General features: G+C 41.1%; 2 protein-coding genes across 4 annotated transcripts; one reads left to right on the top strand and one right to left on the bottom strand.

Moving 5' to 3' along the window:
• Positions 1-17,494: 17,494 nt before the first annotated feature.
• On the top strand, positions 17,495-22,641 carry LOC133446493 (receptor activity-modifying protein 1-like). 2 transcript variants are annotated; one of them, XM_061724532.1, is made up of 4 exons: positions 17,495-17,700; positions 19,018-19,063; positions 19,336-19,474; positions 22,062-22,641. In XM_061724532.1, exons 2-4 carry the CDS (start codon positions 19,018-19,020, stop codon positions 22,294-22,296), a joined length of 420 nt encoding a protein of 139 aa, XP_061580516.1. In that variant the 5' UTR covers positions 17,495-17,700; the 3' UTR covers positions 22,297-22,641. The 2 variants fall into 2 exon arrangements, with proteins under 2 accessions (XP_061580516.1, XP_061580515.1); XM_061724531.1 differs by having other exon boundaries at positions 17,498-17,700; positions 19,321-19,474.
• Positions 22,642-32,661: 10,020 nt separating this feature from the next.
• Positions 32,662-119,683, bottom strand: slc4a3 (solute carrier family 4 member 3). 2 transcript variants are annotated; one of them, XM_061723881.1, is made up of 23 exons: positions 119,594-119,683; positions 94,603-95,019; positions 85,006-85,180; positions 80,639-80,889; positions 80,226-80,413; positions 74,854-75,080; positions 59,340-59,485; positions 57,143-57,323; positions 56,827-56,962; positions 51,173-51,356; positions 50,318-50,423; positions 49,917-50,101; positions 49,444-49,663; positions 46,905-47,120; positions 46,643-46,791; positions 46,361-46,555; positions 46,045-46,230; positions 44,919-45,008; positions 44,636-44,802; positions 44,241-44,494; positions 42,518-42,687; positions 40,950-41,123; positions 32,662-34,613 (listed from the first exon to the last, which is right to left on the bottom strand). In XM_061723881.1, the coding sequence occupies exons 2-23, from the start codon at positions 94,654-94,656 to the stop codon at positions 34,536-34,538; spliced, it is 3,732 nt and encodes a 1,243-aa protein (XP_061579865.1). In that variant the 5' UTR covers positions 94,657-95,019; positions 119,594-119,683; the 3' UTR covers positions 32,662-34,535. The 2 variants fall into 2 exon arrangements, with proteins under 2 accessions (XP_061579865.1, XP_061579866.1); XM_061723882.1 differs by lacking the exons at positions 74,854-75,080; positions 80,226-80,413; positions 80,639-80,889; ... (1 more) ...; positions 94,603-95,019; positions 119,594-119,683 and adding an exon at positions 62,930-63,564.
• Between the last annotated feature and the right edge of the window lie 24,496 nt (positions 119,684-144,179).

Here is a 144,179-nt window from a genome sequence, read left to right on the forward strand (position 1 = left end):
CGTTATTATTGCTTGATTTCTTTTCTTTTTCATTCCATGCATTTAACGTTTATGTTTCATTTTATTGATTGTTGTTTTTCTAGTTAATTAATTGTTTTATGGATACTTAAGCCATTTCTGCCATCAGATTTATTTGGGTGTTGCGTTTATCATCTTTTGACACCCGTATGTAAATAAATTCTGATTGATTTCTTTATGAGTGGTTGTGTTATTTCATGCAAGATTTGGTCACAAATTGATTTGTTTAAGCAGAGCCTAGTGTTCGGATATCACGCCTTCACTGTTATTCTGTAAGATTTGCTGTTCTGCAGGATAATTCAAATCATAATGAGACTGATTTTCTGCTGTTAGTTATCGAATTCCACCGGAAGTAAGGCCCCGGCGGTGGTGCCCCTACGAGAATTATCATTTTTGATAATACAATTTGATAAATAGTCAACTTTATTAATTATTAATAATTCTTTAATAGAATTATCATTAGCCTTGATAACTGGACAGCCAAGCTACCTTGAGTTGCACAACACCGGTACAGATGCCCAAGCCACCTCAGCTGACTCCTCTCAATGTGAAGGAGCAGCGGCTCGACTCTGAGCTCCTCCCGGGTGACCGAACTCCTCACCCTATCTCTAAGGGAGCGTCCAGCCACCCTGCGGAGGAAACTCATCTCGGCCGCTTGTATCCGCGATCTTGTCCTTTCGGTCACTACCCAAAGTTCATGACCATAGGTGAGGGTAGGTGCGTAGATTGACCGGTAAATCGAGAGCTTCGCCTTTCGACTCAGCTCCCTCTTCACCACGACGGTCCGGTACATCGACCGCATAACTGCGGACGCTGCACCGATCCGTCTGTCAATCTCACGCTCCATCGTTCCCTCACTCGTGAACAAGATCCCGAGATACTTGAACTCCTCCACCTGAGGCAGGACTTCTCCACCCACCCGGAGAAGGCATGCCACCCTTTTCCAATGGAGAACCATGGCCTCGGTTTTGGAGGTGCTGATTCTCATCCCTGCCGCGTCGCACTCGGCCGCAAACCGTCCCAGCACATGCTGAAGGTCCCGGTCCGAAGAACCCAACAGGACAACATCATCCGCAAAAAGCAGAGATGACATCCTGAGGTTCCCAAACCGGATCCCCTCCGGCCCCTGGCTACGCCTAGAAATCGTGTCCATAAAAATTATGAACAGGACCGGTGACAAAGGGCAGCCCTGCCGGAGTCCAACATGCACCGGGAACAAGTCTGACTTACTGCCGGCAATGCGAACCAAACTCCTGCTCCGATCATATAGAGACCGGACAGCCCTTAATAGAGGGCCCCGGACTCCATACTCACTGAGCACCCCCCACAGAATGGCACGAGGGACACGGTCAAATGCCTTCTCCAGATCCACAAAACACATGTAGACTGGTTGGGCAAATTCCCATGAACCCTTGAGCAACCTGCGGAGGGTATAAAGCTGGTCCAGTGTTCCACGACCGGGACGAAAACCGCATTGTTCCTCCTGAATCCGAGGTTCAACTATCGGCCGTAATCTCCTCTCCAGTACCCTGGCGTAGACTTTCCCGGGGAGGCTGAGAAGTGTGATCCCCCTATAGTTGGAACACACTTTCCGGTCCCCCTTTTTAAACAGAGGGACCACCACCCCGGTCTGCCACTCCAACGGTACTGTCCCCTTCCTCCATGCGATGTCGCAGAGGCGTGTCAACCAAGACAGCCCTACGACATCCAGAGACTTGAGGTACTCAGGGCAAATCTCATCCACCCCCGGTGCCCTGCCACTGAGGAGCTTACGAACCACCTCAGTGACCTCGGCTTGGGTGATGGACGAGCACGCCCCAGAGTCCCCACTCTCTGCTTCCTCAGTGGAAGGCATGTCAGTCGGGTTGAGGAGATCCTCGAAGTATTCCTTCCACCGTCCGACAATGTCCCCAGTCAAGGTCAACAGCTCCCCACCCACACCGTAAACGGTGCCGGCAGAGTACTGCTTCCCCCTTCTGAGGCGCCGAACGGTCCTCCAGAATTTCCTCGAGGCCGACCAAAAGTCTTCCTCCATGGCCTCCCCGAACTCCTCGCAGTTTTTGCCTCCAGGACTGCCCGAGCCGCGGCTCGCTTGGCCTGCCGGTACCCATCTACTGTGTCAGGAGTCCCACCGGCCAACATAGCCCGGTAGGACTCCTTCTTCAGTCTGACGGCATCCTGTACTTCCGGTGTCCACCACCGGGTTCTAGGATTGCCGCCACGACAGGCACCGGAGACCTTGCGTCCACAACTTCGAACTGCCGCGTCGACAATGGAGGCAGAGAACATGGTCCACTCGGACTCAATGTCCCCGCCTCCCCCGGGATCCGAGAGAAGCTCTCTCGGAGGTGGGAGTTGAAGATGTCCCTGACAGGGGGCTCAGCCAGACGTTCCCAACAGACCCTCACAATCCGTTCGGGTCTGCCCGGTCTGTCCAACCTCCTCCTCTGCCAGCGCATCCAACTCACCACCAGGTGGTGATCAGTTGACAGCTCAGCCCCTCTCTTCACCCGAGTGTCCAAGACATGCGGCCGAAGGCCCGATGAAACGACAACGAAGACTTTGTTGTCGATTTTTTGACTCCTTTTAAAATAAATCTTATCACATTTGTACTAATCACTACATTTGCAGCCATTAAAACCAATGATCATGTCTGTTACACTTAGTAACACATCTGTAACAGTTTTTGAATATTTTAATTTACATGTTGCCACCATATATATTTATATATATATATATATATATATATATATATATATATATATATATATATATATATATATATATATATATATATATATATTATATACGCTTTTATGTATTTGTTTTTGAATTTACATCACTGTGAATGTAATTTCAAAAGAATAGCAATACAATTAAATACAATTTTAGACAGAGCTAGTTCGTGATTAGTGCTATTTTTAGAACTGGCCTGCGGGCGACTGATGTGGTTGCTGCGGGCGACCTGGTGCCCGCGGGCACCGGGTTGGTGACCCCTGATTTAAAGTGTCTGTCGACCTGCTACACTTAACGCTTTTATACTCTCTGTTTAGGAAAACGGAATGGGTTTTTACTGAAAACTCCTTGAATGTTCATGAGTAGCACATACAAATGATTATGAATATATTATCTGTTTCTTAGCAACACTTAATAAATGGACAATAGCCAAACAATGCTGCAACGATTAACCTGATGGTGCAGAGACGTTTAAACCAGGCTCCTGAAAGATCCATCTCTCTAAGGTTCATCTAATCGAGACGAATGCCAAAGGAAAGGTGGTCACATTTTCCACAGTAATTTTTTCCCTGCCGTGGTGATAATTCAAAGTAGAAGAATGAAAAGAAAGCTAATGTTTAAGAGAAAGCTGATAAAAAGGACTGCACAAGCGACTGATGAGGCTATATGATGAAGAAAAACAGTTTCTAAATTACTCAAAGTGACGATTTAAACCATTTTCCCTCCATAATGTGATTTTTGACTCAATTTGTGTTGATTTTGATTAAATATCAGAATCAACACTTTTTAAAGATGTGTTTTTCCCCACTTGATTAAAAAAAGAACCCAAGAAAAACAGTGTGTGTTATAGTTATCTGCAGTTTTTTTTTTTTTTTTGGTGTGTACTGGAAGCAGGTCAGCAGCAGATCTGTGAAGCAGATTATCAAGTAATTGAGTCCAGAGAACACCAAACAGGCCCGGAGCAAGGGGCAGGACTACATCCAGGCTTCATTTTATCAAACAGTGGCTGTTCGTGAGGAACTTGGACTGAATTTGAAGGATCCAGTGGTCACCTTAATCAGTAGGTAATAAGAGGTTTTGGCACTGCAGCCATCACTCTGAATACCTGGCTCTGTCCACAGCGTTGCTAAAATTACTGCTTGGTTCTACTTCTAATAGGAGAGGACTTGCCCTCTTGTTAAACTTCTACTGTGGCTTGAATTCTTTACATGGGCCGTGCTAGCCACACAGCTTAAAAAACTCATTGCAGTCAAAGTAATGAATGACATCTATTCAAAAATCTTTGGGAAACAATGATTATACACTCAGAAAACCACTCGAGTTTGAGTTTGACTATAGCTGTACTTTGTCGAGATCCCTTAGCATCTCATTGTAATGCAATTTTGATCTTTCTCTTATCTTAACTGACAAATATGATGCTTAAACTAACCAAACAGCAAGTGAAAATGGAAGTGAAACGGTGGCCTCACAGGGGACATATTCAGGTGTTCAGGATCCCTGCATCATCTTACCAAGTTGATAAGTCAACAATCTTGCATTATTTATCCTAATCAAGATAACAAACTGCTCTTCCCAACTGCTCTTCTTTGACAGTGTACGCAAAAGATCTGGGGCCTCATCTATAAAGCTTGCTTGCGCAGAAAAAGCGCCTGAAAGTTGCGGAAGCCGCCATCTACGCAAAGCCTTGGATCTAAAAAGAAAAAACTAACTGAAAAATCTGCGTATCCCTACGGCAACCCTCACCCTCCCGTAAGAATGTACTTAAGACATGGGGAACTGGCCAGGCAGGCTGTGAGGTGGTGAAATGAAGCCAGATTCATGTCATACTCTTAATAATGTCACCACATATCACAACATATATCAGACTTATAATAAAATAGCGCTGATCGTGTCCCTCTGTATCCTTCTGTGTGTGAAGCTCAGTCAGTCAGGACTCTGGTGCTGCTGGAGCTGCAGCCTCCTCTTCACCCACCACTTTAGGACAGAACAAATGAGGGGCGTTTAGGGAGCCCCACGGAGCCCCTAAAGGGACTCAGATTTTTTTTCATATATATAATGAGTTTTACACGCGTGTGAAACCTTTACGTGCGGGTGTAAGCCTAAATTAGGGTCCCGCATTAAAACGACGCAGAGCCTACGGCGTAGGGTACGCGGCGACGCGCACCTACGCCGTATCACCTACGCCGGGGAACTCACAGCGTTTAGCGCAGCTACGGCGTGCTGCCATTCACTCTCTTTATTTCATACTATTTATATACTTATTCTAACTTTTACTGTGACCACCAAATAATGTCGTTTTCCTGTCCCCTCATCCACAACATCTAGATCTCAGTCTCCGTGAAGTCAGTGTCACGGTGGCTGGTCACCCTCTCATTCATTCTGACGCCAAACAGGCTGCAGGAAGCCACTGCGCATGCTCAGTAGGCTCATCCATATGCATTTATGGTAAAAAGTGGGCGTGTAGAGGGCGGGATATGAGGCGGATTCAGCTGTGCAGCCTTCCAGCTGGACTGTGATTCATAAAGCGAACATTGCGTGAAAGTCTGCGTGCACATGGTTTTATTGATCCGGATTTTTTTTTGCCCGGCATTTTCGGCTTTTGAATGTACGTTAGGCTGACCAAACGTCCTCTTTTCCCCGGACATGTCCTCTTTTTACGTCCTGTCCGGGGCGTCCGGGGGGGTTTTATAAATTGATGATAATGTCCGGGTTTCCTTTTGTGTGTGTGTGTGCGTGTGTATATGTGTGTGCGCCCCCCGCTTATCCTTGTTTGGTTCAGCGTGGGTGACGTAATCCCCGAGAGCCTGCCTTGTGGGCGGGTCTCCAACACTCAACACTCACACACAGCAGCAGACAGCGGCAGACACACGCTCCCAAAATGCCGAAGCGAAAATGCATCTTTACCGATGCACTGAAAAAAAAATTCCCGATGTACAAAACCGGTCGGGACATGTGGGAAGCTGAATGCACCGTGTGCAAAGCGGGCACTTATGTTTCTGTGTCCAATAAAGGTGCCGGGGACCTTGCAGCTCACATGGACACAGAAAAGCATAAAAAGGCAGTGCGAGGTGAGACTAGCAGTTCAAAATTGACCGAGTTTTTTATAAGACCCGGAAAAACAGAGGATGCTGTAAATGCAGCGGAGGGTGCATTTGCATTCCATACTGTGAAACACCACCACAGCTACAGATCAATGGATTGCACAAGTGTCTTGCTGAAAACAGCATTTCCAGACTCTGACACCGCCAAGAAGTTTAGTAGTGCCCGCACTAAGACCGAAGCAGTTGTGAATGGTGTTATAGCGCCCCACTCTGTTGAAGTCGCTCATGAAGCACTCAAAGAAATCCAGTACTGTGGTGTTTCTACAGATGGGAGTAACCACGGAGCAGTGAAGATATTCCCAATCATAATCCAGTACTTTGACTGGAAGAAGGGTGGTGTGCAAACAAAATTAATTGAGGTTAAAGACACACCTAATGAGACAGCAGAAACCATTGCTAAATACCTCACTGAGACACTGGCAAAAAACAATTTGTCTGAAAAATGCATCGCATTTACTGGCGACAATTGCAACACAAATTTTGGAGGAATCCGACGTAAGGAAGAGGGAAATAATGTGTTTGCAAATTTGAAGAAGTTGCTGCAGAACAAGGCTCTGATCGGTGTGGGTTGCCCAGCACACATACTGAATAATTGTGCTCATCATGGGGCAGACACAATAGATGTTGACCTTGAGAATATTATGTTCAAAATCTACCAGTACTTCCACATTTACACTGTGCGCACTGAGAATCTCAAGGAGTACTGTGATTTTGTTGACATTGAGTACAGAAGGATGCTTTCTCACAGCAAGACAAGGTGGCTGTCATTGTTCCCAGGCATTGAGAGGATGATACAGATGTTTCCAGCTTTAAAAGCATTCTTTCTGTCTCAGGAAAAGCCTCCCATAGTAATTAAGAAGTTTTTTGAAAACGACTTCAGTGAGCTCTACCTCTGGCACATGCACTCATTCATGTCTGTGTTCCACACCCACATTCAAGCCATGGAAAAGGAGAACAACTCCATTATGGAGATGAAGAAAATATTGAACAGCATCCACACCATTCTTCTTGAACGCAAAAGCAACAACTTCATGTCCCTTAAAGTTAAGGGACTACTGGCAGAAAAGCGCAGAGACGGACTTGGTAAGGGCTATGACCAGTTCTGTGCTGATGTGCAGGGCCTGTACAGTGCATGTCTGGAGTATCTAGAGAAGTGGATGACTCCCATGGAAGAGTTCTCCACATTTATGTGGATGGATCTGAGTGAGCCACCAGATTGGATTGATGTGGAGGCCTGCATCAAGTACCTTGGAGAGAAGGGGGTGCCAATTGACGATGTCAAGTGTTTTGACCAGGTCACCAATCTGAAGAAATTCACAGAAAGGTGCAACAGTGATGAGGAGTTCATTGGCCTGCAGGTGCACCAGAAATGGACCAAATATTTTGAGAAGGCCAAAAGCATTGCATGTTACTCAGAACTACTGAAGATTGCACAGTTTGTCTTTGCACTTCCCTCTCAAAATGCAAATGTTGAGAGGGTTTTCTCACTGATGCAGAGCCAGTGGACAAAGGAGAGGAACCAGCTCTCTGTTGCATCGCTGAAGGGGATTCTATTTGTGCAATACAATTTCAAGGACTATTCTTGCAAAGACTTTCATGCTTACATGTTGAGCAACCGAAAACTGCTGGGAAAGATCAGCTCTACAGCTAAATATGGATGGGCAGACAAGGAGGATGAAGAAGAAAACCAGGATGAAGACAAGAACTAAAGATCCTGAAGAAAACAAGGATGAAGAAGATAACTCAAGATTTTAGTTCAGAAATTTTTTTGTTTGTTCAAGTAATAACTGTTATATTATTTACATTACACTGAAAAGCTAGTGAGATATAGTTCAAGTTCAAGTTTGATTTTCTAATACAGAAGAGGTATTATTTAGAACATTATGTTTTCATATTATTTATTATTTATATGTTATTACATATTATTTATCTATTTGTCCTTGTAAAGAGAGCTATTATTATACAAGTTGATTTTTGTAATACAGAAGAGGCATTATTTCAATCATTATTTCATTCCAGATATTTTACATTTATTTTACATTCATATGTATTTATTTTTATATTTGAAACTTGAAAAGGATTATTATTTTAGAAATAATAAAGAAAGTTGAATAACCTCTGAGAAGCCTATCTGAATTTCTGTCTTTGAGAGATATTATTTTGTAATATAACTGAATATTCTATCCATACATACAAACTTTACATATATTAAAATTATAAGGAATCTTTGAGTAAACTGCGAGTATCATTTAAGTAGGCTATCTCGTGGCCGGGCCGAGTGTCCTCTTTTTTGAAAATCAAAATATGGTCACCCTAATGTACGTGCACTTTTAGTATGACTCCTACGCAGTGCATTTTAAATGAGGCCCCTGGGGTTGAATGCAAATAGGTTCTCACCTCAAAACTTTTTGTCTGCACTCAGATACACTGATACTCAAAAAACTGGTTTACTGTGTTCAGCAATTCAGTCAACTATGTATCCGTTAATCAATTTATTTGGATTTTAGATTATGAGTTTGCCTACAAGTTTTGAGATCAAGAATCACAGGATAATCTGCTCTCTTATGTTGGTTTTGCAGCACTGCAGGTCTTCTGATCTATTGCCTAAATCCATGCCTTTTTTTTAACAAGTTACTAATCTGTTTTAAAAGCAACCTATATGTGATATTTGCATTTACTCTAACTACTTACAGGGAAAACCACCTTGCATAGTGGATGAGCTTGGTTACTGACATGGAAAAAGTTAAGGAACAAAGGCCCCGGTTGGAATTGAACCCAGGACCTTCTAGCTGTGAGATGGCTGCACCACCGTGACCCCCACAAATTGCTATTTTCAACGAATTTAGTTGAAATGGCTCTATTTCCATGAGTGCGTTGTAAAGCTTCCTCAGATTTCCACAGTATGTGCTCATTTTACTGCTTTGCTGTCAGTGGGTTAATTAAAAGTTAATTTATCCAATAGAAACCCTGAGCCCGACTCGTGTAAAAAACACAAAACAATATATATGAGCTGTTGCTTTCAAAAGCATTCACTCACCACTGTCACATTTTCAAGGACGCCTGACTTGCATTAACAAGAAAAATCCCTGTCTATCTGCTTAGACAGCAGATGCAAATTCATATCTGACTTAAATCCACATTTATGAGGCCTGAAACTGATCTGAGTCCATGTGGTTTGTCACTGCTTACACATCCATTGGTCATATCCAATCTGTGTCACACAAGAAGAAAAATTCAGAATGACGTAACATGAACCCTGGAGTATGAATGTGGCCTTAAAGACATAAGCCATTTCTCAATGTGCGCTCTTGTCTGTACTTGCGTTCTTGTGAAATGTCCTTAGTCACAGCTAGAGTACTGTTCCACTTCAGAGCATGTATCTAATCAAGAATGGTTGAAGGCTCTGGATGTATTTTGACATATTTTATTCCAAGATTCCTCCAGTGCTGACCAAAGACGGTAAATTATCTGACAATGCATAAAAGTAGAAGTGAAGGAGAAAGAGTAAATAACTTTATTTTGTGTAAAGATGTGTAGTTTAAGACATTTGCATGAGAGGATATACTGCAGTTCTTCTAATCTTTTAACTAATATGTATAGTAAAGTAATGAATTTAAACACTATGTCCAGGGGAGTCCATGACCCATTTTGAGTCATACTAATGTTGAGTGCTTATGTTTAGTTAAAGGGGACCTATTGTGAAAAATACATTTTTTCTTGCTGTAACATATATAAAATGGTCTCCCCTCAGCCTGCCAAGTCAGAAGAGGAAAGCAACCAAATTCTGCAGTGTCTGTACAGCCCGCCCGGATGAAGCATCCAGTGTGATGTGGATTTACGAGCCGTTCAGATTCTGCTCCCTTTTGTTACGTAACCAAAATGCAAACCACGCACACAACTAAACACCGTGTCCTAACTGTATGTGAGCGTCCGACTATCGCGTAGCACTACGTGATATCGGACGCTCTCTGTCCATCTCTCACCAGCCAGCTGCCACTTTATTGAGGTTTTTGTAGAGAAATTAGGAGGTATCATAGAGATAACTTCTCATTTCAACTAACTGGATCAGCCGTTCCTCATCCATGAATGTTTCCTACAGCGCTTTGAACCGGCTTTCAAGGTGAGCGACAGGAAGAAAATAGAAGCAGCGTGTCTAACAAATGTTCAGCTGAAAAACGGCGCGCCACGTCGCGCTGCGCAGCGCTGCACGGCCAGTTAGGACAGTCCAATAGAAAGTAAAGCAATGGGCTTTGGGGAGGGAGAGTTTAATTAAATTACTGGACCTCAGATTGAGGGTAGAGTGTTACGGGTGTAAAAGGGAAGAGAGGTAGAGAGGTGTTACGCCAAGTATGGTTTTGTAGATGAGCAGGAGCCAGTGATGGAGCTGTCTGGTATGGAGGGATGTCCAGTCTACCAGGTTATATGTAAATATATATGGATGGTGGAGTGGTAAAGAATATCCAGTTTCTTGAGGGTGGATTGAGATGCCATCCCGTAGATTGTGTCAACATAATCAAATATGGGCAGGATGGACAATTTGATAAGTGTATGTGTAGCAGGGCGAGTGCTACGGGGCCCGACAGACAGGATAGAAAGGACACGGAGTTTAGTGCAGAACCCTTTTATTGAACCTCACACCCAGGACACACGTGCACAAGCACCACGACCAGCAGCAGCTTCCCAGTCCCCCCTTGCTGCTGTCCAGCCCTGCCTTATCAAGGCTGGCAGGGTGGAGAGGTTGATGGGCCACACCTGTGACCCATAACCTGAGTGGCTGCAGCTCCTCCACCCTGCCACAGTATGTTTTGCTGAACGGGTGAAAGAGGCCTTGTTGCCTTATAACAAGCTCATGTGAGCTTTGACTTTTGACTGTAGATGCTTGATATGGGTGGTGAAAGAGAGGGAGGAGTCCAACTAGAGGCCAAGATATTTGTAGCAGGTCACAAACTCCGGTTCAGAGCCGTCGGCACAGAGGATTTTGGGGGCAGTGGTGGGATCAGTATTCCGGTTAAAGATAATGCATTTGGTTTTCGTGTTGTAAAGGAAAAGGTGAAGGCTATGGAAATGCTGTTCTATAGAGGTGAGACTGTGTTGAAGTGTGGATGTTGCACAGTGAAGTGAAGGGCCCTCCATATATAAGATGGTGTCATCAGCATATACTGTAGGTGGATCTTGGAATTGCCGGCAGGTTTGGCTACATCATTGATGTAGATGGAGAACAACAATGGTGAGAGGGGGAGACAGGATGTTTTCGGTCTTTATGTACTGGATTTGATTATTCAAGTAGCTGGCAAACCAACTACAGGAGTGTCATGACAGACCAATACTGCTGAGCCTCTGAAGGATGATGGAGTGGCATCCCTCACCTGGCACTCCCCCGGCTGGTCCGAGACTCCGGGCTCCAGTCGGGGACTCCTCCCCCGGTGGCTCGCGAACATAACCTTCTCCAAGGACGGTCCCCTCGACGCAGGGATGTTCTTCTTGCTGCTTCCAACCATCGAGCCAGCTCCTCGAGACTGCTGCAGAGACGAGCTGCTCCTCCTTTCTGAAGCGAAAATGTCAAACGTGTCGAAACAACAGAATAAAGGTGTATATTTCCCCTCGCAGACACAATGGGGCCGTGCTCGGCGTGTTTCCCTCCACGTTTGAGCCGCACAATGGTACAATGTAAAAAGTACAATGGCGTTCCAAATTTAAAAAGACCAAACTGTGTCCTCTCATCTCCCAAAGTACTTCCTCTTGCTGTACATTGTTGTTGTTGTACATTTCAAGTATGAACTGTCAAGTATACAAATCCAACATGGTTTGGTATTGAGAAATGACTGTAGTTATGAGGTAATACTCACCTTCCACTCCAGAAACTGGTGCTTTTTCTCAACATATCTTATCTCTACATCACTGTTGTCCTTTTAAAATAGATGGGTTGTGTCATATGAAATGTTTTTTTTGTTGTTCTTTTACAAATAAAATGAACTCCTGTTCTCCTGTTACGTGGTTGCCTCCTTAGGTTGTTCTGAGCCAAGTCATAATCTTTCATTTTCAAAATTGACCCAAATCTCTAATGCCATGCTTGTGTGTGACTTCCAATCAGCGTGGTCTGTTGTGCAGCTGAGCACCAAAGTACTATTTTTAGCAGAAGGGAGCTGAAGATCACACCAGATCCTTTTGAAATGGACCACAATACTTCTGGTGGGACCATGCTCACTGACAAGAGTGGCTGCGATTCACAACCGCTGGAGCAGCAGGACTGTAGACCTTTGTCGCTCTGAAGGTCTTAGGGTGCCTCAAAACTGTTAGTACTCCATGTTAAAAGGATCCTGTCAGGGCGCTTGGTGGATCCTGGGGCGTTGTTTCCATAATGTGGCCTCTCGACAGACCCAGGACTCATTGGGGAACCCCTTGGAGTCCCCAGTAAAACAGTTATATTGAACATAGATGAGCCAATAGCTGTTGAGTATCAGTTGCACAGGGGTTGGAACCAGTGGCGTGATAGGCCCCTGCTGTAAATACATTTTTGTGACCCCACCCCTTCCCTAAACAAAAGTGCACACCGCATGCACACACACACATGCACACACACATGGACAGCCATTATAGAGAGCCATGTAGGGTAATGTTGTGATTGGCCACAGTCGCCCTGCAAAGCAGGGGAAGTCTCCTCTTGGTCCCCCGGCGGTCGAGTCCATGCCGTTTCATTCATGGAGGTAGCTGGCAACTATCCTCCTCTTTTTTGTTTGGGCCTGCTAATCATGATGCATCTCTATTTTTGTCGTCTATTAATCTTATGTTTACTTTTTTTCTTGCTGAAAACGCACGTCACATCGTCATTATGCATTTAACATGACTGACAGGTAGTCTTTTAAGGCAATTGGACTATTCCATTCACAGAAACTTTTTTTTTTCCTCCCTCCTTCATGGGCCCCTGATGGCATCTGGGCCCCCGGTGAAGCCCCAGTGCAGCCCCGGTGCAGCCTGTGCAGCCGGTTGCACCTCCGATATTTACGCCTGTGGCCGGAACTCAAACATCTCAACCTTTCAGCTTTCTAGAACAAAAGGAAGACCTTGAACTCTAATCTGCTTTTTGGTGTTTAAGGGGGGTGGGGGGTTGCAAAATTGTGGGCCTGTGGTACTTGTAATACCAATTTCAGGTATCCCAAAGAGGATGGACAACGGACTTTATTTTATTCCATTTTCTAAATCTAAACAAAGCAGAGCTACATTTTTGCTTTCGTTTAAACTGGCAACTTAGTGATCAACAAATATGTCCAAATTTATTCAGCACTAAAAGAAAGCAATAATGCTTTAAACTCTGCTAACGCCACTGAAAGTTATCTAATCATAATCATTATATAGCAACACGGCCTTTGCCCTTATATAAAATAGCTAGCTAAAACTAACATTAAGTAACGTTAATCGCCATCAGCAGAGTTTACCTCCGATGATGGATGTACCGAGCACCAGAGGCAAAATTATTACTTTAAATCTAGTGCTGGCTAGCTAGAGGTAGATCTGATATTACCGGTATCCAGTGATATAGCATTATATCTACTAGTAGCTGCACTGCACTGAAAATTATATCTAAAGCTGTGCCTCTCGACATTAAACTAGTTAAAAGGAATTATTTGTGCTGATCCTGGATGATGTAACTGACACTGACAGCTTGTCTGAGGAACTAACAGCATAAGGGGGGCGGAACGTGCTGCTAAGTGAATTAGAAACAGTGGCTGAAAACAGGAAATTCAGGGAGTTTCTGCTTAGACTGTTGCATCCATGACTTGCTCCCAATAAGCATTACAAAATTAATACGGTATGGAAATTAGAAGTATGACTCATAAATATAATAATAATAATCAAAATTAAAGCTGCAAGCAGCGATGAACGGGCCCTCGCACTCACGGCCACCGCCCCCCATAAGCATATCAGAAATGACACCACTCACTACTTCCTATGCCAAACCATTCAAAGGTTATGGCAGAAAAAAGGGACAACCAATCAGAAGAAGGGGCGGGGCTAATTCAGGCCAATGAAGGTCAAGGACTCCATACAGAATCTGATGACACCACCCACGACTCTCTATGTCAAACCATTCAAAAGTTACAGCATAAAATCGGGACAACCAATCAGAAGAAGGGGCGGGGCTAATTTTCACCAATTATGGTCAAGGACTCTATACCGAGTCCCATGACACCACCCACGACTCTTTATGTCAAACCATTCAAAAGTTATGGCAGAGAAAAGTATTCTAAGGGGCGCTGTTGAGCCGTTAGGCCACGCCCATTAATGCAAACCATGAAATATCAAATTTATCGCCAAGCCTGGCTTGCATGTAAAATTTGGTGACTTTTGGAGAACTATCAAATATGGACCAATCAGATGAAGGGGACGCGCGCTTTTTCGCGTCTAGCGTCGCCACGGTAACACTTTTGAAAGAGAAAAGTAATGCGCGTAGTCGCAAGATGAAGACGCACATTTTGAGGTATAACACACCTGGGTGCACGTTACGGTTCGGGCCGTATTAATTGCCGAAGAAATGGCATAAATTGCGCCAAAATTACACAATAAATTAAAAATGGCCGACTTCCTGTTCGGTTTCGGCCATGGCGCCAAGAGACTTTTCTTTAAGTTGCAACATGATGCAGGTGTGTAGCGATTTTCATGCATGTACGTCAAACCGTATTGTGGGGCTTGAGGCACAAAGTTTTCCGGGGGGCGCTGTTGAGCCATTTTGCCACGCCCATTAATGTAAACCATAAAATATCAAATTTATCGCCAGGCCTGACTTGCATGCAAAATTTGGTGACTTTTGGGGAACTATCAAATATGGACCAATCAGATGAAGGGGGGCGCGCTTTTTGGCGTCTAGTGTCGCCACGGTAACACTTTTGAAAGAGAAAAGTAATGCGCGTAGTCGCAGGATAGAGACGCACATTTTGATGTATAACACACCTGGGTGCACGTTACGGTTCGGGCCGTATTAATTCTCGAAGGAATGGCTCATATTGCTCCAAAATTATGCGATTAATTCAGAATGTTTAAAATGGCCGACTTCCTGTTCGGTTTCAGCCATGGCGCCAAGAGACTTTTCTTTAAGTTGCGACATGATACAGGTGTGTACCGATTTTCGTTCATGTACGTCAAACCGTATTATGGGGCTTGAGGCGCAACGTTTTTTCGGTCTGAACCAACCAGATGAAGGGTGGGCGCGCTTTTTGGCGTCTAGCGTCGCCACGGTAACGCTTTTGAAAAAGAAAAGTAATGCGTGTTGTCGCAGGATGGAGACGCACATTTTGATGTATAACACACTTCGGGGCACGGTACGGTTCGGGCCGTATTAACTGCCGAAGGAATGGCATAAATTGCGCCAAAGTGACACGATTAATTCAAAATGGCTGACTTCCTGTTCGGTTTCGGCCATGTCGCCAAGAGGCTTTTCTTTAAGTTGTGTACTGATACAGGTGTGTAGCGATTTTGGTGCATGTACGTCAAACCGTATTGTGGGGCTTGAGTCACAAACTTTTCCGGGGGGCGCTGTTGAGCCATTTTGCCACGCCCATTAATGTAAACCATTAAATATCAAATTTATCGCCAGGCCTGACTTGCATGCAAAATTTGGTGACTTTTGGGGAACTATCAAATATGGACCAATCAGATGAAGGGGGGCGCGCTTTTTGGCGTCTAGTGTCGCCACGGTAACACTTTTGAAAGAGAAAAGTAATGCGCGTAGTCGCAGGATAGAGACGCACATTTTGATGTATAACACACCTGGGTGCACGTTACGGTTCGGGCCGTATTAATTCTCGAAGGAATGGCTCATATTGCTCCAAAATTATGCGATTAATTCAGAATGTTTAAAATGGCCGACTTCCTGTTCGGTTTCGGCCATGGCGCCAAGAGACTTTTCTTTAAGTTGCGACATGATACAGGTGTGTACCGATTTTCGTTCATGTACGTCAAACCGTATTATGGGGCTTGAGGCGCAACGTTTTTTCGGTCTGAACCAACCAGATGAAGGGTGGGCGCGCTTTTTGGCGTCTAGCGTCGCCACGGTAACGCTTTTGAAAAAGAAAAGTAATGCGTGTTGTCGCAGGATGGAGACGCACATTTTGATGTATAACACACTTCGGGGCACGTTACGGTTCGGGCCGTATTAACTGCCGAAGGAATGGCATAAATTGCGCCAAAGTGACACGATTAATTCAAAATGGCTGACTTCCTGTTCGGTTTCGGCCATGTCGCCAAGAGGCTTTTCTTTAAGTTGTGTACTGATACAGGTGTGTAGCGATTTTGGTGCATGTACGTCAAACCGTATTGTGGGGCTTGAGTCACAAACTTTTCCGGGGGGCGCTGTTGAGCCATTTTGCCACGCCCATTAATGTAAACCATTAAATATCAAATTTATCGCCAGGCCTGACTTGCATGCAAAATTTGGTGACTTTTGGGGAACTATCAAATATGGACCAATCAGATGAAGGGGGGCGCGCTTTTTGGCGTCTAGTGTCGCCACGGTAACACTTTTGAAAGAGAAAAGTAATGCGCGTAGTCGCAGGATAGAGACGCACATTTTGATGTATAACACACCTGGGTGCACGTTACGGTTCGGGCCGTATTAATTCTCGAAGGAATGGCTCATATTGCTCCAAAATTATGCGATTAATTCAGAATGTTTAAAATGGCCGACTTCCTGTTCGGTTTCGGCCATGGCGCCAAGAGACTTTTCTTTAAGTTGCGACATGATACAGGTGTGTACCGATTTTCGTTCATGTACGTCAAACCGTATTATGGGGCTTGAGGCGCAACGTTTTTTCGGTCTGAACCAACCAGATGAAGGGTGGGCGCGCTTTTTGGCGTCTAGCGTCGCCACGGTAACGCTTTTGAAAAAGAAAAGTAATGCGTGTTGTCGCAGGATGGAGACGCACATTTTGATGTATAACACACTTCGGGGCACGTTACGGTTCGGGCCGTATTAACTGCCGAAGGAATGGCATAAATTGCGCCAAAGTGACACGATTAATTCAAAATGGCTGACTTCCTGTTCGGTTTCGGCCATGTCGCCAAGAGGCTTTTCTTTAAGTTGTGTACTGATACAGGTGTGTAGCGATTTTGGTGCATGTACGTCAAACCGTATTGTGGGGCTTGAGTCACAAACTTTTCCGGGGGGCGCTGTTGAGCCATTTTGCCACGCCCATTAATGTAAACCATTAAATATCAAATTTTTCGCCAGGCCTAACTTGCATGCAAAATTTGGTGACTTTTTGGGCACGTTTAGGGGGGCAAAAAGGCCCTCCTTTCGTCAGAAGAATAAAGAAAAAAAATTCCTACAGATACAATAGGGCCTTCGCACTGAAGGTGCTCGGGCCCTAATAATAAACTGACAAATCATTAAGGAGTAGTTTTGGTCATTTTGAGCATGTTGTTCCCACAATATAGTTTACAATCTGATCTCTCACCCACTGACTCTCAGATCTTTGACCTCGAGTGGGTAAACTCCATTCCATTAAGCAGATATATTTACTGTATGTTAAATATACTAGCTTGTGGACACTGATGCTTTAGTTCAAGTGTCTTTGGGGGGGTTATGGGTGAATAATGCCTTTGGGGAACATGGGAATGGCCAGGCTCAGTCTGGGAAAGGAAGCAGACTGTCCCTTGCTGTTGCTCAATCCAATTAGCTCTGAGCTCCCTCAATACAACACTGCAGCAGCTCACCAGACAGGCTCTTATGTGTACAGTTGTTCATATGATAGTTGGCTGGTTACCTATTTGAAGCATCCTCAGCACAGTTTCTACTTTTACAAAGGATCTGTAAGAGGGGGGGAAAAATAACAGCAACAGAAGAAGCGCTGAGGTATGTGCCCATAAAACATTTACATTTTTATTCAATTTTTTTCTAACATATTTCATACTAATTTGTAACAATACTAATTAAATCACATATTTGCTCAACCTGATTTAAAAAGCGAATGAATTTGTGGTGTTTGGAAGCTGATTCTCGTTATGTGGATGAATAGTTATGGAGTTTTAAAACTAATAGGAGCTGCTCCTAAAGAGCAATTTATACATAAAGATCTTTGATAGTCTGTTTGATACAGACATTCGATTAGTCTTGAATAAGAACATTCTAAAGACAAAATATGTCGCTTCTCACATTCCCCAGTAACATCTGTTCTCAGTGTTTGCCTCCCACGAGATAAATTCATTAGGTTGAGGGAATGTACAGGAAGCAGATGGACATTAAGTTTGTTGCACAGACCAGTTTTTTTTTTCTTCATTTTGAGCAGAAGTTTAGAAAATCCTACATGGTTCTGTTTTCTCTCTGTCTAATACTGTATCCCACAAACAGTAAGATTTCTTGGGTGTACAGATCGTGTAGTGTCTTCAAGAAATTCAGAAATTTTATTTTTCAGCTAGTAAATGCGGCAGGATGTTAGCCGTTAAATGACAAATATGACAAGGGGAATTAAAGCAAATGTATGTATATGTTACTATTGCTTTAAATAATGTTTCCCTGCCCCAGCCCCGAAATATCAATGATCAAATATGTTTGCAATCTAATAACAAAGCTCAGTGGCCTATAACATGATATTTGAGCCAACTCTATGAAATACATTAAAAGAAGAGTATGGAAGCATAATATAATAAGAAAACCAAATGTAAATCAAAATCTCTCAGTTCCAGACTTTCATTTTGCAACCAAAACAAAACCATCTAGAATTTGAAACAGTTTCTGCAGATACCCCCACCACCACCACCACAATCTTTTTTCTGGATTTAACTTTCACATGGCATGAATTTCAGTATGGTTGGATTTCTGTGTTGTTCTGATTATACAGTTTACATGACACATCAGGGAGTGGGAGACACACACAACCTCATATTGTGTTCTTACCAGACATGGCAACACTTTCTTTTTTGGCTGCTTCAGCCGAGTAAGTGGCAAGATTTGGAACTTATCTCAGTTGCAAACAGCAAACAAAATTGACCACATTTTCTTTGTCATGTGAGTTTCTGGACAATAACTGCAGCTAAATAACTCCTGGAGTGGGAAACACACATGGTTTAGTTATAGAACAGGTTACTGATTTAATGTGGACTCTTGTTGCAATAGGTAGTGTGGCATAAGATAAATAAAACTTAATTTGTGTTATTCTAATGATTTAAACAGATGCTATCGACTGCCCTCTTGCCCGTCCTTATCTTCACTTGGACAGGTAAGCCAGAATTTATTACACTTGGGTGCACAAAGTCATTGCAGCCACCGTCTCTGCAAAAGAGAAGCAGGGCTACAGCTGGAAACATTTTGAAATGAATTAACATTGGTCTAGCACCTAAGGGAAGGATATATACATACACACACATATATATGTTTGTTTTTTTGGCATAGACATAAACCCTGGGTGTATCTCTGAGTTTTACTTTTGTATGCTCAGAAAATAAGGACAACTAACCATCTCTTACGCTGGTGCAGTGTTTTTTTCTCCAGGTATGGCTACCGCATTTGTCACTCCGCCATGTGACCAGAACCTGTTTGATTTTAAAGTGGGCAACTGCCTGTCAGAGTTCAACACCAGCATGGTGATAAGTGGTTACCAAGAAGAGTGTCTATGGCCTAATGTCAAACGGTAAATGTTGGTTTGCTTAAATGATCTTCTGCATGTGTTAAAAGTCAAGTACTTCCCTGTCTCCTGGCTGCATGAGGTCCTGCACAATATTTGAGCTAATTAGTCCTACTGGAATGGAAATGCGTAAAACTTTCCAGACAGAAGTCTTTTGTAGAGTCTTTAGCTTTTGCCATACTACCTACATGGGTCTGCGGTAAAACTTTAATTATGGCTGTAATAATCCATATTTCCTTGTAAACATGGTTTTGGGGTTGAGGTCAAATGGTGCGCTACGTGGAATGTCCATCATCGCACGGCGCCCAGCTCGTTGATCAGGCACGCATCTGTCAAGCTCAACTGAGTCTCAGGAGACTTTTTTTATTCTTTTTCTTTTTTCCCCAAACAAACAATCTTTTAGTGACTGCTGCTTGTGAGATTTATGGTTGTTTTCTGAGCGTAAAGCCACCCCCACCCTAAGAACATGACAACGCACCACCTGATATCACAAAGGGTCTATTTTCCTTTACTTTCTTTTTGCCTTTAGTGATCATAATAAGGCTTATATTTTCCATCAGATCTTACTTTTTTGAATGTCTGTATGGGATTTTGAACCTCTCCTCTTGATTAAAAAGACTTCCAGTTTGGAAGCCCTCCTTGACATAATTTTCTCTTCACAGTCTGGAGAGGTTTCAGATCTGGGCTCCGAAATACTGATATTATTCTCTGTTAACCATTTCTGTACCTGTATATTTTGGATCATTGTCTTGGTGGAAGGGCCACTGCTGCCCAGGACCAGACATTTTTGCCGACTGCCCTATTGCTTTTTCAAGCATCTTAACAATTTAAGATGCTCGAAAAAGCAATAGAGCAATAGGGCCCGAGCACTTACAGTGCGAAGGCCCTATTGAATTTGTAGGAGATGTTCTTGGTTTTTTTTTTCCGACATAAGGAGGGCCTTTTTGCCCCCCTAAACGTGCCCCAAAAGTCACCAAATTTTGCACGCAAGCCATCAAAATTTGATATTTAATGGTTTGCATTAATGGGCGTGGCCTAATGGCTCAACAGCGCCCCCTAGAAAACTTCGTGCCTCAAGCCCCACAATACGGTTTGACGTACATGCACGAAAATCGGTACAAACCTGTATCATGTCGCAACTTAAAGAAATGTCTCTTGGCGCCATGGCCGAAACCTAACAGGAAGTCAGCCATTTTGAAATAATCAGGTAATTTTGGCAAAATTTATGCCATTCCTTCGGCAGTCAATACGGCCCGAACCGTAACGTGCACCCAGGTGTGTTATACATCAAAATGTGCGTCGCAATCCTGCGACGATGCGCATTACTCTTCTCAGTCAAAAGCGTTACGATAGACGATAGACGCCAAAAAGCGCACCTCCCCCTTCATCTGATTGTTCCATATTTGATGGTTCCTACTTTCTGACATAACTTTTGAACGGGTTGTGATAAAGACATGTGGGTGGTGTCACCGGACTCGGTATTGAGTACTTGACCTTTATTGGCATGAATTAGCCCCGCCCCTTCTTCTGATTGGTCAATATTTGATAGTCCGTATTTTCTGCTATAACTTTTGAATGGGTTGACAGAGAGTCGTGGGTGGTGTCATCGGACTCGGTTTTGAGTCCTTGAACATTATTGCTGCAAATTAGCCCAGCCCCTTCATCTGATTGGTTGATATCTGATAGTTCCTACTTTCTGCCATAACTTTTGAATGGTTTGACATAAAGAGTCGTGGGTGGTGTCATCCGCTAAATGTCCAGGCCTGAAGACATCTACATGCAAGTCATACAAGCGCTTCCACTGCAGCACACCTGAATGTGCACAAGAGTGCGAGGGCCTGTTCATCGCTGCTTGCAGCTTTAATTATTATTTTTTATCATGATCCCATTTAGTTTGAATAAGTTTCCTAATCAACAGGCTAAAAGCAGCCTCCATAATATTCCTCATCACTGTTCACGATTGTGGGGATGGTGTACCTTTGTCCAAACAACTCTATTTTTGCTTAATCTGATTACTGAATTGGTAATGTAAAGCTTTCGTCTTCCAAGTCTTCTTTAGCATTTCTGTGCTCTGGTCTTGAGGAGTCATTTGCTTCTTGAGCCCAGATATTTTTTGGTGTTCACTGGAATTTTTGCCCTGAGATATTAACAGCTAGAATAGTAAGACTTTTCAGGATGGTCTTTCTGGGAATCTTTAGTCCGCGGCTAATCTTTGGACTTTTGGGAAATCCTGTTTTTAAACATCAGGCAGTGTAGAAAAATAGTCCTTGGTTCTCAAATGCGGGGAAAAAAAACAAAAAACAAAAAAAAAACCAGTATAGTTTTTTGGCCCATTCTCACAGCTCATGAATACATGAGTCACATGAGGAACTACGTGCTTTAGTCATTTATGAGAAAAAAAAAGGGGGGACATGTCCTTGACACTGCTGTTTATTTGTCCACATCAGTTTGCATTCTGGGTATCAGCATTACAATACATTCAATACATTTTAAATACATTTTAAATACATTTTAAACTGTTATTATTGGATCTGTAAAACTTCTGAAATGATTGCTGAGCCATAACTTTCACTCTGCCTTGCCTCTTTTACAGGGACTACTACAAGCTGAAGGTGTGCGTGGATTACTGGGCCAATGAGACGTTGTGCTCAGGTTACAAGTTTCTGGTCGAAAACATCTTCTTGGAGGTCCACCAGATGTACTTTTCACTCTGTCCACAGGTCCACGACCCCCCAATCTTCACTCTCGTCATGTTGACAGCACCCGTTATCATAATCACATTCCTCCTGCCCGTTCTGTGTGTTCACCTCATCACCTGGAACACTTAGATGTACTTTGGACCTCTGATGTGCTGAACATTGAAGAGAAAGAGAGGTTTAAGCCAGTGTGGCCATTTTCACGGTGGTTGGGGCTTCCAAATGCAGTAGGTGGTGGTCATTTATTCCTGTCAATGAAAGTGAATCTTCTAAATGTCCACTTTGGAATGTTTTCAAGTAAAAACGCTTCAAATCTGTATTCAGCTCTATAAGCGGTGCCCCACAACACAGGCTGGTGTTTTCTGAACACTCCAAGCTAATTTTTTTGTTATTACTCTCCTAATATATCAAGTCCTGTTTGTATTTTGTCACACTGTAAATATTGATCCCAGACAAAAAATAAATGGAAAAGGAAACGTCACAGTATTATTATTCAGCTTTCCCAGCTTCATCTCTGTTCAATTGTATATCTTGCTGTGTTTGTTGTTTATCAGAATTAGGAAGGATAACCTTTTAATACATATTTTAAATAAGGTAGGAGGGGAGATGCTGACCCCTACCTCTAAAACCAGCTGCTATAAACAGATGTGTAAAAACTTGGTGGAAAAGGGAGCTTTATACTGTATCCATGAGGTATTTCAACCAAAGCGCGCAGCAGATGTTTTGAGAGCTCAAGAGGTCAAGAGGTAGTTGCAGGAATAAAATTGCATGTTTTCTGTAGAAAATGAATTATATTTTATGGATGTCGGTGCTTTAAATGAGTGTCGAGAAGGCAAAAAATTATCTATTCTTTTTTTTTTTATTTGTTTAGTCAGTCTCTGAGGATTTCTCAAGGGGCATGGACTGGCCAATGTCGGGGCTCAAGAAGAAATCCAGATCAAACAATAGGTTATATATTAAAACTAAATCAAAAGTCACCATTTGAAGATTCCTATCATGGATAAACCTTGTTTAAAAGAATTGAATTTGAAAAAAACTGCCTAATTTGAGATAAACTCCTCGAACCATTGATACATTTTAGCCACAAGGTTTCATATTCAGGCACCAAACAGTCACTAATTGATCTCCTTCTGGGTAACCACTTATTTTTACTGTTTAAGTTAGTCTCTTAGTTTGTGAAGGGTAAGTCACCTCTCAAAATCACTTTTTGTTTGTCTAATTTGGTCGCTGAATCCATAATATAGACTTCAGGATTATATGCCATAGGCAGTTGATACTCTGTATTTCTATTGGAAATGTTTTTCTATCTTCATCACACAAATACATAAAATGCGGATGCATTTATCTCACAACAAATAATATGAATCTGCCTTAGCCAGTTTTTCAGGGAGTGAAAGGTTTAATTCATTCTACGTTTTCATCATGAGACCCAATGAGGAGTTTAAACCATGCTGTAAGCAGTGGTATGATTGGCTGGAATACCCGACCTGAAAAGTGTCCGCACCCCTGTGGGGAGAGCCAGAGTGGCTGAGAAAGCAGCCCCTTCTTGATCGTGCTATGAATCAAATAAATGAGACAGATTCATCTTAGCGAAGTCCTCAGTTCCGCGAAAGGTTTGTTAATGAACAGCAGTAAATGTGTGGTATACCTTTAAAAATCAATCTTCTCTAGACATACCTCCCACAATGCCGACATAAAACGTGTCTACGAGTTACCCAGAGGGACTAGTCACAACCAAAGACTACTGAAAAAGAAAATCTTGCTTTTACAGCTGAAGAGAGCAGCAAAATGCAATACGGAAGATCAAAATTAAGATTATACTAACACTGCCAAGGAGTTAATGTTTTGGTATCCAGTGAATTTAAATAAAAATGAAAGACATGCCTTTAAAGTCAAATAAATATTACACTAGAATTCGGATGGTCTCAAAAGTATCAGTGAGACCACTTTTCAATGTAATAGTTGATCTCATTTTGGACATGTCTAATTTCTAAGCAAAATTGATTGAAGCAAAAAATGTTCCAAATGCTAAAAGTCCAAGAGGGCCTAAAGTCTTTGCTGAGGCCGATGGTGGTGAATTACAGCGGGTTCAAAAATAACAGAGCCACGTCTTAGATTTGGGTGGGTGGTCTACCCTGCTACCATGGAGGTACAAAGCGACGAAATATGGTCAACTGACAACTCGGACAAGGCTGAACCTTTTTAGGGTCAACACATCTCTCTTTTTTTTCATCTTGGGTGTTTTAACATCTAACACTCAGACGGTACTGAGTGGCAGAGCTTCACCTTTTATTGTCTCAAATAATACCCACATTTTCACTTTTTCTCTTATGCAAACACCGTAGGGGTGTTTTGATAAGAATGCGTGTGCCCGTTCTGTCTCAGTTACGGCTTACCCAGATCCACTGCTTTTTGACAAAACAGAAGCACGTGGCCGTGTCAAACCATGGAGCAGACTTGTATTCTCAGACAGCAGGGAACACGGACGACTCGCAACTCCTTTAGCTCTGCAGACTGAATAACACAAAGCACAGTAAAATACCGGAATTCGGCTTGATTCAGGTACTAAAAAAGCAAAGGTTTAAGATTTACACTGGTTTGCATGGTACTTTGCTATTAGTTTTAATTAAAAAAAAAAAACATTTCCTGGGGCCGCGGATAGTTCAGTTGGTTGAGCGGGAGCACCCGAATACCGACCTGTAGGTCTTTATTCGTCTACCCCAGTTTCCTGTCTAGCCACTTTCAAAATAAAGGCCACGAGAGCCATAAAAATATTTTGCAAAAAAAAAATAAAACAATACTGACATTTATTTTCATCTTTGTTTCCCTTTCCATGTATTTGTCTTTGCCCAGATAATCAATGTTTATCGAAGCAAGATGCAAGAACACACGGCAAGATATATGAGCTTAAAGAGCAGTTTGACTAAAACCCTAATTACAGTCAGCTGTCATTTATCTCACTTTAATTCAACACAATCTGAAGTCTTTGGGATGTCAGACTTCCTGCCAATAAACCTCTCTTGAAGGCTTCAAAAAAGACTTGGATGTCCAGCTTTTCATGCCCAGGTTGTTTCCAAAAGATCGTTCTGCTTTTACTTCACATGAGAGGATTAAAAACTGCCAAATACATCATATATGACGTCAAAGCGTTTTATTTTTCCTTTTGGGAAACCTGGGGTCATGAAGTGTATCCTTATTTCTGCATTTCACAGTAGTTTTGGTTACTTTAAAGGGAACTATTTTCAGAGAAAGACAGAAGCTAGGCGTTTTTTCATGTCTACTCCAAATCTTGCAGTGGAAGTTGCTTGAGTTCTTTTTTTACCACTGTGTTCACTCAATGGTTTTGTTATTAATTAACATCCATATATGAAACCTGTGAAAACACCAAGCCTACATTCCATAATATCGCATATATAGTGGGAGCGAGTAATCTAAAGAACAAGTCTCAGGGTCTTTGCCCTCAATTTTCCATTGCAGCCTTTGAAAACCCTAAAATATAAACACTTGGTTGAAAAGGTCCATTAATAACGCCAAGCGTTTTTAAATGAAACTGCTACAGAGGACTAATGCAAAGCACATTCTGTGACTCATTAACTTGAGGAGCTGCAGAATTAAAAGCAGACTGCAGCAGGTGCATGCTTCACATCACAGTGAAAGACTTAAAAGACCAACCAGGAAAACAGAGAGATTAATTTACACTTAAACTTCTGTGTCAACTCATGTAGTTTTCTTCAGGTGAAATGTTTTTTGTCTATTTTATAACAGAAAAATCCTGGGCTGTAAAGCAATGCATTTTTACATGGTTGCCTTGACCACCCGAGATACACAAAAGAGTCAACAAACTAAAATAGCTGGGAAGCAATATTTACAGATCAAAGGTCAATTTCCTCTGAGAGCGAGTTCCCGCATGGCTCATACAGTGATGTGTAACAGTCATGTGAGTTGGATACATCATTTTGGTGCCGACATAAAAATCTATGCTTTCAGTGTATTTTATGTGCCTACAAACGTCAAGAAAAAAGGTCTTTGTTGTGTTTCCTCACAATACCTTACTTTTCCTTGAATTGTTTAAAAATCCAGATGAATAGATCTGTAGGCCCAATCCAGTTAAAGTACCAACTATGGAGATACTGCAGAAAGTAGTTATGATGATGTAGGTTTTATGTGATGCTTTTAATGCATATTACATATTTTAAAAGCAGATTCATGACAATATCCAGATGTTGGCGATGAGTGCTGCAGCAGCAGCGGCAGCAGCCTGGTTTTGATAGGTGAAGCTGTGGCTGGAAATATGGTCATTGTTCAGACCACAGCTGCTTCTGTGCCTTAACATGTTGAGCTATGAACATGTACAGCTGTTACTGTGTGAACCAACAGTTCATGTAGATACAAAGTCTGACACTGCTGCAAAATACACTGTTTCTCTGTAAATAAATAAATAAATCGACAAAGAGCATCTTATTAGACACAAGCTCCCCTCTACAGAGCTTTGCTTCGCTCCCACGTTCAGACCAAAAATTTCCTGACTATGCTTCGTGTCACAGATCGCAAGGAACGTGATTGGCAGATTTGTTCTTCTTTTTTTTAATTCCTTAGTAGTACTTCCGCTACTTGAATTTCCCACTACTCCTCAAGATTTTCAAGTCAGGAAGAATGACAGCTTGCTGCAATGTCTGTAAAAAAGACTGATGCTCAACATTTATCAGCTCTAACTATACATGGGTATCATGTGACATCACACAGCGGTAGCAGCGCCATTGTTAGGACCCACTTCCAATATGTCGTCCATCTACTGCGCCGGGGGCTGCAAATCTCAACGAAATGGCTTAAGCTTTAACAATATCCCCAAAACTCTGAATGCATTTGCCATCAGGAGAGATCACGGGACCCAAATATCACTTGTATGCTTTCACGAGGTGGTTTTTCGAACATGTCGATAATCCAGTTTCGCAAAAGTGTAATGGAAACACATCTCTGGCAGTGCTGGATGTGATGTAGCCGGTCAGTCTAAAATAGTCCAAATCTAGTTTCCGGCTATATTTGGCCTCATCGATACAATGTAGTTGTACTATAACACAACTTAATCATTATGCATTACTGCATTACATGAGGGCTTTACCTCTGAATAATCATCTAAACGATCATCCACTGCCTTCATCGTCTGATTATTTTCTCAACAGCGGTAGCAGCTATCACAATAATTTGACAAAGATCTTTTAGTCTATTTCCTTCAATGTTAAAATTTTTTTCATCATAGTTTTGAAGAGAGGTCTTGCATGGACAAGATACGGAGAGTTACAAGAATTATGCTTTTTCGAAACACCGTTGAATGGAAACACAGCTCCACAGATGACAAACTAATGTTGCTAATGTAAATATGGCTAACGCTATCATCTAACATTAATATTGCTTGTTTGACAGACTGTTACTTACCCTTCCTGTGATCAAAAAGATCCTCGTCATACCAGAATGATACATTTTGGGATCATTAATCCATCTTGAAGAAAAATAGCAGTAGGCTTCTGTGCTTTTAAATGCCTTGAGGGCTTCCCCAGAGTTTCAGAGGGACCGTGGATGGAGTAAATGTAAACATCCGCAAATGTCAAATGTGGCAGTGTTTTACTAAAGTTTAGGGGAGTCAGCAGTTCGCTTGACAGCAAATATCAATCTACTCAATGTATCAATTTTCTTGGATTACCAGTGCTTTTCATCTGTGGTAAGGTGTGCTATTTTAGCGTGGAACATCATGCACTCTGACCGAGGACAGGCTACGCAAAAGTGCTTAAGATGGCACCCACAACAACAAAGTCGCTTTCTGAAGTGGTTTTCAAACCTGTTTTTTTGGTATGGCCCGCAGCCATGTTGCCTGGAAAGCTGACAGGAACACACCCATCGTATGTCAATCAAAGTTAGCTGTGGACACCAGGTCCTTCAGGCGATCCCTGCTGGAATATCTGCAGACCTGCTGACAGACATTTACAGTAGAATATACCATTTCACATGTTGACTAGATGTTGAAATAAAACCAACGCTGGGTTAGTAACAACTGATTAATACGCTAAGCGTGGTAGCACAATGACTATGGATGAGGTAGTAATTATGGCTGGCAATTGAATAAACCAACTGTCAGTCAAATTCAAAATAAATCTATTGCGTTATATAAAATCTCATGAAATGGTACAAAAAACATGATTACGTCTTTTTTCATTTTGAACCATGCTGTAAATATTCTATTTTTGATCTAAAACCGGACACTTTATCACGGGAGTTGATGGAGATTGATTCCTTTTTGTAGCTTAGCTCTGCATTAGCCTCAACCCGGAAGTTAGACGGTTGCTCCACCTCACACAATATATATTTTATATGCTCAGTTGCTGTGTCAGAGCTACATACAGGAAGTTATTAAAAGGAAACTCTCCAGTGCAAAGTATGGTATTGCAGAAAAAGAATCAACACTGCCACCTAGTGGTTGGTGCTGGAATCTCAGACTGATATCAACAATTATACAGAAGTTCAAATGCCAGAGACACCACAGGCACCGTGCGTATATGGCTGCTATGCAGAAGTATTTATCTTTATGTGTGAACCCTGCTTTAAACAAGCTTAAGCAGGGTACACAGATAAAGAGTATCGGGCTGTTTCTGTCCCGATTTTTCCTTTCCCGACCAACTCTTGATTATCTTAAATCTTAGATTTGTCCGATAATCGGCTCTGAAATGGGTCCGTGCTGACAATCTCAACTGTTAAACTTGTTTAATATTCATGACAAAAATTATTCATGTTTGCGGGGACAGCAAAATGATTGTGATATGGTACAATCCATGATGTTGCACCCCAGTGTTCCAACTGCAAAGTTGGAAAGGAAAATTAACTCTTTTGAGGAAGTGGACACTACTGCTGTTAGCCACTATTAGCATTATTGATTCATTACCATAATCTAACCACACTGTACACAGTATTTAGCGTAAACAAACAGCCTAGCACAGTCCATTTATTAAAAAAAAAAAAAGGGAGAGAGAACAATACTAAATGCAGGGGTGAATGAAGCTAACATTTTGTTTGACTTAGGTCCACGCATACAAACAAAACATAATATCGTAGCTGATGGGTGGTTAATTGCAGTTTCCCAGCATGCCCTTAGCAGGTATCTGGGAGTTTCAGATACATGTTCATAATCTGTAATTAGTTTACTATCATTAATTGATAATACATTAATTTCTATCGCCAAGTAGGCTATAGTCAATAAAAAAATGCAATACACGTAGGCTATGCTAAAGTCCAGAGATGCTAGCACTCACTTCAATTAGCTGGTCATTGTATCTGGACAGACTCAGAGGTAATTTAGAATGACCTGGAAGCACTTAGGAAAGGGACAATATGCTATTAGAGATGCAATAATATTGACAGATATGTCTTCTAGTTGAAAGTACCACTGTAAATGATAAAAGTGTGTGCTTGAGATGCTCAAGCCCAGGAACTGTGTTCTGGAACTGTGTTCTGTCTCTGAAAGAGTCTCAGACTCAGCAGTTCCAAGCTGTTCCAGCGTTCTTTCACCTTCAACTGATGACACATACACTGATTTAATGTGAATGAAATAAAACAGAAGTGTGAGTTTTCTTCTTTGTTGATGACTGTATAAAGCAATGGATAATGCATTAAGTGGTTTCTATAGATTTGTTTTGACACCCATTTTTCTTCGCAGCTACAGGGCGTAGCCAAGCCAACCGGAACAAGCCCGCAATATTTGCCAAAATATCTGGAGAAGTGCCGTCAGACCCAGTGGGATATACCATTTAACCTGCTGACTCCATGGTGACATCAATGACGACTTTCGTGTTTTGCTGACACTGAGTTTGTTTTTTGCTAAGCAGAGTAGCATGACGATTAGGGAAGAGGCTTGCCATTGGCTGAGCTGTGTGTCAATCAATCAAATTAGAAATAAATGTATCGCTTGATATAAACTCTCCTGACATGGTACAAAAAAAAATCACCATCCTCACAGTTGTCATGGATGTGAAATCAAAAGATCGAGACAAAAATGTTTTTTTTTTTTTAGGCAGGCTACAAATATGTTTGTTTCTTCTCTAAAGATGGACATTTTAAGTGTGGGAGTCAATAGAGATTGATTCACTATTGCAGCAAGTCTCTGTCGTCCAGTTGAGGAACTGCAACGAATCTTGGTTCTGCTTGAGCGTCAACATGGAAGTTAGATGGTTGGCGCTTGGTTGGTGCAAGTGGCAGCCATGTTGGATTTAGAAGTTGGGGTAAGTGAGATTTCTCCGACACCCTGAGTTGGATTTCTTTTTTTTTTTTTTACCTTGTCTGCACACATATTAAAGATTGATACCATGACGGTAGAAACCAGAGGCATATATACATGTATGTGCATTAGTACTATATTTAATATATATACATATATATACGCATACATATGCATACACATACATAAATATACACATACAAACCCAGTGATTTTTTTTTTTGTTTTTTTTTGGGGGGGGTGGATGGGGGGGGGTGACGACATCCACTGCCAATCCAGGAAGCAGGAACACACGGAGACACACGTCAAGCACTGGAAATCTGCAACAAAAAAAAAACACAAACAAAACACGAAACTGGCACGGAGCCGACCAAAACACGAACTGCAATCGACCCAAATCTTGAGATCTGATTGCAGTCTGAGCTAAGCTACTGCTACCGCTACCTAACCCCAAAAACTAGAGAGCCAGCATGCAGGTGAACAAGCCAGTGTATATGTCTATGTGTGTGTATGCGTGTATGTATATGATCATGCGTGTGTGTGTTTGTGTGTGTGTGTATATGTGTGTGCGTACGTGTGTGTGTACTTGTCTTTGTGGCTATGTGTGTGTGTGTGTGTATGTATATGTTTGTGTGGCTGTGTATGTGTGTGTATATATATGTGACTGAGTGGCTATGTGTGTGTGTGGTGTGCGTGAGTGTGTGTGTGTGTGTGTGTGTGTGTGTGTGTGTGTGTGTGTGTGTGTGTGTGTGTGTGTGTAATATACCAAACAAAGGGAGGAGGGGGGGGAGCAACCCCGCCACCCGCGAGACCAGAGGCGGACAAGGAAGAACCCGGAACCCAGGCCACCAGCAACCCCACAGAGGGGAGAAGTAGGAGGGAGGCAACCCACCGCCTGCGAGCGGGCGGGGCCCCCACGGCGCGGGCCCTCCGGAAAACCGGAGATGCCCAAGCCACCCCCCCCACCGCCATGAGGTATCCCCCCCATAGGCCCCCACCGGCCAGGGACAGGGCCCCACCCACCGCCCCCCAGGGGCCACCAAAGGCCCGCGCCCCAGACCCCCCAAGCCGACCCCCAACCCCAAGGGCTACGAGATCACCACCCCCCGCCCCCACTAGGGAATGAAGCCAATAATCAAATGCTTTTTCCGCGTCTAAGGATATAATAGTAGTTTCCTGTTTATTGATACTCGAATAGTCTATAATATTTAATAATCTGCGAATATTAGTAGAAGAATGTCTACCTTTAATGAAGCCTGTTTGATCCGGATGTATAATAGAGTCCTGAGTTGGATTTCTGATCTCAGGGAGAGTCTCAGTTGAAAGCCAGGAACCAAAATTTCAGTAACCCACTCACACTCACATTCTGTGTAGCTTTTTTGTGATGCTCACTTTAACCTAGTAATTATGTTTAGGTTTCTGTGTAAATAGATCTCCTGTATTCATCACAGACTATACATTTTGTATGTAAATAAAATGCTTTTGTGCAGGTTTTACTGACTGCATAGTTGATATTAACATTGTAGTATCCTTCTTGTTTCCATCTGGTTTAACAGCAAATCAGTTAAATATGTCCTTGTTAACACACTAAAATCACATTCAACTTTGACCGCAGCCGACGGATAAACTTGAAATGAAGTTCAGGTAGCATTGTGTTAAAAGTGCAGCTAAGTTATCCACTTGCTAACCAACAGTGCAATCAACAAACTCTTGTCAAAATGTGTAACAGTTTGTAAATGTTTTCATTTTTGTACGCTGTAGGTGGCCTCATAAATATCTGACCACACTTCTGTCAGGCGCTGCACTTCACATGACCACGTTTGTCCATGATTCATCCTCACAGAACTGTAACTAATGGGTCCCAACAGGAGGAGAAAGACGCAGTTCGACTGCATCAGTAGGAAAAAAAACCCTCTGCTTTGTATTAATCTGATTTCGGCCTGAAGTGTAATCGCACCCATATTTGACAACAATCACCCAGATCTGCTTGGTAGCACGTCATCCTTGTGAAGAAATACAGGCACCCATTAATGAGCCGAGGAAAGGTAAAACAGTAAACTAAAACTAGAGCTGCACTCTGACCTATTATACAGTTTTATTAAAGAAGATTCTTTGTTAGAGGGTTTTTTCTGTATTAAGTGAATTATGCACCATAATTTGCTACTATGACTTAAGTAGGACATATTGTAAAAAAGGAAACATTAAAAAAACATCTTTTCCATGCTTGGGAGCATTTATTTGGGTTTCTTCGGTAACAAACAAATCAAAAATCCCCAACAACCATCTAAAATTATATTGTTCGGATTTTCAGAGTTGTGACATCCCAAACCCAGATCATAGTAGGATTATCCAGCCTGCTCGTCTTTATCTCCACCCAGGTTCACATCATGCTGCATGCGCTGTACCTTGGGATAAGGCTAGCACAAAGCTGTGGGGGAGATGTCGAAAGAGGCACGTAGATGGCTCCACCCCTTAACACTGGGTGTTAAGAACATTGCTGTAAACAAACGCCGGTAGTTGAAAATTGTCCTTATGAAAGGCAGCTCTGTGGTATTTCTACCAAAGAGTGTCACAGCTGTTCTGTTAATAAAATACTGGGTTCGAAATGTTACTTATTCAGGTTGAAACTACTGAAACAAAGCCTCCCAAGTCCTTAATAGCATTAAAAAAATAACAACCCCCCCGATCAATGTCGGACATTCATTTCTAAACAACTCATACATTTTTCCACATCAAAAAGGTTTCTGACCATGTTGAAAAGCTATATTTCCTTTGAAATATTCTATTAATAGGCTCAAAAATACATGAGGTGAAAACTAAATCTCTTGGTTTTTCCAAAGCAACTGTGAACACAGATGGTGCATTACAATTCCAAGCTCACAGTCCTTTGGTGCGCTTTAACATTCATCCATCCTGCCAACACTCAACTGCTCTCCAACATTTTCAGTACTTGTGAGTTTGCTTAGTTTCGATGATTTTCCAGTCAAGTGTGTTATAAATATTCATCTCATTGGTGAAAAATGCAACCGCAGCGGGGACATCTCTGAGAGAAGATGAAAGAACAGATGAATAATGGGGTCTTTGCTCTTTTTTAATGTGTCGACCTACAATGTTGTCTTTTTTCTTTTCATTTGACTCCTGCAGCAGTTTAAGTCTAAACACGACAGAGAATCTTGCATGACATCAAGTCCAAAACAACACAAGTTAAATAGATACAAGAAAGTAGAAAAATAAAGGTTGGGACTATTTTAGCTGTATACTTCATATCTTTTCATATATTATATATATGAAAGGTCACAATAACGGGATCCACGGACTGGTATGAAGAGTGTCCAACACCTTACAGACTACAGTAACAATCCTTGACGAGCTTTCGAGCAGTCTCTGGGGATTTTGGCTTCAGGAGACATTTCAAGAGCAGTATTGTGCCAACAAACTCGGTTGGCAGCAACAAAAGTGAACTTTTGCCCAGTAACAGCGCTCATTTCAAAAAGTCTGTACAGAAAAGAAAAAGGCAGACCTAGCTCCTTGTTTACACATCATTGCAACATAAAATAACTGGCAGTACAGTGGTAGAGAGGAGAAAAGGCAGCTCAATTATACTGTAGGCAGTGAAATTCTTTCAGGGGTTTTAAATTTGTTAAGATTAATATGCCTTAATAAATGTCATTTTAGATCAAATTAAGGGCCACAATTAGTCTAAACTCTGCAGCTACTATCATCCTAGAGGTCACCATTATCATTGCACTTACGCCCAGAACCTGCAGAATAGTTAAAGGGATAGAAAGGACAGAAAGTGTTCATGTTACAAGTTGTTTTTTTTTTTCAAGATTTACATTTTCCACTTCTATTTCATGGCCTCTGACAAAGAGAAAACAGAATCTTCAGGGGAGGTTAACACAAGACCACCACCACCGTGCTGATTTAAGCAAAGGTAAGATGTTCTCATCCAGCAGTAAACTCATAGTATTTACAAATACCACAGGAGACTACAGGAGATTCTCTTGCCTTCTCCACAGCTAACCAGAGAGGTCTCCAGGAGGCTTGTGTGCTTTGATTAGTCAGAGCCAAAGGACAAAGTAAGTTCTTAGCATTAAGGTCCACTTTATATTCATACGAGCATATGGATCTCATTGTATTCGTCTCGTCCGTCCTCATCGAAGTTGGGAGAATCCTCGTCGCAATCCAGCTGTGAAAACACAAAATGATCTTTTATCAGTTTTATTCAGGTAAAAAAAATAAAATGAATAACAAACATCTACTAAAAAGGAACAATCATCACTGAAATCCCAAATAAATGTCAAAATCATGGGGTTTTTCCTTTTGGAGACCAACATGGAAAACGGGTCCCTCGAATGACCACTAGGGGCTGGCTCCAAAAGTGAGTCCATCGCAGTCCCATGTTAAAAAGTCCACCTTCACAGCACAAACGAACGTGTTCACAGCCTGTTATAAAAAAATAACATTTTTATCTTGATAGCTAGATCTTACATCCAAGACAACTAGGGGGGTAGGGGCATGACTAGGGATGTCCCGATCAGGTTTTTTTGCCCCCGAGTCCGAGTCCGAGTCCGAGTCCTTTGATTTTGAGGACTTGCCGATACCGAGTCCCGATCCGATACTTTTATAAAACAATAAAAAATGAAGAGAAAAGAAAATTATGCAGGATGACCCTTTTATTATATTTTAACATGTGTACTGTAAACTGAGCACATAGGAGGTAGGCAGCTTGAACATTCTTAAGTCAGTATAAAAAAATCCTCGTTCATTCTGAAGTAATTCCACACAACAGACATGATAGCATAGGGCTGCTTCAGCTTCAAAACAAACAGGCGTGCTCTGTGCGCATGCGGTGTATGGCTGCCGCTCCGAGCCCACTACTCCACGTGTGCGTTGATTTATGGTCCCGCGTCACACCAACGCAGAGCCTTCAACGTAGGGTCTGGCGTAGGGTGCGAGTCGCCGCGAACCCTACGCTGTAGACTCTGCGTCGGTGCGACGCGGAACCATAAATCAACGCACACGTGGAGATTATAAAATACCGGATTTCGGCATATTTTACCGGACAACGGAAACCCTGATATATATATCCGATTCCTGATCGGCTCATAACGTCCGAGTCCGGATCGAGTCTGCAATCACGTGATCGGCCCCGATTTCCGATCACGTGATCAGATCGGGACAACTCTAGGCATGACATCTTTATACTGGACCTTCTAACTCAGAGGCTGCTAACACTGGTACCAGCTGAACAGTTGGCTCCTCCTGTTGAGCCATCCTTCATGTTGGTCCCAACTCCTCCAGTATCACTATGTTTGCCTGGACTTTTGCTGGGGCTGCGCTCCAAGGCAAGGCCAATTTATTTGTATAGCACAATTCAACACAAGGTAATTCAAAGTGCTTTACATCAACATTAAAAGCAGCAAGACAATTAAACAGTGAATAACAAATGAAATGAAATAAAATGATAAAAGAGGTAAAATAATAAAGAGCACAAGTTGTTAAAAAATAAGGGCAGTAGAGTACAGCAGGTAAGTATTTAATAAGTACGCTTCAGTAAACAGTAATGTTTTTAGGCCTGATTTAAAGGAGCTGACAGTTGGAGCAGACCTCAGGTCTACAGGAAGTCTGTTCCACCGGTGAGGAGCAGAATAACTGAACGCTGCCTCACCTTGCTTGGTTCTGGTTCTTGGGAACCACAACAAACCAGATCCAGATGAACCTCAGGGGTCTGGGAGCTTCATAGGAACTAACAGATCCAGCATGTATTTTGGTCCAAGACCATTCAGGTCTTTGTAGACCAGCAGTAAGATTTTAAACTCTATCCTTTGACTCACTGGAAGCCAGTGTAGTGATTTCATGACCGGTGTAATATGGTCCAGTTTCCTGGTGTTTGTAAGGACTCTGGTGGCAGCGTTCTGGATCAGCTGCAGCTGCCTGATAGATTTCTTGTTAAGGCCTGTAAAGATGCCATTGCAATAATCCAACCTACTGAAGATGAATGCATGAATACGTTTTTCCATGTCTTGTTTAGACAGAAACCCCTTAATTCTAGCAATGTTTTTCAGGTGGTAATTGGCAGATTTAGCGATAAACTTTAGATGGCTGTTGAAGTTCAGGTCTGAGTTAATAATTACACCAAGATTTCTGGCTTGAATTTGAACTGTCAATGACATGGACCTCCAGGGACCCCAAGGCTGCAGTCAGTTAACTTAGTGCTCCAGCTCCAGCTGGCCTCATTTCAACTCCAGCAGGAATCACTTCAAATGTTGTTTTGGTAGCAACATCAGAAATAAGGATCGATGAACAAATTCAACAATGAATGTAAGGCAAGGCTAGTTTGCATCACAGGTTAGCATGAATTAAGCAAAGCTAAAATAGGTAGCTTGTAATCATGTCCCAGCCTGTTGTTGGGCTTGTTCACTGCACCCATTCACCCTATGTTGGATTAACCCAGCAAAGGCATTTCACTATTTTCCGACAGAAAATCTCATAGCCTTTTCATTTCTTTGATGAGCTCAGACCTCCTACTATACAGTATGGCTCAAGTACTGCATTCCCCGCCTGAGGCGTTTCTCAGAATCTTCTCTAAGCCACTTGAAAGTTGCTCTCCATGGCCTTTTCAAACTCTTTCTACAACCAAGTTTTTGCCTCAACAACAGCCAAGGCCACAGTTTGCTTGGACTGCATCTGAGGATTGGTGTGGCATCGGCCATTATGCACACTCTGTATTGGTCATTTGTTGTGTAGAGGGAGTTGAGCCAAAAGGCAAGGCTTTCTGTTTACCAGTCTGTGTACGCTGACCCAAGGTCAGGAACTGTGGGTAGTGATCAAAGGAATAATCGTTTATGCAAGCAGCTGAAATGAGTCTCCTCTGCAGGATGGCTGGACTGTAGGGCGAGTTCAGTCATTCCAGAGTGACTCGTCTCTCATCAAAGTTCATCATCAAAGAGACTTTGGAGAGATTATATCTCTCAGCTGACCAGGGAACCCCTCGGTATTCCAACAGATGCTGGAGGAGGTGGTTGAGGAGAGGTCAGGGCCTCTCTGCTTATGCTGGTGCCCAACCCCAGTTCCAATAAGTGGAAGTCAATGGAATGACGTTGGATGGATGGACTGGCAGAGTATGTCTGTCAATATGGGGCTGTCCAGAGGCCTAAACAAAGGCTTTAAACTGACTCTAGAAAACCTGTATGTGGGGTCATAGAGGGTTTGTACTCATTTTTATTGAGTATATATATATATATATATATATATATATATATATATATATATATATATACATATATATACATATATATATATATATATATATATACATATATATACATATATATACATATATATATATATATATATATAAATACCAACAAGATTGAATGATAAGATGCAAGAGAGAGAATTATGGAATTATGCAGGTGATATTTTTGTCCTTGTTTTAATCGGGACTATTTATTATTTATTTTTCCTTTTTTCTTTTCTTACTGGTTCTTTGTTGTTACATATATATTTTTTTTGAGTTTGCTTCTTTTTTGCGTGGAAATGCTAGAAAGCATTTGTTGTAGAAAGTGTAAATAATAATAATGTGAAGGTTAAAGGGTAGGCATTTATAAGATCAGAGCTTCAGCCTATTCCTTTTCGATCCAAATGATTACACGATATGCTATGAATGAGTGTACCATATTGAGCACATGATCGAAATAAATAAATAAATAAATAAATATATATACACACATATATATATAGCATAGAAAAGAAGGGGATGTTTTCCCTGAAAGCAATTCTGGCTCCATTTTATGGTCATTTATGGGTTAGCGATTCCATCTCTGCAGTCTTTCACATTATTAATTGTTTATTTATTGACACTGCTGCAATTGCCCTTTTTATCTTTTGTCTTTACCATTCTGCTAAAATCACCATAATTAAAAAAGAGAAAGGAGAACCATCAATAAGGTCAGTCATTAGGTGAGAGAGGGGTCTGTGGTCTGTAGCCTGTAGTCTTTCTAATTAATAAAGCCAAGGTAAGGCAGCCAATGATCTCCTAATCTTAGATAAACAGTATAGCTCAATAAAGTATATCCTGGAATGTAAGGTTGCAAATATCAGGGCATATGAGAAATGGTCCATACAGTAAGTTGATCTAATGTCAAATGAAGAACACGACGCAGAAGCCATAAGTAAAAACCTAAGTATGCTCTTATTACATCCGCTAATACAGAGCACTTGATAAATCATTACTAAGAGGGTTAAATACCTCTATAAAAACAGAGGTTTTAGCGATTTGCTGTTCTGGAGTGTTCAGGTGTGTATTAACATTTTAAAACAAATTTGGAGTCCATCCATGCAAAGATTGATTTCTAATAGATTGGGCTACAACAATCTTTTAATTCTCTACAAGAAGGGTGCAAGCTGTCTATTCCCTGAGGAGGCTGAGGTCCTTCAACGTTTGTAATACCATGTTGAGAATGTTTTACCAGTCTGTGGTGGCCAGTGCTTTCCTCTACGCTGTGTGCTCGGGGAGTGGTCTGAGGGCGGCGGACGCTGGTGACATTGTTGGGGCAAAACTGGACTCTGACAGCAGTGTTGGAGAAGAGGACGCTGTCCAAGTTAGGGTTCATCTTGGACAATTCATACCACCCACTGCACAACACTCTGGACTAGGGCTGTTCGATTAATCGATTTTAAATCGTAATCGCGATTATGTAATTAGAACGATGTTAAAACGTGAAAATCGTAAAATCGATTTTTCACTTTTTTTTAAAAAAATTTAATTTATTTTTTTACCTTGTCTGCACACATATTAATGATTGATACCATATTAATGATTGATGGAAATACCTCTCAATACCTGCGACAAGTGCCCCATCGGAGAGGCTCTTTAGTGTAGGAGGGGGCGTTGGAACATGCCACCGGGTAGACCGGCTCGTGTTCCTTGCAAAAAACTTGCAAATGTGAATAGCAAATGTAATGACTGACATTACACACCTCTACCTCCTTCATGGGTTGCATTATTATTTAGCATGCAAAGACCCAGTTTAGTTTAATTAGAAAATGTCTTGTTTTATTAAATTGGAAATATAACTTACTGTATGTTTGCAAGTGCTGATTTGCTGATTTTTTTTTCCAGAGATAAAACTTTATATTTTATTATATTTTTTAAAACTTTTTTTCAACTTATTTTACAGAGTTTTGCACTTTATTCATTCATTTTTGGTTTAATAAGAGCAAAGTTAGCACTTAAAGCCCAATGGGGCAAATGTTCCATTAAAATACAGCATATATGAAATCATTTCTTTGCCTTTTGTCAATTCACAAAATAATCGTAATCGAAAATCGGATTTTGAGAGAAAAAAATCGAGATTTTATTTTTGGGCAAAATCGAACAGCCCTACTCTGGACACAGCAGCAGCAGTACTAGGATGATCCTTACTAAACACACTACTGAGCGCCACAGGAAATCCTTCCCATCTGTGGTCATCAAGCTGTACAACTCCTCACTCAAAAAGAAAGTCAGACATTGGGGAGGAAACCGGACTTTCACCTCAAACTACTGTGCAATGAGTACAATAACAGCATAAAGGATTACTGTGTATATCCTTAGTTTTTTTATTCCTTGTATTTATTCTTATTGATATGATAGTATATTGTGGTGACGGTCTTGGGTTAACCTTTCCTTAATACTAAAAAAGCTAATTCCCTTTGGCAATAAAATAAAGTATTCTTATTCTGAATCTGAATCACATTCAAGACAGATGTCAAACATTCCAGGAGGGGGTCCTAGAAAGTTTACCACAAGATTAGATTGTGCAGTTAGCAGGATAAAGCTTACAGTTCAAGTGTGTATGGATAGAAACATACTTAAACAATTATGGCTTGTTAGGGAGACCAGCTGAAGTCTAGAAAGTGTCTTCCTTCTAAGAAGAAATTGTGGCATTGGCTTATGTTTGCAAAATTGTATCTGAACAAACCACAAACCTTCTGGAACAATGAGTGTGTCAGAAACTGGGTCATGCAACAGGACAATGATCCCAAGAATACCAGAAAATCTACAAAAGACAGGCTAACAAAAAAGAAACAAGAAACTAGGTGTTTCAAAGACCCCGTCCAAGTCCAGACCTCAGTCAGGCTGAAATGTTGTGGCATGACCTTAAGAGAGCGATGCAACAACTGTCTGTAAATGTTAAGAAACCAAAGCAACATTACAAAAAAGACTGGGGCAGAATTCATCCAGAACAAAGTGACACCAGTAATGTCCTACAGAAAATCATTACTTCAGATTACTGCTGCTAAAAGTGGCTTTACAAGATTTCGAAATCGTGGGGAGAACTTAGTTTTTCAGCTGTAGATTATCATAGAGGGACAGATCCTCAGGAATATTTGGGGGGGTTCATGGATTTTACAAACTATAAAAAAAACATGGCAACATCAATTTAATGTTAAATTTGTTGTAAAATGAATATCCTGAGGCTGAGTTGGACGAGATGATCACATTATTTCAGAAATTCCTGGAATGCCCCAAACTTACCGCCTGCAGCTCCCGTTCCTCAAAAATCCTGGAGAGGATGAGGCGGCGCAGCGGCACCGTCATGATGAGGACGAAGGGGAATGCCAGGGAGGCCACAGTGGACTTAACTACCCACAGAGCCACGATGCACGTCAGCTGGATTGCAGTGAACATGTTCATACGCCATGTCTTCACCTAAAGCAACACACATAAAAACCAGTTGAAAACCAGTAAAGTACAGGCCAAAGCAAAGTCCCACAGATACTTAAAGATGAAAATAAAAACTCATCTGCAAGCATGGATCTCCTCCAGTAAGTAAATGCTACATGTTTTTAGCTCCATCTAGTGGAACCTTTTAAATACAGTACTTTTAGTAAAAGTATGGAAGAGGAAATGTGGAAAAGGGCAAACTCAGAAGACATTAAGCTTCAAACTAACACTGACTTCCTGGTTTAAAGTGTTATAAAACTATAGTTAGACAGCTCTATGTATGCAATCAGACCTCAAAAAAGAAAAAGAGACAAAATACTGTAGGGTGGGAGCATATTGCTTTTAAGGCCAAGGATAAACACAGACCTAAAGGCAAAGCTTAACACAGCAAAACCATTTATTAAGTCCACAAAACAAGAGCAAGCAGGACAAGACTGGGTGTGATGATCAGCAGTGATTCCTGTAGGTCTGCAGCAGCACATCAGGGAACAGACAAGAGACGATCCAGCGAGGATGAACAAACCACAGTTTAAGTGTTGAAGACTTGATTGTGGCAGATGAGGACCAGGTGGACAGACAGCAGCCTGACAATTGCCTAAGGTACTAATAAGATATGAAATACTATAAATCTGCTTGGAAAAAAGATCAACACTTTACATTACTTAACAGCTATGGAAGGCTGTCACAACAATTTGATCTTTTCTCATGATGCTCACGAGGTAAAGCAAGAGACTTCTGGCACCTGGAAAAGCTCTGCCTCCACATCTGGGATGTATCTACACGCCTGCATAAATCTGATGATTCTCTAACACGTGCAGTTCTGTTGCCAGTGAAATATACAGCTATAATTGAAAGAAAAAGGTGCTCTTGGGCGCATCGATCGAAAGCACTGCCCGAGCATGACTTGGAGCGGGTGATGGGATGTGTGTAAAGCCCAAAATGAATGCAATATTCAGTAGAGAGGTTAATGTCGCTGTGGCCAGGCCTTCAAAAACAAACCTTATTTACCCTCAGCGTTTGAGGTAAAATGGTTTGGGGCTCCATACCCCAGAAAAACTCATAATAATGGTGAAAGATGAGCTAATTCTTTCAAAACAAAGATAAAAACCACATCTCAAAACCAGAACAATGGGGCATATGTTTTTAATAGGAGCTTGTCATTACTCAGGTTTCTGTGATGCTGCGTTACGTCTCTGATTCTTCAGCGTCTCTGTCTGTCTCCAAGCCTCTCTGTTATTTCTGAGTCTACTGAAAAACGTATGAGTGAGCAGAGTTTTTGCGTTCTGGCTGCAGTCGCCACGCTGCTGGTTTTGGTTTTCCCCATTTTGCCACTGATAATAGAGCAGAGTGCATGTAAACAAAGCGGTTGCACGTGTTACCTTGGTGACGTAGATGTGGTCAGGGTGGTGCTTGGCAGGAGTGCACATGAGCGTAATGCGCTCGTACAGCTGGATCCCTGTCAGAGAGGTGACCCCCATGTAGAGGAAGATACCAAAAAGAACAGCCAGAGGGATGAGGCGCAGCATATCGGTCATCACCATGGATAAACCTGATGGTTGAAGGGGAAGGTTGTTACTTCTTTCTTTAAATAATGCACACTTACACAATATTCTACATTTAGAGGTTTAAAAATGCTCATCCAGGAAGGGAAAAGCCTTTAAAAACAAACATACTGTCAAGGCTGTTTATTTAAGGCATACTGTTTGTTTGAAAGCCCTGATCGAAATGTTTTGTTGCACTTGTCCAAGATGTCTTTTTCTTAATGCTAGCAGCATTTTAATTAAACAATCAGAATGATTCCCAGATGGTTGCCTACCCATCTGGATTGAACTAAAAGAACCGTATCTTAACTGAAACAAGATACCCTGCTGGCAAAACATCATTACTCTGGGGATAAAAACATCAGCCACGCAACACACTTCATACAGTTTAAGAGAATTATTAATTTGAGAAAAATGACTGTTCAGGTCCATTGTGAAGGCAGTTTGTAAGCAGAATAATGTCTCAAAGCTGTGCAGAGGCTGACTAATGCCTCATGACTGTCCAAACATGTAGAGACGCCACTCTTGTTCCTTCCAGTCCATGTTTACTTGCCTGGAAATTCCAACATAGTAATCAAAGACAACACAAATATAACCCTTGCAGTGGGGAAACCAAATCAAATAATGGTGCCAGAATTAGACCATAGCTTAGATTTCAACTTCATCAAAAGTCGCTAAGTGAAATGTTCTAAAGGTAATGCTTGGTGAAACTCAATATGTTCTTGACTGCTGAAGCCTCAAAAATACTATAGTTACATAAATTAGGTGTTCATGTCATTCATCTCCGTCAACGTAAGTCATTCAGTAGCCAGTGAGTTTCTAGATACCTGCTGTGGATTGTGGCTGCGCTGATTTGATACTCCTTTTAGAATTGGAACCACAAAAATGAAAAAGCACCACCGAGAGAGACTTTTCTAAAAATGCAGATGCTTTTAGAACCGACGCTGAGAAAAAAAAAGTGTATCCGAGAAAGACGATAGCACTCTCGGTTAAAGATTCTAATTTCTCGGTTATTGATTCTGGGTTTTTGGTTGTCAGATTTTCATTTGCAATATTGTTGGCGTTGAATTGACGCCATATAAGAGCCTGACAGACAGTTGATCAATCAGAAGACACTTGAGACAACCGCATCTCTCTCAAGTAGCATTAGTTGTGGAAATGTCTACAGACACATCTCTGCATGTGCAGAATTTGTAGGCAAGGGAAAATGTTTTTGTACTAAAAGCTTCCTGGACTCTGTTTGTCGTGTTTTTGTTTAAAAGACCTATCCCATCTGAGTAGGAACTGGTTGCATGCAGAGCAGAAATGGTATGTCAAAACCACAGGCTACTGTGGTTTAGTGTTTAATTTGATTTCTTTCTTTTTTTTTCCTTTGGTCCATCTGCTCTTGTTATCTTGCTGTAAGATCAAACAACCCCAAGTCCCATGTCCTCTATGTTGCATTGACAGGCCTAAATGCAGCAGCTCTATGTTCCAATTAACAGTAGTACTTTATGGGTTGGAGTCAAAAACATTCATTGGGAACCCCGCAGCCCCATCCCCGTTTTTTTTTTTAACTTACCAACAAGCACAGCCACAAGTAACCCGGTCACCCTCTGCTCTTTCACCTCCTGGATCATGGGCTTTTCGCCAGGAGCTGTGGCCTTGCTCATGACAGTCAGAGCGTTGACATGAGTGACAGAGCGAACGGTGGCTGCGGTGAGCCAGGGCAGGCCGAAGAGGGGACAGAGGGCCCCGAGGATGACAATGAGCAGGAGATCAAGATGAAAGCCTGAGCCTTTAAGCAGGCGGCGCTCCTTCTTACTAACTATCAGTCTGAGAGATCAGAGAATAAAGACCAGAAGAAAATGAAAACATCAGTTTTAATCAATATGCTTCACACAAAAATATGCTGTCGCCACACATGCAAACTGTTTTGCATTCCAGATGCCTACAGTATAATTATGGTGCACGTACGAAGTGATTTGAGTTTCCATAAAAATGAGAATGAAGACAAGAAGAGCAGGGACAATAGATGCTCCCATCATCCAGGTTGGAAATGGCTGCTTGTCACCAAAGGGACTGATGAACCAGCCTCTCTTCTCAGGAGATGTGACTGAAAAGCCTGATGGCACATCAAGTTTCTAAGATGGAAAAACAAAAATATATCACATTTAAGTACCAAAAAAAAAACCATTAAGCACTAATAAAAAAACTCTTGAACTAGTGCCATGACTGAGGTTGTGGAGCATGAAGTTACCTGTGTGTAAGTGTCAGTTATGCTGTAATCCACTAATACTGTAACCAAGATTGAAATAGGGATGCCAAAGTCCCCGATAATTCTTCTGGCCTGTGAATATTGAGAAAGCAAATGTTGAATCCATTAAAATTCATCACAAGTCTTACCTTAAAGGCAAAACTCATTTTAGCACAAATCTTAGGTTAACTAAGGAGCTTTTGAGGCCAAAATGAAGGAACCATTTAGAAATCACTATCTGGATTTAGGTAAATAGTTAACAGACCCTCTTTGGAAACATACCGCAAATATCAATGTTTAATTTTGCCCTAAATACAAATACTTGAGGAACCTCTCATTCCTTAAAAGATGCTACTCCAGCAGAAGAGTCACATAAATAGCTTATATAACTAAAATGAAAGAGATTTGCAGAAACTACTAAATCTGTGTTAAAATCGTGGAATGCATTATTAAAACATGAAACAATTTTGGTGAACGCTTGTCTTTGAGGAAGAGATGTGGCTAGAAAAAAACACCAGAAGGAGGGTAATTGGATGTCATTTCAATGTCTGGTGAAATCTTCAACAGAACTCATGATAACAGAGGAGAACTAGGTGTCTGGGAGTAGAGAGGTTTGTAGACTGAAAGCACTGAAAAAAGATTTAGCTGAGAGCATAAAAATTGGACATCAATAGAAAAAGGGTCATGTGGTCATTGTGATTCCAGACTGACCTTGTTCCAGAGTGATGGGTGTATCGGGGTAAGAAGAGAGGTGGAGAAATGGATGCACCCATCATGGCTAATCCCTAATATGCACGGCTCTGGTAGCAGTATTACGATCTGGAGTTGCTAAGCTAACAATGGTAAGGGTCGAAAAAATGAGGTAAGCTGACCACATGAGAATACTGAATGACCAGGTTTTTTATCATACCATTTTTTGTTACATCTATAAAGATACTCGTGTCAGTTTTATAAACAGGAATTAGATTCCAGCTAAATTTAGGGAACATGGGTGCCAGGTTTTAATATTTTTCTTGGTGAATTACACTGAAAACTATTACATTTCAACATCACCTTTTAAAAAGAACGATCCGTGTGGAGCCTTCAAAATTCATCAAGAAGCTCAGCACCAACATTTCAAAGATCTTACCTTGCCACCTAAAAAGCGACCGTTTCTGAACTTCCTGAGGAAGAATGCGACGAAGAAAGTGCCCATCATGAGCACCAGAGACAGAAGAGCAGTGTTGGGCTGGTTGAAGACTTCAATATTATGAACCTCAAAAGGTGCAGTAGAGTCAGTGGGGTACATAGCCATTAGGGGATGCTCCCTAAACACCTATGAAAAAGAGGATCAATGAATCTTTTATTTCCGTTGACATGTTGTAAAGATAACTCTGTGATGCTTAAGTCACGTATTAAGAGAACACAGCTATTGAGAGTCACAGGAGCATAGTATTAGAAGTAACCTTGAGGAGCTTGGAGAAAGTCTCATAAATGAAGATGAGGGAGATGAGGAATGCAAAGATCTCCTGCGTAAAGGGTGAGATGTAGCGAACAAGAAAGCTGCCCTCTGCTGCCACAATGACTAGAACGATAAAGATGAGCCAGAAACCAATCCACACCCGACCAGTCAGGTACTCAAATTCATACGCCTGACAAAACTGAGAAAAAATTACATATTAGGCATGTAACCAGTTAAGAAAAAAATAATATAATGAATTGTGGGTTGTTGTTTTTTTTGTTCTTACCCCATAAAAGGCTTCTTCAAATACTAGTAAGGGTCCTGAAAAACCAATTATGAGAAGGGGCTGACCAGCTAGCAGAGAGAATATAATTCCAAGAGTGGCTGTTGAAACAATGAGTTCAGTCACTCCCATTAAGCCCTCTGTTTTCTCTCCTGTGTGTTACGAAAAAGAAAACAAACAGAAAAACTGTTAAAACACAGGCCACTCAGCTACAACAATGAAATAGTATTCAGTTCTCTTCATGTAGTCAAGAGTCCTAGTTTACCCAGCAGGCCTCCAAAGGTAATAGTGGGTGACAGTGCGGCGAAATAGATAAAAATGACGGCAGCAAGGCATTGCATGTCCAGGGCATCTTTCAAATCACTGACATAGTGTGGATAGCGTCGGCGAATGTCATGGATCAGTCCTCCAAACGGGATCCCTGAGCGCTTTAAGGGGTCCACCTCCTGGTCCTCTTCCTCCTCTTCCTCTGGAATGATGTCTGGGGGAGGTTTCATACAAGCTTTGTTACAAATGCAGATTGCAACTGATAACAACAAAACAATTAGTGATGCACCGAAATGAAAATTTGTGGCCGAAACCGAAACCGAAAATAATAATAAACACTTGGCCGAATACCGAACAATACCGAACATGGTTCTTTGCAGTTTTTCATTTATTTTGCCAATTTTTTCACCATTGCATAAATCAAATAAATTTGATTTAGGCATGCTTTTAAAAGGAAAAAATCTTTTACAAAATTACAAGGTAGAAAACATTTGTTGAACATAAAAAACTGAACATTTTTTAATGTCCCAGCATTTCTTAAATATTCCAGCAGACATTATACCAGCAAAGAACAATAACTTAAAATAAATAAATTAGCAAAATAAATTTTTTGGCCATCTTTGAGCTTACGTTAGGCTTAACTTACTGAACATTGTAACATAGGCCTTAAAACAATAAAAATGCATTAAAGCGCTCAGGGTTTTTTATCATTTCAAATGATAAATCAAACTTGTAGTGCTGAAAGACTTTGCAGATGTGCCCCCTCTAGATATTTGAGCAGAACATTCATTGCAAACAGCCATTCTTGTATTATTCTTTGCCACTCTAAAATACTTCCACACTGCTGACATGTTTGCACCGCATCACTTCACTCCACGCTCTTCGCCGTTTGATTTCATCATCTAAACGCACCTGTAATAGATTGATTTATGTTGTTTTGGTTCCACCTGCTGGTGAATGTTAAAATTCTTATGTGGTTAGTTTTTGGTTGGCCAACTATTTATGTGGTGCGCAACAGTTACGGAGCGGCCAGTCTATTTCCTTATATTACAACGCCGTTATTAATTGTTCGGTTTTTTTCCCACTTATTCCACCGAACACCGAAAGTGTTTTTTTTCCATTTTCGGCCGAACAATTTCGGTTACCGAACAATCGGTGCATCACTAAAAACAATCAACTATGCAATTTAATTGGAAGAACTTTTGGACCACAGGATTGTAAAGTGACTGGTCCAGACCAGGCACCTGTATGGTGATTGATTTAATTTATCAACACAGTACAGGTACTCGGCATAAATTAAAAAGAAAAAAAATCTGTCAAATGTCACCCTTATAAACAACAGCTCTTTAAGGGCAGACTATGACATTTATATGGAATGCTTATAACTTCAACTCATCTACGAGCTGCCTTTTGGCTGTTACATCACTTCAGCATTCCTATCAGTGGTGCAAATGCAATCAGAAAAAAAAAATGCTCTTTGAATTATATACTTGAATCCACTGAAAAGATTCTCAGTCCCTGTTACTTAGCTGCTGTGAGCCTCCTTAACACATTAGAATGCACATTAAAAGTAAAAGGGCTAAAGTTGTATGTAATTAAACTGTAAATATTGCAAACAGAAATTTAACCAACATTGCAATTCACCATTACCCTGCAAAGTAAATAACCTGCAAAGAGCCTGTTCTATATATGACATACGTACACTCCTGCAATGTTTTCAACACGAGGCTACCACAAAGAGGAAGACAAAAAAAACAAGGATGTCCACACTCATACACAATTAACTATACAGCTGCATACATTAAAGGAGCCGTCTGTAAGAAATGTTCAAAACTGGTACTGCAGTCACTTTCAAATTATTGTTGAGCGGCGTGTACCCTCCCCCTCCTCCCCCCGACCAGAGGTTGCCAGGTAGGCTGCAGAATGCAGCAGGAACGTAGGCTGCCATGGCTGCCATAATTAGAGCCGAGCTGGCAACCCGGATGCCGAAACAATACTGATTGGGAGATAGGTGGAGGGTGGAGCTTCAGAAACAATACTGACTTGGTGATTGGGAGATAGGTGGAGGGTGGAGCTTCAGAAACAATACTGACTTGGTGATTGGGAGATAGGTGGAGGGTGGAGCTTCAGAAACAATACTGACTTGGTGATTGGGAGATAGGTGGAGGGTGGAGCTTCAGAAACAATACTGACTTGGTGATTGGGAGATAGGTGGAGGGTGGAGCTTCAGGCCAAAACAAAAAATGACAACATAAACATCAGTTGAGGGCTGCAACTCCTCTTTTTAACCTGGAATATCCTGGTTTGAGTGCTGTTGTCAGTGACATAAGTATTTGAAATGAACATGATTTTTAAATGTCTGTTGACATATCGGGGTCATTTTATGATTCGTTTTATTATTGCTCTTACATTCAGCTCCTTTAACAATCTAAAATGCATTTCTTTGGGAAGATGTGGAGAACATGCAAACCCCACGCAGATACGTTCCAGCTAGGATTTTTTATGTTTCTAATTTAGGCCTAGTTTTGCCGGAGTACCTTTATTGTCCTGCTCCGCACCAAACAAGGACTGGTGCTTCTTCCCTTCTCTCTCTTTTCTCTTGCGCAACAGCTGCTTCTGGAAGTCAGCCACTGTTTTCAGGAGGTCTTTGCCCGCCACGTCCGAGGGTGGGATGACGATGCTGCAATCCAAAAACTCATTGATGCCGTTCAGGAGGTCCTGCCTGTCGTCAGCAAAGTAGGCCACCTCATGGAAGTTCTACATTGAAGCAGAACTGGAAGTGATTAGTGTAATCCTAAAGATGCACTATTCAAGCTAAAAATGCAAAAATAATGAGCATTTTTCATGATTTCTTCAATTCTAACCACTATTTTCTAATCAAGGGATGCTTTTTAGTGGGTTTCTTCTTTGGTTTAATTATTTTCCATAAAATGGCAACAACATATCAGACTTCAAATTTGTGAGTGACCATTCAGGGTCACATGGGTTCAGCCAAACTCAAAATATCTACCTTGTCAGACATTAAAGTGGCAAAGGAGCGTCCAATCTCATGGTAGTCCACATTGGACTGAGTGGGGCCAAGCAGGACAAAAAGAAATCGAACGGGGACGGGGATCTCGAGTACCGACTCCAGCAGGACCGCCTCATTCAGCCTAACAAAAGCCATGGCCGGCTGCTCCAGGAATTCAACACAGCCTTAAAAGAAAGGTACAGTATATGAATATATTGTTTGTTGAACATTTTCTGCAAAAACCCAAAGACACCTGTAGTGATGACACTGACAGGATTATGGATTTTTGCGGCACCCTCTTAAATAATTTACAATGAGTATTCTCTTAGCGAGTTATGAAACAAAGAAGCAAAGAACAGACATAATCCATCGAGGCAATCTTCTGTGTCCCCGGAGCTTACCAACTAAAACAATGACAGCTTCTGCGTCTTTGGGAATCTTGGCGAGCAGTTTCATGGATCTGGCTGCAGCTGGATGGCTCTCAGGAGGCAGAGGGTGGAGAGATTTCTTGGATAAAAAACAGTGAAAATATTACCCACTTTACTGCCCCGAACAACGTGATGTTACACCATAACAGTGCGTGAGACCAGTAATGTGAATTTACTGAGGGAATTGTGGGAATGTCTGAACCAGAGGTCATATTCTAATGTCTGTGCAGTTCGGTTTGAAACCACACAACTGCATAATTGGTTCTTTTTGTCTTAAGAGGTTCTTTTTAATAGGCTGGTTTGAATTTGCCAACATTTGAAGTCATGGGGAACATTTAGTTTTTATATCAAATTCATATCATGAAGGCTTAAGTAGAAGCACCTGGTGGCTGACGAATAACATAATTCAACACATGTGGCACGGGGAGGCTCCGTGTCTCCGACTTCAAGAACTACCTACACAACTTCTGACATCATGGGGTGGTCTTTCAAAGAACAATGCAAGAGCCGCAGGCCTTACATCAGGCGTTTTGAGTAATCATACTCACATCTTAGCATGATGGTGATTCTTAAATCATAACGCAAACCAGAGAGTAGGACCAGTTTGATCAGCGCTGCTTTTATCTCAGTCCATTTAGATCACTGAGTTCAATTATCCCCGTTCACTCTTGTCAAAACTAGTTCATCAGAATCTGTGGCTTTGTCCTCCCTGTGTGTTCTGGTTCTACTTCATCGTCCCTCAGATCATTCTATTTTTCTCTTTTATTTCACTTCTTAGTGACTTTGGATAAATGTGTCAAGCGAGTAAATTAATGAGATGGATCTTACAAACAAGCTGACGAACACGTCCTGCTTGGGGTCGTACTCCGGCCCCTTGCTGTCCACGTGCTCCTCGTGCTCTTCGGCCACCAGCGGCAGACTGGTGTCCTGGATGTGGTTGTGATTGAAGCTGCCATGGAGGCTGCTGGTGGAGTGGTGGCGGTGAAAACGGTGCTTCAGATCACTTGGGTGACTATGTTGAACAAAGAAAAACAAAACAAGCATATTTAAGTTTTTGCATGAAATCATAGTGACTTATTTTTTTATAGTCAGCTGTAAGCAGCAAAGCTGGCCCAGGTGTATGTAAAGTGTTACACTTCATGGGTCTAAGTAGTAGTGTTACACTGCACAAGAATGGCTCCGCCCTCTGGCGACGGAGAAGATACAGTGTGCATCCATCTCCACAACATGAAAAACTTGTAGCTAATATCTGCTAATGGCTGTCTGAAAAGCTATTTGGTCACGTAGCAACATACAGTACATGGACGTAATTTGCTCCTGTGTCAACTCCTGTCTTTTGATGCTCGTATCTGTAAGGACTTTACCATAAAAGGTTATTTGAGCTCCAGTTAAATCGATATAATAGATAAACAGAATGATAACTCAATTCTATTACATGAAAAGGTTTTTAAAAAAAGAATCCCATAGATTAATTACTCTAACAAAAGCTAATTGGAGCCAGTTGTTTGTAAACCTGGAATCAAATTGATACATTTAATTTGGAAGTCTGGTTTAGATTGCTAAAATACTGTGATTCCAAACAAATATTCTTATTGTTATTTTATTTGTGTTGCATTAATTGGACTACTTTGGAGTGAGCTGAAGTGTATTGTTGAAGTGCCTTGAGAAAACATCTGTCATGATTTGGCACTAATTGAATTGAACTAATACATGCTGACATCTGCTGATATGACCGTGTCTTACAAAAAATAAACATGTTGTGACTCATACGATAAAGAGTAGTTGATCAGCACGAGACTGTTAAGGAATGCAAATTAGTCTCAAGTTTTAGCCACCCATCTGTCCCCAAGGGTTAGAGCTAGTTGCTCATTACTGAAGTGGGTGTCCAGCCAGCACGACTCCAGAGCCAGAATGCAGAATCCCTAATGAGGAGAAGAAAACCCTTCAACAGCTGAAGGCTTGAAGACGTCACTGGAACCGTCTAGCATACATAACCATATGCACAGAGTAGCATTGCACAAAAGCTTCACGGGTGCGGTTTCTAACGTGGCTTCGTCGTACCATTCAAAAACCACTCATATTTCTTTATGCTTGATAAACAAACCATCCGTTTCCTGTCCCACCATCATGTACGGTTTTCCTGGCTTACACTCGCTGCATAGACGCCATTTGATCACTTGATGCATGTTGAAGTGTTGAAAGTTGAAAACTCTCCAACTTTTGACTTAAATAAAAGGAAACGGTCTGAAAATTGTACTGAATGTTTTGCAAGTCTAATCCAGGGCTACTGAACATACTTGCTTGAAGTTACAAAAATTGCCCAAACATTGTTTTATAGCACTGTTACATGAATGTAACTAAAGACACAATAAATAATATTTTTTTTTATGTATGTATCAAGATGAAGACCATCAACTTGTTCTTGAAATGAACTGAAATTTGATAAGAAGTCACAGAAGCTGATTTTTAAACTGATAACTGAAAACTTTGAATTGTAATCATAGTTTCTTCAAAGAAAGAAAAATACAGTAGCTAGGATAACAAACTCTAGCGACAATTCATACGACAGACACTGACAACTGTTTGTCAAAGTCACAATGCTGGATCAAACTATGCTGCTAACATCATAAACCAATAAGTTTAACATTTTTAAAGAACTGCATAGTTGTTTCAGTTTTTTTTTTTTAAACTCGTTCCCCATTTTCTGTGTTTTCGTCAATGTGCTGTTAAGTATATTTCATCGCCTCTGAAAGAGAAGTATTTCATGTGTTTCACCAGCCAAGTTTTTCAACAGTTTCATTACATCACTGTTAGGTCCACTGGTGACATCACCTAACTCATAAGATCCACATTGGCGTTTAAGACAGTGGCTTAAATTGGTTGCGACAGTGCCCCAAGGTGTCTGTGAAGTGAACTGTATTAAAGACGTCTCCAAAGGATCTTTAATGTGGTCAGAGTAAGAGATGAGCTAAATTTCAGCAGTGCCTGAATAAGTTTCTTTCCACATCGTAAATCTGATCGCTAAGGCTGATGATGACTATAATGACACTGCTTTTTTCCCCTGTGGACGATGCATGTGACATGCTGGGAATTTATGTGGAAAGGCAGTAAAATAAGGAATGAATATGCAGCGGCCAGCTGCTAAGAATGTGAGCTGGCCTACTTGTATTTAAACATCTGTTGTGAGCACGTGTGCAAAATATAGCCCTCTTTATGTTAGGTTTAAGAGAAATACAGCTAATTCTGCCTTCAAAACAGTTTGTAATGTTTCTTTTTCTTTTCCGTCTTCATCAATCCACTGACCTAAACCAAGCAAAAGGGTCAAGGTACCAAAATGTACCCAAGATTATAAAAATCTAGCCTTAACGAGTCTCGCTGAACAGAGATGGAATTCTAATTTCTAACCTTACGTGAATTAAAAAAAGCCTGAGAGTTGTTCATAATTCTGTGACAAATATGAAAACTTCATCTGTTGAGGAAGAATGTTTTAGTTTGGATAGTGGTGTTGATTTCTTTATCATTTTTTTGTTTTTGCATTCATAAATACAACAGTACTGTAAACGCTTACGTAACGTTCTAGCACTTGAGCCCTTGAATTTTTACTTTTAGCATTTTGTATATTCAGTAGGCATAATTCTGAAATGAAGTACAGTACATGTTGGAAGTGAGGCTGGAAAAACTTTTAGAACCAATATAAACTTCTGATCAGATGATACTTCCAGAAAAAAATAAGTTCAAAGCAGTTTCCCAAAAGTCAACCTGCTGGCCATAGAGGAAACGTCAGGCGATCACGAGTCGTTAAGATACATTTTAAGCTACAGTGGTGATACAACCATACGATTTTAACTGACTACCACGACATGCTTGAGTTGATAAAAAACTAGTTTTTGAACAGTGCTGGAGGAAAGGTAGGTGGACCTTTGGAGTTAATAGCCAGTTTAACCTCCCTCAGCTCTTCCAGGGGAAAACTAAGGCATTCTCAGACCAGCCAAGAGATATCATCTCTCCAGGGTCCCGGGTCTGCCCAGGGGCCTCCTCTCAGTTTGAGATGCCCAAAACACTTGCTGGAGGAGGTGTCCAAACCTTCTCAGCTGGTTTCTCTCCATGTGGAGGAACAGGAACTATACCCCAGGTTCCTCTCACTTTCTCTCTAAGGGAGAGTCTAGCCACCCTACAGATGAAACCCCTTTCATTTGTTTCTATCTGTGATATGACTTTTTTTCGTATCGCATAATTTTTCAAAAAGCATTGATTAAATATTTTGGCCACCAAACTGGATCCCTACCATGCCTTGGCTGCACCTAGAAATTCTGTCCATAAAAATGATAAACAGAATCGGTGACAAAGGGGCAGTCTTGATGGAATTCCACTCCCACCTGGGATGCATCCTACTTAGTACCAGCACTGTGGATCAGACGCTTGCTACAGAGCTACAGAGCTACAGAAGTGGTCCAGTGTACTAGGGCTGCACGATTCTGGACAAAATGAGAATCACGATTTTTTTGCACTAGAATTGAGATCACGATTCTCTCACGATTTTTTTCCAATATAAAATTTATTGCACTTATTACTTTAACTTTGCAACAGCTGAACAAAAATATAATAACAATAAACATCTCTTGTCTTCTTTACACAAACCTTTGAATAATTTAAACAATAATAACAATTTTGAACAATATTTGTTCCTCCCTGAGTTGAACACCCTTTCAGAAAGGGGACTTGTAACAGATCCTGTAGTTCTGAGGCAACAAATTATTCCTCTGGCTGCTTTTTGCTGTAACAGCTGACATTGAACATAAAAACAATAAACATCTCTCTTGTCTTTAAATAATTTTAACAATAACAATTTTAACAATATTTATGTGCAATATGTGTCAGGTGATGAGAAAGGTAGATGTTTCTCCAAATGTAATCCACAATCATTAACAAAATATAACAAACATGACAACATGATAGTTGACCATGACAGGACTACAACAACCTAGAACATAGGCCTAGTCCTTTTTTTATGCAGCCATCTTTTAATGAGATTGCGTTCAAGCATGAATCGAGATCGCGATTTTTTTACGATTAATCGTGCAGCCCTACAGTGTACCACAACTCCCATGGCTGGAATCTTTGGTTTGACGATCCATCCGATTCTTTTCTCCAGTACCACTCTATAGAGTGTTGTTTGAATAGTGCAAGAGGAAACATGAATTTGGTGTTAATAGCTGGTTGACGCTCCTCTTGTAGCAACGACTTCAAAGTGTTTTAGGAGCAATGTGGCAAACAAATCCAAATCAAACTGAATGAACAAAGAAGAAATGATTGCTCCTAAAACACTTGTTTCCTGGAGGTGGCCAGGGAGGGTGGGATTTCATAATCATTCCGTTGTACAGAATTGCTTTTTCTTTGGAGCGCAACAGTTTCCTCAGTGGTGCCCTTCTACTCACACCCGGCCTGTTCAATGACCAGTTCATTCCAAAAGGATCACATACTTTTTTTTCCTTTTTTTAGTGTATCAACAGGTATTCACTACCATCCAATAATTATCTGGAGATCAATTTCACAAGAAATAGAAAAAAACAACACAGTCGTGGGACACAGGAAAAGTTAGTATACTTTATCAAGGGACCTTTAAGGCAACATACCCACTGTGGTTCTGACAGGCTTGGCTAGTCTTTCCTCTGATTTAGTGAGATGGCTGGCTTTAAGTAAACATGCTTTTTTCTTTGTGATGTAACTGAAAACCCTTTAGCAGCCTGTGTGGTAGCCCACCATTCATGTTGGCCATGCATGTCAGGTCAGTTTAACTGGGATGTAAGTTCCAGTCAATAAATGTGGGACTAATCTTATTTGGACAGATTTATGCTGTTAAAAATATTTCATATATCATTAAGGGTAAACGTTGATCTTTTCAGAATATCTGGTGCCCCTTTCAACATAGAAGAGCTATTATCTAAACCTTTACCTTTTATTTAGACCTAACTTAGCTAATTTGGTGGAGATGCCTGTAAATTAGCCATCTAAAACATGCTAACATTCAAATTTGTCTTCTGAGCCTAGCAAATGTTTGAACATGACAACAGATTCTCTAGAACTGAAGCACATCCTCTAAAATGATACGTAGCCCTCTCACTTTTTATAATAGGTAAATATTTGGCTGCATAGCTGTAACTTCTTATTTTTTTCTTTCCATTTGTCCAGCTATGTATACACAGAATGTGTGTTATACATCTATATGTGAGTGGACTAGACACTGTCAGCAAAAAGAAAAAGATCGCTTTGTCAAATTTGTTAACTGTAATACACATTTAAATTATGAACTTGAGATGGGGACACTCAGAATGATGCTGCATTTGTTCTGAACAAATATTCTGGTGAAAATGATCATATGGCCTCATATCCACTATAAATGACAACCCTAAAAACATGACCATTGGTATTTTTTACATGAGATAATATTTCTGTCAAGGGCAGTTTTTAGCATGTTAACAGACCTGTGTTTGAGAAGCAGAGCACGAAGTACACTGGGTCTGTCCTCCGCTCTGATCTGATCTGAGATGATCATTGTCTCCACCATCAGGTGGACGATGCCAGGAAGAGTGTTCTGGTCCAGGTCCAAAAGGATGGCACCTGGAAGAGTAAAACAATACTGAAAAAGGTACCTGCTAAGATCCTGCATTCACAGGACCATTGTCAGATCTTCGTGTTTATTCTTGGGAGATTATATTTCAGAGAAGCACAGAAATGGAAAATGCATGAGACTGTAACTGTGGGGATCTGCACTGCTGCAGGCAGGCAGGCACATTTTACCATGTGTAATGGTGCGGCGAAGCTCCAGCAGGCTGCGGAATGACAGAGAGGCTACATGAGGCTTGCCCCAGCGATCCGTCTCCTCCTCCACGTCCTCTTCAAACTTGATCCAGCGAGCCCGCTCCTTCCAGCGCATTTCATGGTCCTTCTCTACAATCAGCTCGTTCAGCTCAACAAACAACTAGACAGGACAGAAACATCAGCACTGAACACAAATATTTCACATTATATGCAAGTCTTGGGGATAACTTTGGAATACAGCTTAATTTATTTAAAAACACACCTACTGTGTCTATTCATAATAGAGCATTTTCAAATGTAAGAAAAAGCTGTAAAGATAAAGATAAATAAAGATAAATAAACATAGCATTTGTCTGATATTTCAAAAGTTTTTTTCTTATTTGTTTGTTTGTTTTTTTTGGGGGGGGGGCTACTGCCAGACAATGCTTTAGGGTTTTTAATAACGCGAGAGTGTAGATTATTAAGCAATAACATACTATGTTATTGTTTTGGAAGTTGTTATGTTATTGTTATGAAAGTAATAGTATTTTAAGATGAACACACATTAAAACATCCATCCATCTATCCATTTTCCTCCGCTTATCCGGGTCGCGGGGGCGGTAGACTAAGCAGGTTGGCCCAGACTTCCCTCTCCCTGAGTAGTTTGTTCAGCTCATCTGGGGGATCCCAAGACGTCCCTCGATCGTGTCCTGGGTCTTCCCTGGGGTCTCCTCCGAGCCACCTCACCCGGCTCCTCTCCATGCAGGGGATTAGCAGCTCTACTCTGACCTCCTCCTGGAAGACCAAGCTTCTCACCCTGTTTGTAAAGGAGAGGCCAGACACCCTGCAGAGGAAACACCCTACTATTTTTGAGGGTGGGACTGTAGACCGACTGGTTAATGGAGAGCGAGAGTCTGCATCAGTGCGGATGCCGCACAGATCCGCCTATTTTTGTTCCACTCCATTCTTCCATCACTTGTGACCCTGAGGTAAGGGAGCTCCTCCACTTGGGGCAGTATCTGATTCCTGACCGGGAGAGGGGACACACCCTTTTCCGACTGAGGAACGTGGTCTCAGATTTAGATGTTCTGATTCTCATCCCAGCCGAGTCACATTTGGCTGCGAACCGCTCCAGCGAGAGTTGAAGATCTTGGCCTGATGAAGCCAACAGAACCCTATCATCTGTAAAGAGCAGAGACCCAATCCCAAGGTTCAAACTGGACCTCCTCCGCTCCTCAGCTGTGCCTGGAAATTCTGTCCATAAAAGTCATTCTTTATTTTTGTTTTTTTGCATCCAACTTTATGTAAACCACTTTTGGGTGCTTCATAGAACAGAAGACATTTCCTTAATTGCATTCATCTTAATTGCAACTCTCCTTTCACACCTGTAACAACAGCATTTCTTACCCCATGTGTTTGAAAGGTATTTTATAAATACATTTGACCTTGCTATTGAGTCTAAACATAACTGATGCTTTGTGGATTGATTTTTAGTCTATTATAGCTGCACCCCTGTGTTAAACTCACGTTTAAAAAAAATAAAATTTCAAAATCTATTCCCCATGGAGAAAAGACACCACCTCTGGTTGTCAACAATGTTGGCATGTTGTGGTGCTTTATCTCTGATGCTATTTCAGAGGGATTCTTCAGATGTGATCGAAACTTACACTGGATTGTTGTCAATGATGCTGACCATGGAAAATTGCTTCTGCATTAGGGAGAAATCAGGCATAAGGCAGCCATGGTGCCTTATTCCAATTAACATAAATGTACCTCAATTTAAAAAAATAAGTTATTCCTGAGTTGAGGCAAACCATTGTTTCTAGTGATGACTCTACTGGCTGAACCTAATATATGGTTTTCATTAATCTTTTAACCTGAAATAATTTATTTTCCCAAACACCTTAAGCAATGTGTTAGAATACACATTAGTGTCGTTTTTGAGTCCGCTTGGAAGCTTGTGATGGTATCACGAAACAGAAGGTCGGGTAGTTTGTTCTTCTGAACAACACTTAACTGTTCATGGCTGATGGATTGTTAATGTCTTGGTAGCTGGAAAAGGATCTAATGGCTGAATCCTGAGCAGGTTTTTAGTTAGGGAGAGATTTATGAGCAAATCTACTTCTGAATTTACAAAGTCTTCATGAATGTTTTCACAATGTTTGTAAAGAATAAGTATTGACACCATGCTGCAAACCTCATGAATTTTCTTATCAGAAGCCCTCTTCTTCTTCTTCAAGCTGCATAACGGTGTGGAGCTGTGGCTGGCCCGCGTCATCTGACATCTGGATGACTTCTTCACGAGGTGGCGTCGTACCCCAGGGTTGTCCTCAAATCTATGACCTGAAAAGCCACAACTATTTCAAGTCAAATGACTAAAGGTCGACATTGGTGAATTACAATTTTCCGCTTGTTAAGTTCATTATCAACAGATCAGTGGCCCTACTTGACCAAAAAAGATTATTTTTTTTGTAAAGTTGTAGGGGTGGTAGCTCAACAACTCTGCATATTATTTCTCAAGAGAAAAAAAGGATAGAACTAACCAAAAATACTGTTGTTTTTTTTTTCTTGTCCCTTGGTTCAATCATAACAGACATTTTACACGTGACTTTTTTTTTCTCAAAACACGAGAGTAAACAACTTGAATAAATGTTTATTTATTTCGGTACATTTGTAACCGAAAGGGTGTAGGTAGAAGCAAGGCTTATACAGTATATATCTACCCCTTTTACTGGTACCTTACATTGGTTACAGCAAATACAAAAGAGCAAAGCTCAAGACTTTGAAATGAATTATGAGTAAACTCAAATATCCTATCATATCAAAATAAAGAAAGGCACATAGCTCAAAACCCAAAAATAACTTACATTTCCCATCATAGCAAAAATAAATAGCACATGGCTCAAAAACCCAAAATAAACTTAAATTTCCCATCATAGCAAAAATAAAAAGTAGTGCATTGCTCAAAACCCAAAATATTACAGTACAGAAGTTGGAAAACTTCTGTACTTTCCATACCATAACGAGAAATTACTTAATTTTTATAAAGTCTTTTAAGGCTGAATAGTGTACAACATGATTTGATATTTACAGGACAGTTGTTCCAGATGTTCACCCCTTTGACAGATACACAGTGATTTTTTATATTGGTTCGGGTTTTCGGTTTTTCAAATAATAAAGTTCCTCTCATTTTGTATCTGGTGTCCCTCATTTTAAACAGATTCTGGACATGTGGAGGTAGATGACCTAATGAACTAATGAACTGAATTTCACTCCTCTTGTTGAACAGGGTCTTGAAGCTTCTACATGCGGTGTATCCTTGTCAGTGTGTAGGGTCTCAAAATATGGAATTAGATGTGTGGTTCCAATATGCAGGGTACTGAGACATCACAGACACAAACTGGGTTAGCTTTCCTAGTTTTCTAACATGCTGCACTTGCATAATATTCAGAGAAACACCTCACATGCAGAAAAGTTGAAGGAGAAGTCAAGGCTGTCCTAGAGCACGAGCAAATCAATGGAACAAAGGATTAGGGAGATATTTTGACCTTTTGTTAAATCATTTATGCAAGGTGTGATAAATTAGCTTATAGTGCAGATAGTAGGAGGAGACAGTGGGAGTATCATGTTTTTTGACATTTCACTACATGAATTTAAGATGATACAGGTGGAAAAAAGACTTAAAAATAGACTGACAGATGAGGGGTGAGAGGGCTGCAGTGCTTGTTAACAATAAATCGGGTAAACCTGGCCTTGCAAATGAGAGGGTCACCTCTGAACTCCAGATGTTGAACTGTTTCAATCCATGGTGTCTTCTGAGAGCGTACACCTGTGATACCTGCCAAAGCTGCGCAACGTCATCACCACAGTTGTTAATAATGCATTAATTATGAATTCTGGAGATTTCAACCGAGCCTACTATTCAATATTGTCTCCATCCATCCATCCATCCATCCATCCATCCATCCATCCATCCATCCATCCATCCATCCATCCATCCATCCAACGCTTATTGAAGGTTGAGCTGCAGGGTGAGTAGCCTAAGCAGGGAAGCCCGGACTTCCCCCTCACCAGCTACTTTGTCCAGCTCATCTGGAGGCATCCCTAGGCGTTCCCAGGCCAGCATAGAAACATTTTCTCACCTCAGGTCAATTTTAATTAACACTGCTTTAATAATTTCAGTTAATTCAATCTGGAGCTAAGAACACAGGTGTATAGACATGTGCCTGAATATCTGAAGCTGATATCAGGTATTGAGTTGGCATTTACTGTAGCAGCTTTTTGACCTTGTCATCAAGGTCTGCATAAGTCTGTTAATTACATGTTTTTTTTGGTATCAGGTGCTGAAGTTGCCGGAGTTACCAATATGAAATCCAATATGATCTCAATGCAATAAAACAGGGACGCCACTAAGTTAAAAAAAAGTAGCATAAATCTATAATGGAGGTAGCAGAAACTGTAGGTGTGGACAAATCAACACTCTACTGTACTTCTCAAAAGAAAGAAAGTGCTGGCAAACTCAACAATATCAAAAGGCCTAGAAGATTACCGAAGACTACTCAAGTGGATCTTCACAGAATCCTTTCCTTAGTGCAGAAAACCCCAATCACAACATCGACAGGAGAAAAGAGAAGGTACAGTAGATGCATCATTGTCAAAGTCTACAGTCAAGCACTTGACACAAAAAAACTATGTCTAGACCAATGAGAACAGGATAATCAGAATGATGGAAAGAGAGAACTATGGCAAAGAAAAAGAACAGCCCATGAGCTAAAGCATATCACATTAATTGTCAAACATGGTGGAGGCAGTGCTATAGTATGGCGATGTGGATTGGGCTCACTTGTGTTTATTGATGATGTGAGTGCTGACAGAATTTTGAAGTGAACAGGGCTTGACATTCTTCTCACATTCAGCCAAATGCTACAAATCTGACAAGATGGGTGGCACTAAACATACTGTGAATGTAGCTCAAGACCTTTTTAAGGCAAATAAATGTAATGCAGAACAGAAGAAGCCTAATGGATAAAGGTCCAGTCACTTTAACTCTTACGGTTACCATGACAACAAAGAACTTATATAGACGTAATAATAACAACATTACTTTGAATTAACAAACATAATGTTGGGTAAAGCAGATACAGTACTGTATTTGGCTGGTACCACTTCAGGCAATTGACTTGATGTGCTACAAAAGGTTTAAAGGAGCCAAATATAAATTACAAAAGTCAAATCACAATGATCCTCTTCCTTTTAAACTAAAGTGATAAAATTTTAACCCACTTAGAATTCCAGTTAAATCTGAATTTATTTCAGAACTCATAATGTCCAAAAGCTTCAAGCTTATCACTTTTGATTTTTTTTCCATGTTATATTCCAGGAGGAATATTCCATGTTTTCTGAATTGAGATAATGCAGCAAGGCCACACATGGTCTGTCAATGAAATGTCTTTCCGCTCTAGCGACAGCTGAGATCAAAGCTAAATGGGTGCCATTGGATCAATACAAAAGTAGGAAATCACAGCAGTGGAGCCCGTGTGTCACTCAATACCAGGGACAACTTTGTTCTGTGTGTTTGGCCATAAATGAACCTTTTGTGAGTTAAACTGGCAACACTCCATGGAAACAAGTGACATCCCCCCTATTGATTTATCATATAAAAATAGTTGTGATCACATCAGAACACCGAAGCAAGTGCTTCACTGAATGAAGAGAAAAAAAAGTGCTAGTCAACGAAAGGTAAATATCTGCTATACAAACAAATACACTGAAACAAGCATAACTTACGAATGGGTTCGGGTGGTGACTCCTCCAGCTGCGAATGGATTGACTCCAGCAAGTCGTAATCATCAAAATCCAATGCAAATTCTTCAAAGTCCCCAAACCCATCCAAAACTGAAAAGGAGCTGCGGTGCTGATGTTGTTGTTGCATTTGGCTGCCGATGCCTTTTTGGACACTGTGTCGTCGATCTGGTCCATGGTTGTCGGTCGCTTTCTTACCAGAAGACCCATGTCCTTGAATCTCCTCTACCTCAATGTCTGTCATCTCCGCAGTCGGTACCTCCTGCTGTCCTCCTCTCCACAAGTGAACGCTCTGCTCATGCAGGGCTGCCAACTCCTATGTTCCACTTCTTTAGTCCCTCTCCTGAAAATCCTTGTTCCACCTTCCTCTTTACCTTGGCTGCACTAAAATCCCCCAAGTAAGTATCCAACCATCAAATCTAATTCAAGAGTTGCAAACATCGACAACAAGTTCTGGAATTTATCAAAAAAAATGTGTCCATGAAAAAAATCTAGCTTTCAGTCCAAATGTACAAATGATGCAAATACGACATCACAATGTCTGAAAACCTTTCTGGATATGGAGCTCCACCATAAAGCAAAGACCCCCTTCCAGATCCCTGGCCAGAAAAATACATAAATGGTTGCGGTACAACTTTAAAAGAATGTATTGATAAGGGATGGGTGAACTGCTGTGCGACTCTGTGCTTGTCAGTTGAATGTTGGTACCACCCCTTTTTAATGATGTCCATAGTATTGATCTTTGCAGATGCTGGAAAGGGAAGGAAGAGTGCATCGGAACAGGAAGGTTGATGTCCTTTGTTTCCATTATGCCACCATCATTTCCAACCATGTGATGTGTAGGACATTGAGGGTCCAAGTCCGAAAGGTGGTCTCTAATAAATTAGATTGACAACGTCCACATCACAATCTGAGAGGTACACAAGCCCAACTATCGAAATTAGTCCAGAACTGGTGAAAAGAACTACTAGTACTGTCATTTAGCAGACGCTTTTATCCAAAGCGACTTACATCCGGGAGAATACATACACCATTTGTGGAGCAATTAGGGTTAAGGGCTTTGCTCAGGGGCCCAAGTTGGTTTGTCTTGGTTGCCAGGGCTTGAACCTGGGTCCTCCAGACCCAAGCCCACTGTAGCCACTAGACTACCACCCCCCAACTACATGACTCATTGCTCCAGCCCTTTGCTCTGTGACTGTATCAACGTGCTAATTATCCACTGAAGCTGCACTATTCCTGTCCTTGTATTTCCATGGAAACTCCCTGAGGTATCATGGTCAGCCTCATCAACAGCAGGTGAGTCGACGTGAATTACACAGGACCCTCTGTAAAACCATGTGTAGCACGCTTACGTTTTGTGTGTGAGACCCATTATTAGGGCCCGAGCACTTACAGTGCGAAGGCCCTATTGTAGTATCGTTTTTTTTGTTTTTATTTTTCCGACGAAATGAGGGCTTTTTTGCCCCCCTAAACGTGCCCCAAAAGTCACCAAATTTTGCACGCAAGCCAGGCCTGGCGAAAAATTTGATATTTAATGGTTTGCATTAATGGGCGTGGCCTAATAGCTCAACAGCGCTCCCTAGAAATCTTCGTGCCTCAAGCCTCACCATACGGTTTGACGTACATGCACGAAAATCGGTTCACACCTGTATCATGTCGCAACTTAAAGAAAAGTGTTATTTCTTAACTTATTCCATTTCTTCAGCCGCTTCTTCGCCCAAACCATAACGTGCACCCAGGTGTGTTATACATCAAAATGTGCGTCTCCATCCTGCGACGATGCGCATTACTTTTCTCAGTCAAAAGCGTTACTGTGGCGACGATAGACGTCAAAAAGCGCACCCTCCTTCATCTGATTGGTCCATATTTGATAGTTCCTACTTTCTGCCATAACTTTTGAATGGTTTGGTATAGAGAGTCGTGACTGCTGTCATCCGCTAAATGTCCAGGCCTGAAGAATCTACATGCAAGTCATACAAGCGCTTCCACTGCAGCATGCCTGAACGTGCCCAAGGGTGCGAGGGCCCGTTCATTGCTGCTTGCAGCTTTAATTGCCATTTGCATTTTCCTCTGTATGTGTGTGTGTGTGCATACACAATTGTTAAATGTCTTAAAATTATACATTTAAAATCAACTCCAACATTTCTTATGTTCTTCACAGCGCAAAATTATCCTAAAACTATGATTTTCGGGGCCCACAATAATTGAATATATGTTAGAAGACAATATATGTTAGACATGTTCAGAGATCGCCCTTGCAAATTGACCAGGAAGTAAGTTACGTTTACAGTTACTTGACTGACCAGTCGCGGCTGCAGGCTGATACATACTCAACAAGAATGGAGACATTTTTTATCGTTTTTCGAGGTGGCAAGAGCAAACGCACGTCATTTTGTTTTTGCAAACCTGGTTTGGGAGTTCTTGCAGCTCGTTCTCGACAAATCATCCAGGCAGAACTTTTGTCTCGCGTGGTGTGCGAGAACTGTTGTGTGATTGGTCAGAAATGTAAAGGGATGTGGTTAAAGTTGAGAAGCAGATCGCATCCCCACTTTTCGGTTGGTGCAAAAGTTTGTACCGCAACTTTCTTCCATCTCCTCAGCGATCCTGACTGGTAACAAGAAATCCTCCTCCACTTCCATCATGTTATTCTCCTCCTCCTCCTCCTCCTCCTCCATCACCTCATAAACTATCATACCTGTCATTGTCACTGTGCTGTCGCTGTTTTGTTGTTTCAGCTGCAGGGTGGGCTTGTGTTTCGTAAAGTTTTTAAAACATATCAGTAGTTGTGAGTTTTCTGGACTTGTTTTTAAGATTTGTTTCAGGCATCAACATATCTGCCATCTCTCCTTTTTGCTGTGTTGAACCTTAATGCCTGGCATCGACCCGACATAATCACACTCGAAATGCAACCAAATTTTATGAGCGGAAGCAACACAAATTGCTGCAGTGCCTGGCAGCTCATTATGTAGACATTTAAATCTCACATACTGCGCTGTATCTACTGTACATGTGCAACGGACAGCACACAACATGACATTAAACAGGGTTTGTCTCCGAGATACTGATACGTTGCGTGTTAAAGTGGGCGTGAAATCATTCTCGGTCACACCTGGCAGCCCATCCCTGGTCTGTTGCCCTGATGCATCTTGACTTTTGCAGGAATATTTGAAACTCCACTGATTCATACTCCTTTCATGATATAACCACACTATTTCTTCACACTAGTGTTTTCAGAATTCATCACTTATGTTTCTCGCATGACCTAGCAACCCTGTACGTGAACTGCACATAGGGACTGCAGTGGGAGGGACCTCTGAGGATTTACAAGAGTTCTGAGTTTTTCATTCGTTTGGAAATGTCTTGGCCAGAACGAAGTTAGTTCTCTCTCGCGCGATCTTGAGGAAAAGAACACATTTCTTTCTTGTGGAGCATGCGACATGCGATAAATGTGTTTATAGTCATTTTGCTATGAATTCCATTATTTTGTTGTCAATAGCTTTAGCATTTTTGTTATTTCTAGAAATTGTTTTCAGTTTCCTAAGGTCTGCTGAATGGGAACGTAAATGCGCCATCGCATTGCTTTGAGGTTTAGCGCTGATAGTTGCTGCTTCATATTTATATAACAGCAATGACAGCCTTTCAGGTGGGACATAAGGCTGTTAAAGTCTGTCTTCTTCCTTCCTTATCTCTGAATTCCTACTGACATGCTTATGGAACAGCAGCAGCGTAGTCATCTACAGGTACTTTGCGTTTAGCACTGCCCATACTTCTTAGCATACAGTAGCTTCTGAGCTGTGAATAAAGACAGAATAGTTTTCCTAATTTTAAAATGAATACGTTTTGTTCTGCTATTAATGGTGCTAACAGACCACCACAACAGGCTGTGAGTTCATCTGGAAGAATGAAAGGACAATTTTTCAGCTTGTGCTAACCATGTGTCTGCTAAATGAGCGCAGGCTTGCAGTACTCCGGGTCTTCATCACAACTGGGTCCTGGCTCCTACACCTGAACCACCCACCAGTTAGGTTACCTTTTCAGACTGACTAACATAGCATGGACCTCCACGAAGGCCCAGGTACTACGAAGCCATGGGGACTGCATGGCTGCAATTCTGTTATTGCCACAGAAACAACATTTGAAACACAAGGCTCACAACAGAAACTCCGCCTCCCAGCCCACAGCAGGACCCTCAACAATGCAGAAACAGCAATAATTTCTGATGTCACCACCAAAATGACATTAGGAAGGTTTTAATGTTGATGTAAAGCACTTAAGAGATCCAATGATTCTCTAAATCTGTGCTGACAGCGATGTTGAATAGACACATAACTGAGATACTGCTTTGACTTCCATTCCATCTAGTGATCAGGACTCCATGACTTGGTACAGAAAAAAATATGCACTAAAGATAGAAAACGGTTTTGCTAAGAAAATCAGGGCCTTCATAAAATTCACAAACGTTGCTTTTTACGTACAGTACCACTACATCAAAGATTTGTTTCTTTATCAAAGCGATAGCAGACTGAGACAACTACGTTCAATTTAACAATTTTGCAAAGTGATTATATTGCTTTGGATTAATTATCATTTCATTTTGGAAAACGCTATTTTTATTTATTTAATTGTTACTATCAGTGTATTTCAAGTGCAAAACAACCAGAATGCAAAATAGAAACAACTTATCAAATACAGTATGAGGCTTTTCATTTGTGAAGCACTATCCGCTACAAATCCAATGCCCCATTTTCTGCAACCAGATGGGTCCTAAACAGTCAATGATTACTCTGCTCTGGTAAAGCAGGAAAGGCCAGCGGCAGGGTCACTTTTGAAGGGGAATCGACCGAGCCTCTGTTAATTAGTGCCCGTTGACACCGGGAGAAAGTTTTCTCTGGCCACACAAAAACAAACCTCCCAATCTAACTCTATCAAAAACTTGTCAAAATTATTTTTTTTGCTTGTTTTTTTTTTAAATTTCTACTTTCCCCTTTTCCAGTCCTAAACATTTAGGCATGGATTTCTACTCTGAAAGATTAACAGCTTTGATTTCTACCTTCATTCAGTTAAGAAGGGCCGCTTACAACAGCCTGGAGAGTGGTTGACGCCAACGAATCAACACCAGTCCTCAGTACAAGCCAGTCGGTGAGAGGAGGTGGGTGGGGAGTGGGGTTTGATATATATATATATATATATATATATATATATATATATATATATATATATATATATATATATATATATATATTCTTTGAACCACCAAGAGTCCACCCAGCTGTTGCTTATGATATGTTATCCACGTACATCTCGGACAATAAAAGCCCTGCCGAGAATAGAAAGGTTCCTGGGATAGCGATGGATACCGAGTAACAGTACCAGTACTCCATGGATTTTAGTTCTGGTACCTAGTTGGGTTAGTACTGGAGTATTGGGCTACCAATGAGCCTGTGTTGTTATCAGTATTTACAAAGTTTTCATCCTGGAACGTAACAACCAACGTCTGGCGAACAAAGTGCGTTTTGTATCCATGTGCGTGAAAGCAGTCAGTTATGAGTAAGGCCTTCCACAGTGTTGGCTCACATTATTAAACTTTACCTAAGTGATGTTTAATGAAACAGTTTCACATACACCATCAACACAGTATCAGTATAATCTTACAGCTGCACGCTTGTATTTAACCGCTTCAGCAGCACTGTTGTATCTTCATCGCAGCATTCCAGCTCCAACTCGCTCAGCTCAGTCTTGTCAAATGAAGGCACAGCACTCAGCACTCAAAATTAAGTCTTTAGTAACAAACTGACGACAACATGAATCCAGCTCTATTTGGTTTAGGTAAAGTAGGAAATACACATCAATGCATATTGTGTTTTCCTCTGTGTTATACTGAATTTTGTTGTAAAGATTGGTTTAGGAGATTCAGTTACTTTCCCCTGTGTACAAGACAAAATGACTTGCACATCATCAACAATACTCTGTAAGGAGAGTAAATGAGTTAATATGTTGATTTTCTTAGATAAAAATGAAATGTCACAGTATTTTGGGGGGGCTAATGAAGACGTGAGAAGGAAGCAAGATACCAGAATTCCCAATAACATTCTGATCAGATATATCCTTTCCCCATTCAAATGTTTATTCATGATTTGTTAATTATCACAGGAGAAAGTTCATTTTTCTCTCACTTTGTTTTTTTTATTTATTCCGTTAGCTTCTGATAGACATAAAGTAATAAAATGGCTTTCTTTTTATTAATTCAAGCTTATCTTTAATGTAACACCTTTAACTTTTGTTCCAAATTATAGAAACAAATATCAATCAGATTACTGATAAATATCGGCATCAAAACAATTCTAATGTTTCCTATTTGTAAACAAGGACAACTTTATTGATGTTCACTGAAATAATGCTTTATTCCCAGCAAGCCAATAAAGCTATGCCCAGAAAGGACTTATCATTTATTTTACAAGGAGGCTGATTTAATGAGGATGGTCTGCATCATTGCACGCAATGTCTTTATAAAATAAACAACCTGTGGTCATGAGCTGTGAGTGGTGAACAAAATAATTAGATTGTGAATCCAAGCGGCCAAAATGAGCTTTTTTCAAAGGGTGGCTGGGTTAAATCTTATGGCTAGTGTAAGGAGCTCAGTCATCTGGGAGGGGCTCGGGCTACAGACGCTGCTCCTTCACAGCAAAACCAGTTCAGGTGGTTTGGGCATCTGGATGTCTGCTGGGGGCCGTCAGGGGACATGTTGCATTGAAAGTAGGCCTCAGGGCACATTCGGGACTCTGGAAATTTGACATCTGTTAGTTAACCTGGGAAAAGCTTGGGGGGAGATCTCTGCTCAAGCTATACCTCTGTGACCTGGTCCAACAAAAGTGGTCTTGGCAGATTTGTGGCCATCACTACAAATGATCACGAATGATCACATTATAGTAATTTTTTAACCTGATTCATGATCTCATGTGTCTTTTCTTTAATCTGCCATTTAGTCCATTTAAAGGAAGAAAGCTCAACGACGGTGAACAAGTAAACCAGAGTAAACAAAGGAGAGAATAGTCTGAGGAGATCACAAAGGAAATTGTGGATAATCAAGTTAAAGATAAAACTTTTGAGACTATCTGCAAACAGCCTCCTGTTCCTGTGACTACAACCGCAAATTATATAACGCCATATAAGGACTATGTGGCTGACGCCAACTTAACGGGTAGGAGACAAAAAACAAGACATCCATGTCTCATGGCACCCTCGGTTGCCTTTGAAAAAAAATGGGGAGGGCTCCTTGGTTAGAAAATCCCGGGGCAGTCCTCTATTAAGAGGAGAACATGAAAAAAAACAGACTCGAATTCACATCAGCTCTATATTCACAGGAAAAAGGAATTCATAGCTCCAGCTTACAACAAAGAGTTTGACAAGAAAGTCGCAGATGGCAGGAGAGTCTGAGGTCTGTGTCGACGGGGAGATCTGGAGAGGAACGGGGAGCTTCATCCGGAGCTGGCCCTGCTGCAGAACATATTCAGTTAATTGGCTCTTTCCCACTTCTTGTCAGTCTAATCTTACTTCTCTTTGAAAAGACAGTGATCTTTTCCAGCCCTGACAATATTTTCTGCATATTCTTCTACTTAATTCTCTCCTCACCGTTTTAGCTTTTCTTTGAGCTCTATTTGCAGACTCCTTAGCTCCCTGTCTTTTTTATTGTAGCTCAACATCTCTGAGTTTACTAGTAATGCAGGAATTATTAATGGTGAAGTCCTTCACTGGCCTGGTGGGGGTAGTGTTCTTAAAGGTGTTATTTAAGCCACTTTCACACTACAGTTGTGCTGTAAAGGCCCATTGATAATCATCATTTGATAATCTTCTCTCTGCATCCACTCTCCAGTTGTGCATTCGCAGTGATGGTGCAATATTCCCTCCCCAGTACATGGTTCTACAAGGTTGATGTAGCATTACGCCATCAGTCAGCAACAAATGCTTGATGTCTATAATACATAAATAAATAAAGTTTCTACCTTGTTACACGGAGTGCTGGCCTCAGTTTGTTGCCTGTTTTACTCAACAGATCACAATCAGAGCTGGATGCATCTCTATCATTTGAAGAAATGCAGTCCAATTTAATTTTCTCTAGTGGAACAGTTGGCAAATGTTACAAAAGTTGGAAAACAGAGAAAGAGCTCTGGTTGAAATTGCCATTGGGGTGTTGTGATTGTAGCCTAGCAACGACTGAGCGGATTATGTCACATGTGGCGCTGGCAGCAGCTGATACTGAGATATACTACACTAAAGCGCTTATTAGATAATATAAATAGAAACTCTCTGCTAGCAGTTTAATATCTATATCTGTTTTAATAAAGTGCATAAAGAGGAGAGGAACACATCACAGCCTCCCAAATGTGCGGAGTGCTGATGCAACTAAAACAATCAAGCATTACTAAATCACCTGCTGCATAGACATTAATGCCCTAGCAACAGCAACATCTGTTGTCAAGGAGGTCTGACAGAGAACTGGTGGAGCAGAATTGGACAATAATACACACTTGAGTAAAAATGCCAGACTTGGAAAAAATGAAAAGCAGACTGAGTCATCTGAGACGATGCGTTTAGAGATCGAGGGAATCAGTTTTATTCCCTTGGTCACTCACAATAAACTATTATGAAGACCGTTTGTCAGTTGGTCTATAAAGAACTCCAGCAATCAAATCTGTTCTTGAAATAACTGGTCAATATGATAACCTTGTTTTTTCTGCTTTTAGAGGCAGCAGAGAACATTTATTGGGGAGGGCATCAATAAGGTCAAAGACCTGAAAGATTTCTGACAAACACATTGGTACAAAGCTTTGATGGATGATTGATTTCATGCTGTCATGGAGCTTTACTGACACACGTGATTTCTTTTACAGGTGGAACTGATAAACTGTAAAACCAGGAATTTAAAGCAGCTTTCATTGTCAATTGTCTGGCAAGTTAATACAAGGATACCTGAGATACATATCTCTGGTCCTATGGTAAATATTTCTGTAAATTGTAGCCCTATAAACCAGTGGGTATAGACCCTTTTTGTGTTTGTAAACAATGATGACGTAAAACGTATGCGCGCGCATTTCGGCAACGGAAGTACGGCGGAGATAAACAGCGTGTCAAGCTCTGCAAGGGGATTATCAACTAAAGATCACGAATTTTACCTTAACAAGTCGACTCTGACAAATGGTGTCCGACTTCCAGATCCGTGTTCTATTAATGATTGGGTTGAAGATGTTAGCCAGTGGCCGAATGGGTTGTCGTCCCGGGGCGGTCCCTCCCCCCTCACCGCTGAGCTGCGGAGCCTCCAACCCGGATTGAGAGGGTCATGAGCGCTCCTGGAGGTTCTGGAGGATCGGGACCAGCTCCCCGAGCTCCTGGAGGATCGGGAGCGACTCCTGGAGCTCCCGGAGGATCGGGAGCGGATCCCCGAGCTCCCGGAGCGGCTCCTGGAAGTTCTGGAGGATCGGGACCAGCTCCCCGAGCTCCTGGAGGATCGGGAGCGACTCCTGGAGCTCCCGGAGGATCGGGACCAGCTCCCCGAGCTCCTGGAGCGGCACCCAGAGGATCCGGAGCGGCTCCGGCCGGGTGTGCGGGGTCCCCGGGAACCCCCCCGGGTCCGGGGACCCCGCCGGCTTCTCCGACCGCTTCCTCCTGAAGTTCCTGCGGGCCAGAGACGTCGATGTCCCGCTGTCCCTGAAGGTACGAGCCGCCGCAGGAGCACCGGTTGCTCTGAAATGGTCGTGATCCTGTCGGAATCCTATAAAACTTTAGTCCGCCGGTGGAATAGCGATTCGTACAACCGTATAGCAACAACCAGACATGTTGATGCTGGGAACAGTTTGTTAAATGCTTGCTAACCAGTTGTTTCAGTCAGAACTGCTGGATAACAACGCCACTTCCGTTGCCAAAATGGGCGTGCAACATTATGTGACGTAGGCTGAAAAAGGGTCTATATCAAACACTGGATGCATCACTTGAACACAGCACTACCTAAACCACAATATTTTTAGTTTAAAATGCATCTCTAGTTCTGACTGGCCCAAAGGTGACTGAGGCGTACAGTATTTTTGTCTGGTGTGGATATAATTATTATACAAGCGTTTAATTTAAAGAGTCCACAACTCATAGTGCAGGTATGGTCACCACAGCAACGCACGTCAGTGCAATGCACGTTTCATTAAACATTTCCAGTGGACTCTCTATGACTAATATGGACCTCCATTTATAATTAGATAAACAGAACATAAGCTCTAGCAGACTAGTTATCTGACCTCTCTAACCCCCGGATCCCACCAGAGAGCGGGAGCATATCTGTGTAAAAAAGTTTTGTTCGTCCTCTGAACGACCTCAGGTGGGTTGGACTGAAAGTTGCAAGATTACTCAAGTTGATCACGTAACTCCCTACTGGTTAACGTAAAATCAGTTCACGAGTTCACTTTTGGTGCTGTATTATGTAAATCTACCGGACACACTAAGCCATTCTTGTGATAGACGTCCAGTTAGCCTGATCATCCACGCATAAATCAACAGGGTTCAGGCGTGGTTGAACTAGTTATATGTTATGTACATATCACTTTCATTAATTAAAGTGACTGCAATTCACAGTGGCCAGCGTGGGACCTACCTCAGCTACACTAGCAAGATTGCAATTAGCCAAGTGGGTTATGGAGAAGAGTGAATTTAGCTACATGTAGCCTGCTTCAAGGTTCTTGACTGTTGAATTGAATTGAGTTTATATACAAATAATTAAAATAACACAAATACAGATAATAATCGAGGTTTGTAAAATGGGACTCCCCAGAAGCTACTGTAGCTTATGAATAGGGGCCCAGTCACACACAGAAGAACAACTATAAATTACACATATAATACATATACATACAGTATAATAACCTTATATCCCTATAACCTAAAATAAGAAAAAGAAAAAAAAAAAAAGGATCTCCTAGATACAATTATATTCTTATAAAAATAATACATCAGGTATTAGTACATAAAAAATCTAACAAGAAACATAATTTAATAATAATTTTTGTTTTAATCTTTTTTTAAAAATTGAGAGAGATCCAGACTCTTTTATAGTACTACCAAGCTCATTCCAAATTTTTGGACCTTTGCAGGTTACACTAAAACTTGTACATTTTAGTTTCCTTTTCTTTCCCTTTAAAAGTTGTTTTCCCCTTGTGGTGTGTTCATGAGTGGGAACAGAAATGGGGATGAGATGACAGAGTCTATCATTGAGTCTAAAAACTACAGTATACATTACACAGGCATTGTGGAAAATGTTACACTCAGTAAGTTTCAGGAGCTTAAAACCATAAAAAAGAGGATCAGAGGGAGCATTAAATTTGCTCCATGATATAACGCGAATCACTTTCTTTTGTAAAATTTGTAGTTTGTCCACATAACTTGGATATGTATTACACCATAAAACATTACAATAATTTAAATGAGGCTCAAATAGAGACCGGTACAGCGTTAGGAGAGCTTCAAGAGGAAGAAAATGTCTCAGTCTATAAAATAAGCCGACATATTTTGATAAATTCTTTGTTAATTCATCAATATGTTTCAGAAGTTTAAAAATTCATCCAAATATGTACAAATGACTGTGTTGGTTCCAGGGCTCGGTTGAAGTAGGCCCCATGTAAAAAGCATTGCTAATGTACCCTGTACGTACTGTACCTTATTATTGTGTCTTGTGTCTTTTTAATTGACCGCCTTTGTTTGGCAGCTGAAGGTGCCATCAAACACTGGCAATGTGTGGGGAGGACACTGTGTCCATCGTCAAGAATCCTCCGAGTCTTGACAGCTTTTCATTATTACTGAGAAAAATAATGCTTGCAAAAACCAATCAAATCCATGGCTCACACATTTTTTTTACCGCACATCATCTTCCTTACTTTTCATGTCGTCCAGGTCAGCGCTGACCAGCATTTGGGCCTCAGCCTCATCAGTGGGGACCTGCTGGTAGATGGCGGTTTCGAGAGCCGTCATGCTGCCGATACAGATCCGTTCCCGTAGGTCATAGTTGTTTCGCTGGGCGCCCGGTAGACGATGATGGAGGGGCTTCCTGGAGAACCAGCCGCGGGCTGCAGCTGAACTTGAGAGATCTGAGCCTGTGGTCGCTCTGACAAAAAGCAAAGACACAGAAGTGGAGAGAAAAACATAAAGTCTATTATTTGGAGCCTGAAAGAGCTTCATGTTGTATCACATCAAAAGATAATTCACATTTTATTTTCTACTTCTTCTTAATATTTTCTCAAAGCTATGGCACATCCCTTGAAAAGTAATAATGTATTCCAAAACGCCAGCATATTATGTATGTCTCTGCTGGACATTATTTGTCCCAGGCTCTGGGATGAAATACTTTCACACAACCAACAGGGGGCTTTTCAACACAACAACCAGCCTGGACCTCCTCATCAAACCTCTGAGTCATCGCTGGCTGTGTTTACTCAAACACAGCAACACAATATTGCATGGCACAGACATGATGGCTGTTTCTGCAGGCATTAGCAGAAACAAATGCCTGAATCACCATGGGGCCCCTGACCTCCCGGCAACAAACTCCATGCATAATTCAAAGTATCACCAAATAATTTATATTCAGTAGGTTATGCGTGTACACCTCCCAGTCTTTTAATAAGATGGATTTAGCAGAAGCCATTACTGGATCCTAAGTGCCTAGAGAACTGCATTTATGGGCCATTAGTAGGGATTTGTTTGATGTTTACATTCTTTATGACAGTCTTGTGTTGACAGGGTCACATATCTGAAGATATATATCATGCAATAAGAAATGGAAAATGGAAACATCCTGTTGCAGAGTCTGCTCTGTCTTGTTTTGTGCCCTCTGCTGTTCAACAAAGCAGCTGCTCAACAAAGCAGCTGTTTGCCAAGTTTCAAATTTGGAAAACAAAATAAACCTTTTCTCACAAACAAAACCTTCTGCATGTTCAATTCTGATGCATATCAGGGAAAACAAAATTATACTTTCTGACTGGCCCAAAGGTGACTGAGGCGTATTTTTGTCTGGTGTGGATTTAATTAGTATACAAGCGTTTAATTTAATGAGTCCACAACTCATAGTGCAGGTAGGGTCACCACAGCAACGCACGCCAGTGCAATGTACGTTTCATTAAACATTTCCAGTGGACTCTATGACTAATATGGACCTCCATTTATAATTAGATAAACAGAACATAAGCAACCTTTAGAGCTGGATTATACATATTTTGTCATCTGCGGATTACAGGGAGGGGGTAAAGTAGATGGTAAAATAACACTACAGTTTCTCTTTGAAACCACAACACTACTTTCATACTGCTTTAAAACACTTTTTTAATATTCAGTGGGCAGCTGTTCGCAGAAACAGCTCTAATAAACACAGAACTGACAGAGAGAGAGACAAAGTTAGAAGAACATGTTATAGTTATAATGCTTCATGCCACCACCGTGTTGAAAAGAAATGATGATAGGTGCTATGATACGTAAAGTAAATGTGCTAGGAAATAGTTATTTGATTTCATTTACCAGATACCAAGTTTGGTGAAGAGGAGGACCTGGATATTTGGATGTTTGCTCATTTGTTGGACATCTGTTTTTGAATTTTGGTATCTGTTTTTGATGGCAAAGACTCAAATTGCAAAATACATTTGTTCCTCAGCGCTGTACCATTACAACATGTACATCGTAATATAACGCAATCTCCGAATGGCTACAAATAAACAGAGTTCTCATTCACTGGCAGCCGACAAGATAATTCACTTCAGCTCAGTTTGGCTGTTAAAAGGAAAACTGCATAGCAGCACCTCGAATTGTACAATGACAAGACAAATCCAGTGTGCTAAATGTGCAGATGCAATCTGGCATACCACGAAGGCACAACAGACATGTGTGAGGGATCGGAGCGGCCTCCCCACGTAAAAGGGGATAAGGCGAGCTGGACTTGGGTGATGAAGTGAAAAAGAGAACACGCAGAACACGCGTGGAATGCGAAAAAAAAAACACGCTTTTTATCTGTACAAATACATAGAAGCTCAGGACAAAGGTAAGCAAAACCCAAAATGGAACATGGAGCATACTGTAGCCTCGCAGCAAGCTACCGCCACTCAGAGCTCAAAAAGGGCTGAATGAGGCTTCCTTAAAGGGGACATATTATGGCATTTAAAGTATATTTTAAACAGGCCTTGAATGTCTTAAAAACAATCTAAAGCTTGTTTTTTCTACATAAATCAGAAATTCAGCCTGTGGGCCATGTCACTAGTTTTACCGCTTCTAAAGCTTTTTTCTGTGCTTCATTCTAAGGGGAGGCAAGGCTATGATAATGAGGCTCTGCGCTGATTGGCTGCTTGAATGACGTGTAGGAGGGGAGGAGAATAAGCCTCGCTCCGGCCAGAGCAGCCGGCTGCGTCGTACACAAAACGTGTCCCATGCGAGAAGCTTCTGCGACAAAATCAATTCCATGGCTTTATTTTTTTTGTATTGGACTGTCCTAACTGGCCGCGAGTTTAACGGTTTCAGTGTAGACAGAGAGTGTCCGATGTCACGCAGCTCGACGTGATAGTCGGACGCTCGCATTCAGTTACACGCTGTAAACGGCTTAAAGCTTAAAGCTTAAAGCCTGATTTACGGTTCTGCGTTAAATCGACGCGTACCCTACGCCGTAGGCTCTGCGTTGGTGTAACGCGGAACCATAAATCAGCCTTTAGTCACCTCGTCTTCACACAGGAAGATTTCTCATCATTTCTTACGTTACAAGACAGATGAATCATGTTAACTGTAAATAAATCACAACACTGAATTTTCACAAATGGCAACTTTATTGTTAAAAAAATAAAACATGAGTTGTATATAAATAACATTTATGCACTATTGCTGGCTCAAGGAAGGACCGTGCGTCTTCTGGAGCTGTCTGAACAGCTTCAGGTGCTTGGAAGATCTGAAACCAGACAGAAAAAATGTATTACTAATTTACCTAACGAGTGAGTGGCTCCGTTAGGGGAACACTGGAGCCGCCGGGGCCCGGGGCTCCTCACCGGGCCGGTCCGTGAGCAGCTCCGGCAGCTCCGTATGCGGCCCCGGTGCTCCAGAGCTAAGCTAAATACTTAGCCCATGCAAAAACAAACTTGTAGACAAATACAAATAACATAAAAAATAACGTCACTTACCGCTGACTTTTGTGCAGTTGCCGGGTCCGTACTGCTGCTACTGATCCTTTTATGAGGGTAAATGTCGATGCAAAACCTAATTTTAACTGTCCCTCGCTGTGGAATCAGCCACCGCTTCTAAACAATGGCTGCAGCTCCAGCCGGCGGAGAGAGTTGTGGGCGTGGTTTCAGCAGTGTAGGCCGGCCTATGGAAATCTGCTCCCGTCGTCACGTCACCGCGGGAGCAGATTCAGAACGACTCAAAAAAGTCACATGACACTGGAAGATTCATTCGGGCGGGGTGTACAGACCCTGCAGAATTTCGTGGCATTTCATCTTTTCTGTGTTGGCAGACTGAGGGGAAACCACTTTATATATGTTAAAACAAGAAAAAACGTGTTTTTCATAATAGGTCCCCTTTAAATACAGCAGCCTGCCAAACTTAATTGGGGCAAACTATTACTGAGGGGAACACCAACAACATAACGGTCCCCAACTGCTATATTTTATATAACCTCACCCAAAATATAATCTAATCAACAATAATTATTAGACTTTAAACACTTCATATACTGGAATGCCCACACATCTAATACAACTTAATATGATTATTAGTGCAAACATAAACATACGAAAAACCAACCACCCCTGGGCATCATGGGCTATGCCCACCCGGCCCCGGCTCGATAAAGCCCCTGCAGCGGCGCGCGCTTCCACTGCGGAGCTGGGAGACGTGCAGGTGAATGTGTGCGTTTATGCGAGTGTCTCAATGTTTGAGAGTCCGTGTGCTGTACTAGCGTCTTCAACTGTGGATGGATGAAGAATGAGACGAGCAGTGGGTACCTCACTACCCGCCAGGATGATTGTGTGGAGAGAACTGCTTCAGGTGAGTTGTAGGTGTGGTGAAGGTGAGTCGTAGCGCTCCGCGCTCCCGACGCCGGCACACGCCACATGATTCTTGGCCCTTTAACGTGGGTCTAAAATGCAGATTTCAAGTCTGAGTTTGAGGTTGTTTTCCTTTAATCCAGATGAAGGTTAGAGGCATTTTAAAGTCTTAATTTTCCATAGCTCATATGTAATTGGAAAAATCGACCCAGAAGCTGATTAATGGACAGGAGTTGATTAGGTCTAGGTAGGTGTTGCAGTGAACCCACAAACGGCGGTCAAAGCAGTTCTCAGTGCAAATTAAATAAGCTATTTTTCAGGAAGCAAAAGACAGGAGGGCACAGTTGGAGAGGACAACAGACTGAAAAGGGAAGGAGGAAAACAGAGGACTATATTAATACACACATAAACTGATGAGACACAGCTGAAGACAAGGGCAAAAAGGCAAAGGAGGTGACACAACAAGGGAAATCCCCTTTAAAATAAATAAGTTAAACACATATTATAACTCAAAAACTAGACGAGCACGAGCAGATCAGGTCTTAAACCAAGCAAAACAGGTTAACTAAGCAAGACTCAAACTCAAAATTAACATCCAAAGACTATGGCGGACTGGATGATCACAAAACATAACTGAATTATAGGAACCTTTCCATCAATTATAAGCCCCTTCACAGAATCTAACCAGTGTTTATGGTCAAGTCAACCATGAGGAGCATATTCTATCAAAGAAAGTCTAATAGGTTCAATGTTCTGCACTGACTGAGTCACTGCCAATATCTTTCTCTTTCTGCATTTAACTCGCATATGACAAAACCAAAAAATAAACAACCACAAATCTCTGCAAGAAGAGCCTGGAGGAACATAATAAGGAGGGAATCTCTTCTTTGGTGATGCTCAGGTTTCAGACTTCAGTTAATTGCTGCTTGAAGAGGCTTTTCAACAAAGTATTATTGAAGGTAACTGTCAAGAGCCATTCCCCCAATTAAAGCTTCAATAAAAACAATGCCAACTTTTAAACAGTTCCATTCATAAACGTCTCAGAGCATCTATTCATCTATTATATTTGTAAAACACACCAATCAGTTTAAAAGCTTTAGTAGAGGAGAGAAGACATGTGACTGGGTTCAACTTTGTACACAGATATGAGAGACTTTTATCAACCTGCAAAGTATTGCAGATTGTTAAAAAAAACATCTTTTTTTTTTTTGCACACAACAGAAAACAGACTAACCTACCTGTTGCAGGCTGCTTCTTCTCCAGCCATCTCATCATGCTGTCCATGAACAGTCATTCCTCCATTATGAACAGCCTCCTTTGTCAATGTGATTGCGGCCTTCCTCGACTGTGGATGTTCTTCGTTTTCCATTTGGAGGGTAGCAAGTGGAAGGGGTTCCTCCAATTCCTCTTGGCTCCCAAAACTAAACTAAGAGGAAGAGGAAGATCAATGGGAGAGAGGAAAAGGCCAGTATCCTGTTACTAATACCAAACTCACAGCCAGCTCAGCCATTCTGTTTGAATGGTCCTGTGTACCAACACACCATCACCTCATGACCATTTCAACAACAGCTTCAAAGCACAAAAAGATCAATATAACAGAAAAGAACAGTTTTTACATGAATTTCTTCCAGGACCTTAACTCTTATTTTACCTTTGGCTGGATATCAAGTAGGTCTGTGGGGGTGGTGGCCACCCCATGTTCCTCCGTCTCTGACTCCAACACTTCCTCATCTACCTCTTGTATGGTGGGGGTAACATCGGATGGGGGCAGTGAGGTCCTTTTTTTCTTCCGTTTCTTTTTCCGACGTCTGTCCGTGCTGTGCACCCTCTTGCGTAGTCGTGGGGGAATGGGCAAGTGGGTGGACAACGGGTGGTGGGTGTGGTGAAAGGTATGCCTGTGATCTGTGTTTAAAAAAAAAAAAAACAGAAAGCGTTGTGAAAATTGTAAATAAAAACAGACTGCAATGAATTGCTAATTTCATAAACCCAAATTTGGCAGTTAGGGTTTGGCAGTAACACAACAAACAAACACAAAATTACAAATAAGGCATTTACCACCATGTAGCATCCTTTTTTCCTTTCACCACATTCCAAGTACTTCTGGGAACTATGAAGAGCAGTTGATGGAGTTTTGGTGGAGGACTGATGTCAATGTCTTGTCAGAGAAAGGATTGAAGCTGCTCAACGGTCCTATATCTTCTACCGTTTCCTCACCTGGATCCTCAGTGCTCAGCCATGTCTATACCCATATTTATATAGATGCAGGTGTCTGTGTGTGTAACCTGTGTGAACTGTAGCGTGCTGTCTGTGTGTGAGTGTTTGTGTGTGTGTGTGTGTGTGTGTGTGTGTGTGTGTGTGTGTGTGTGTGTGTGTGTGTGTGTGTGTGTGTGTGTGTGTGTGTGTGTGTGTGTGGGGTTGGGGGGGGCATGAATAAGTTTTGTTTAACGTTTTATGTAAAGCACTTTGTGTTGCATTTTATATATGCATGAAAAGTGCTATATAAATAAAGATTCATTTGATTTGATGGTCTTGCTGAAAGATGCAAGACTTTCCCTGAGGAAGACGTGCACCTCCAGATGTCATTTTGATTCTTATTTATATATATATATATATACATTTTTTTTTTTTAAGTTTCATTTGTGAAATAATGTAAAATACTATTTCAATTTACAAGTAGGCCACAGGCCTTCATGTTACCCGTCATGCTCGTTCATTAATGGTAGCTATAAATAGATCCCTGTGAGTTGCTGAATCACATGAAGATTGTTCCTTTTTTTTTGGTTTTGGGTCGCTTTTTCTGGTATTGTTTCAGAGTCCCAATTGCTTATTGCTGGCAACCCTGCCCTGGCTGGCTGTGTCACCACAAAAGAGTGCTCAGCAGCATTTCTGTATCATGTTGATATATGGTTTCTTCTTTGTACGATAGAGCTTTAACCTGCTTTTTCTGGATGGTGAACTGGTGAACTCTGGCAGTGATTTACATTATTGTTCTTATGCCCATCACTGAATCATGTCTATTTTTAATGCAGTGCTGTCTGGAGGCCCAAAAATCATTGGCATACAAAACTGACTCTTGGACTTGGTCTCTTGCCCACAAACATTTCTCCAGATTCTCAGGCTTTTGATTTCAGATCATGTAGATGATATGCAAAGATACTGTGAAAGCTGAAGAGACTCTGCCTCTAATAAATGCTCTTTTCATACCCAGTAATGTCACTGACTTGTCAACCCATGGTTGCAAGATGGCCTTCTCCAGGTGTTTCTTTTTAGGGCCACTTATTTTTCCAGCGTTATGTTGTCCAAGTCACAACTATTTGACATCTCAAATAGTTGCAGTCATGACATTCTGAATGAGATCTTTTTTTTCATGAGATGATAAAGTCCCAATTCAATATCTGATATCCATCAGTCCATTATTTCCTCCAAATTAGGGTCACAGGGGTCTGCTTTGGGTAAGTATTTGATACATTGTATCATTGTATATACAGAACGCAACTTTAAATTCGATATTATTCCTTATATTATTTATATTTTTCACAGCATCCCAACTTTTTGGGATATGGGATTATCCATCATTTAATCTTAGTCATATGTCTGTAGGCCAAGCAGATGCTGTATACACTCTGCTGTAAACTGTTTACTGTGAGCAGGTGGCGCAATCCAGACATACTGACCTGTATAGATGAATTTAAACTACTTCACTCCAGTATAACAGCAGCGTGATGTCTTTATACTGAACTATTTCATTCTTTCTTGGCTCATCTTGAATACTCCTGGGCTTATCATGGATTTATTTTGCTGGGAAAGGAATGTTTTAAAACATCAACTTATGTAAGTAATGTATAATAAATAAGAACTGCAAGGGAGCAAACAATGCTGTTTGAGGTAGAGGTTCATTAATTCCATTAAATTAAGCTTGCAGAGAAAATGTGCTCAATTCCCAGCAGATGTACTCCTTCTAATTCCTCTTAACTTTCAACAGACACAGAACAAACAAAAGCTCTAGATTTCAATTAACATGGCACATTTGGAAAAAATAAGACAACACAGAGGAGGTAAGATATCAGCAGTGATCTCAAAGAACCAACTGCTGCACAGCGGTACATCTCAACAAAGTTGCTGTAAAGGACAAGAGAAGTACTGCAATGCCTTAAAGTGCACATGGCAGACTTTCTTTTCCTGAATCCATTCTGAGGTTATTTACTTTGATGCTTACGGTCATTGTCCTGCAGCACCTAACTTCTACTAAGCTACAGCTGCTGGAGAATCATCCTGGCATTATCCTGTAGCTCATTTTGGTGAACTTGGGAATTAATTTGACCCTGAATGACGATGATGGTAGGTGGTTGAGGTCCTGATGAAACAAGTCAAATCTAAATGCTCCCTCCACTCTACTTCACTGTTGGGACGAGGTTTTGATGTTGTTAAGCTGAGCTCTTCTTGAGTCGTACTGCTGACTATGACCCAACTATTCAACATTTGTTTCATCGTTTCTTTAAATGTTTTCCCGATGTATTGGAAATTGCACCAGCGGAGAAACAACTGTGCATAAAGGTATTTTTTTGGAAGGCAGCAGCTTTCTTCAGTTTTCTGCCATGGGCGCCTTTCCTCTTCAATGACCTTAGTATGGTAGGCTCATGATCAGAGGTATTTGCCAATCATGTCTTAAAGGTTTTACTTTTTACTCATGCATTCTTCTTTACCTCATTGAGGGTTCTGCATTGGGCCTTTGGAGTTACCTTGACTGGACGTCCACTTTGAACAGGAGTGACTACAGTAATAAACAGTCTCCATTTACATTTACATGACATTTTCTCTTATTGTAGACTCATGTGTGCTTTAACATATAGAAAAGGCTTTGTATAAATTACCTGCTTTGTACAGGTCAACTTAATCCCAGGTCTTCAGAGATCTCCTTTTTACGAAGTAGCTCTAAACCACAACACCAAACTCATTTCATTAATTGGACTCCAGGTGTGCAAACTGCTGACTCCAAGTAGCTTTCATTATTGTAATTACTCTGTGTAACCAACTTGATCCAACAGTACTATGGATGTTTAATGGGCATTTAATACAGACTTGATAAATTATACATGTTTGTGTGTTATCTACTCAACTGAATAGTGTGTGTCTATTATTTTAACTTAGATAATATAGTATAACTTAGATAATATAATTTATCAGTTCACGTTTTATGGCAAATTAAATCAAAGCTTGTCATATGGTTTCTCTTGCCATATCTTCTACTTCTATGACAGAAACTGACCTTTGGTTTACTTTATAAGGTGCTTTTCCATTAGCAGGGGTTCTGAGCAGTTTTATCGGGGCCGAACCATTGATGCGTGTCTCCATTACCGGGAACGGCCCTGCAAAAGTGGCATTCAGGAACCTTTACAAGGTGAAATGTGTTGCCGCAGAGGGAGTGGTACTCAGACTGGCCGGCAGGAGCTGCCCGACAGGGAGCAAACGCTGATCGGGATTTCTAAGACCATAAATTTCGTGAATACAACTCATTTCACCCATTCTGATCAGAGACATTTTACCGCGAGTACAGTTGATGAAGATTATGAAAAGAAACTAGATGGACTGACGAGTCGGTTCAGGCCTTGTTGGCATATTACGCCAATCTAGGGCATGTTATGAAAGCAAACAAAAACCCAAATAGCATTCCTTGCTTACATGTTTCTCCTTCTCTTTCTTCTTTAGCTGCATTCTTCTTTTTCATCACCTCTTATCCTGTTGGCTGTTTGCAAACAGCAAAAAATGTGCCTTACCACCATCACGTGCTAAACTGTATTATTTGTTCAGTCGATGGTTCTTGTGTGGCACAACAGTTTAATGACATGCTGGGTGAAGGGGCTGAGGGGGTCAGGCCTGTGACGGGTTCTGTCCGGTTTACCCCAAATCCCGCTAATGGGAACGCACCTACAGTATAGTTTTCTTTCCAAAAACAGTTTGTTAGCTTAATTACGGTAACATTATACAAGTTCAGACACTGAGCGTGGATGCTTTACTTACACTCAAAGTCTTTCTCAGTGTAATGTCGGCCCATCCTCTCCCCGCTGGTGGAAGCAGAGTCACTGATGATGTCTCCGAAGCGCTCCACGGACAGGGCTTTCTCCCAGTTCTCTTCCTCCTCTTCTTCCCCTTGTTCTTCCTCAGACACATCCTCATCTTCCTCAACCACTTTCACCTAGAGAAATAAGTTCACAACATGATGAAATCTTTACACGTGGACCGTTCTTCAAATCTCTGACAACATCCATGGAAGACCCTTATGTTTATGTATATCGCTATGAAATTAGGTGATTACTATACGAGTAGAGCTAGACTGACTATTTGATTCTCTTTATTTTCCACACTTTCTTGGAGGGGAAAGGTGTATTTAATCCACAATAGGTATATTTAATAATTTACCATATGCATACCAGAGGCAGCACATATTGTTATGCAAGCAAAACGGCCCACTGCGAAGGCCACTTTGCTCTTTTGTTTTGGTTTCACATTCTAACATTCTCCAAAATAACCAAATGAATAGGAGCACAGTGTCGGCATATTCCTTACTACATGTGGGGGGCCACATCAAGTAAATACTGCAGGGTTCTAAGCAGCAAAGAACTAATGCACTAGCCAGTCCCTGGAGACAGCAGGGCCTTGTGGGAGTGTCCTGCCTCCGCCATTCAAGGCCTGTGATAGGTCTAATCACTGGGACGAGCAGTTCCTCCTCCTCAGATTGGTGCTGGCACAGAAAGCACTCCAGTGGCCACACCTCAGTGGTCTCAGATTTCCTTGTGGCGAGGCTCCATTACCTCCTAATTACCAGGAGGATGAGGGGGACCGGATGCATTTAATGATCTGTGTTACCTGTCTACAGTACAGAAAGGCAGAGGTGCAGAGATGGAGCAAAACAAAGTAGAAAGGGAGTGAACACCAACAGCTTCTATTTCACTACAGGGCTGGATCCAAGATTATTATCTTTTTAGATTTCCTTCATTTGGACTGGTGTTTTTCCTTCTGTAAAAATACTTACACCACTAAGATTTTACACTACCTCATCACGGAGAAGAGGTTTCGTTCTGCTCTGCTCAGGCTATATTTGTGATGTGACTGAAAAGCAATGCCAGCTTTGGAGTCAGACACAGAAGACCCCAGCTCAGGTGTAGGAGATCCTACAATACCACAGTTCAGAGTGATGTGAAATGTAAAAACAGCAACAGACCTAAGCACAGCAAATGAGCCAACAAAACAGTCTTTAATCTAGATTCCTTGCGTGTATGAGGGAAAATATTCCAGATCTAAATTCTTGATATAATTCTGATACAAGTACAGACAGCAAAGAGTAAAATTCACATAATGGAGATGAAGGTGAGTAAATGGGGTTTATGTACTGTAGGACAAGAATTTACATCAAATCTACACCCAGATATGGAGTTCTAGTGATTCATGCATTATTTTTAATGATATGCAAGACAATGCGATGCTCTGATTCTTCTTTTTTCGGCTTTTCCCATAAAGTATCTTCATCTGTTTCAGTTTTAACTTGTCTTCTGCAGCTTTCTCTTCCACATCAACCAACTGCATATCCTCTCTCACCACATCCAGAAACCTCCACGTTGGTTTTCCCCATTTTCTCTCGCCTGGCAGCTCGATATCCAATATCCTTCCACCAATAAATTCACTACTCCTCCTTTTTATGTGTGCCAACCATCTCAGTCCAGCCTAACTTACATTACCTCCAAGACATACATACCCTGGCTGTTCTTCTGATGTGTTCATTCGTAATCCTATCCCTCTTTGACATTCCTAAAGAAAATCCAAACATCTTTAACTGTGCCACCTCCAGGTTTGCTACGTGCACCTTGGGTACGTGCACCTTGGGTGCACGTAGCAGCATCAGCATCAGCACTGACCATCAGTTCAGGTCATAAATGGCAACAGAAATGCCACTTTGCTTTCACTTTACTGTCGTGCAGTGTTAAGAAGTGCATGCTACAATTTCCATCTGTAAAAGAACCATCGAGAAGGTGAACTTCTTTGCTCAGTTCATAGCAGGTGCAGAGTTGTGGGGAAAGCTCTCTATGTCTGTGAGCAGTCTTGTTTTACAGGTTGGTCGTCTGCTGCTACTACACAGATGTGCAGCTGCAGCTGTAGCTGGTTGGTGTTAAAATGGAGCCAACTCTTTAACGTTAGAAGATGCAGCTTTTCAGTAGGCCACCATCAAGTGATGTAGCTGCCCTTGGAGCTTTTCTTATCTAGGTAAATATCAATTTTGTTGGGCTGTCAAAGTTAACACATTAATAATGCATTAACACAAATTCTGATTAACACCACAACTTTTTTTTTAATGCACGCATGTTTCAGGACATATACAAAAAAATTTTTTTGAAAAAAAGAACCCCCCCTAGAGTTGTCATGGATGTGAAATCAATCAATACAAACCAAACTGTTTTTTTAACTAGGCTGTAAAATATGTTGTAGCAAGCTCGTTGCCACTGGGGCCGACCGACAGGACAGAGGACACCGGGGTTTAGTGCAGGAACTCTTTATTCACTCCTTCACTGCAGACACACATACACCAGCACCTTCAGCAGAGACCCCTTGCTGCTGTGCAGCCACTTCTTATGAAGGCAGGAAGGGTGGAGAGGTTGATTGTGCACACCTGTGCCCAATCACCTGAGTGGCTGCACCTCCACCCTGCCACACACCCCCATCGCCCAACTCAGGCCGGGGACCATCCGGCCTAGCCAACCCCCCCTCGGAGCGGGAGAGGAAGCCAGGAACCACCATCTGAACCTCCGGGCCTTCCCGGTTCGGCCGACCACCGAGACCGGTCGGGAGGTCGCCCTCGGGCCGACCACCGAGACCGGTTGGGAGGTTGCCCTCGGCGTCGGGCCGACCGCCGAGAGGGCCGCTCTCGGGACTGGGCCCAGGGTGGCCTCGGGGCAGACGGCATCCGCGGCCCTGGCCGGGGTGTGTCCAGGACCACCACATCCATGACGCAGCACTGCTCCAGCCGCTGGTCAATCTCCGCCTCGGCGACCTCCGTCTCCGTCTCCGTGACGAACCTCAGGCATGGCGCCGGGGTGGGTCGCACTGCGGGTCCCGCCGTCGCTGGGTCCGCCTCAGGAGCCGTCGCTTGGCGGCCTGCAGCCTCCGCCTCACGGCCTGCCGGCTGCTGCGCCACCAGCGCTGCTGCGGCGAACCTCCGGCGTGGCGCCGGGGTGGGTCGCGCTGCGGGTCCCGCCGCCGCTGGGGCCGCCTCGGGAGCCGTCGCTTGGTGGCCTGCAGCCTCTGCCTCACGGCCTGCCGGCTGCTGCGCCACTAGCGCCTCCAGCGCTGCGAGCTGCTGCTCCCCCTGGCCCTGCAACAGGGCTGCCAGGTCTGCCAGCACCTGTGCAAGCGCCTCCAGGGTCCGCTCCCCGCATCCCTCCTCCATCCTGTCGGGCCCCACGTTGGGCGCCAGTGTAGCAAGCTCGTTGCCACTGGGGCCGACCGACAGGACAGAGGACACAGGGTTTTGTGCAGGAACCGGTTTATTCTCTTAAACCTTCTCCCAGCAGCAGCCCCTCTCTGGAGTGCAGCTGCTCCTTATGAAGGCAGGCAGGGTGGAGAGGTTGATTGGGCACACCTGTGCCCACTCTGCTGAGTGTCTGCTCCTCCACCCTGCCACATATGTTTATTAAAAACTGGGGATGTTTAATTGGACATTACTTTGTGCTAGAATTCCCCTGATCATCATCAGTTGTTGCTTTTTTTGGCCAAGGTTCGCTCTCTCTGGTCATTCAGGTAATGTTTTAGACACATAATAGTACAACAACAAGATTTTTTTTCAAGCTAAGATAATTGTCGGCCTCTACATTATTGCAAATTTGAAAAAAATATATTTTTAAGGTAATAAGATCATAAAAAAATATGTGTGTGATTAATCACTTACAAATGTAACTATTCAAAGTTATTTTGATTAAAAGTGATTAAAAACTTTACATTTCTTAACAGGCCTAATATTTAGATTTTGGTGTAAGTAAATTTGAACAATTAAATTGTTATTCAGTGTAAATGTACAGTTGGTTTTTTTTTAAAGATCATATGAAAAATGTGACAATTTGACAATTATGTTATTTATTTTTTAAATATTTTAAGAACCTGTCATTTCTCCAGGAAATCTGTAGACTTTTTAAATCCATCTTTTGCATTTAAAACACAGAGCTGTGTAATTTGAACTGGACTTTACTCAATTTGGGTTTTTCTTTAATGACATGGACTTGAATACTTGGGACTCAAGACTCAACTCGGATTTGAGGACTCAAAGTTTTAGACTTATCTACAACAGTGACTCTCACTAAAGAATGCAATGTAATTTACATTGCATCATAGTCCATGGAGATGTTGTCAACTTATCCATCACAATGACAAACAAGAAGGGCCTAAGGTCTGATCCTTGATGTAGTCCCACTTCCCCGTGAAATCCATGTTATTCCAACTATGCAACTCACTACTGTCTTATTGCACTGTCAAGTTGTTTGGTGTTTTGTTTGATTTTGCCCTCAGTTTCTACTCCAACTTGAAAGAGTTTGGTCAATGCAAGGAACAACTCCAGTCTGTTTCCCCTGTTTTTTATTGAAGTTCTTTTTTGAGTGGTGATGAAGGGGCTTCTTGGTTGTAGTAGCAGATGTAGTGGTAATGGCTGGGTACAGTAGGGTAACAGTAGTAGTAGTAGGTTTAAAACCTACTACTACTAGACGTCGTCACACGGCGGCCATCTTGCCACAGGAGAGCTTGCTCACTCATAACATTGTGTTTAATGGTGCCTGTACTGCTTAAACAACCTTAACTTGCTCAATTCTCAACAGATTTTCAAACAGTTTGGTTTTTTATGAACGTCAGAGATGTAGTTATGACACTGCATACTTGTGAATAATTATAAACATTGAAAAACGTACTTTTGTATGAAAATAACAAGAAACAGACAGCTATGACATGGTATTTATATTAAATGAATATTTCTATAGTATTCTTAGTAATATTTATATTTACATTATAACATATATACATATATTATTACCTTAGAACATGTGTGTGTGTATATATATATATATATATATATATATATATATATATATATATATATATATATATATATATATATATATATATATATATATATATATATATACATATATACATTTAATTTTAATTCATTTGAATGATTTAGGAAGTCAAGTTATAAAGTAGATAAATATCATTACCATATAGTGAATGCTGTACAGGAACTTTTCCAAGCCTGTTTACTGTGAGCATCATCACTGTGCAAACCATGTAAAATATGGACATTCATGCATGAAGATTAAAATTATTTGTGGCCAGTTTGTTCCTACAAATAACTCTTATGGAGGCGGGGCTTTACTTGAGCTGAGCTGCATTTTACTTAAAAATACACTGTTTAACCTGTTTGTGTTAACTGCCCAACTTCCCCTACAACATTAATGTTTCATATCTGGCACCGGTGAGCCAGGGAGCTCCATTAAAACATGTAGCAGCTGTTGACTACAATTTAGAGGCTTATTCGTCTGTGTCATGCCTTTTTCCTTTGTCAAGCCAAATCAATTGCACGCACATTAGTGATAAGGAAACACTTCCTAAGTGGAGGACACTTAGATCTTTGCATTAGGTCTGCAACTGCAAGGTAGGTTTGCAATACCACAGTGTCTGTTGAACTGAAAGCTTATAAAATAAAGTTTCAATGACATATTCAGCCGATGCAGGGTTTGGAAGAACAAGCCCAGGAAGCCGGCTGGAACATGCCCTCTTGACGTAAAAGTTAGTCATGGCTGTCCTTCAACCTATACTGGAGGAGCTACAGAGTTGTCGGCGAAGGTTTGCATAAGAAAATGGCGTTTCCATGGCAAAATCAGAAAAGGCGCTTCTTTTAGTCGATGCTGGAATAACACAAGCTCCGCAGGATGATGATGGCTGATGAAGTGGTGATGGATTACCCCTTTTTCGAATTGTGTCAATCATTTTTTGAGCCTTTTGTTGCCTCTATTCCAACATTTTTTGAGATGTGTTGCTGCCATCAAATTCAAAACAGGAATTTAAAACGGCATGATATGGCAAAATGTCTCAGCTTTGACATCTGATAAATTGTTTATGATCTGCTGGGAAGAAAATATGGGTTTATGAGATTTGCAGATCATTACATGCTGTTATTATTTGCATTCAACAAAGCGTCCCAACTTTTTTGGAATTGAGGTTGAATTATTTTCATATTTACATAATATTTTTTATTTAATGATATATTATTACATACAAAAATGTAATTTAAGAGTGGAATTGAAGAATTTAATACATTCAAATATGGTATTGCAATCATATTTTATGACTAGATGTACACATTTAAGAATACAAAGGTTGTTACTTGCTTGCAGTAAAGAAGGTAATGAAGAGATATGTTGAACGTCAAGGGTAAGATCATGTAAATTACATCTACACTATTATTCTGCTGTTCATGTTGGTGACAAGATTTTTTTTAGATTTGGGTAATTTGTATTCAATAGTACAATAATTGGGTGAAACATTGGTAACTTTGCTAAACAGGTCGAAACAAACCTGTTTCAGTTCCAGCAAAGAACTCCCATTATGATTGTGCTGGCTTTTTTATTATTACAGTATTTGAAGCTGCTTCTGACTCACTTCATGTTGAGCCATTTTGACTGGAGGAGTTGGCACGCTTCCCAGATAAAGAAATCATAAAACAAAAACAAAAAGAACCGGCAGTCATGGTTTTCTTTTTATCATGCAGCTAATGTTTTTAACTAACAATTAACAATTCTTTTTTTTACGCTGTTAATTTAAGATTATCATTCTAAACTTCACTAGCTGTTAACTAAACTAAAAGAACTGCAAAGAGCATACTAAAGTAATCTAGGAAACAATCACCAGCATGACTGGCGAGATGTCCGTGGTGTAGCCTGCCTCTCACCGGATGAATAAATAAATAAAATGAAACGTTTATTCAAATTGTTTTGATGGATGGAACTTCACCAATTTAACAAGAGAAGGGCAGCATTTGGATGTTTGGCATTTTAGCTTGCTTAAAACCTATTGGTGCGATGCATAAGCGAGCATCTTTGATGAGTCTTTGAGTTGTTCACACTTAATGATCAGGTTCCACCTCCCAACCACTGAACCCTGACCCCGAGTTTTTCACAAATCGTGGGAAATCGTAGACTAAAATTATGTAATCTGAAAGTGCCCTAAATTGTAGACGTACTGTATTGATCAGAATAACCCACTGGACTTTTTCTGTACTGATTAATAAACATCTTAATATTAAGACGGACAAATAACAAAATATTTCTTCAATAAACCTTAGATTCATTCTTTTCCATTGTCTACACACAAATATCCACAAAAGAAAAAGCAAGTCTTTCCTGGCAGCACTGATCAGCTGTTCAAGAGAACAGCGCCAGGGGCTGCTTTGTCATTGTGGTGGAGGTTATTTTAAATACAAAGCTCAAACATTACTGAGGGTAGAAAATTAAAGGGTCCCCTTATGTAGCCAACAATGCAGCCTGTTATTTCCTTCAAATCAGTGTCACAATATGCTACGAACACAGTGGATGACATGGTCCCTTCTGTGCATAATGACACATCACCTACTTAGCGGGCAGATCCAGTTCTCCCTGAAAACACAGATCTGTCTCAATTTAACAACTGGTGGAAAGCTTTCTGCTGCGCAGGGCATGAGTATTTTTCCCAGACGCTGTGATGACTCATGCATGTGGTGAGACTTTAGAGGGAACTGTTCGGTCTTAAAGACGCCCCATACTTCGCCATCATCCTGGTCTATAAGGGAATCTTATCCCTCTAAATCTTTAAAGGGTTCAGGATCCAATCACAGCAGTCTTTAAATCAGCAGAGTTATATCGCTTCACTGAACTCGGATATTCAATTTTACATAGCTCTTCATCCAGTGCCAGAAAGAAATACTCAAAATGACTGCTTTTAAAAACAACAACAGCATGATGACCATTATTGTTAAGCCAGAGGACAAGTAGAGACGTCAGAATAAACTGCTATTTTAAGCCTCTGGCAAGACTCAAAAATGTCATTCCATTTAAGTGATAGTGTGGATAGGGTCACTACAGGCAAACCAAGGCAATTTTAACTTTATAAGTGCACAGAAAGTGTATAAAAAGGGCCAATTATGCAAGAGGTTTTTACCATTCAGTGCTATGTCGTCACAAGTCTGTACAAGTTGATTAATGGCATTGTCAATAGACGGAGGAGGAGAGTTTGGCTCTGTTTCCGCAGAACTTCTTGTATTTTTATGACATAATTTATGACAAAATATGCAAATGTTAGACACACACGCGGAGAACTATTGATACTTGCAAATAGGGACCATGTGTCTTCATGATGCAAGGACGACAGATGTACAAGAGTGGTAGATCTGCATAAGGTTGGAAAAGGGCTATAAAGCAACCTCAAAGTATTAAGCCACCCATTCGTCCTCAATGAGACAAATGCTTTTTTAATAGAGACATGTTGCCATTTATCTCTAAGAGGTAAAGAGCCCATCCATGGGTTACAGCTTAAGGCTTGAAGATATCACTGGAGTGGCAAACATCTCTGTCCGTTAATCTAACGTGTAAGTTATTGAAAGAAGACATAATTATGTGTTATCAGGTTAATTATACTGTGTTTGTCTATGTGTAACTATGTGTGGGCTACATTTGCTAGTGATAATGGGTAGGTTTTAGCTAATTTAAAATGTAAAATTCCCAAATTTTCAGCTTGGAGTTGATTAAACAATCATGACATAACGTGTTAAAGGAGCTGTATGTAAGAGCAATAATAAAACGAATCATAAAATGACCCCGATATGTCAACAGACATTTAAAAATCATGTTCATTTCAAATACTTATGTCACTGACAACAGCACTCAAGCCAGGATATTCCAGTTTAAAAAGAGGAGTTGCAGCCCTCAACTGATGTTTATGTTGTCATTTTTTGTTTTGGCCTGAAGCTCCACCCTCCACCTATCTCCCAATCACAAAGTCAGTATTGTTTCGGCATCCGGGTTGCCGGCTCGGCTCTAATTATCGCAGCAGCCGCTACGAACGTGTTGGATGAAAAAATGTCTAGCTTTCCAAAAACTAAAAGACCTCGTTATGAATCCGAGTTACGTCGTGACAAGGTCCGAAATAAAACAAGGATTTGTTTTTTTTATTGCCATGGCAGCCTACGTTCCTGCTGCATTCTGCAGCCTACCTGGCAACCTCTGGTCGGGGGGAGGAGGGGGAGGGTACACGCCGCTCAACAATATTTTGAAAGTGACTGCAGTACCAGTTTTGGCCATTTCTTACAGACGGCTCCTTTAAGTAGTTAGCTTTAGTTATTGAGTTCAGAAATCCTGATGGGAAATAAGTCTTTTTTTATACTGTTAAGTCCAATGCGAGGAACTGACAGACTCTTTTAAAAAAATGTTTACATTAGAACTGTACAAGTCTTACAAGTCTGAAGTGACATCACAGATCTTATTTAGCATTTTCATGTTTTATAATTTTATCACAACAGATAACATTTAGGAAACATCCTAGAATAATTCTTACCTGTTGTAGGTTGATCAACACATCTAATTCAGGGGCATGACCTCCTGTAGCCATGTGGTCTACCAAGCCCCCAGTAGGTAAAGGCTACAAGACCTCCGGAGGGAGCAGGGGCCTGCAGGAAAGTATGCTAGTGCCTCTGGAGTAAAACTAGGATGAGACCCTGTGCATGGATTTGCTATGGGTGGGGGTCTGCAAGTAGGTTGATATGATGAGATGTGACAATAGGTACAAGGTGACAAAGGTGGCTAAGGGTGGGATGTGAGAGCCAGGCTGGGTTAGTGTCGTAGAGAGAGAGGTATAAGCATGAGGGAAGGAGGGGGAAGATGGGGTGTAAAGCAGCAGGAACCTAGAGGAGGACAGGGATCAGCCCTTCTCTTTCACGGCTGGGGATCCAAGAAGCCTTTGGGGTGGCATAACCTAAGGAAAAATGATAAAAACAGGCAATAATATGAATCCAATATAATGAATATTTGAGCAATGACAAATGCAGGCAATGCTATTTACTGTCACCCATAAAACACACTGAATATATTAAAGGTTAACTACAGAGGCGTGAACTATACGTTTTTAAGAGACAAAATCACTTTTGTGAATCGTAGTGTGAGGTCAGATTGCTTTGTATGTTATTGCTAGATGTCAGGCTAAGAATTATATCCTCTCTAACATGATAATATTGTGCTTCAAGAATTTTTTTAAGTAATTTCCATCCAAATTAGGTTTGCATGGTCATGCAAAGCTTGACAAATGATCTTGAACAAGGCATGCTATTTGGGAATGAGGGTTTTCCAAGGGGTGTGCCATGCTGCTATAAAACAGTGCTAGGGGCAAATTATTATTTTAAAAAGGATTAATCCGGCGATTATTATATTTATTTATTTATTTTATTTATTGGTTTAGTTGATAGGGACAATGCAGTTTAAACATAGTTTCAGTACAATGACAGCAACTGATGTTCTGCACATAGAGTTTATAGCTATTGCTAATTTGCAACTCCTGTCCCTAGTTGGGCTTTTCTAACAATAAAATACAATACAACAATATCTAATATCTATTGATTAGTCGACTAATTTAATGAGTAATTGGACAATTATTCTTATGATTATTTTTCTGTTGTTTGATTAATAAAAACCATAATGTATCAAATACATATAAAAACTATTTAATAATATAGTTTATTAAACACAGTTATACAAAGCAAAATTAAAATCTAAAATAAAATTAAAAAATAACATATTTGGATAAAACTGTTTGCACACTAAATTACATATTTTTATTACATACAAAAGTCTAATCATGAAAGGAACCCTTCTATGGCGGATGGAACGACAACAAAGTTGTTTTCGATAGGAATCATTTTCTAGTGGTACTTAAAGGGGACCTATTATGAAAAACAGGTTTTCTCTTGCTTTAACATATATAAAGTGGTCTCCCCTCAGCCTGGAAACTCAGAGAAGGAGGAAAGCAACCAAATTCTGCAGTGTCTGTACAGCCGCCCGGATGAGCCATCCAGTGTGATGTGGATCTACGAGCCGTTCAGATTCTGCTCCTGTCGTGACGTCACAACAGGAGCGATGCATGAAACCACGCACACAACTAACTCCGCCCGCTGGAGCTTCCGCCATTTTTTCGTAGCGGTGTATCGCGTGGCGAGGGCAGGTGTAGGAGACGTTTGGGGATTCTGCTGAACAGGACTTCTGTTTGGCCTTAAATAGATAGGTGAAGTCATGGAAAGTGAAGCTTTAATAATTTAAGCAGATATATGATTATATGAGACGAAGGGAGTTGAGCTCTAATTTGCTCTCAGTTTTTGTAACATGTTTTTTTAATGGATCCTGTTGTAACAGTTCAACATGAACAGAAAATAAGAAAAACTCGTTTCTTGTGTTTTTATGTGTGTGTCTTATCACTGTGTCTCATGGCTGTACGATATGGGCAGCACTTTACAAATTATGATACAGATGCCAAAATCATCATCATCATCATCATCATCACCACCACCACCACCACCACCACCACCACCACCATCATCATCATCATCATCATCATCATCATCATCATCATCATCATCATCATCATCATCATCATCATCATCATCATCATCATCATCATCATCATCATCATGTTTAAGATTAGGTGAATATACCAGATAAATAACAACATTATTATTAATTATACTTTTGCATATAGGATAAAATGCAGACCTAGGATTGGAAAAAATAAGTACAGTATAGCCTTACTGCTCCCTTAAGATAGCTATTATTGACCAGGTGCTACTAATCAAACTATCATCATAAATTACAAATGGAAAGTGTCAAAAAAGGAATGACATGGGCAGTGAAACAGTTGTTGTTTCCCATCAATCGGAAAAAGGCTGTCAGGCCATTTCCAAAGAGTTTAGAGCCCACAAACATGGAAAATATAACACAACTGCCAATGTTAATGAGAGTTGATGATCGAGCAACGCCCTCACGAGGTAAAGCCCTACTCTGCTCTAACAAAAAAATTGATAAATAATAATAATTCATAATAATAATTCATTTAAATTATAGGCGCCTTTTAAGTACTCAAGGACACCGTACATAAGATAGAACTTTTCAATAAAATCAAATACCATAGACTGACATACCATGCCACGAATAAAATAAGGAACAAGAAATAGAAACAAGTTAATATTAGAAAATGCCACTTTAGTCAGGGAGAGAAAGCAGCTTCACACAGATGGGTTAATGAGGACTATGCTGTATCTTCCAAAACAATTGCATAATTAAACAGACTTAAAACAATAGCATAGTTACACCAAAACAGAATTACAACAAGTTTAAAAGCTAAAGAGTTGCTGGAGGAGCAGAAGCAGCTATAGTCACGCCAGCATTTACGCTTCTCCAGACATTACACCAAACACTGAAATATATCTCAAACTGAACTGGCATCAGTTACTGTGGTAAAAAGATAGCAGCATATTTGAAAAGTTGCAAGTTAAATCACAATACTTTGGGAACAATGTCCTTTGAACTGACAACAAAGGGGAGTTTATGGAGATTGTAGCTTCTACGGAAAAAATCCAAACTAAAAAATGCTAACAATTTTATTTATTTTTGCTATGCTATGTCAACTAGTGTATGTTGTTTTTTGTAAAAAAATAAATAAATACAACTATTCAAGAAAAGGATTCCAGGTGTCAACAGTATCACCAGTTATTCAGCTTCTTTTTGTGCCTATTTAGGTAATATTTCTGATCAAATCCTTAAACCTCAAGAACCCCAAGAAGCACTGTCCTACATCCAGGCATTTGCTAAACTGGCCTTGCTATGCAATTTTAAAGTAAGAATAGAATGTGTTGTTTTTTTCTGCACAGAGTCACAGGAAACCCAGATTAATGTTGTCCCACTTTGTGTGTTGGATTTCTGTCAAGATTATTTCACCATAATGGACAAAACTGGCATCCAAGATCCTGGAAGAGCTCCAGCTTCATCGAGGCCAGGTACTAGTCATTACTAACAATGCTGAAACTCCCAAAGAGACTTCTTAACTAAAAGTAAGTTAAGGTATCTTATTAATGAAATCCTCATGCACTTTTTCCTCAGATTTTCTCATTCTATTTGCAGGTACAGACGGAAAAAGCAGTCAGGGCCATCTGGTACTGGAAAGGAAATTAAGTGCTCTCATTTATTTTGAAAATGTTGCCACTGAAGCCAATATACAGCCTCATTAGTGGATCTATTTATTTACTACAGTTAATTCAAACTTATAATAATTCTACACACAGGCTAATATTTGGTATTCCATATGGATTTCTTTAGTTTTTTTAAATGTATACTGGATACAATCTTTCCTATCAGTGCACACCTTCTTACTCTCTCACAAATAAACTGGCATCAGACCCACGAGCCCCTGCTTTCCAAGCATGTGCTCAAATAAGATCAAACCATGATCATCTGTGGGATGAAAAGTGACTTGTGGCTGTTTCCTGCAGAGACGATTTCCTTAACTGAGAGACTTTGTTGCACGATTTAGCTATTTATAGCAATCTGTTTATTTATAAAACGCACCCAATGACAAATGGATATCAACTTTCTGGACTTTCCAGTACCAGTGCATGTGTCTTGTGGTATTTATCCTAAAAGTTTGCTTCAGTCAAACTGTTTACATCGAGTGGAAATCGTTCATTTATTGCTCTGCAGTAAACATGACAATTAGCAGTGACTGTGTGCTCCAGTGTACTCCAGTATACAGATAACCGTATAATTGTTAGTTAGGTGGACATCTGGGGATCAATCTTGGCATCGAGAAATATATTTGTTTATTTACTTTTCACAGACAGCTGAACTGCAGTTTCTCTTAAAGCAGCACTATGTAACTTTTCCACCTTAATATCATATTTCCAGAGTCATTGTGATGGTACATTAACTTACAACAGGTTTAATGACACCTCTGTCATGGTCTGAGGGGTCTGTATCAGCTTCACTGGCACTATGTAACTTTGAGGAGCATGGTAGGAACCCTGCCACACTAAAAAACTAAACATTTTTACGGCTTTGACTGCTTTACGGCATACGTCACTTCCCCTTCCTTCCGATTCGTAGTCGAGACGAAAATGGGCGGGGCGTGGAGCTCAGAGCTCCGCAGCAGCTGGTAACCCGTTACTGTGTTGTAGCTGCAGCAGCTCCACACAACAGACGTGGGGAAAAGATCGCTAATGGTTTAACTTTTCACCGCTTTCCAGCTTGGAGGAAGAACCACGGAGGCCGGCCAAGTATCTGAGATAACAAAGAGTCGTCGGCTCGGTTGGATCGCGGCTGTAACAACCAAACATAACCTTACACAGTTTGCCACAAACAAACACTAACACAAACTGATGTCGGATCATTCACACGGGTTTTATTCCCCACTTCTCCAGCTAAACGCAGTTGCTGGCCAGCTCTCTGCGGTGCGATTAACCCCAATCTTCAGATAAAACTAGTTTGTTGAGGAAAAAATATTAACTCTATTTGTAGCTGCAGAGGAAAAAAAATAATCTCACATGGAAAACAAAAATATTGCTCACGCCTCGGAGCCTCTTCAGCATAATATAGCAGTCAAAAAAAAAGAAAAGTAAGAGTAATACAAAACATGTACTGTATGTTGTACTATTATACTAATTTATTGAAACACATGGCGAGTCAAACATTTACCAAAGCAGCTGCCAAACACTCCTAAACAAGGTAGGCTAAGATGTGGGTTGTGCAGAACTGCGGCAGTAAGTCCTCATCGGAGCTCCACCCTTTGACAAGGATTTCATATGGACCCAAACCGTTAATAATCATTATTTTCTCCATACACCACTCCCTGGCTTCCTTGTTTAAGGTATCCCGGTAAATTCCAGTTCCTTTCCAGCAGTTTAACATCTTTTTTTTTGCGTTCCGTCTGTTCACTTGGTGAAACAGAAAAGTAGTTTTGAAAGTCCGTCCCGTCTTCTCTCAAAACAAATGCACGTGGCGGGGACAGGAGTTTTCCGGCAGTACGCGCTGGTGCTCATGGGAAATGTAGTGTTCTTTCTGGTAAAGCACTACCGCTTTTGTCCAAAGGAGCCGCCAAACTAAACAAAAGCTGAAAGTTACATTGTGCTGCTTTAAGGATATAATTCTTATCGCATCGTAAAATGTGTTAATAATAATAATAAAATACCATCCCTGACTGGTCACAATCAGAAAGCAATCTCACTCACTCATGGCCATTAACATCACCCACGGTATCGCTTCAGATTACTTTGCAAAGGTTAGCTGTGCTTTTTTAAAAAGCTGAGTCAATTTCCTAAGCGGAGATCTTTGGAAAGACCTTTCTAAATACAGAGTTGCAGTGCAACATCTCCAGTGTTCATAGTTTTGTTTTCATTCAATTTTTTGCAACAAAAGTTTGGATTAGCTTTAAATGATGATTAAGCTCATCTGCGATGAGTTTTCTTCAACATGCTTGTGATATGCAAACGTCATGTTTCCTTTTCTCATGATAAGTCTTTGCAAGAGTGAAAACAATGGAGGCCAGAAATCATATTCAGCAGTTCAGATGCTATTCCTCCAACCCCTCTTGTTACTCCAAAAAGACATAGATGTCTGCAATGAACCGTCACAAGTCAAGGCCTTTCTAATGTGAAGCAGGACCACATCTGAGGTATTTTTTTTGTGGTTCAAAATTTAACTGAAGAGCAGCGAATTCATAACTTTAGCGCACGCACACACAACCACACACACACACACACAACCACACACATGCACGCACGCACGCACGCACGCACGCACGCACGCACGCACGCACGCACGCACGCACGCACGCACGCACGCACGCACGCACGCACGCACGCACGCACGCACGCACGCACGCACACAAAAGCCAGATTCTAAAACAGAAAAATGACTCCAGGCGTAATCACAAACAATATGTGTCTGGCTGTGCAATAAATGTATCAGCTTAAATTTCCATAAACTTACCAAGAGTTGTTACAGTGAATTTACATGTGTTGTGAGGGTCTAACACAGAGACACAGACGCCCAGAGTCTATTACTTTCTTGTTCGTTCTGCATTCATGAACCGTAAAATAAGCTTGTTTTGTCATGAGTTTGCTATTTTTCTTGTAGGTTTTTACATGTCACCCGCAAAAAAAAAACGCCATTCACATGATGCAGACGTAACTATCAGGGTAAAAGATGTCTACGAAAGAGTCTTTATGAGTTTTAAGCATGGGCAGGAACTCCAATGTCCTAATCCAAGGCCGGGCCAACTCGGTCAACAGATTGTCCTCCTCAACTTTGTAATGATGAGCCAAGGGTGTTTATGGGATGTTTTAGATTGAAGGGTGATGCTCCCGCCATAAATTATGCACCTTCTCATGAAGAAAACTTTCAGGTACATTTATTCAGAAGGTGCTGCGTGTTCTGAATCTGGGGTTGAATGTGGTTGGAAAATCGTCCATCACAAAGTTAGCCGGAGGAGCCTTGGTGGGGGATATGGCAGGGCTGTGATGGAGCTTTAGTATCAAGCCCAAGAAAGGGAACTAGGTTCTACAGAAAAGGTAATGTGGTACATTAGCAGACCTGTAGATACAAAACGTTTTCCATAGCAGTTTTGTGAAAGAAATCACCAGCAAAACACACCTCAAGTGAGTTAAGAGCTTACATGTGAAATGGTTATGTTTCTGTTTCTTTTCGTTGTCAAAATTCCCATTTGTGCAATTTAAGGGATAGTGGAAAAGCATCTCATCTCGATTTGTTCAGAGAAGAAACAATGTAAACTGTTGGCAGTAAGCACTTGGTAATGTTGTACACATACAGTACACATACACTTAACATGAGGTTTTACCAGAATATACTTGGATAGTATGGATACCTGGATATTCCTTATGAAAGGACATTTTCTCTTTCAATTTGAGTATCTTTCTTTATTATATTTCTTAGTTCAGTTTAGCTTTAGCTGTTAAGGGATGCTTGAGACCTAAACCGTGTGTTAAACTAAAAAGTTCTAGTTAATTCCCATCCAACTCATTTCAATTGGGAACTTCTTGGTTGGTCTTGAACACAAACACATTCACTCTCACACTCCTCTCAGCTCTTTTCAAAACCAGGAACCCATGTCCAAGCATGTGCACCCCACACATGATAGCTCTAGTACCCAGTAACAGGAACTACTGACAAGCATAGGCGCGCCAGGCTGGGACTTGGTTAGGGTATCGTAGAAAAAAGAAAAGTGCAGTGTCCAGCAGCGCCACTCGCCGCGTGTAACGGCATTCAGGCAACTGCAATGACAGCTGTCACTCAGGGTTAATGAGATCAGTGAGGTCCTGTCACATAGCCGTATGTCACTCATGTAAGCGCACTTTTCGGACAGACAGTAGCTACACTTAACACCGTGGCTTTAGTAATTTGCACTGGCTAAAAGCAGCGGTGTTACCCGAAACAGCAACTTGGCCCTGTTGTCAATCAATAAACAGAGGAAAGACTTTGTATGTCCAGCGCATCATCAACAACTTTGCCTCCAGTCACAAAAACTGGAGGATTGTGTGAAAACCAGCCTGGTGAGTTTAATGTTGTATATTGTTTTGTTGACTTTGTTAAGCGTTGTGGGGTTTGCCTCCTTGATGCGGTCTTGTTGCCTGCATATTGAATTTGTTGGAGCTGTGTTTAGACTCTAGGCTGTTCATTGGAAGACTGTATATGGCTTTAGGTCAACTAGAGAAAATGTGTGGTCTTGAATCGGCTGATCTGTGTGTTAAAATTTGCCTTATGGGCCCTCTGATCTGGTCTAATCTATGCCGTATTCTCACTCTGATCCACCTGCTGTGCTGTTACCGTGACTAGCGTCTCCTCTGTGTGTGTGTGTGTGTGTGTGTGTGTGTGTGTGTGTGTGTGTGTGTGTGTGTGTGTGTGTGTGTGTGTGTGTGTGTGTGTGTGTGTGTGTGTGTGTGTGTGTGTGTGTGTGTGTGTGTGTGTGTCTGTTTCTAGCTGTGGTGGGAGGGTGTTGTTTTATTAAATTCACATTGAAATTCTGGCATTTATTTGAGCCCCGCCACAATATGGGTTAGCCCAATATTGTGGTGGGGCTCAAATAAATGCCCCAGCGTAGTTGAACCAGAAAAAATACACTGGCGCCACCACTGCTGACAAGCTTTTCAGTCATCCTCAGTCCAAGTCCAAGTCCAAGGCCGACCAGATCTGCATGCCGTGTAGTTTAGGTTTTTTGTTTTATTGATATTGGTGCTATCATATATAACACATTATATAATAAATTAAATGTAAGCACTACAATCTTACATTCTTAATACTGTAATAATATCCTACCAAAGCTCTGGAGCCCATTAAATCGTATTTGGACCAATCCTCAATTAGGTGCACTTTACCACATCTCTAAACCAGGAATCTCCTAGAAGCCAAGAAGCAGCAGAAAAGAGGTGCGTGTGTATTACATTTACTTAAACACAAATACAAAGAAACACAAAGTGCAGCCTTTAATGGGTAGATTTCCTAATGTGCTGAAACTAAACACATGTTTTCTGAAATCTCAGGTGGTGAACATATCACTTTAGGCATGTAATGATCTCTTAACAGCCCTGAATTATAATAGTTTCTGCCACTCCACTAACAAGTTCCTGTAATAAGTAAAATCAAATTATGCTGGAATTTTTAGAGGCACAATGAAGTGCTGAACATGAGTTTGCCTTGGCAACAGGGCAGAGGCATCTTGCAGAATTTCACAGTAACAAGCATGGACAGGTTTTCACATACAAAGCAGAGGGAGAGTGTAATTCCGTGACTTATTGGAAACCACAGTTAACCTGTTAAATCAAATGTGCATGTTTACAGCACAATCAGTACTTGTCAGTGCTAACTGCAGCCTCATGTAAAAGGCAGCACTGCCAGATTATCATCTGTGCAGACCATTTGTCTTCTGCAAACACACAACGATCCCTTTTTGGTCAGAAAGTCTGAGACGCGACTACCAGCAGAACTACCATTAAAAGGATTTTGCCCAATAAAGAAGGACTCAACACACTCCAGCCCACTTCAAGCATCATGCTGTTTCTTCATCTACAGATCTATATTTGGAGATAAGAGGTACCAAACTCAGACAAGGTCACTCAGAGCTATACAAGAGCCTCAACCTTCAACACAGGAATATGAACTTGGAGGAAACAGTGAAAATATATGGAAGTGTATTGCATTCACTTGAGAAAAAAAAATCTGCTCTGTTTTTCTGAACTAAAGAGATAAAAAAAAATAAATCTGCTCTGTTTTTCTGAATTAACGAAATAACATTTTAATTTAAAAAAAAAAATGCTATCAGACTAACCGAAATGAATATAGGTAACTTAGCACTGTAGATAAGCAACGTTAGCCTACAATAGAAACTTTGAGCACGTACAGTCAACAAATATACAGAATTTTTCTAGTATACTCTCTTGCTATGTTGCAAAACCTACACACCATGACTAGTATTTTGATTGAGTTCGTTTTGGCACGGACGTTTTGCGTTCTATGTGATTTTTTTTTTTTAACCTGAAACACAGAAGAAAGACTGCCTTAAACGTTCGTTCACATGTACATGTCATATAGATACAAGTCATGGTGTGCAGTATTCATAACTTAAAAATGTTTGTTTTTGTACCCATGCACTAGCTTTTGCAAAGTCCAATCAGTTTATTGCATCCTATGTTGCAAAGGCCCAATCCGGATTTTATTTATTGTTTATTTAAACATGGGTATATTTTTATATTCACATAGCTCGTGTACTCTATGTCTAATAATTTGGAAACAAAGTTAGCATTTTGAAAGAAATATTTTTCAGAACTAGCTTTCTGTTGTGCAGTGACTCAGGTGTAAATGCAAACATGTCTGTCACTGAAATTCTTAACCCACACGTCTAGTTTACACTTTGATGGAGCACTTAGGGTTGAAATGACAATAAATCCCATGATTTCTTGTGAAACCAATTGCAAGACAGTAAAATAAAAAATGAAGTGAACAGGATTGAGTACTTTTACAAGGTACTGTTGTTGAAATATAAGTTTAGCAGAAGAAATACATTGTTGATTTTTACATCATAGCCGTGCATGCCTGCTACAAATGATCTTGTCACTCATATAGTTCATTATTTTATCATCTGGATTGTGGGCATTTATAATTGGTTGTCCTGGATTTTAACACAGTTTCAGCACAGAAATAAGTAGTTTTGGATATAAGTACAGCATATTTTAAGCTTAGTCCTCTTACACTTAAGATCACCAATATTGTCTTAATGTATTGTTTTGTTTTCGTTACAGATTGACAGCTCGGTATTTGGAGAAATACAGTAGATGATGCCACTATGGCTGCTTACTTTCCAGCATATGGTGATAGGATTGCTACAAGCCGTTTCTGTATGGAAAAACAGATGATTCTCAAAGACTGTCCTTATTTGAAAAACTTAGAAGAAAGATGAGCACAACAAGCAACAAAGACAAAGATCGAGATGTTGAGGAGTATTCTGTGCAGCCAACAAAGATTGGTCTAAGAAATAATAAAAGGGCCTTGAAGATGACAAGAAAAATAGAATTAGGGTGGATACATGACAATAGACAAGTGCGAAAAGCGGTGGAGGAGGAACCAGAGTTCTTGACTTTTCCAAGAATTCCACAAAAACAGAGATTCTGACCCATGCTAAAAAGCAATTTTTCCCCAATGAGAAATCGAGAAAGGGAAAGTGGGAAGAGTTCAGTCACGACATTGTTGACTTTCAGGAAGCATAGCTTGATGAGGGTGTTAGTGTGGGGCAGCTCTATGAGACACAAAAATTGGGGGTATTAAGATTTTACTTGCTCACAGACAGTCTGACCAATGGAGATGAAGTGTTCACAGAAATGGCGGAAGGAGCTGATGAACAGACAGAGGCAGCAAGGTCAGATGAGCAACAAAAAAACACAACCGAATATGATGAGCAGCTGACACAGAAAACACAAGACAGTGAACAGGAGACATACTGTACACATTGGAAGATGATGAGCAAAGTACTAAGATGTCAGCTTTTGTCTCCACTGCTGTTGAGCTTATTGATCTTTCATCTTTGTGCAATACATCAGAGGTCACTTTTGGTCCTTTGCCAGGTGGACAATTTTTGGTTGATCTTGATGATACAATCTTAATTGAGCCTATCCTCCCAATAGAAGAGGCAGAAGTAAACACTAGCGCCTACACCTCAACTCCTATTAATTCTGAGACAGTGCCTGCTGGCCCACCAAGTCCTACCTATGAACTTTTGTATGTGACAGTGAAACTACACAGAGTGAATCTTTTAGATGAACTGATTACTCAATTCAAGGATGAAGCAATGATGAGCTACTCTGTGAAATACAGCTTCACTGATGATAAGGGGGCAGATGCTGATGGTGTGTCCAGGGATGTGTATGCTGCCTTCTGGACAGAATTTTTAGACTGTGCAGCAGAAGGAGCAGATGTGAGGGTGCCATCACTATCCACAAAATGGCAAGAGGAAGAATGGAAGTCTGTTGGTAGGATATTGGTCAAGGGATTGAAGGACCATGGATATTTTCCTTTTTGGTTGGCTCAAGCCTTTACAGCAGCAATCACATTTTGTGAACATTCGGTCTCACCTGATTTACTGTTTGACTCTATGATGTTGTATCTTAGTCAGTCTTAGCGTGATCTCTTGTCCACTGCTTTGCAAGAGGCTCTTGTCGGTGATGCACGTCAAGTTGTTTTTGAAGTGTTGTTAATGCAAATGCTACTGATATTTCTTAAATTATAGTATGTATTGAATTGTTCTAACATACATTAGAATGTACTTCAAATGTGCTCTTTTTTTTACAAATAAAAGCACAGGTTGCTCTCTTGTTTTGTACAGCTGTGTTCAAACAAATCGTCTTTACTGCAGATAACTTTAAAGGAGCTTGAGGCTCCTTTTAAGAAATGAGACTCTCTAGCGCCACCCTTCACCACGACGGCCGTTGGGGGTACTGCAGCCAACAGTGAAGCCGGCACGGGAGAACGGGGAGAACGCACATGCAGCGTCATGTGACATCACATCCGCAGCCCAGCGCGGGAAATTCGGGACCAAATTGCAGCACATTTTGCAGCACACAGCCTGTTCAAGGCAAAGGAGAGATACACTAGAGGGCTCATTCTTTTGGGTTTGGAACGCTTCATCTGACATTATTACTAGAAAACTTAAAATGTATACAGATTTTTTTCATAAATCCTGCCTCAATCCGGCCTCAAGCTCCTTTAACTACCCACTGCCACAAGTAGAAGGTAGGTAGTTGACTTTACTGTAATAATTGATGTGTTGTAACAGTGGTGAAAAACATGGATCCTGTCTCACAGAACAGAATTATTGAGTTTGGATAACTGCACTTTGTAAAACCTTGAAAAACTTTTATTCCATCTAACTCAGTACTCCTGCTTTGTGAGACAGGTTGTGCTTCCAACCTGAGTCTTTCTTAAATAGATATTTCCTTCTTAGTTATGAGGTGCTTGTATTGTGAAGCGATCAAATGTGAGTAAATTCCAAAAGACAAAAATGTATGCATTCTTTAATTAGAGCCGACAATTAGGCTTTATTTGTTGATGGTGTAATGGCATCCACACTTCAATATAAGTGAGTATTTAGGATGACAGACCACAATTCGTCAGGCCACAGAAGCCTGATTTTATTTGAATTTATTTTATATTTTTAAACTCCTAGAGAGTTGACTTATTACCAACATATTGTAGACAACATTTCAACACCCTACATCATCTCTTCATCACCAAATTTTGATATATGTAATTGGCTGCAATTTAAACAACGTGATTGGGAAAGACAAAAAGTAAGGAAGGCATACTTCCTAAATGCTTGAATAACTTAAACACTATATCAAACAGAGGAGAAAAAATTGTTGCACTGCTCTGTTTTGGCAGTTATTTTGCCTTATGCCAAATATCTATGTAAAGATCACTTGGCTGTGGCCAGAAGTGCTCTATGTTTCAAAGTCAGCCAGGATAAAATACTATAATCTGTATGATTCTTTTCAACATTTATTTCAACATTCTTTTCAACATTTATTTCATAGTGTGATTGCCTCACATTTGTCAATTCTGTGGTTATTTTATGGGATTGTTTCTTTTTCAGTTTTTATTGGTGTGAGGGTTTGCTGCAATTTGACATACTTTATTGTACAACAACAGTGTTAATTTCAAACTATAACATTCATATTCAGGCCCTTGGAGCTGTGGATGGCAACGGCATCTTCATTCGAGCCTCTGCCAACAGCAGACACATACTCTACCACTACACCTCCAGGTTTCTACTTGAATTGAATTGAAGCGAGTTCAATAATACTTAGTTGCAATGCAAACTACTTGTAAAAAAAGAATGTAAAAAATAAATATCAAATATACAGGAAAATCATTTTCCTTTTTGCACTCTTGTATTCAACTTCTGAACCTCTTGTCTTCAAAAAAACAATGCCGCCATGTTTATCCAATCAGACATTCATACCCCATCTGAGGATACAGCGCTAGACATTGACATTGTGAGACCCTGTGTGGTCATCAGCAACGAGGCCTCTCTACTGAGTGGACTGAGTGGAAAACCTATTCTTTCCAAAAACTCATCAGAACTCAAAGGGTCTTTAATTGGCATATTTCCACAGCATGCCAATCACTTACTAATTTTTAGATTTGCCTGGATCTTTGCATGTCTTTGCCTCCTGATGCCCACGTACCCATGTGAGCTCTGAGGACGAAACCATTAGCTGAAAGAAGGGGCATCTAGGACAGAGGGAGCACTGTGGTCTGACTCACAGTTAGTGTATCATGATATCATGGCTACAGTATAAGGTGTACAGCAATCAATGAAGTGTAGCATTTAAAAAAAGAAACATTTCTAATTAAGGTACTTCTCAAATTTTTGAATATTATGAAGTAAATAAAAAATGTTTTAATATATATGAATAAATAGTTGTTCTCCTCAATATTTGTATTTAACTAAGATTACACAAAGATTATTAATCGGGAAAAACTTTTGCTATTCACATGTAATGTCTTGACGAATACATGAGGAAAGTCTGGGTCTGATTAACCCTGTGTCAGGGTTTTGACATTTCCCCCAGTTTTGAGTTTTCAGTTCTGCCCCTCCTGTTTCCCATCTGCCCTGATTGTCCACACCTGTGTCTCGTTATCCCCTGTGTATATCTAGTCTTGTCTTTCCCGATCTCCCGGTTGGTCCGTACTGTTTGCTCTCTCCATGTCTCCTCGCCTAGTTTTTGGATTCCTGTTTTTTGTTCTTCTTTTAATGCTGCTCTGCAGCGTTTTTGGTTTGGTTTTGCTTAATAAACCCAGTTTTTGGAACCCCTGCCTTCCGCTCTCCTGCTTTTGGGTCCTCAACCAAACCACATCTTGACACCCTGAGGGTTCTGATTAGCCTGGTATAGCTGATTTTAAGGAACGAATGGAGGTTGTTGAGGCAAGTCTGCTTTATCTTTAACATTTAACAGCATGTTTGCTACTTGCTGGCCAAACAACTCCAGAGCCGTTAGTTGTGCCAGACAGTGTGGAATTAACTTGTTTTCACTGTATTAGTTTCTCAGAATTGGTGTCACATGGCTTTGATTTAGCTCCACCCACTCCAGTTTTTAGCAATGCCATCATGCATTTTCCAGTAGAGACCATACACTAAAAAACAATGGACAAAGCATTAAGTCTAATGACCCATTTGTTGGTGAAGAGTGGTTTTGAAGCCTCTTTTTCTTCGGACTGGGGGCAGTTGTGTTGCTCGGTAACAGAATGAGAACACGGTCATCGTAGGACAGGGCGATATGGCCTTTTATTAATCTCGATATTTTTAGGGCATGTTACGATACACAATATAGGCCTATATCTCGATATTTTGCCTTAGCCTTGAATTAACACTTTGATGCATACTGTACAATCACACCAGTATGATGATTTTATATGTCTACATTAAAACATTCTTGTTCATACTGCATTAATATATGCTAATTTTAAACTTTCATGCAAAAAGGGGGAAATCACAACTAAGTCAAATTTACCAAAACTGTATTTATTAAACAGTTACTAAGCAGTGAGTGGCACAAACATAAAAATTGTCATTTCAAAACAGAAAGTGCACGTTGCATCTCTCTGAGGAGGAGTGGAACTGACCGGCGGTCCCGGACAGCAGCGCCGACACCTCAAGCTAGGCGGTTGACGATGCACGTACGACAGCACGTGACTGACGTATGTAACTGGGTGCGCTTGTTTTATGTCTCTGAGAAGGAGAGACGAGACAAGAGAGTGAGAAAAGCCTGTAATTTAATGCCCTCGGCTAAAAGCAAATGCGTGACAATGTATATTTGAATGTTCACGATATAGTCATTTTGTACATCGCACAGAGTAGAAGCCGAGATACGTCGAAATACTCGATATATCGCCCAGCCCTAGGTCATCGTATGTTCAAAAGTAGCTTTGTCTATCAGTTCCTTCAGGGGATCCCCGCAGAAATATCCCCACAGCTGCCGGCAGACGTTTACGGTAGAATATACCTTTTCACATGTTGACTCGACGATGAAATAAAGAGATCACTGTTGCGTTTAGCTGACGTTGAGTTAATACAATGGGCTCTGTTGCTTCTTGTGCAGTAGCATGATGAGGAAGTGACTGAGCCGACTGGCTATCAGTCATATTATAAATAAAGCTAGTAATACAAGCAGTCCAGTCTTCAGTAAAAAAAAAAGGCCTGAAGAAGGACCTACACAACTTAGTTTAATTTGTAAGGTTTGCAAAGTCAAAGAACAGACCTTCGAGTCCAAATGCCTTGGCTCACCTCATCTGCCATCACCCATCACAAGTTCAACAACAAGCTGCTGACCAACACAAGTAATGTCCCAAAAAATGATTAATCACCTGCTTCATTTAAATTTAATCTTAGAAAATGTTATTCAGACGTTTAGGGTCCATAGGACTGTAGTGAACCTCCCTGGATGTGGCCGCAAGAAGGAAATAGATTTAAAAAAATTTAAGAGGCAGATCATACAAATGGTAACCAAGGAGGCCAAAACAACTTCAAAGAGATTCAAGGAGAACTCTGAGGTGAAGGTACATCAGTGTCAGATTACAATGTTCATCATCGCTGGAGCCAAACTGGATTTACTGGAACATGACTGAGGAATCAAAATACAACTGGTGTTAGGACTTGAAATATGGCTGCAGGCAGAATCGGTACAATATTCGGAATCCGGGATATGGCAAGAATAAAAATGTTCCCATACTTGGAGTTTGACATGCTCCGAACATGAAATCTACTTCAACTGCTGTTCGGAGAGTATCCCATGTGGATATCATCTGATTTGATTCATATCTCGTAATATTCGGTCAGGGATTCTTGGTGTTTTTGCGCAGTGAGGACTCCATTGTTGGGAGAGAATCATAAAAGAAAACAAAACCAGACTAAAATTTGTCAAAATGCATATTGACGTGCCGCAAAGCTTTTGGGAGAGACTGGAGCCTTTGAGCTTTATGTTGACAGGCACAAAAATTAAGTCTTAAAAATAAAACACTGTAATCTTTTTGGGCTGTTTTAAAACCAATGTATGCTTCTCTGTCCAATCCACGGAATGCAGAGCCCCTCTGCAGGACCTCTGCAGGACCTCTGCAGAGCCCAACAAGCACCCCCAAATTTTTCTGACCACATGCCTTATGGCATTATTTTCCCGTCATTAATCAACCGCATACTGTTTGGATTTAAAAGCATTAGTCTGTTTTTTTTCCCCTTTCAGATATTGTACTGCTCTGTCTCAAAACCCTGACTGCATGCAGAAACGTTGCCGGTCTCTCTCAAATCCATTGCTGCTCACACAAACCTCCCTCTCTGCAGTCTCAGCCCCTCCCATCTGCTCTCAGGTTGTTTCTGCTGGATTGCAAAACTGGCGCTCCCTCATTTTTCTCTTCATGCTTGGATTGTTGTGCAACATCGCTGTCAAAAGTATGCCAGCCAATAGAACACACCATTCGATCCTGACCAATGAAATCCTCACATCCTTTTGCTAGTGCTCCAGGGATGGAGCAATAGCAAACATTTTTTCTTTCAATTTTATAGTCAATAAACAACTCATAAAATAGAATTTTCTAGTAAAATAACATCAATTTTATTAAAACACTGACTTTCTGTTGCTCTGATGGAGGAGGAATTGACGTCATCTGACCGAGACTCATTTTGCCGTCATGGATCGCCCCGGTGAAGAAGCTCGAGTGTAAGATTTTGACAGTAGTGTAGAGAACTTATTTGGCAATACTGTTAAATGTTGTCGTAGTTTGGAGGTGGTTGAAGATGAACCTTAATGTAGCACAAAATAAATCAGCTGGTCTTCTTAGTTAAGCTATCAGTGTTAGCAATAAATCTGTCCTCCAAAGTTAGATCCTGGCTGACCTACACCTCCGTTTACCGTGTCAAGAAGGTGGTGAACCAAGCTTGAAAATAATGTTGTGGTTTATTTTGTTTGTTTCGATCGTTTTGTTAATGTTAATGTTTGTGAATGTCGCTGTTAGATAAGATTTTGCTTCCGGTTTCATATTTAGCATGTCCGTTGCTATTTTTACCAGGAGCTGCAGTGGTTTAATCTCTGAATCATAAACCATCATCTTCTCCGAGCTAGTAGTTATCCCAAGATCGTTTCATGCAACTGTTAGTTGTTGTTTTTCTTTTCTTTTGATTCTCCTCAGACACACAACCTCCATCTTCATCTCCATCCTCCTCTTAATGAGCTTGAATCCAGGTGAGCCAGGTGATTAGATAGATAGATAGATAGATAGATAGATAGATAGATAGATAGATAGATAGATAGGCTTTGGGTTTGTTTTATCGCTTCACCCACCTTTACAGAGGTAGAGCCCTTTTTATTTTTAAATCTTCCTCTAACTTTTATTTATTTATTTCTGCTGTGGTTGCAGCTGAGCTCCACAAATCTTACTCAGGAAGATCATCAGAACTGTAGATAATGCTGGACGTTATTGGAGGATTATGTAAATCCTTATGGTGAATATTGTTTTTCCCCTCTTTCATTTCATTATTGATGTCTCTAATGTCTATGTGTCGACGTGGACAAGCAGGGCATGAAGCTGTGACGATGAACAATGTGTTACTTCTCTTCAGCTACAGTAACTTCCAGATATCAGCTGCATTGTAGCAGAAATATGTTGAACGGTAGTTGCAGTAAAAAGTCCAGCTCTATGTGCTATCAGTGACTAGATTGTCACCCATCAGGACAAGGACAGAAATATTAGCTGCAGCTATTTGTTGTTAAAACTGACATCTTATTTTCAGGCTGGAACAGCGAGGAACCAGACTAATTCCTGCCTTGAATAAAAGATACAGTCAATCATTTCTGATGTTGCTGCAACCAAGCATCTTCTTGATCGGACGTTATTATGTTTTGGTTTGTTCTATTTCTTCAGCTGCAGTGACGTGCTCTTCTGCATCATGTCGTCTACCAACACATCTGGACAACTGATGAATCGCAGGACGATTACACGAAGAGATAAACCAAGGTAATTGTAATCTGCTTTATGGGATGTCTAATGTGATCCTATAAACATGGGATGAATCCATCCCAATTTTATTGATATAGTACAAGAAATATTCCACTGTTGTTGCCTAATATCAAATAAATTCTCTCTCCCAGGTACGGAAGACCCGATAGTAAAAGTGTCTATGCTCTCAAAGACCTGCAGCGAGCTGCCGGACCCTCAGCTACATGGCCAGACCTGCAGACCTGCTGATGATCATTGATTCCAGCAGGATGAGGACAAGGAAAGACCTTCCCAGAGGAAGTGGGAGATCGTGGCTTTATGGCTTCAACATAGCCACCAACCGAGCCGGATATAGGCATAGGCAAAGGGGGGCAATCCCCCCCTCCCAAACGCGAATGGCATGCAAATTCCCAAATTTCAAAAATATTTAAAGAAAAATAGTTTAAAAAATATATAATTAAAAAAGAGCACTCTCTGTCCCTCATTCAAAGTAGATACTGAATGGTAGATGCACAGGGAGGGCGTGGCCAGTCACTGCACGTCTGACTCACTCAGCCACAGCAGAGCACACAGACGCGCCGCCGTCAGCTGAGCTCAGCTGACAGCGGCGAGTTTTATTCCGCCGTCCGTCACCGGAATTATTTCATTACTCTTTCCCTCAAGTGTTCTGGTTCTCTCCCTGTATCTATCGCTCTTTGTAACTTGAAGTTAATCGAGTCGACTATGCACAGATTTCTGAACCTAGCACCGGCAGTAGCAGTGCTACGGCATTAGCAGCGACATTAGCATCGTTACCCGCCTCGTCGGCTGGTACTGCTCCTCGACTCTCCCCGAACTCTTACCGTTGTGCCCAGTCCAGTACCAGTACACCTAGTTATAGTTGCACCGCAGCCCCTGCTGTCCCCGTTGTTCCCAGCCCAACCAACAGCTCTGATTTTCCCCAAGCTTGATTTTGGGAAGAACACACGCTCATTCAACCCAGGCTGGTATTGTGGTTTTCCTTGGCTCAAATATTCTGCAAAGCTTGATGCGTGCTTTTGTTTCCCATGTCGTAAATTTGGGGGGAACAATGATAGGGATTTGGTTTTAACAAAACAAGGATTTAATAAATGGAAAACTGCATTGGAAAAGGACAAGGGACTCACAAAGCACGCATCAAGTCAATGCCACATAAAAAATGCAAAAGCCTGGTCTGAAATGTCCCAAAGAGGCCACAGGGGAAACCATTGGTAATTTAATAAGTCCCACACAAACTGAAAAAAATAGATATTATATAAAAACAATTGAAGAAGTAGTTCAGTTCCTAGCAGTAAATGAACTTCCACTTCGTGACAGTCTGGAAATGCTCAAATGATGATTTCTCTGCAGGACTGTTCTTAAAAATGCACTACACACTGGCAAAGGACCCCCAATTTTTTTTTTCTCCCCTTGTCTGCATATATATTAATAGTTAATACCAAGTTTGGTAAAAAATTAAAGCACATATATGCATTATAATCCTCAAACAAAGGTTGTTTTTTTTGTGTGTGTTTATGTGCGTGAGTGTGTTTTCTTCACCAGCCCTCTTGGCAGTCTACTATATTCTATTAGTCCCTCAAGAAAAGGAATGAGAAAGAAGAAAAAAAAGAGAAAAATTCTTCTGAAGAGGACTAAGATCACCAAAGGTGGAGCATGAAAAAGTAGGAAAGAGGAGACATGACAGTGATGGGTGCAGTTTGGAAGGGTGTGATGTGTTGTAGTGTATGTGAATAGATTTGTAATGAAATTTAATGAAAAACAAACACATTCCACCAAATGCAAAATACACTTCTCACGACATACAAAATGAAATTATTGAAGCACTGGCCACAATGGTATTAAATAAGATCAAATATAATTATGACAAAGCAGATTATGCTGGGTTTTGCATTAAAAGTGATGGAACTACGGACATACGCAATGTGGAGAGTATGTCAGTCATGGTTAGATTTATCTGTAAAGACATTCCAGAGGAACACCTGATTGGTCTGCTTGACCTCAGTCAGTTAAAAGCTGAATTTATCACCACCCAAATTATTGAGCATCTTGCTGACTCAGCCTATGCAGCTGAAATTATCAGTCAGTGCTATGATGGAGGTTCTGTCATGAGTCAGGTCAGGGGTGGGGTTCAGGCCATATTGCAAAATAAGGTAGGGAAGGATATTCCTTATATCCACATCTATAACCACCAGCTGCAACTTGGCAGTGGTCCATGCAATGCAAGCAAAGCCATGTGCAAAAACCTATTTCAATCTATCAGGATCACTGCACTCATTTTTTCACCGTCATTATGTGCCAGAACTATGATGTTCCCTCCCTTAAACGACTGTTGGAGATCAGGTGGAGAAGCCACCATGATGTGACCAAGTGTCTTGTGGAGAATCTGGATTCTGATGTGAGTATCCTGTCAGAGGTTACAGAAGACAGAGCCGCTGCTGTTGATATCTGTACAGAGGGCTATTGATGATGTTAAGGAGGCATCATTTCTTTGAAATATGAACATTTCTCCTAAAAGTTCTGGGTTCCTTGAAGTCTGCAAATGCTATGCTGCAGGCTCATTCTGTTGACCTGTGCTGTGCTTCAGAAGTAGTCAATGCATCTCTGCAGGCTCTCAGATGAGAGATGCGGAGAGTGAGATATTAACCAGCACACCTGCTAAAAGAAAGAGAACAATGAGCTCACTGCTCACATGTAGTGCTGTTATGGCCACTGTAGGCCATGCAGAAGACTCCATGACTCCTGGCCAGGCTTTGAAGAGAGCTCTTCTCAACATTTTGGACATAGCCTTTGTAGAGATGGAGACTCTCCAAAAGCAATCCTGATCTCATGAAAGCAGTTGATCGCCTTCAATCTCAATCTCCCTCTTCTAGATGTTTCCATGTTAAGTCCTCTGCAGAAAACGGCAGGAAGTGACAGTGACAAGCTTTCCAATGAGATTATTGTTGCAAAAATAATGTTGGAAAAAGAATTCAAAAAAACTGATGATGATGGCAATGTAGAATCCATAGACCTCTCCACCGTTTGCAAATATCTGCATAAGAATGCCTTTTCCTCAGCTCCATCGCATGCATCTTTCAGGAGAACAAGCCTGTTGACGCGTCAAATGACGGGGTTGAATATTGCTGCAGGTCGCGTTCTGGCTCTGGCCGCGAGTGGCGCTGGTCCCGGTCAGACACCAGCTGACCACAGTGACCAGACGTGGAGGTCAGAAACAAGCAGCTGTTATCCTCACATTTATGATGGGACATCGCCACCACACAGAGACAAACATGTGTCAAAACAGCGGCGGCAGATCAACACATTCCCGGTGCAGAGTCATGCTCGTGGGAAGATGCAGCGATGATGATGCTGTTCGGGGTTTAGTCCACCGATCATCAAACATCTGAGCTGGATACAGAGGTTCTTCGGTTATCAGTCGACTTATACCGACTTTACTCCAGATATTTCGGTAAATTAATCACCTGACGACATGTGCATGCTGCTCCACCTGGCTGCTGCTGCTCGTCCCCGTCAGGTATCGCAGCAGCTCTCTGCTGGTCTGTCTGGTTCTGAGCTGAATCAGCGGGACAATCCCAAGTAACACGTAGTCAAACCAAACGGAGCAAATACATAAATATCTCCGCTGTTTCTCATCATCAGTTGCTGCATCGGCAGGACTAAGAGCTCTCCAGTCCCGACGGCTCTAGTTGAACAGCCCGACAAACCATCTCTGATCGCGCTGTTTTCTTTACCGAGATCACAAGAAAATCAGAACAGTGATCTCCTGTTTATTTATCTTTTATCTCCTGTTGATGTTTATTTATCTTTACTCCACCAACTCGAAATATTAATCACTTTTCTAAGCGAACGGCGCTAACGCAGTTCAAACAGCAGGTGTATCCGCGCCTTTAATCTGATTGGTTTAGAGTAAATCGTGTTTTATCCACTGCACTGCGTCCCCCACGTGGGGTGCGCTCTTATGATTGGCTGAAACAAAGGAAGACATCTGATTGGTTGCAGATCCTTCCGTGTTAAAAAAAAACGTATTTGTGGATCGAGTCACGTCAGGGGAGTCTCAAAAGTCACACACAAATCCAGCGCAGCTCACAGACAAAAAAACGTTTGTAAATCAGGTTATATTTGTGTGTGCATCATAAATACATTTGTATATCTTGTCCTACGCACGTGTGAATTGTTCTGTGCATGTGTGAAACGGTGTGTGTATTTGCAAATCTGTCTGTGCATTTGTAAAACTTGTCCTGTGCATTTGTGTATTATGAGACTGTTCTAGCTCCATATGGGGGTCCCTCCGGGTCGCCTCCGCCTCTCCTCCTCCCCTCCGCCGCGCTCACCTCTTTTTCGCCTACGACCTCAGATCAGACGAGACAACCCGCTGAATTTAAGCATATTACTAAATAAATAGGCTAAGGATTCAAATCAGCGAAGCGGTCGTGGTCGCATAACCTGCCCGTTTTACAACGAGCTGGACCGTAGCTCCGTAGCTCCGCTCCCCGGAGAGCGGAGCTGAAACTCCAGGGTGCGGAGCTACCTTTAAGCCTGAATGATGGTTCCGCGTTAAATCGACGCAGAGCCGATTTAACCCTACGCCGTAGGATACGGCGTAGGGTACACGGCACGTTGCGCGTCGCCGCGCTCCCTACGCCGTAGGCCCTGCGTTGGTGTAACGCGGAACCATAAATCAGCCTTTAGCCCAACATACGGCGTGCTGCATGTGACGTCTTTGTTATTGTTCCTCTGCGCATGCGGGTCAGTTCAGGGCCGCGATGCGTTCATACACAAGTCGGATATAGGACACATTTTAAAAGATAATGTGAACAGCCAGACAAAAAAATCGGATATGGGAAAAAATCGGAATTGAGCATTAAGGTCTGCAGTGTGAACGTAGTCTTTGTGACAGCGTGATACCGCTACTGACCGCTAAGAACCTAAAAACCGCAATGTCGCTTTGAAGTCAAAGAAAAAACGTTGCATGCAAAATGTTGCACTTAGTTTATTATACTATACCAGACAGCTCCTCTTCCACAAAAGACGTATGTGCTCTTTCTGTTAGAGTTCTCATAAATTACAACTTTATTCTCGTAATATTACGACTTTATTCTCGCAACATTACGACTTTATTCTCGTAATTTTACGACTTTATTCTCATAATATTATGAATTTATTCTCGTAATTTCCAACGATTTTTTGTCTTAGTTTGGCCCTAATACTGTCGTAAAAAAAAATAACCCTTGTAGTGGAAATATTGTTTACACAATCTACTTTTGAACACTGTAAGTGGTACACTAATCAATATTTCTGACAATATTTCCACTCTGAAAATCCTCATATATAAAAAAAAAGAATGTGAAAAGTGTCAGGTGAGGTCATTCTATCTCATCCCTGAAACAGCTGCTGCTCTGAAGCCTCCGTTTTTAGGAATCTTTTTAGGCGCCATTAGTTTTCTTTCCTCGCCGAGGATTGCTGAGTCATTATCCTGTGACGGTGTGACCTTTGTTCAGCCTCAGTTTGAACTCAAGACCGTGACCCAGAGAGCTTCTGGTGTTTTCCCAAAATTGGGGTACATGCACGGTCTAATGCAAAGCCAAAATACTGCATCGCATCAGAAGTATTAACGCACCATAAGCAGTTAAACCAGCGAACCGCCTCCGATCCGGAAAAACGCTGCTCCACCTGCACACACAATGAGGAGCACCCAAACACAACACCGAGCCTGCAGGGACTCGCTCTTCACTCCCGACTCACAATCTCGCACAGCTCATTCACAGCAGGAACATTCAAATCCACCCACCCTTTTTACTTTATTAAGATCCCACGCGTGTCTTTGTTGCACCGTGGCGAGCATCCCGGGAGCGCGCAGCATCATTCTGATGCCAGTGCGTAACTGCCCAGTCATAACTCAGCGATTTTAGGTTCCCCCGTGGATCAACGTGCATCCCCCCCCGACCTACCTGTGATTTGAGAGGGCGGCTCAGATGCAGAGAAAAACTGAAATCAAGAGATGCTGCTATTACATGCGGCAACAGCCGAGCTTATCCATCCTGAAACGCAGTGAAGACACGCCACGCAGCTCCGCTGCATCTGCCGAGGATGCTCGGAGACCACGTGACCGCGGAGGACAACCTGCCTGTCTCCAGCAGCCCGTGGACTGCCCGGTGATTAATGCTTGTCATGTTTCAATCTTATCTGGTCCGACCGCTGCACAATGTTTCAACATCTAACTTTACCCATTTCAGCACTACACGACACACACACACGTGCACACAAAAGTATATCATGCACACTTATCACCTCCTGCATCCTTGTGGAGCCGCATTTTGTAATAAACGTCCAAAATGTAATAACTTTTTCATTTCATTTTGTAATAAATCCGCATTTTGTAATAAATTGTGCCACATTATGTAATAAGTTATTGCATTTTGAGAAGATTATTATAAAATGCACTTGCAACCTTTTTATTTTCTAGGAAAGGTAATAACATGGTGCATTATGTAATAATACCTATTATTGTTGTTTGTTTAACAGTAAATTTATACAAGAGTGACTTTTGTTGTTTTTTATGCAAATTCCCTTAGAGCTATGTAGCCCAATAAATCTATGTACAATACTCCAAATTTAACTTTAGTTGCTTATTTGAAGTTTGGAATTATATAGGCCAATAACAAACAAATAAACTATGCTTTAGAATTGTTATTACACAATGCACCATGTTATGGCCTATCTTGGCCAGGTCTCCCTTGGAAAAGAAGTTTTTAATCTCAATGGTATTTTCCTGGTTAAATAAAGGTTAAATAAAAATAAATAAAAAGTTATTACATTTTCTAGAGAATAAAAAAGTTGTAAGTGCATTTTGTAATAATCTTCTCAAAATGTAATAACTTATTACATTATGCGGCAAAATGTATTACAAAATGCGTTGGAGTAGTTTATTACAAAATGGGGCAATTTATTACAAAATGCGACTTTATTACAAAATGAAATGACAAAGTTATTATATTTTGGACATTTATTACAAAATGCACCGTTATTACAAAATGCGTCTCAACAGTCCAAACAACAGACAAACTTAGCAGGAAAAAGGGACAAAAAAACTGAGATCCAGATGAAAAAATCGCATTGTTAATTATAGATTATTTAATTATAGAAACTCTTATTTGAACGGTTTCCATTAAGTTTCCATCATGTTATTGTTGGAGATACAAAAGAAGTGTTATTTTGAACTGTGCCTCCTGGCCGTATTAATGTACCAAAACAAAAACACAGGGAACAATTTAGGAATGAATAATAATAATAATAATAATAATAATAATAATAATAATAATAATAATAATAATAATAATAATAATAATAATAATAAAAGCTGCAAGCAGCAATGAACGGGCCCTCGCACTTGCAATTTTCACCAATAAAGGTTAAGCACTCAAAACTAAGTCCGATGACACCACCCATGACTCTTTATGTCAAACCATTCAAAAAATATGGCAGAAAATAGGAACTATCACATATTGACCAATCAGAAGAAGGGGTGGGGCTAATTTTCACCAATTATGTTCAAGGACTCAAAATCGGGTCCGATGACACCACCCACGAGTCTTTATGTCAAACCATTCAAAAGTTATGGCAGAAAGTAGGGACTTTCAAATATGGACCAATCAAATGAAGGGGCGGTGCGCTTTTTGTCGTCTATCGTCGCCACGGTAACGCTTTCGACTGAGAAAAGTAATGCCCATCGTTTCAGGATGGAGACGCACATTTTGATGTATAACACACCTGGGTGCACATTACGGTTCGGGTGAAGCAACGGCCGAAGAAATGGCATAAATTGCGCCAAAATTACACGATTAATTGAAAATGGCCGACCTCCTGTTCGGTTTCGGCCATGGCGCCAAGAGACTTTTCTTTAAGTTGCGACATGATACAGGTGTGTACCGATTTTCATGCATGAACGTCAAACCGTATTGTGGGACTTGAGGCACAAAGTTTTCTAGGGGGCGCTGTTGAGCCATTTTGCCACGCCCATTAATGCAAACCATTAAATATCACATTTTTCGCCAGGCCTGGCTTGTGTGCAAAATTTGGTGACTTTTGGGGCACGTTTAGGGGGGCAAAAAGGCCCTAATTTCATCTGAAAAATAAAAATAAAAACGAGAAAAAAAATTAGAACAATTCCTACGGATTCCTACGGATACAATAGAGGCCTTCGCACTGTCAGTGCTCAGGCCCTAATAATAATAATAGTGATGAACAGAGTTTTTGTGCCTGATTTTGGTTATCCTAAAGGACTAACTGAACATGTAATATAGATATCCCATTCATGAAGCTGGTCAGATTTGCAGGATACTGTGGCACCCCAGTGGTGGACTCTGCTTGTTGTAAGGGCACTCTTTGCCACTGATTCTATTGACTGCCCTAAACGGTTAAAAGACTGGGCTCTTATTCCCCCCAAATGTAACTTCCCTTATTTTAGGCTTCTGTTTTAGCTTAATTTAGCAATAATTAATGTTTTATGTGTTTGTAAACAATTTGTTTACTCTGTGTTTTCATAGATGCCTAATGCATGTATATACACACACACCCACACCCACACACACACACACACACACACACACACACACACACACACACACACACACACACACACACACACACACACACACACACACACACTATTACGTACTCTGCTACAGGGATCACAGAATACGAAAAATGAAAGGCAGGTTTTGCGAGCAAAGATGTGTTTTATTGTGACCAATGGTTCTTTTGTTCAGGTTGAAAAAAAAAAATGATGCAAGTGACTATATACAATAGTGATGGGAAGCAGTTTACAAATTAAACCCAAAGAACTAAAGTTTATATAAAGAAAATGACTCCAACGTAAACCAAAGAAACAAGCATAAGAACTGGACCCTAACCTTAAAATAATAAATCCACTAACTAAACCTAACCTTTAACAAAAACAAAAGTACAACAAAATTACCTATACTAAACTGACTATTCTAAATCAATCCTCAAAAAAATTAGGCTTTTACATAGTCAGGCGTTGGAGCCATCTAGTATTTATCTTACTGCTTCCATTCACAAGTGCTTCAACAAACAAGATTTAGCAGGAACCAAACTTAAGGGCAGAAAGGCTGAGGGAAACCAAACATTTAGCCCCAAAGCTCACACAACCTCCGGGACGGACAGCACGTCTTCACACATGGGTTTGAGTGAGACGACTGCCAACGAGCACTGCTCCAGCAGCAGCTTTGTAGGGGGAGAGGTTCCCTCTGGTTGGCTTCCGGTAGAGGTGGGCGTCGCTCTCCATCAGCACACCTGCAGCAGCTCCAACTCCTCCCACACCAGAGGACCTGAGCTCACAGGTGATTTAGTGGTGGCCACCTCCAACAGGGAATACTCTCAGCCAACTAAACCTCTGCACCCCAGTAGCAGACACTCATAAATGAATAAAAATAGTAAACAAAAATAGTACATTTACAGGGACGTAACACCCCCACCCTCAAAATCAAACATATGCCCTCAAAAATATGTTTGATATGATTTAACACCAAGCCCGAGATAGGGCATCAGCCAGAACATTATCTGCTCCCCTCTTGTGTCGGATTTCCAAATTATAATCCTGAATGAGGACAGCCCACCGCATGAGCCGTTGGTTATGGTTACGCATGCGCTGCAAAAATACTAGAGGGTTGTGGTCGGTGTAACAGACAACTGGCAGCGGACTTGACCCAACATACACCTCGAAGTATTGCAGCGCAAGTAACATAGCCAGCGCCTCCTTCTCAATGGTCGAATAATTCACCTGATGTTTGTTGAATTTTCGTGAGAAGTAACAGACAGGATGATTGACCCCACTCACAGACTCTTGCAGCAGCACAGCTCCAGCTCCCACCCCACTGGCATCCACCTCTAGAGAAAAGGGACGGGAGAAGTCAGGAGCAGCCAACACGGGCGCACTGCACAGGAGAGATTTAATGGACTCAAATGCATGTTGACACGGAGGAGACCAGATAAATGCTCTTTTCAGACTTAACAGACTGGTCAAGGGGTGGGCAACGGTGGCGAAGTTGGCACAGAAAGACCTGTAGTAGCCCGCTGCGCCTAAAAACTGGCGTAAGCCACGCCGAGTGGTAGGAGCGGGGTAGGCGGAAATAGCAGCAACCTTAGCCTCAACAGGCCGAACTTGTCCTTGCCCCACTTCTTTGCCTAGGTAAGTGACTGTAGCCTTACCAAACTCACATTTAGCCAAATTCAGAGTCAAAGAGGCTTTCGCTAAACGCTCGAACACAATTCTGAGGAGTTTAATGTGCTCCGCCCAGTCCCCAGAATACACAATTAAATCGTCTAAATAAGCATTGCAGTTGGGCACCCCCTCCAACACAATGTTAACGAGCCTCTGAAAAGTGGCCGGTGCGTTGCACATACCAAAAGCCATGACGTCATACTGCATGAAATGATCAGGAGTAACAAAAGCGGATATTTCAGAAGCACGGCGCGTTAATGGCACCTGCCAGTAACCCTTAAGCAAGTCTAACTTAGTCACAAATGCAGCAGAACCGACTCCAGCAGCTCCAACTCCTCCCACACCAGAGGACCTGAGCTCACAGGTGATTTAGTGGTGGCCACCTCCAACAGGGAATACTCTCAGCCAACTAAACCTCTGCACCCCAGTAGCAGACACTCATAAATGAATAAAAATAGTAAACAAAAATAGTACATTTACAGGGACGTAACACACACACACACACACACACCTTTGTACCTTCATTTATGGCCCTTTCGCACTAGTCCCGCCTCAGCTCGGTTCTACCCGCCACGGCCCCATCTTGCGCTTTTGCACTAGGGGCTGTGACGGGTAGAGCCGCTCCAAGCCGATACTTTTTCTGTAACCCTTCTGGCGAGGTTCTATCCGGGCTATTTCTGACGTCACCACCCTCTGCGCCACTGATTGGTCGGGGGGCGGGGCCGTCAGACGTTTGAATCAGGAAGCGGGAGTCAGCGCGAGCGTGACTCGCGGCTCGCAGTGATTTTATTATAAAGCGCAAAACGTCTGTTTGGTGGTCCAACTCTGAGGTGCAGATGTTCATAAACCTGGTGGCTGAGGAGAGAATTAAAAAAGGGATGTAGACGGGCTGTTTTACTCTCAGCCGCTCGCGGCTCCAGCTGATTTCTGATCAGCGCCGACATGAACAAAGCGGTTGCGCAATCGAGTACGTCACAGCAGCTTCACCCCAACCTGCCCACTTCTCCCCTGGCTGTGGAAAAACAAAAGGGGACAAAACGGGTAGAGGCGGGTAGAGGCGGGTAGAGGCGTGACGAGCTGAGTCGGGCCGAGTAAGGACTAGTGCAAAAGGGCCATAAGGCCAAGACCAGGTATTGTAGACAGGTACATCATATCTAAAAATGGTGCACTTGAAAATTCTGATTCATACACATTCATTTTGGAATTTACCACAACAAACAAGAACATTCATAGCATTAAAGTGTTTCCTTGGTCTAGAACCTTTGAAAAACTTTTTTTGTTGCTTTTCTGTTGTTGTTTTGTTTTTTTGGGGGGGAGGGCGGGGTACCTCAACCTACTTATCTCAACTGATTAAATAAACAACAGCTTGTATTTGTAGAAAAAAAAAAACAGGAGCATGAACCTAACAACCCTGCTCGCGCGGCTGATAACAAACCGAGCACTTACCGAGGAACTGCAGTTACATTAAGCCTCCTACAGAACTCCAAACACGGGTGACGTTCAGGTGTCATGGATATAAAATCTTTCATGAGAGCATTCGTGTCTATAGCTGCACGATGTCTGTTTTTAATTTCCTCAGACTGGAAAACGAGCGCTCCGATGAGGCCGCTGATGTTGGCAGTCAGACACAACTGTACGAGTTAACTTTGAGCGAAATCTACAGCGTTTCAAAAATTGTTTTTAAATTTAAGATGTTATTAATGCATTTACTCTTTTTTTTTTTTGTCAACTGGTGGTGGTGCTATGACACTATTCCAGCAGGGGGTGCTGTTGCACCTCCAGCAACCCCACTTCCCACAGCTATGCTTGGGCGCCTGCTCACTTTGCCCATATCAAAAACCACCCCTGAATCCCAGACCCAGAAGGAAATACAATCACAGCATTTCATGTTAGGCAATGTAAATCTGCTGTGCTGAAAGAGCCACTGACAACACTGTGTCCATGAGTAGGGATGGTCCATCATGTCTTGTGATACTTCTTTATCCCACTGGAGGTGCACTTTGTTGTGTGTTCTGACAGGGGCTGATGCATGAACTCTTTTATGATATGCAGCGATGACCAACTGTAAAAAACAATGGACGAAGCATTAAGTCACATGATCCATTGGTTCCGTAAACGCAGTCTTGTTGCTCTGGAAGCTGAAGGGACCACACCCCCCCCAAATGTCAATCAAAGTTAGCTTTGGCTATCAGCTCCCTCAGCGGATCCCTGCTGAAAAACCTCCAAAGCCGGCAGATGTTTACCATGGGATATACCGTCTAACATGTTGACTTGACAGTGAAATAGAAAGACGCCGACGCTGGTCAGGACAAACAGCTGGTTCCTTCACTAAGAATGACGATTACGGATGAAGAAATTAAAGTCTCCAGACACTGTTGGAGCCAACTGTCAATCAATCATACCAGAAATAAATCCAATACTTCATATAAATGATGCTGGAGTGGTACATAAAAATCCACCTCCCTCAGAGTTGTCATGGATATGAAATCAATGACTGAGACAGGCTGTAAATATGCGTATTTCTGCTTCAAAGTTGGACATTTTAACATAGGAATTAATGGAGACTGATACTCTATATGAGCCAGCCTCCAGCAGCCAATCGAGGAACTTAGTTCAGGATGAGCCTCGACCGGGAAATGAAATAGCTGGTGCTTGGCGATGACACTATGAACTTCACCGCTGTTACACCACCACCATGTCAGAAGAAGTATCAGAAGTGATATTGCTACATAGAGTGGCCTTAAAGAGCATATTGCAGGTTGGAGACCCCTGTGAATCAATGTGTAGGAAAATAATGTAGGAACTGAATTTTCATTGAAATACGCATAAATATATACTACAGTGACCTCCGGAGTTGTTTTTGTGAGAGTATTTTACTTCCGCATCTGAAAAAGTTGAACCGGAAGTGACGTGGCATAGGGGAGCGCGGTGAATTCAACAATAGGAAAAATAGTGGATCTTAATGTTATTTGTGACACTGAAGAGGTTGTGAATGTGTATTCACACCAATATGACGGGCCACAGCCTTATAATTACGAACCCGTTAGGCCCCCCACGTTCTTTTGATTGACAGCTGAAACTCGCTTTTTAAAAGGCTGATTTATGGGGCCGCGTTACACCAACGCAGACCCTACGGCGTAGGTTACGCGGCGACGCACCGAACGCTGCGTGCGCCGCGTACCCTACACCGTAGGCTACCCCGTCGATTTTACGCGGAACCATACATCCGCCTTTATTCACTGCAGCACCCGTGCTCCTGAAAGAAACTCCTTAAAACGGGTGAGTACTTGTAATCTGTCTATGTTTGTACTTTCTAAACAGAAAACAGGCTTATTATCTTCTCTTTTTTTTTAAAAGCATCCGAAATAGCCGGGTATTTTTAAAACCGAATACTTCCCCCCCTTCGTTTATAAAATAATTTGTATCCACATTACATCGTTGTTAAAAAAAAAAAAAAACCTTCCACACAGAACCGAAGATCTGCGTTTTCGACCACTTTCATAAGCACAGACCTGTAGATCATCTGGTCTTCCGGACTCCGGGCCGCCTCCGCGGCGCAGTTACCCCGGGATCCGCGCCTCCTCCTCGGGTAACGAGCTAGAGTTTCCCCGTGTCCGCCACGGAGCTGCCGCGTTAATCGACGCAGCCCTGCTGCAGCCCTGCTGCAGCCCTGCTGCGCAGCTTTCCCGGGATCCGCGCCTCCTCCTCGGGTAACGAGCTGGAGTTTCCCCGTGTCCGCCGCGGAGCTGCCGCGTTAATCGACGCAGCCCAGCTGCAGCCCTGCTGCGCGTCGCCGCGTACCCTACGGCGTAGGCTCCGCGTCGGTGTAACGGTGTCAAGAGCAGAGACCATTTATTTAATAAATAGCTTGGAGAACAGATGGTGGATCATCTGTAGTTCTGTAGTAAACAAAGGTCGCACGTTAGACGTCAGACTCAGAGCAGATTTGTTGTTGTTTTGGAGCATAATGTGACGTTCGAAAACGCAAAACTCCGGTTGTCTCTGTTTACACCAGGTCTACACGCATCTACATAAACAGAGTTTTCAAAAATCTTCCCTTTGCCCGGAGTTTTTTTAAACATTCGTTTATTTGTGTTTTCATGTGGATGACAGGTCCAAACGTAGGAAAATATCTTGGGTTTAGCAGATACCCAGCTACGTGTGTACGGGGTCTGGGCAGTCAGATGGGGCAGAGCTGTGGAGACTGCTCCCTGGTGTGACGTCATATGACGCTGTGTTCGAAAAAAAAAGCGTTTGTACGAGCTTGGCTAAAATCAGCCACTTTTTCCTCTGAATAAGTGCCCTTATGTCTTGTAAAACATATTAAATCCTACATTAACTTCTCACATAGTCATTTTCACATAAGGTCAGGTATCATTTTTGAAAAAATTCTAACCTGCAATATGCTCTTTAAGTCCACTCAGTTACTCATCTTGGTTCATTTGCTGTTCTTCTGAATGGGTAGCACACACCTGTAACACCTTGTTTCTATATGTCCTCCATAGGTGCGTATAAGGTACATAACATATCCTCAAAATAGCTCTTTACGGATTTCTCAATGCTCAAATGCCAACTCATTGCTAATGAGCCATTGGAAGACAAACTGTTTTTCACCGTCCGGAGGGGTATTCCAGAAAGCAGGTTCAACAAACTCTGAGTCTAAACCTGAACTCTGAGTTGATTTACCCTGAGATAGGAAACTCTGAGTTAGTTCAATCAACTCTGAGTATTTTCACATTGAGTTAAGCGCGTGCATGAAGAAAATAAAAAGCCATCATCAATGGAGCCCTGATACTACGATTCACCATGGCAACCGGCGACAACAAAAGATCCACATACGTCACGCTACTGGAGTTAGAAGTGTTAATACGTGCGTATGGCGAGTATGAGAGCATATTTCGGAAAAAAAGCAACACAGCTGCAGCAGCAAAGGAGAGACAACCCCACAGGCGCAAAGTGCACTTGGCAGCAGTTGAAAATGAAATACAAAAACATAATTCAGACAGGTAAGGCATAATTTGGTTGGGCCTATGATTGTACCTCACTTCAGTTTTAATCATATTTGATATATTCAGCATACATACATATTCAGTGGCCATTTCAATGTATAGTGGCTTTATCCCGATTAACAGTTGAGTTCTGCTCAGCCAACAGAAAGAAGGCAGAGGCCCGCAAAACGGCTTTTCTCACGGCTTTTGGGGTTTGGGGTTTTTCGGGTCATATCGGGTGTCTATATGCGCAATTTTAGCAAAATACTGGATACCTTCCCCTGCAGTAGCGGAGCCTGGGTCTCAGTACAGACGGGGCGGAGTATTCTTGATGGGCCCTTATGATAGTCATTTTAACTTTCAACAACACCTCATCCTACCCATCAAACAACATTTATTCTCACTTTTATTGAGCCAAGCAATCAGAAGAACACACACACACACACACACACACACACACACACACACACACACACATGAACACAAACACACACACACACACAAACACACAGGCCTGGCAACTGTCAATCACATGGCGCTTAAAACTCAGATAGTCACAGACTGACTCAGTTCCATCTTTGATACAGCTTAAATACAAAAAAAAAACATAACTGGTCTAACATTACACATCTATTTAGATAGATATACTGTAGACACAGCGGTCTATAACATCATTTCTGAGCTCTAATAGAGAATAGACTCGGCGGTCTAGTTGAAAACAACACAAGCGCATTAAAATAGGCAGGTGGTCAAAGCTACCACAACATTCTAATAAAGAAATTATTTAAGAAGGTTACACTGACTCACCATAGTTGACTCTTCCATAACCCAAAATAATCCAGGTAACGTGGAAAACGGGGTAACATTCAAAACTTTGTACATGCTTAGTACTCTTTTAAAGTTTAGCGCTCATCTCCTTCATGGCCGCAAATTTGCCGAGTCGGCAAATTGCTGTAACTGTTAAGGCTGATTTATGGTTCCGCGTTACACCAACGCAGCGCCTACGGCGTAGTGTACGCGGCGATGCGCACGTACGGTGCGCGTCGCCGACAATTTACAGACTTTACAGACAATCAGCGTTGGCTTACAGCTCTGATGCGTTCAGGACAGTTGTAAAGTAAGAATCAGCCTACACGGGCCGCACAATGCACATTTTATCATTATTATAGCCTACAATTTACGATGGAACGTGACTGTTGATATTTATAAGGGGAAAAAAAAAAAAAAAAAAAAAACGGCCCACAGCGCGAGGCCCCTTGGGGCGCGAGGCCCCGTGCGGTCGCACGGTTCGCACACCCCTTGCGGCGGCCCTGACGGCTCTACACACAGTTGCTTTCCCAATATGTTCTGCGTCGCCAATGTTGTATAGAAAACTGCAAACGAAGAAAAAAAACGAAGCGCAATACAAAGAATTTGCTCTGAACTGAGAGCACGTCCGCGGTGTGTAATGTTGGATATATATGGCTGGAGAATGTCGTTCAGATAAATAATAGAGTGTGAGGTAACGTTCTGTAAGGTACTCATCAGGGAATGAAAGTATATCTAATCTTGGTCTAAACATCCTCTCCTGACGTAAGGCATTGCAAATTAATTCGGCTTCGATGTCAATTGGATACCGGAGGAAAGGACACCCCATGTCGGATAGCTGCTTTAGGCTCAGCAGGAGGGAGGAGTCAGAGAGAAACTCAGGGTTTATTGAAGAAAACCTGCTAGCGAGCAGGTAAGGTTCACAGGGTCAGTTGCCGTAGTAACTGACTCAGAGTTTGAGTTACATCGCTTTCTGGAACTGAAAACTCCGGGTTTCCCTCATCTCAGGGTTAACAAACTCAGAGTTTTCACAAAACCCGCTTTCTGCGGATAGCGAATAGCCCCCAGTTGACAAATTATTGTCTATGTGCAATATTGATACTTGTGGAATTGATTAACTGTTTTACTGTATTACTGTACCTTTAATATTTACAATAATCTGCACTTGTAGTTGCACAGTTTACACTCCAAAGCCCGTCAGAAGCAAAAGTTTCCCAACTACGTTAGAGATACGTAGGCTCACATATTTACACGAGTGGGCAGAAGCAAATAAAAATGAGGCATACAGAGTTCAGATAAGGCACAAATAGGCTGAGTTCAGTGGCTTAAAACAGCTGCTATTGCCAGAGCTGTAAAGACACGGTTGAGACGGGAGCTCTCGTTCTCTGTCTCATTGGTATTTTGACCAAAACAGGTCACAGACATGACGTACAGTAGGGTGTTTTCCTGCTGACATCATTTAGGTCCCTCTGAACATGAGGTTTATTTTTGTCAGTGTGAACACAGTAACCCAAACCTACAGCGCACAAAAGAGGCTGTACCAAGACGGCTTGGATTAGTTGGTCTCTGTACAGCTCCAAGCGAACTCTGGTGCGGTTCGTTTGTGGTGTGAAAGCTCCAGAACACTGACATGACCCATCTATGAGTGCATTTCTGAATGTTTGAGGTTTTAATGCTTCCATAGACATCTGAGGGGTGCATTGTGGTTTGTGAATGGCCACAAACATTTCATGGAAATATATTGAGTCAAGTTTTGTTTTTTGTTGTTGTTGTAAACCTAATCGTTTTATCTTCCAAGGTGACAGCGTATTTTTCTGCAGCAGCGGGTCTCAGTCATCTGACTCGTAATCTATGATCGTGGTTCATCTACTTTCATTCAAAATTATTTGAATGATCATGAGAATAATAATAAAAATTATATAACAAAAAGTGAAAAGTTGGAAAATGACTGTCCCTAATAATTAATGGCCTATCCTATATATATATTTTTTAATGGCAATATCTTTTTTTAACTTGTGGTAGATCCTACAGTAAATGATAAATTTAAATCAGCTCTCGAGTGAAGATGCAGCTCAGTGAAAAGATTATAACACAAACAACATTGTGGTTTTATTTATCTGAAAAGATACTGAAATAGTCTATGCAGTGGGCCTAATGTGTCAGTGGTGGTCAGTTGTGGGTTTTGTGTGTGCGACAGCGATGATGCTATGAACAGCACTAAATCTGTGACCCATCAGAATCTGTGACCTGATTACAGATTTCAACTGTCGAAGGTTTTCTTATTTTTTTATCACCACTTTTAAATCTCATTTGGCACTCGGGGTCAGGAGGAGAAAATTGATTATTATTCAAAAAAGATTATGTTATAGAGCTTGTAATACTGTTCAGACAAAACAATTTACAGTAGGCTATGGAGTGCAAAAAAAGTGCAATACTCAAGGAAAATATGGGAAATGTGATGTTTATACAAAATAATATTTGGATTGTGCATTGTGAATACATGTAACCCTAACCATTGCAGAAAGAAAGATTATGATTTTTATTTTTTTCCAGGGGGGAGATCACGTGATCTGGATGTTCTCGTTAGGACGATCAACATTGCTGTAGAAGCACGTACTGAGCCTAAAGCTTTAACAGAAAACGCCCATGTCCAGCATCTGCAGAAATACACAAGAACGTGTTCTTCTTACACTTTTGAAATCACTGACTTCGATTTTCAGTTGAATAAAAAAGAAGTAAAAACGGTGGTCACAGGACAAAAGCAGCAAATCATGTAAATACTGCCCTCTGCAGGTTTAAATGCAGAACAGCATTTACACGGAAGCCACAGTTAAATTTGAAATGAGCTGCTAGTGTCTCTATCAACAAGAGAAATAGAGTTTTGTTTGTGAGAGCCTTTTCCACGCTACAGTAAGTTCTGTTCAATTTACACAAACAAGCGTTTCATCTGTCTTGCTCTGTGTTTTCTGGGGGGAAAAAACTCACCTCGATAGTGGGGTTCTTTCTGCAATTATGATCATTTCTACACAACAAAATTACACTATACCGTCGTCAAAGCTGAAAATATGTAATAATTGATCACAAACGCCAAATAAATTTAGATTTTTATCAAGATAAATCTAACAGAAAACTAGTTACACAACACAGCACTAATAACAATATATATTTCATCCACTAGAGGGCAGCATACCTTTACATATAAAATATTTCATGACTGTGAGTTGCGCAGAATTTCAATGCAGAAACCAAAAAGCTAAAAAAGCAACAAAAATCAAATGAAAAATGAAGAAGCGTGAACATTTGCTGCATTATTCTACCTGAAAAGTTGTTGTCAAACATTACACACCTTTCAGAAAAGTGAGATGGATTGTGTGACATGTTTGGTTGAAATATGTTAAAGTCTGTTAAACAGATGTCTCATTCAAGAAGGATCATCTTACGAACAGTTTACGTTGACTGTTTTCTTAAAGGAGACGAGGAAGACGAGGAAACTGTTCTGTGGCTACGTTTGTAGTGTCAGGTTTCTTGCTGTGAAACTTGACATCTTTTCTCCTCATCTTGAGAAGATGGATGCAGTCTAAATATGTGTCAAACAGGAGAACAGACGGTGTGATTTGGAATCAGACCGCTTAACATTGAGATCACCAGAGTCATAGTCGACGAAGTTCATTTTGCTTGGTGCACCTAAAGTAGACACTTTCTTTTTGCAACGTGTTTGGTAAATTTGGATGGGATGTAATAATTTGTTTATGAGCACTTCTCCTTATGCCGGAATTTGAGGGCTTCTCTGACAGGACGTTTGCTCAAAAGGCTCAGATCTTGCTACTGAGGGGCAAAGCTGTTTACCATTAAAGGTTTTCCCCAAAGGAAAACTTCACTCCGCTCAAGAGCTGCTCCAATACCAAAGCCCCCATTGCTGACCCCCATTAGTTTGCTGACCACCATTCTGGAGCAGTTTAGTTGGGGTTTGATTGGCTGTCAACATTTTTTTTTCTGATCAAGAGATTACATTTGAAGAGGAAGGTGTAGCTTGAGTTGGCCAGAAAACAGCCTGACCCTGAATAGTATTTACAAAACTTTTGACCAACTTTTACTTGAACATTTCAAGTAACTTTTTTTAGGGCAGTTTAACATGAAAGAAAATGGAAAAGTCTAAATTTCTAATATATATATGTGTGTGTGTGTGTATGTATATATATATATATATATATATATATATATATATATATATATATACATATAAAGGGATTCATAAGGTTGGATATTTCATTTAAGCAAATAATTTCTTGAAATGACATTCAAATGATGGTAATGATATAAAACAGATTCTTTGGATCGTATAATTTCACAAAGTCGGCTCATTTCTCACTCTGATGCTTCCCTGCCTCTTTTGAGATTCAGTGGAGGCTGCTAATTTAATTTGTGTTCTGTTTTCTTGTCCGATAAGCAAGTCACAGCTCGATCCTCAAGTTTGCCAACTTCCAAACGGCATCAAATCATCATTTATCCTCACGCCTCTTCTTGGCAGGACACCAAGGACGATAACTGTTTAACTCTCGTCCACGCTGTTATGAGTCACCTGGGAGGTAGTTTCCTGGCACTTTCCCAGTAGCCCCCCAGATGTTTTAAATTAGAAGGTATAAGAAAAAGTGATGAGGATTTTTATGTCTCGCATTAGGAACAAGATTTGCAGCCTCTCATGCTGATGCAGGTGATTGGTTTCAGGCCATGATTGTTGTTAGGGTTGCACAACATTGAGGTCGTCATGGAGATAATCCCATGAAAGACCCAAGTAGCTATCAGTCCTGCCTGACCTGAGAATATGTTTGGCTCATCCACACTTTCAGACTGTCACTAGCATTTTAACAACATCAGAAAGACTAGTTACTCGTTAGCAAGTGTGGGTAAATATGTAGAGCAGTGGTGGGCAATGTTTCTCCTCAAAGGTCCATATTCCAACAGATAAAGGAGACAAATGGTCTCTTGAAAAGAAAATTTGTATTCAGGTCGTCTCAAGCTGGAAAAAAAAGACTGAATCTTGTAGGGAGTAAAAGAAGAGTCAATATTGATGTTTCCTTGACGACACTTGACAGAAATGAAGGAACAAATGAAGGGAAGAGGGATGCCACAGCACTGTATTTTTACTGGTGATTATCCTTTTACCTTTTCGCTTATGCAGGGATGAAAGTAGATCTAATTTCTTGCCAGAGCTATCACAAGCATTTGGCTCAGCTTTATATGTAAAAAGAAAAGCTTTACTATTGACCAAACAAGCTCAAGTCCAAAGCAGTCTTGTAGTATTGTACACAAGTAGCTCACTATGGTGGACAAACACTAAGCAATTGCCACGGACACAGGTTTGAGAGCTCTGCGGAGAGGCGTTTTCTTTTCATAATGCATATGACAGCTCACCAAAGTGTTTCAAAGATGGATCTGTTGTCTACGATGTGTTTTCATTTATATTTTCAATGAATACTACTTAGTGTATCCAATCTTCTTCATAAACATTTTAGTATATACCTATGAGCGCCAGAGGAATATAAAAACGCAACCTTTTTATCATATATTTAGTCCTTTTACCTTCCAGAGAAATTAGGTTAGAGAAATTAGTTTTGGACAGAAATACCTGCTTCTTGCACTAGTCAAGCCCTTGTGTTAGTGTTAGTTATCCTGTTGGTCATAGATTCTAAAAATGAGTCCTAAACCACAATTTACTCCCAGAGATATCACTATAATGGTCAAAGCCACAAGTCACACCAAAATAAAACCACTCTTATCTTATCAGTAAGAAGAACCCTCCAGCTCTAGAGATAGTGGTGGGAACACCAGTCTGCCTCTCTCTCTCCTGGAGACGGGAACTACAAAGAGAGTCCTGGGGGTCATAAACATCTGTGGTCTGCACATCTCCCAGAGGTCTGTGCCTTCCACACTCGTCCCACTTCCTCCAAATTTACTGGCACTTGGTAACCCTCTACTTTTACATGAGGAATATCATTTTCACAATTTAACAACACAATTTCCGAATGTTCATTCCAGATATGATTTTGTGAAACATCTGTGTAACTTAATGACAGATTGTACAATGGAAGTTAGACATGTTATGTCGATTATACAAACTATTGTTTCGAGAAGCACTTGCATTGTAGCTAACATTGTTAGCAACGGTGGTTATAGGAAACACACTCCTATTTGGTTGTATAAAGTGTTACTTTAACTGAATTTTAATACAGGCTTTCAGAAGCCGCGGCCCACTTCTACAGTACGTATTGGTACTATTCGAATATTGCTAATGCAGTGTATATATGGAAGATAGTGCTCATGTTAAAGAGGTGCAATAAAAAATCAACACCTAACACAGTCGTAATTTGGAATGACTTAAACAGCGTTAATAAGTAGACAATATATCTAATATAAAATAATGTCAGCAGATATAGTACTGTGACTGGTTTCGAATGTGTATTTTGGAGAGGCAGCGTAAGTACCTGTACGAACTTCCATCAAAGAACTTTTATCAGAACAAAGTTCCGGATCGTTCTGGCCTATTTTCACTCCTGCACATATACAGTAAAATTTGCTTGTCACTTGGATGAAACATGAGAGAAATCCTGTTTGACGCTAGTCTATCTGCCTATGATGGACATATCACACTCATAGTCTGCAGTGGTTAGCTACGTGCTTTCTAAAAAATTCAGAATCCAATTCAAGATTTTCTCTGGCCACCTCAGTGTCTGCTGTCTACATCTGCTTGTATAGTCATCCGTGTAGTGCACCAGTTAGCCATTGTGTCTGTCTCTCCTTTCTCTGTTCTTCATTCTCTCTGTCTGTTTTCTCTTTTCCTGCTCTGCCCAGTCTGGCCTCCGGCAGGAGGGTCCCCTCTTATGATCCAGGTCCTGGTCCAGGTTTCTTCCCTCCTAAAGGGGAGTTTTTCCTTGCCACTGTTTGGATTAAGGTTTTTCTTCCACTAGGGGAGTTTTTACCTGCCATTGTTTATGTTATGTTTATGTAATAATTGCTCGGGGTCATGTTCTGGTTTCTGGAAAGTTTTATTTCATTTATTTATTTATATTTAGCCTTTATTTAACCAGGTAAGTCAATTGAGAACAGTTTTTCATTTACAATGACGACCTGAAAGTGCCTAGAGACAACTTATGTTGTAATGGACGCTATATACAGTAAATACAATTGAATTGAATTGAAGCTGTTGCAAATACCATTTTTGTGCTCTGGAGCTCTGGCAGAAGAAAAATGTGGTCTACATGGAGATGACTGAATGAGGGTGGTTCACTCATGTGACACTGCTCATGGCAGGTGGGATGCTCAGTTATGTGCTCATGGTGTTGAGGGAGCAGGAGAGCAGACGAGTTAGTAATACAGTAAGACTAATGACTGGATAACAGAAATACACCAGTTAGAAATAACTTGTGTTCAAGTAGAAAAATGATCTTTTCTGCAATGAAATGTGATGGGGGAAGGAGCTCTTTTACCAACTTGTCGCACAATTTAAAATGTTCCACACAGCCGATGTCTCGAGGATGTTGTCATTTTAACAGATACAATGAGCTGAAGTATTTCTGTAGGTGACACTCACTCTCACTGAGCGAGAGCACTGCAGCTGACCCCCCCAAAAAAACAAAAACAAATTAAATGAACAAGGAATACATAATGTCCACCTAAGAAACAAATATCTTAATATCCAATTAGTCGACTCCAGTAATAGTATGGTCATAGAAGGAAACTTTAGAAGCAAGAACATTTATTTTGGTTGTATAGTTTCAAAATTCATGCCTTGAAAATGTTCCTGACATCACCAACTCTATCATTAACGTTCCCATATTTTTGTAGCATTTGTCCACACACCTTTGAAAGTTATTTCTCTTTTAAATTGGAGCTGTACAATTTAAATACACGTTCTATTCTGACATTTAGGAAAGAAGGTGGTTGGATTAAAACTACAAAAGTGAGGGTGATGAAAAATATTCCCCCTGGTTAAACAGAAATAGATGTGATAAAATACACATGGGAAAAATGTACACTGGTTTGAGGTAGTTTTTGACTCTTTGCAAAAAAAAAAAAAATGATGTTTAAAAAAGAACAAGCAGCTGTTTGTGCTTCAATTGTATAAACAAGCAACATTTGCTGCCAAATACCAATACAACATATTTCCTTTGAGTTATTTCCTTTTTCTTTAATATTTAACTCAGATCACTGGTTTTGTTTGTTTCTGCTCTTTTGAAGTTCTGTTCCCAGTTAGGACCTACCCTGCTGTCTGTTGTAGCCATGTGTAACATTGCCTACAAATCACCTGCAGATGACCCCGCATAACCCAGTTTATCGTCACTTCCACTTGAACCAGGAAGCTTGAATTTCAAAGCTCCTAGTATATAAGTCTCCACATCTGCCACTAATGTGTCACTGGGCATGATGAGGATTTGTTATAAAACTACAAATCAAAACTTCAAAACAGGGTTTAATAGGAGTGAACCCAAAAAGAAAAAAAAAAAAGTGGGCAATACTAAGTGCACCCATGATTCAGTAGGTTGAAGATCTACCTTTAAAAGCTATAACTGGAAGTAGCTGTTTCTTGTATGATTTTACCAGTTTTTTTGTTTGTTTTTCTTTTGTTCTTTTTTTACATTGTTGGAATTTTAGCCCATTTTTCTTTCCAGCACTGCTGCAGTCTATTCAGAGTTCTGGGCATTTGACGAAGATTGTTTCACAGAACTCTATTTGGGTTGAGGACTTGACTGATTTCATTCCAAAAATCTTGGTTCTTTTATTTTTCCTCCATATTGATATAGAGTTGCTGGTGTGTTTCAGATCGTCCCCCAGTTGCGTTACTCAGTATCAACCGACTTTTTAGCTGTCAGACAGATGGCCTTACATTTGCCTCAAGAATTCTCTTCAGAAAGGACTTCATGGTGCCTTCGATTATAAAGGTGGCTGCAAAATAACCCCTAATAATTAACCCTCCGCCACTGTGCTTGGCAATGGGTAGGATGTCTTTCTGCTATAAACCTGTTTTTGGGTTTAGTCAAACCTGGTGGACATTATGGCTACACAATTCCACTTTGACCTCCTCTGTCTACAGGAGATTGTTCATTTTTGCTAGCTTCACTTGTGCTTCCATGTTTATTTTAGACAGAAGAGGCTTTTGCCTTAAAACCCTTCCAGTGAGTCTCTTTAATTGCGTTTTTGTATCTGCTAAGAAGACGTTGCTGGTCTCACTGTATTTCATGAGTGAAACCAAATTACAGGGAGCTTGTAGTTGTATTTCAAAGCTTTTGCCACATTTTGAGAGCTTCTTCTGAGATTTCAGTACAAAAGCCGAACTCCTACATAAACACAAACCCAGACACATCCAGAAAGAGCAAAACATATCCTGCTGCTGTAAAGGAACTGTGTAAACACTGTCAAACTGCCCCCTTCTGACTGTTACTTTGTATAACTTGGCAACATGGCCTTATATCTGCTCAGGCTTAACAAAGCTAAACCAAGTATTGAACTACTAACTCGTCTGCCAGCCGGAAATTCAGTTCCATTCAATTCTATTTACATAGTGTCTATTACAATACAGAAAGTCTCTAAACTATTTTCAGAGGCCCGGAACATAACCCTCGTGCAAATATTAAGAAACGATGGCAGGTAAAAACTCCCCCAGTTGGAGAAAATCCTTTAAGCCAAACTGTGCCAAGGAAAAACTCTCCTTTAGGAAGGAAAAAACCTTGAGCAGAACCTGGATCATAAGAGGGGACTCTCCTGCCGAAGGGTGGGAGGGTAGAGCAGGGTGGAGGGGGGAGAAAGTACAGAGAGGATGAAGAACAGAGAGAGGAGAGGTTTGTATGGACAATATTACATAAGATAAAATATATTTGTAGTCAATATCCGTTAGCTGGTACTTATGTACTTGTGTTATGACTGGTATATGGTTAATTGATGTACTATAGAAGCGACTATATATACAGGTCTAGGCCAGTGGTCTTCAACCCTAGTCCTGCTAGGTTCTATCTGATTCTAATAAATCGTCATCATCAGCTGGTCATTAAGGTCTGCACAAGTCTGATAATGACAAAGCCTATCATGGTTTGCTGGAGCAGGAAAAAACATGTAAAACATGCAGGGCAGTTTGGCCCTGAGGACTAGGGTTGGAGACCACTGGTCTAGGCAACAATACTTAAAGTGTTCAGAGGGTCAGACTGCAGGTCAGCATGCAGCTCTGGACTGCAAACACATACAGAAGAGATACAGAGGGAACATACCAGCACAACAAACTGTGACAGCAATGAAGCCCTTGTACAGATACTGTATGAGATATGTTTATTTAATAACTATGGATGGACCTGCTCACCACTCAGCAGATTATGTTGATGTACCCTGACAGTATAGCCTAAAGCAGCATATGAAGAAGCTACGTTTAAGACAAGCTTCCTATCATCTTGTCTTGTAGACTAATTATAAACTTTACTAATCAGAAATGCTTTAAGTTTGTTTTTATAGGTTAAGGAGGTGTCAGCCTAAATTGATAATTGGTTCTAATGATGCCTGATAACAGAAGGCATCCTCCAAATCTACATTTGGATACTCTAGGATAACAAGTAAACCTGCACTTTGAGAGTGGAGAGCTCTATTAGGAACACAAGGTATCAGGTCTTGTAAATAACCCAGAACTTGGCCAATGAGGACTTTATATGCGAGTAACAGAATTTTGAATTTCCTCTTCTCCTCATTCCTCTCTGTACTTGCAGTGCTGCATTTTGCATTAGCTGGAGGCTATTCAGAGACTTAGTTGAGCATTCTGGTTGTAACACATTACCAGAACGTAGTCTAGAGGTGACAAACGCCCGCTCACAATCGCTTTTTCACCATCATCCTGGAAGATGATGCTAATTACCCTAATTAAAAAGTATACAATAAAATAAAATATGCAATATTATGGAGGTGAAAAAAAAACGCTGTCTTACAAACCTAATTAATATGCAGTTTAAATGACAATTTCTGGTCAAAAATAACTCCAAGGGACCAACAACAATAACCTCTGTTTCATTGGAATAAATGTAGTGTATAGTGTGTAGTAAATATGTAGTGTATGAATGTAGTACTCGGGCCAACAGGATTGGCCTGAGCACTACATGAACCAGTAGGACAACGTAGCAGACCTGTGTCTGTGCAGGCCAAATTAAAGGAGCATGAGGCTCCTTTTAAGAAATGAGACTCATTAGCGCCACCCTTCGCCACGACGGCCGTCGGGGGTACTGCAGCCAACAGCGAAGCCAGCACGGGAGAACGGGGAGAACGCGCATGCAGCGTCATGTGACGTCACATCCGCAGGACAGCGCGGGAAATTCCAGTCACAATTGCAACACATTTTGCAGCACACAGCCTGTTCAAGGCAACGGAGAGATACGCTAGAGGGCTCATTCGTTTTGGTTTAGAACGCTTCATCTGACATTATTACTAAAAAAAAATTAAAACCTATACACATTTTTTTTCATAAATCCTGCTTCAATCCTGCCTCATGCTCCTTTAACATGAATGAACTGGAATGTGTCAGATAGATATCATTTAAACCAGTCTAGTGTGTTGTCCCTTTAATCACAATAACATGCTCGAACCTGTGCAGTAAAATGCCGTGATGTACGGTATCAAAGGCAGAACTGAGGTTTTTTCTGAGGCCAAAAGGAGGTCATTAGTGAATAACCAGCTTATTTTCTGTGCTATGATATATTCTTAACCCTGACTGAAAAAACTTCAAATAAGTACTTCCTATATAGGTGGTCACCCAGCTGGTTTGCAATAGCTTTTTCCAGAATTCCTGGTCAAGAGGGTAAAGGTTTTGAGTAAAGGTTTAATTACTGCAAGTTTGAAAACCAACAGGACACATCCTGAGTTTTGGCATAGGTTGATCTGATCTAATATTGGTGTATCGATAAGAGAAAAAAAAATCAAAGACGTGTGGATAGTTTAGCTTTACTGATGACTGAGGTGAGTTCAGGGAGGTCTATAGGAGTGAAACAGTCTAGAATCAGGTCAGGGCCTTGGTGTTTGTACCTGGTTGATTTCTTTCCTAATTCTGATGATTTTACTGCTAAAGAAGCTCATCAGGTTTTCACTACTGAGAGCTGTAGGAATACATGGCTCAATAGAGCTGTGACTCTTTGTCACTCTGGCTACAGTGGTGAACAGAAAACGTGAGTTATTTTTATTATCTTCAAACAATAAGCTGTTCTAGCATTGCAAATGATTTTTTTTAAAACATATTAGAATATCTTTCTATGCATTATGAGTGTACAGATGTACAAAAATACCACTTTCTTTCTACTGTACCTGTTCTTTGTTTCAGCATGAGAGAGGTGAATTATATCAGAGGTAAGTTACTATGGTTAAAGAGCCTCTTTTTCAAAGGACCAACAACATCTAAAACTGAATGCAGCAAATCTGCAGTATCATTGAGAAGAAATATCTGTGGATGAGATAAATTAATCTGCAGAGATAAAATTTTGGTCATGTAGCGGAGTAGAGTAGCGGAGAAGAGAAGTGAAAATGAAGGAGCATGTGAAAGTTGTCGGTCCAGTGAATGAGTAATTTACATTTCTAAAACGCCCGGACGTCACCATTGATAAAGGTAGAGTGATATGTCTTTGTGGAAAGGACTTTGCTTACCATCGAAGCAGCTCAAGTTTAGCCACATAAACCCAAAGCACCCGGTTGCGAGTGCAGCCAGAGCTAATGTTAGCAGCAAAGATGTTACCATGGCAACGCTCTTCACCAAACTACTGTAGACTCAAGGACTGCGTCCGAAATTGCATACTTCCACCCTAATGAGTATGCAAAAACAGTATGTGAGATTTTTTAGTGCGTCCGAAACATTAGTACGTACACAATAGTATGCGCTATCCATACTCCATACAATTTATTAGTATGGATTGATGGACACTAGCTAAGCAGAAACTTCCCACAATGCAATGCAGCGGTGTTTGGTTGCTAAGTGTTGCGCAGATACGTATATGTCATAAGTATAATACTAATAATAGATAATATTATCATATAATATTAATATTATATTATTCGTATATAATAATATTATATAATTTCATCTTGTTTCGTCCAGGATAAACGGGAAAAAGCGAAGCTGTGCGCTGCTACTGCTGCTGTGACAGGAGTTGTTACCACCTCGCACATGCACACGTCTGTGACTGAGAGGCTGGTGAATGATCTTGCAAAGTGGATGTAAATGGCTAGGACTGTATCTGTTCAAGTCTTTTAAAAAAATTATAAATTACTTTATAAAGCCACTTTTTTGTTGTTATATATCAGTCTTTTGATCGGGCCACAATAATGTAATGAATTCATAGGAAAACACTTCAAGTTGAGGGCTTTTCTCAGCAATTTTTAGGTCACATTAAAAAAGCGATTAATTAGATTAATTAATTACAGATCTTAATTAATTAATCGCTATTTTTTTTAAATCGCTGGACAGCACTAATTATTCAACACTAAACCCAGAATACCCTTGCTGTGTTGGTTAGAACAGTGCTATAGTTTTACCCAGTACAGACCAAAGTGATTAAGCCCTGCCCATACTGGGAGCTATCTAGCTTGCGCCCCTGCAATTGCAACAATGATAAGCTAAACCATTGCAGTCTAAGGCCCCATCCACACGAAGATAAGCTCAGGCCTAAATGCAAAAGTATTTTGTAAAACCAGCATATCATCCATGTGAAGCTGGCATTTTGGGAGTTGGTAAACGATCATTTTTGAAGGGAGTGAGGAAGTGAAGTAAGGTGCAACAACCCCCACTGCAACAACCAAGATTTCTACTACAAAACAAGTAGTAGGAATCTTGTATAGTAAAAGGAAGTGCTTCTGCATCGTGTGAAAGTGTTGCTCAGTATTTTTAATCCTTGCAACTGAGAGCCCCATCTTTTAGCGCTTATCTTTTTATTGTTGTTTTTTTTTTTTTTTTTTTTAATAAAATTTTAGTGAATTCTAATTTTGAGTGCCAGCCCAGTGGTATTTTTCTGCTGGTGCTGTGCAGTTTGCACAGTGGTAACCTCATTTTAAGTGGTGTTTGTAGCAATCAGTCTTTATTATTTTAAACATTAAGGTTTGGCTCTTTTAAGTGTGCATGCCCAATGTTTTGCCGTCTGTTATCACTTGCTTCCATCATAGCATCAAAGCACCACACAGAATACATGCCTGGCATGTATTTACAGCATTTTCAGGCGCATTGAGTACGTTCATGTGGACGTGCACATTTACTGACACATCTCTGTTATGAAGAGCGTTTTTGAAATAATAACCGTTTCATCTTCCTGTGGATATACGTAGCTTAACATGATAAACAGATCCAATCACTGAAGTCACTGTTGAGTATTCATGCAGGACAGAATGGTTTATTTCACTTTCTCTTGCCCCCTCCCTCCTGGTTTGAGAAAAGTCTTCACAAATTTTCTTCAAAAGTTTACACTCTGGCAACCTGAAGTGTATAATCAGAAGCAAGAG

This window comes from Cololabis saira, chromosome 6 (assembly GCF_033807715.1).
Source record: "Cololabis saira isolate AMF1-May2022 chromosome 6, fColSai1.1, whole genome shotgun sequence".
NCBI lineage: Eukaryota > Metazoa > Chordata > Actinopteri > Beloniformes > Belonidae > Cololabis > Cololabis saira.

Coding starts and splice junctions, on each gene's coding strand:
- LOC133446493 (XM_061724531.1), top strand. CDS start 19,018: ATGCTATCGACTGCCCTCTTGCCCGTCCTTATCTTCACTTGGACAG. Junction 19,064..19,320: donor CCTTATCTTCACTTGGACAG/GTAAGCCAGAAT, acceptor ACGCTGGTGCAG/TGTTTTTTTCTCCAGGTATG. Junction 19,475..22,061: donor CTATGGCCTAATGTCAAACG/GTAAATGTTGGT, acceptor CCTCTTTTACAG/GGACTACTACAAGCTGAAGG.
- slc4a3 (XM_061723881.1), bottom strand. CDS start 94,656: ATGGCTACAGGAGGTCATGCCCCTGAATTAGATGTGTTGATCAACCTA. Junction 47,121..49,443: donor TGCGGAGCAGGACAATAAAG/GTACTCCGGCAA, acceptor AACCTCCCCCAG/ACATCATTCCAGAGGAAGAG. Junction 44,803..44,918: donor TAACTGACACTTACACACAG/GTAACTTCATGC, acceptor TTTCCATCTTAG/AAACTTGATGTGCCATCAGG.